Genomic DNA, 144,179 nt, shown 5'->3' with positions numbered 1-144,179 from the left:
AGCATAATTAGCATGAATCACCTACCTCATGGGTATCTTCTTCCTCTAATATACTAGGAACCCGATAAGTGTCATCCACCTGTGCAATGCGTGGGTTCAAAATGTTTGAGCCGGTCGCCTCACTGTCAAAACCAAAATTAAATAAATGTATGTTGTTTTACAGCACATATGGACTTTACCGCACTAGTACGATAATGCACACACACATTACGTAACTATGTCAAATATTTAAAGGGCTAGTAGTAGTAGTAAACTCTTTATTGTACAAAAAGACATATTAAAAATAACATACAATTAGCAAGAAGTACAAAGGCGAACTTATCCCTTTGAGGGATCTCTTCCAGTTAACCTATAGGGCTATATGTACTGTAAAACGTTGTACGATACATGTGAGAATAGGTAATACGCAACTCATGTCAACTATTTTTCGCACTATTTTTTATCATCAAGTGATGATGAACAATAACAGCCACATTTTGCCTCTCATTAAGCATCCGGACAAATCTGTCGGTCGAAGAATTGTAGCAGCCAGTCATTTCTTTACAACATCACTCAATTTATAAATTAGTCCATTACTATTTCATAAATTGATCATGGACCCGCGAAACGCAGCATTCCAGAAATGCAGTTATTTCGAAAAGTGAGACAGACTAATTTCAAAATTTTTATGTAGGTACCTATATTATAACAAGTGATGACAATGGAGAAAACTACTTGAAAGTAAATAAACCATTGTGCTGGTTACAGGTACAGTCGGCGTCAAATACTTTGTAGCAACAAAGTAGCCAAATAGTAACATCTAGCAAGTAACATAATAAAATTGCGGTTTATGACGTAAGTGTTAAAAAAACTGCTTACTAGATCTCGTTCAAACCAATTTTCGGTGGAAGTTTGCATGGTAATGTACATCATATATATATATATTTTTTTATCATTCTCTTATTTTAGAAGTTAAAGGACACACATTTTACCACTTTGGAGGTGGTCTCTCCCGCAAACTATTGAGTTTAGAAAAAAATGATATCAAAAACCTCAATATATTTTTTGAAGACCTATCCATAAATACCCCACACGTATGGGATCGATGCAAAAAAAAATTTTGAGTTTCAGTTCTAAGTATGGGGAACCCCCAAAATGTATTGTTTTTTTCTATTTTTGTTGAAAAATCCAAGTTTCAACAGTACCTATAGTTCTTATAGTTTCAGAAAAAAGTGGCTGTATATACGGACGGACAGACAGACAGACATGACGAATCCTTAAGGGTTCCGTTTTTTGCCATTTGGCTACAGAACCCTAAAAATGCTCTATCACAGGTAAATGAGAAATTGAAAATGGAAATAATTGCCCAAGATTATTAGTTTTATTAAAATAAAAAATCGGTCAACACGCTCAAGAAAAGGAAATCATTTACTATTGTGTAGGGTAGGTATAATATAAAATAACTACCAGTTCATTAAAAAATACGTAAAAGAATAACGAAAGTACGGACAATCGGTAAATCCCGGGATTTTAATTTCCGGGACTTACTCAGGCAACCCTATTACATTCTATCAGTGTACATTTTTAGGGTTCCGTACCCAAAGGGTAAAAACGGGACCCTATTACTAAGACTTCGCTGTCCGTCCGTCCGTCTGTCCGTCTGTCATCAGGCTGTATCTCATGAACCGTGGTAGCTAGACAGTTTAAAATTTCACAGATGATTGAATTTCTATCGCCGCTATAACAACAAATACTAAAAACAGAATAAAATGCAACAAACGTGATTTTTGCCGTTTTTTGCATAATGGTACGGAACCCTGCGTGTGCAAAACCAACTTGCACTTGGCCGGTTTTTTTAAATTAAGTACCTCTTGGAGAATATCAAATAACTGATGAGGGCAATGTATCTCGTACGATATTATTGATTGGCGACATTTTATTTAGTTTTCGGCGAACATTTGCTAAGTAGGTAGTACTAATACTACTAATAGCCATCTAGGAAAATAAGTACAAAATATGTCCAAATAATTGAGAATATCAATTCAATTCATAAAAAGATATAAGCATCTGCACTGATAGGAAAACAGTAGGTATCTAAATCTAACTAAGGTCTATTCGTACGCCGCCGCTGTGAGTACTTGAGTAGGTAGGTATTTGTGACGTTATCTATGAAAAGGGACCTTATTGTCGATGGCGCTTCCGCCATTATTAACGATGCTCTGATATAAATACCACGCCGTGCGACGCAGTGCGTCGTAAGCGCCATAGACAATAAGGTCCCTTTTCATAGATAATGCCACAATTAGAATTAGAACTTACTCGTTACTTTGAATGTCAGTGGTTGATGAAATCGGAGATTCCATTTCCATATTTTGCAGTCTGTAAATAAAGATAAATTGTATTAGTGTATTGTGTTACGTAGGTAGGGCTAAAAAGCACAAGTCAAATAATTATACTCACTCGATGTAGTCTAAATATATAGTATCATGTTCGGCTGTGAAATTATCCAATTTTCTTCTTTTCCTAGAAAGACAAAAAAGTAAAAAGTTTAGACGCATGACAAATCACGAGCTGAGGTTCGAACCCTCGATAGGTGGATGGATTGCTAAAAGAACGCTTTATGCGTCTAATTGTGTGCGTTACATGTATCACTGTGTGCTCGTATTTATAGGAAGGCCCACTACACCGCAACCGCGTAACTACGACTCACGACGCACACATAGACGGCAATGTTTTCTGTCTTTGCCGTGCAAGGCGCTAGTGCCGCGTGGTGTAAACGTCGCGAATCGCAATATCCTTTTAAGCTATTTAGATGATGAATTGATGACAATGTTTACCGGTAGATGGAGCGATTATTAAATTCTAGAATGTTTTAAGTTATATGGATTACTAATTAGTACGATCAAGTATATATTAAATTAAGTAATAATTACGTATTTCACTGTGTAATAAATATACATTTTTACTTACGTTAGTTCCATTGTTTGTTGGAATCTTCCGAGTTGTCTTTTTCGAGATGTCTTCTTTTTATTCAATTGCTTGTTACCCATTATAACTTAAAGGTTTTGGTGCACACGGTATATCACTAGGACACACAACACAGCATAGTTTTTATAAGTAAATCTTATATTTGTTTTGGGGACACCTAGTACAGGTCCGTCTGGCACGAGCGCTCAGCCATCACTGTCTCATTTCGAAAGACGGACGGAGATAGAGCATGCAGGCCGGAGTCGATATTTTGTTACGATAGAATTAGTTGATGTTTATTTATTTTAAAAATATTGCCTCTAATTATCGTTTTTCTAAAGCTGTCAAATTACTGTTATACTTATGATTGATTTTTCTCCTTTTTTTGTTTCATAGTGTCACATAGTAAAGAAACGAGTAAAGTTGGAGTAAAAATTCGAATTGGAGGTTACTTTGGGAATAAATTGTATCGAGCGAAGTGTTATGAATCGTGTATCGAAAGCTGTGTTATTAAAGATAATATAATCAAGAATTATATTTATTTTTCCCACGTCTACAAATATCACCGTTTCTTAGAAAAATAGGATAATTATTGGGGTATTTTTACATTTCTGGCTCAGGGAACGGCCTTAAGTATTATTTTATTTGTTCATATCGGAACTAATTTTATCTAGTTTCTATTTCAATTCTTCGTGACTCGAGTGACGATTTCATCCTGTATAGTTACTAAGTCCACTTCACCGATTACTATACCGGTCTGTGTGTAGCAAGCATTAAGAAATGCGAAAGGCATTAAACCTTAATAGGGATCAGGGTCTCGGAGCGACTAATACTATTACCACGAACAACGCCGAGCCACTGATCCATCTGCAGTTTCTATTTGTAGTTTCACCGATTATTGTGGCGTAGAACTTTTCCCCCTGTATAATTAAATGACTTCCGTGTATCTTTAATTGCTCAGATCCTATTAATTAAGGCCAATTAATGTAAATGTAATGGCCGTTAAACACATCTTGACCGCTTATCGATGTTTCGTTTTCATAAACATGAGGATGGGATGATTTGAAGATAAAAAGTTTGTCGTTTAGTTAAATTAAATTTATATACCTTACCTATACATTTACATGAGTTTGTTTACTATTTATCACGTATAAATCTCGCTTTGTGTTGCATCAAATTTTTGAAATCAAAGATAAACATTTAAGTCCAAGCATCATAATCGTGACAATGCAATCGATGATCGGCTTTATTTTAAAGGACAGATCAGATAGACTACGTTTATTAGCCTACTTCTGGCTTGTTTACCTAACACAGATTAGAAGCATAGGTCATTAAATTAAAATAGCAACTTTGCCTTCAGGAGCAGCGGTCAACTACGCAACACCCTCAGCCGGGCCCGCGAACTATGCGAGCGCTGGCGCAGCGGCGGCACCACGCCCGCGCCCCCCGCGCCGCCGCCCGAGGACGAGGGCGGGGGGCGCCTGGCACGCTGGTTCAGCGTCAGGAGAGGCTCGACACACCAGTATGACATGCACTCACATGAGAGCGACAAAATGCCGAAGCTGCCGGAGGTAACTAAATAAACACAACCTATATTGTATACCTTCAGTTGTTGGGGGCGTATAACGCGCTGTTGTAACATTGTCAGGGCTCGTTTATACTGGGCCTGCGGTATTTTCCGTCGTACATAGACGACGACATATTACTCGTAAGTACTCGCAAACTAAAGAAATTACAATTTATGATTGCCGGCTACGATACTATTGTGGAAACATTAAGTAAGTAAGAAATTTAGCACTCAATTGCTCAAAAAGATCTGGTCTTTAACTGTAAAATAAGCTAACACAAGAAGTTGAAAAAATATAGAGTGTATTAGACTGATATTTAAGATTGCCACACTGCAAACTTATCAACGCGTTTCTCATATTGTGACATCCATTAGATTGGTTGGAGGCCATGATTGCCAAAATATTAACTTTTTGCGCGTTTTGTTAGCGAGTCAAGAAATCTCTAGTAATAGAACTGGTGTTTTTGTTTTCCTAAATCTGCGAATTCAGTCAAAAATAGACTCTTAAAAGCAAATTAATCTCCCGAGGTATAATAGCAGTGAAAATAAACAGATATATTTCCAGTTTGCCTTAGCGAAGTTCAAAGGAATGGGCAATACGATTTGGTGCGGTGATTCAGTATTCAACGGAATTGTAGAAACGGTGCGGTCAGGTGTTCGAACTTTTGAGAGAAACTCATTTATGTATTAGTCATGGCTTGGGCTAACAAATATGGGCCTTAAATTATTTTTTATTCCGTTGTTTATCAGACTTAATAATTTTGTCTATCGATCGACTTACCTTAGACAATATGTATTAATAAATATCAGTTTTTACGAGCAGGTGATCCAAAAACAATTGTTGGCTTCTGTTCCGCGCAGTGCCCATAAATTTAACAAACTCAACCAAATAATCCAGTAACTTTGTCGAATTTTGTAACCTGGCTCTTTTGCGTCAAATCCGGTAGTTCTGATTTTTTGCAGACTTGTTTATGATGTTGGCCCAATGAATAATCCAAGTTTGTGACTTCGAGCGCCGAACGCAACTTTGTCAAAAATCGAATAAACCGCAATTTTTTTTAGATTTGGGCGATTATAACCCTAAAGTACTAGTTTTTGGTAGTAATCCTATGGCGTTTTTAAAGTAGACTAAATTTGCTACAATAAGACACTAGAATTGTCTCTGTCGTCTGTACATCTAATATATTCCGAGATTTAGCCTTTAAAAATTTTATAATTTTACATCAGTTCTTAGGTATAATATAAGGGTTAGGCAGGTAATTTATATGGAATTCATCACCGCCACGTTCTACAAAATATTTATTTTCCTTAAAAAAAAAATTTTTTTCAAAATAGGCACTAATACATTTTTTTATGGAAAATAAATATTTTGTAGAACATGCTGGTGATGAATTCCGTACAAATAACCAACCTAACCCTTATATTATAGCTAAGAACTGACGTAAAATTATAAAATTTTGAAAGGCTTCATCTTGGAAAATATTAGATGTACAGAGACAATTTTAGTGTCTTATTGTAGCAAATTTAGTCTACTATAAAAACGCCCTAGGAAGTTACTATCAAAAACTAGTACTTCAGGGTTATAATCGCCCAAATCTAAAAAAAAATGCGGTTTATTAGATTTTTGACAAAGTTGCGTTCGGCGCTCGAGGTCACAAACTTGGATTATTCATTGGGCCAACATCATAAACAAGCCTGCAAAAAATCAGAACTACCGGATTTGACGCAAACGCAAAATGTATAATTTTACAGTATTACAAAACACTTATCGCACTAAACTTTCAATCGCAAAGTCTCAAATGCTTCATTATTTGCTTTCACCGCGACCTTAATACAGATTACCGAGTCACCAGCGTGCAATGTTGTTATTGTTATCATTGTTATCAAGATTGTTTGTTTACGTCCAGGCACGGACTGACACATGACACGTAACATGACGGAAGGAATTACGAGAATCTTCATCAATTTACCTACATATTTTGTTCCACAACCTTTCTAATGACTCGTAGGACTTTTGTTGTAATCGCAATATGAATAACCATTGACGCACTTGCTGTTCATTTCATTAATAAAAAAGTGTTTAATTTTAATTATTATTTATTTTATTATAATTCATGCAATTAAAGTTTAAACATGATGACATCCATTTAAAGTAAAACACCACTACCGCATGTTAGTCACCAAAAACCACAATACTTACATATTTTTATTTTTCTTAACGGAACTTCCGACCTGTTATTCCGTTGGTTTGAAGTGATGCCCAATATGCCCATTGCGGTATGATGTTGGTCATTTTAGGTAGCAAATCGCGGATTTTTTTTACGTTGTTAAAGTTGCTGTTTGTTGTAAAGTGACCAGCTGTTGTTTCTTAATATAGGTCACACGCAATGAGAAGTTTTCATTTCTTTATCACGCAATCATATTTTTTCCAATATGGATAACATTTTAATCTTATTGTTATTTAGTGTCAGCGTTGTATGTTTTATAGGATGGGTCAATTCAATACTTCGTTTTAGAAACAAGTATTTTCGCAGGTGACTCTACGACAGTACGAATTAAATAGGCACCTAATAGTGGAGGGAAAACCCCTATGCAATATTTTATTAAGTTAACTACAAGTAAGTAGGTATATCATAGTTTAAAGGTAACTAACTCATAAGTCATCAATATAATAATACTTACCTAAACTAAATAAATAGTAGGCTACTCCATCACTCGCAGGACTTACGTCATACAACACTGTCATGATGAATAAAATAAACCCATTCACAAACGAACCCTGTTAGCCTAACGTCCTCATTCATAATTCTAGGCTAGGGTTACTAATGAACTAGGTCTCCCTCCAATTATACACATTAAAGCAAACAACACAACGAACCAACACACCGCAAACAGGCCATTGACTCGCACCGACAATTTCTGGAATTAAAGGACTCCGCTCATTGGTCACAGACCATAACATTACTACATGTATATCAAATTAATATGAGGAAGGATATATGTACATGATTCACATTTATATTATAGAATGATTCACGCGGTCATTGGGCATTCTTTCAACGAGCGCAGTAACGAACCAGTCGTACGGCCGGTCATGTCGATCCTAGTTTGCTATGAACAAATAATAAGAAAAACACGGTGATACAATCATGTGCGGGTGTACAGTGCCTCAACGGAGATCCATGTATACGATTGTAATATCTCAGTTTGCTCTAAGTGTCATTACGTGAATAACGTGCTATTCGTAAATGTCAAAAGTAAATTTTAAATCGTGCGCCCTGCTCGGTTTTTCGCCGATCTAACCATGTTCTGTGTGAAGCTTCGTAGTGATAAGGCCGAGTATTGCATGGCCGAGTATGACGTGAGTGTGGTGGAGGATATTACTTTTGACGTTTACGTGCAAATGTGTTTTCCTGTCGGTTCTCTGTCTGCGGGCTTAGCAAGGTTGTACGACAAGGTAGTTATCACGCAATATGGTGATGATAGAACGGCCGTTATCGTCGATTTATCATCCATACTATGGTTGCAGACGATATATGGAGTTATCCACATTTGACAGCGGTAGATGATAGAAGACAATTTGCATAACATGGTAGTTGGATAAGATGTGGATAATTTGACAGATTGTCCCATTTTGACAGTTCAACTTAGTTAATTTTAACTACGTGCTTCTTAGATGACGATAAGCCTTGTCGTGAAAGCAAAAGTAGTGAATAATCATATTTTAAGGTATAAATTACAGGTAAATATCAGTTTTTCTATGTTTATATTGAGAGTTATTAGTTACAATGTTCCGCTGTATATAATATTGTCAATATTTTCTTCGCAGGGAAGTCAAATTTTATTATTCCTACTCGCGCCTGCTGTTGAAGAAAAATCTCGTAAACAGCTTTAAGAAACGCTTGCAGCCTATTTGATATGCCGGACGAAGAGTTTCGGCATATTTACAAAGTGCGTAGCGTTGCGTGCGGAGTGTGCAGTGCATTTACTTATGTGCCGAACTTAACGCCGAGCCTCAAAACGGTGATGGGTTACCTACCAAAACACCTCAAAGGTAAAGCAATAAAATTACAGTGTTTCTTATAAAGTTAATATGTATTCTATGCATAGACCCTATTATATTTGAAATCATTGATTCTATGTAAAACAGACGTCTTAATGACAATGCTACTAAACTCTTCAATACTAGGTACCGGCCTCATTATTATATGTAAAAGTTAGTATGTTAAGATATCTGTTGTACAATCTCTTACTTATGCTACTAACCTACTAACAGAGGTTACTTAAACTACTATTTACTTCAACATTCATATCCTAACCTCCGAACCTAAAGGGGAAAATCTACTTGACAAAATTAGATTTACAGTACCGGTCAATAACCGGTTTGTGTGTTTTTGTATGAACTTGTAGTAGGTTAGTTTGTAGATTTCATATTTTACTAGTCATTTTATATGAATAATATCTGAGAGACCGAGCTTTGCTCGGAAAACATATATAAACTCAAAAATGCGTGTTTTTCCAGAGATGAGACCTAGCTAGATTGATTTTTCGCCCCCGAAAACCCCCATATAGCAAATTTCATGGAAATCGTTAGAGCAGTTTCCGATATCCCCGAAATACCTATATATACATGTAATAAATAAATATACAAGAATTGCTCGTTTAAAGGTATAAGATATTATGAATACTGAAATACTGTGAACTACAATAAGAGACTCAGCATACTACTAAAAAAGCTCTTTAAAAATAATGTAGTTGACCATACATTAAAACAAAAAACCTCTATGAAAAAAAAACATTACATGAGATCAATTTTTCTCATCGCTGGACAAGGAATAGTACTAAACTACCTAAAGCTGTAGAAGTCACTCAGAAATATAAAAAAAAAGTTATACCGTAAAAGCATGGAGGTGATATATTATTGACCGGTACTGTAATTAAGTACTTATTTGTTTTAGGTTCTAACAGTATACACAACACCAGCAGCACACCTACACCACCAGCAGCAGCAGCAGCTGCTGCTGCTGGTGTGTAACAGTTACACCTGCTAGCTGATGGCAACTACCAACGCGGGACTAGTCAAGATCATGGCTTGTCCATTGGAGCACTACTGACTGGATTGGCCACACTACTGTAAGCCTGAACCTATCTCGAGCAGTTTGTAGATGCTGTAAACAGAAGGTAAGTTCTTTTGAGCACTGAATTAAGTATTAGACATAAAAAACTGTGACTTTCCACAAGGACTGTCTTAGTAACTTTTACTTTTTTGAATAAGTATGATTGCGGCTGTATTGTGCATTGAGTTATGTACCTACCTATTGTTTGATAGTTGTGTATGATAAGTAGTTATCTCTGGGATATATAATCTGGGAATGCAATACTTATTAGGTTTAACTAAGGCACCTAGTTCTAATGTGCTGCCTTGTTTAATGGATATTATTCCTGGCGATTGTTTAGTATATATCTTGGGTGCACTAGACTGCACTCATGTGAAAATATTTACTCCATCGCTGCCACATGAACCTACTTTTACTTATTTCCTTCTTTTTCTTCCAGAAAACTTCTCGTGGATCAAGGGAAAAATTAGAGAAGGCGCTCCTAAAAGACTTCCTAAGCATGCAAGCATGCACAAAATTTAACCGGCTCTGAATAAATACATATTTCGCATATTACTATGTTTTACTATCACACAAATACCTACCTAATTTACCTATATTTCAAGTAGAGACAAGTAGAGACTAGTAAACATTGAAGACGGATAAGCTTCACACAGAACAGCATTCCCGGGCATGCTTCAATGTAGGTGTCACTTATTCTTATTTTTCATTTTAGCCTTATGCGTACAAAATTTGTGACTCTTATAGCTTCTAAATGTAAAATCCGACTCATATGCAGTATAGTACAATGAAAGCATAGGTAATAAAAACATTTTAGGCACGTTCTTATTTAAGAGGAAAGGGAGATGGCCGCTTCCGCTGCTCCATACAAACGTAGTCCTCATTTTCCTCTCTGGATATTGACATTATGGAAAGTATTTTTACATAATTTAATGTATATTAACCATATAGCTATGCCTCTACGTTCGAATTTTTGAATATTGTAAAAATTAGGAGCGGAAGACAGATTTCATACAAATTTTTAAATGCTCCTAACTCTTATAATAATTAATAAATTGAAAAAAAAAGAACAAACGTAGGGGCATGGGTGTAGTTGATGTTGATATACAACAAATTGTATCAAAATATTTAATGTTATTATCCAGAGAGAAAAATGTGGACTACGTTTGTATGAAAAGGCGCGTCTAGTGAGTCTGGCGGTCAAAAGGTCAAATAAGAATATTCCTAAATGCTCTATTATGCTAATAAGTCTACTCTAGTGACTATAACTGCGGTCAGACTCAATACGCCAATAACTAATGTTGAATATTAAAAACTATGTTAAATTCTATTTGGTAGATACAACATTTGACAATTCTCGTCACTCGTGGTGTTGTCAAGTCTTTTTTGTTTACTAAACTCTATAGATAAGTTAACAATGTCGGCTGCTAGCTAGAATATTATAAATGGGTAAATAAAACAACTATTGCCAAAAAATTAAACAAAGTTTATTTACACATTAAATGTAGGTGTACAAACAAATCATTCGCTACCGTACCCGCTGTGAAAGTGCCCATCATGCCAGCAGCTTTATTGCTGGATTACTATGAACAGCTTTTGTACCAGGAACGTCTCGGAGCGGGGGCCCTTACCATTCTGTCTGATTCGACGGCCTAACTTACGTGTAAAGCGCTTAATGATAATACTAATGAACTGAAAAGGTTGTTTGTTGTTTTATTTGTGGATAGGTATGACACCTATATATATGGAATGGTCTTCTCACTAGCTTTTAATTGATATCCATATTATTATATTATTGCAATTTCATAACTGCTCATCTATAAGTTTCGTTTCAAATATAAATAGAATGCTTAACGGCGCAGAAAAGATCAACATTCCTCTCAGACCTCCAACAAAAAGGGGCCAAACTGAAAACCAGCACTGGACGCCAGTCTAGCACATGTTGAGCTTGGTACCCACGGCCAACATGTCTTGCTAAATGTAATTACCTATGTATAGAGTAGACAATAAGTTAGTACTTAACCAAGAATAAGTTAGTACATACTTAACATAGAATTTATATGTATATGGTTTGTATTCCTAATATTTTTTCTACCATCAACCTATCATGTTTTGGCAATGGAGCATTCCATGAAATTGTCTACCGTTTGTCCCGTAGAAATGCGGATTTTCTGGAGATTTGCAGGTATAAGAGTTTCCTTTTCTATGACAAATGGTCAAACATATGCACGGAAAATTAATCGCTTGCTTTAAATGACGAAAAAAATCGCAACACAGGAAATAAAATGCGTTTGTATGGGACAGCTCGTGGAATGCTCCAATAAAGTGATTTCATTTCATTTCATATCATAAACTGATGAGGGCATTCAGCGGCCATGTCCGGTTCTCAGGCGGCACCAGATTTTCCGAGGAAGGTCAAACCCTTTTGGCTTTGGGTCAGATATACAGCTACTCCGAGCTGCCGAAGCAGACCATTCCGCTATCCACCTATCCGAAATATTAAAGCTGCTCAGGCTCCCAGCTGTAGCACAGGGTCGGCGGGCAGTCGAGCGGCAGAATTCCTCGTGGACAGGCATTGTGGGGTTATTCGTGATATTCTCAGCCTCCCTCTTCAACGCCTTGAGTCGTCGGATGTGAGAAGGGGCAATGTGATTCAATGCCGGCAGCTAGTGGCGGTTGTAGATCGGATAGTGCCTGAGATGCATCGCATGGTCTCTCAAGCCTCCAATATGTTATGACTGAAACAGAAACAAATTAGATTAGATGAGGTCAGGCGCAGGCTAGTACTTACAGCGGTTCATTGGCAAATTATGTGAAATTAATGTCACTTTTAGAAAGCTCTCGTTTTTAAGCCAGGGGGATTTTTTTGTTACAGTTGTCCAAATTATCGATTGAAAATAAATTGAATTTTGTTCTAGTAATTATTTATACGTTATTAAAGTAGTATTATGTATTAAGTGTAGTTCTGTACCACCTGCGTCTTAAAAACAAACCAACGAACACCTTATTTATCAAAATTTGTCTCAGATATTCTATGGTAGGGTAATATACGACACAAACATACCCACACACATACATAGGCTGCTAAAATCATTCCCATAGTCAGGTATAGGTACAATAAACCACTTTACCAAACACAAAAAAATAATCGATATTAAACTTTCGTGAGACATGTTTTTAAATTGTTTATACGACAACGGTTTCACTCACTTGAATTGAACAAAAAAAATATTCCAGCTCCCAGCAGTAAAGAAACCAGCTTCTACTCCCAAGCCCTAACAATATAAGTTTTTGGCAAAAATATCATTTTTGGTACAAGCTTTTATCGCTGACTGTACTTTTCTTTCAACACGCAACTAATACTCCATGAGTCCATTCTAACAACACCAAGCACAATTAGTTTGCGTTGTTTTATCACAGTGTTCCCATGGCCACCTCATGTCTCCATCATCAGATCAGCTCCATGTCATCATAATATTGCAATAGTCATCCGATTTACATATTGTTATGTATGCAAAATTTCAGCTCAATCGGAAATCGGGAAGTGGGTCAAACTTAGCTGTCAAATGTATATGGCCAGCTTTAGTGCTAACATAACTGTTCCTAGTATTCCTATATTACATGTTATAAGTAAGAATATTGTACGAGTCGGTATTATATTATTTTATAATCTTAGTAGAATAGGTACTAATACAATTTATTCGTATTGAATAACTCTTGCAGAGAATTTGTAAGTTACTTGTGGGTATGGCTACTTTATTTATTTTATAAACTTTATTGCACAAACATATAGAATTACGTAAAAATGGCAAACTAAATGCCAAAAGGCATTATCTACCAGTCAACCATAGAAACAAATACGGTAAAACGGGGTGAAAAGACACGATTTTCAACACGATAATCCAAATGATAAAGTAATAATTTTGATATCATTTTTTGAGTCTTGGTTAGTTCTTCAATTTTGCATTTGTCAAATAAATTTTTATCTACCCAATTCAGAGAAAATCAAAGAAAACTACCTGTTTTCTCCATATCCTTAAAACGGGGTCGATAGACACAAGAAAGGGGTGAATAGAAATATTAAGTTTTAGTTGTCATAGGCATCGAATTTGGTCATTATTATGTGGATACTCTGTTGGCAAATGGTATAATGGTAATGGTACCTGTTAAACAGCTATTTGACACAAAATTATTTTTTGTGTCTTAACCCTCAAGGCGTATCTTTACACCCCTTTGTTGTATCTAATCACCCCCTATGACGTAACTGTTCACCCCATATGCGTGTCCATTGACCCCTTTATCACGTAAATTTGCTTGTTATTGTTTTTTTGCAAAAAATGCTTTATTATAGAGAAAATTAGTGATATTATATATTATTTAGGTACTACAGATACTATATTTTTTTTTTTTTTAATAAAATACATTTATTTCACATTACCAGGTTAGCTAACTTTTACTTAGTTAATGTCAAAACATTTACCGCTAGAACAAAGTTCAGACAGGTTTCATTTCTTACCTCGGCGAGACCTTACTTTAGAGTCAAAAAAATCTAACTATTAGGCAGTTTGATTAAGTTCTTTTGGTACCAATGTAGAGAATAAATAGTCTACTATATACGCATTCCAAAAATCTTATTTTAGAGATGTACGTTTTTAAATATAACAACTTGAAAGAAAAAGTTCAAAATTTCTCTATTCACCCCGCGATTTCTGTTGACCCCGTTTTACGGTATGTGACGTTCCACGGCAAAAGGTACCTTATGGCGGCTGGCGCTTACGTCGCATAGCGCCGCAATAATATTGGAGCGGCGTTAATAATAGCGTAAGCGCCAACCGCCATAAGGTGCCTTTACCCGTGGGACGTCACATATAAACACTAAAGGTTGGTGCAAAAAGCAAATGCAGTAGGTATATCTTAGATATACATACTAACATAAACATATATATATGTTATAAAAATAAATGTACTAATATGTATATGGGATGATAGACACTAGATGAGTTCTTCATTTAGCAGATGACTACCGAGCATGACTACTCAAAAAACAAATTTTCTTGGGGCTTGTCTTATAGGTAGAGGGAGTGCATTCCATAGATAGGTTGCCTGAACGGCAAAACAATCAGACATAAAACGGTTATGAAGAGGAAGGACTTAAAATTTAAGTGAGCGGGAGTTCACATCCGGAACGGGCATAAAAACTAAATACTTATTAATAATATTTTATCTTTATGTCTTATATTTATGGCATAAAGTGTGTCTTTTTCTTTTTCAATAAACTTTTATTCTTGCTACAAAACCAGCTTCTAGAATATACAAACAGAGTAAAAAAATATATAAGTTTTTAAAGTGAGGTCTACGGGTTTCAAAGATTTTAATATTTGTTAGAACCCTTAAGTATGCACTTTTTATGCAGTGTGAATAAATGTATGCATAGGTAGTGTTGTAGTGTAACTTTTACACATAATTGTTGCCAAATCAACTTCCTGCAATTATAGTAGTGATAGAACAGGTTTTTAACAAACTTTTGTCACTTAGTAGAACATAATAGATAGAATGAGAAGAAATAGATATTAAGTGTCAATAATATTAAAAGGCACCAGAAACTTTTCATGATTTTAGTTTAAGAAAGGTGTACTTACATCTTCAATCCTTTCTTCTAGATCTTAGAACTTGTGTGCACTGTGCAGCATTGCATTTTGTATCTCTGGGTTCCGAGAGGCTCATGGATCTCCCTCTAGGTGTAGGCGAACAGGGGATGCTGAGTTATATATTTGGCTAGCATTTTCTTGTGCGCCGAAGCATCGACTGAAATTAAACATATTCATGACAAAACCAGTTAATGATCAAACGAACTATAACTTTTTCTATAAATAAATTAGAGAAACTTACATTTTGGGTGGCATTTCTTTTAGTTTACACAGCAAATCAGTATTTTTCTTCGACTTGGTTTGTATTTTCACTAAATTCACTGAATCATGCGCGTACGCGACGCTTGTCAATGTCAAGTGAATTGTCAGTTGAGAAAACACGATTATCCGTTCATGTTATAATGTAAGTCAATTTGTATAAAGCTGTCACTCATTTAAACATTTTTCAATTTGGAAGTGTAGTAATAAAACTAACTATTCGTTTTCAAACTTCGTCCGACACACGTCCGACATATTAATAAAGCCAGGCATTAAATGGATTTTTCATAAACTCTAGGCATAGACAATCGTGGTCACTTACGAATGATAGTGGATAACTTTATACGATATCGACGTGGTATTCTTATCGTAGCCCGTAACCATGTTCAGCAAAACGATAAAAATACGACTATCGTTAAAAGACGACAGTAGATTCCACGCGCAATATGATATAACCTTGCTAAGCCCGCTGGTATAGTTCATGTGGCGGATATGATATTGTCTGGTGTGATTTCTACGCAACTGGCTAATCCTTATTTCCACGAGAGATATGTTGGGCTACGTAACTGTCCACCAAATGATGTAATTTTTACATATATCTTGGCGTAGCATTACTCGAAACTGATACAACTAAACTATGTTTATTTAAATTGAGAAGTACGATATAATTCTAAGTCTCTACACAATATAGAGGCGAGCACAAGGAGCAAGTTAATATTAACCATGTTGAATAAAAAATGCATGTAAAACCTTGTTCGACATTTTTGTCCGTTTCCTGCATGTTTGTACCATCTTTACGGCACTTTTGACTAATTATAACCTTTTGTAATACAAACAAATGGTCTGTTCATTGGGCCAGTCAGGATTCGAAGGTCTGCATATGATTAAGTCTTTTATTGCTCAAGTTTTTTATTGATAGATTTGATGTAAACTTGCCCACCGAGGCCACCGAGCATGTCACTTGGGGTTGCCAGATGGTCGGGATTTGGCGGGATTCTCCCGATTTTTAGCATGTGTTCCCGATTCCCGACAAAGTGAAAATTGTCCCGAAAAAGAGCTTCACGTTATAAAACAATAATTTTAAGTTCCGAACTGTCGTCGAGCGTAGTGCCAATAATGTAAAATATCGTTGTTTTTAGGGTTCCGTACCCAAAGGGTAAAACGGGACCCTATTACTAAGACTTCACTGTCCGTCCGTCCGTCCGTCCGTCCGTCCGTCTGTCACCAGGCTGTATCTCACGAACCGTGATAGCTAGACAGTTGAAATTTTCACAGATGATGTATTTCTGTTGCCGCTATAACAACAAATACTAAAAACAGAATAAAATAAAGATTTAAATGGGGCTCCCATACAACAAACGTGATTTTTGACCAAAGTTAAGCAACGTCGGGAGTGGTCAGTACTTGGATGGGTGACCGTTTTTTGTTTGCTTTTTTTTTCTTTTTTTTTTTGCATTATGGTACGGAACCCTTCGTGCGCGAGTCCGACTCGCACTTGCCCGGTTTTTTTAATACAATTAGGTACCTACTTTAATTTAAATGTTTTTTTCCCGACTTAAGTCCCAAAATCCCGAAAAAAATATATTTTTTCCCGATAATAGCGCCTTTCGATCTTGCAACCCTAATGTCACTACACAGGGAGCTCACTCGCAGTACTATGCCACTTAGCTTTATTGAAACGGTTTCATAGCTTATCCTTTATCTCGTATCCTTATCGTATAGCTACCTCCGCACATCTCTGGTGGAAAAACATCCTACCACGTTTGTTTAGCAAACACGGTGCACATGCATCGCGGATGGTATCTCAGTTGCATGTTGCATAGCGCAGTAATTGATGCAATTATGCAGCTATTGTGTGTGCAGCGGTGACCTAAGCCTTAGTCGCATGACTTAAGCGCTGATACCGTAATATTCACTTAACCGACACTTCATTAAGTTGCATGAGTTGTCTCTTTATGGTCATGGAAGTTCGCTGTTTATGTTTATTAGCTTGCGTGCTTGCTTATTTAATAATCATTTGAAATACTTATACCGTAAACCCACGCTTATAATTATATTCTTGATAATAGTGAGTTAAAATGGCTATTAAAAAGGAACCAAAACGCATTTACTAAGAATAGCCCAGGGCGCGACACGCCGCTGTCGGTATCCCACGTCAGGCTCTACATCTCAGATGGTGATGAGTAACGAAGAGAAATGGTTTATTAATTCTCATTAGTGGTCATGAATTCTCTATCTTCCAGTAAGAAAACATACTTATGCTTTGATATAGATAATGAAACCCTTATATGTGCTAACTTAACGCGTGATTCCCATGTCCACTTAATATGTATTATGTAAGTAAGTATACAGGATGGCTAAAAAATAACTGCATTCCCGTTGCCAGGGAGGTTTTGGGATTATACTGAGCAACTTTTAGTATGGGACCAACCCCGAAATAGCGAAAAACCCCTTCAGGTGGCTTTAGTGTTGTTGATACATGATTTTAGTGTTGTTGGAATAGGAGTTTGCCGCGCGAAAGAATAGCTTGACTGCAACCACAAGCTGTATCCTCTACATAATTGTAACAACATCGTTTTCATTCCAGCTTGAAGAGGATCTCTTCTCATGCGGCGGCGAGGTGCGCGGCGGGCGTGTGGCGCCCCCCTCGCTCGCGCCGCCGCCGGACGCCCTGACGGCCGTGCAGCTGCGGCGGCGGCACGTCGTCGCCGCCATCATACATAGCGAGAACTCGTACGTCGCGACGCTGCAGCGGCTCGTCAACGTAAGTCAAGCAGAAAGCAAGCGAGATAATGTGATTGTTAAATCTAAACGGCTATGTTGCAAACTCTTGATGTTCGAAAGTACTGTGAAAATGTCCACTGTCTAGCTATCACGTTTCATGAGATACAGCCTGGTGACAGACAGACGGACAGTGGGGTCTTAGTAATAAGGTCCCGTTTTTACCCTTTGTTATATCTAAACGGCAATATCGTGGCAAACTCTTGATGTTCGAAAGAACGATTCGGATTTTTTAGTAACGTAGAAATGTCCATTTAGAGCTTGCTTAGCCACGTTCTATGCTAACTCGCGATTGTTGATAAATAAATGTAGTGAATTGTATGCCTAACCGCAGTTGTCACTTATTTATAGCTTGGTAGAGTAATAGGCAGACATGTCTCGAGTTTTTGTCTCTCAAACTTCGAATTTGTTACTCAGTGAACCTATCAGTAAAGATTAACCAGTGCAATTTGTTTTTATCTTTTCTACACGCATATTTTTTGATAACAAATGGTTTTAGACTTATTGGCTCATTTTCAAAATAAGCTAGCACTTTTCATAGAAGTAGACCATTTAATGACCAGTGACAATTAATTAAAGCCTGTAGGAAAATCATATTATTTATTGACAAGGTATTAAATTTTTCTTACTTGCTTAGGTAATACGTTAAAAAAGCCTTAGTCGATTAAAATAATAACAAACCATAAAAAGTTCACTCGTTCAGCAATAATCTTGAAGTACTACATATATGAAGTTGTCACTGTTGTCAGGGAATATGGACAACGGGAACGCATTTCATCCCCTAAACTCTAAAAGTATTTGTCCTGAGGAATGACCGCTTAATATGCGCTGTGTTGTTAGCAAATCTGATTACACATACCAACCCTTGGCTTGAAGCCAAAAGCGATGTTTAAACTTTAAAGACTTTTACCGCTCTGTGGTTTCATGGGTGGCTTGCAGCAAATTACATTCGGCAGGCCGAGTTTTTAGGTGTAGTACTAGTACCTACCTATTTTGAAGTTGATTTAAACAGTCGTTTTAAAAACATGTCTAACTTGTTAACTTGTTGTTGTTGAAAAAAGGCAAAAAAGGTAAAACAATGAAATATTATCGTGTTAGACCCGTTAGTAACATGTAATAAATACTATGTTTGTTCGTTTGTGATCAACTGTAAGTACCTACTAACTATGTGTAAGTATACCTATGACATTTAAAATTGTGCAATTCGTACTCGTGCAAATTTCAATTAGGTATTTCTTAATAGACAAAGACTTCATTACAGCTAACGCTCCATGGCAAAGTCAATTTCTTAGAACATATTGCGAATATTTATACCTACATGTAACGAATACGGAGGTTAAACAATTAAGTTCGCAATATTTATCTCGCAAATGATCTGTAATTAGCCTTACACGACCGTTTCAAATATTTGTTTTACGCAACACCATCGGACCGTCAACCGGCTAACACAAGCCACTGTTCGCAAACTGGTTTCTAGATACACATCTTCGATGCCAACGTCTGAATAACACACGCTGACATTTCTCATGACTCCGGAGAAATTCGTGATCGGGAAGGAAGTATGCTTAGAATGATAGCAGAATTGTTTGTTCGCATAACTCTTGTAGGTTATTATGCAATCGGACACCTCGCGACTTTTATTTTCGCTCAGTACGGACACAGGTACGGAGGTGTGACATGACATGGCGGTTAATTAAATCGTAAGCTGACAGTTGCAAAACTATGACTTGCAGCTGCTTTAGGTAACGAGATTAGTCGCTCGGGAAGTCGCTTGCTGTCTTTCTTCATCCTATAAAAGTTGATTGAAAACAGCTACTGAATTTCTCTTTGAATTACGCAATATGCCAGTTGTTTAAAAGTTGCGATACTTATGGGGTGAAAGAGAAATATTTTAACTCATTACATTCTCTTTAAGCATTTCTTCTTTTTATTTCATTATGAAACTAATGATTACTTGTTTTCTCTCCTTTTAAACTAAAGATCCTATTGACCGGTCCTAAAATCCTACTTAGGTATTGTGTTTGAGCTAGGTTTTCATGTCAACATAATACATTTTTCAACACTAGTTAAAATAAGTTTCTTAAAGTGTCCTTTCTCCGTTCTAGCAAGATGCATCTTATGAATTTTCATGATCCTTAAGACCAACAGCCGTAGCTTATTGGTTGTCAAAAATCTCAACATATGCAAATTCGGAAACCTGTCTGGCCCACTTTTGTTATTGTTTCGCCCACAATTCACATGTTATAGAGATTTGCATATTAGGAAGTGGGGCAGGTTTGAATAGGCAGTATTTGCAAACGCGAGGTCACTGTTTTAAACGACGCCGCCATTTTAATGTGACATTAACTATTGCAATTGTGAACAAACTTTATTGTTTGCTTCCATAAATACAAACAGCCCACGGCGCCTGCGAGCGTTCAGAAAAAGATTAGCCGCCTTTGTAACACTGTATTCATGCTTCGTCGCTGCATGACTGATTATAAACCGCTTTCTTCAATATATTATCTAATAAATTTATAATGCTTATCTGCTTGTGCTTACGTAACAGTATTAAGTTCATTGGTATTTGCAACTCATGCATTTTAATGTCGCGAAAATTGGATCGTTCTTGTGGAAAATTGTTCGCGAGCTTTTCAGAACCCAAAAATCTAGTTTTAATAAAGACATTCATCACTTAATATGAACGAAAACTAAACAATACCTGGAAGAAAGCAAATCAGGCATTTTGCTTAGCAGTAGGACAGAGGGACACCTTAGAATCTTACATGAAAAAAAAATCGGAAAATGAGCTATATTGGATGAGACCACGAGTCAATAAAAATTCCGTCTAATAGCTTAACAAATTTATATTTGTAGAACTATTACATTGTTGCAATTACTTTTGGCGCGTTGTTCTATCATGCTATCACTGCTGGCTGTACCACACAAATGTCAGAGAAAAGAATACTGCTTTCAAAACAGCGATTTCAATAGGTAGACGGCATACTAAAAGCGAGGTCGCAATCCCATATTTTAAAGATTTACGACTCTTTTATAGTTGTATAAAGCACGTGTATCCTTGGTCGTATGGCATTATAGCTTTACTACATGCATTATGACTCGTTATATTTAATATCGTCACCTGACACTTTTGCATATGGCTAAAAAGGCATTATTACAAGGCCAGGTGTTAATCGTTTGTATGTTATATTATAATCAATTTAGTATTAGCATAAATAAGAAGTTATTAGCATACAGGCGGCGGTATATTCTATTAACTTACGCAAGTTGAACGATTATCTCGGCGGTTGTTAGTATATAATATCGTTCAGAACATATTTAGGTATGTAATCGATTTTAAGTGCAAACTGTAGAACACACTATGTATGCACGCATAGTAATTAATGTCTTTCGTGGTCGATGATATAGCCAATATTTTATGGTTATCTATCTGACAAATATTGTTTTAATGTATGTAATTCCAATCTGTGCCCAATGTAAAAATAAATGTAACCACTTGGTTAATTCCAATCGCGTAAGCTCTTGCAATAATTTCAAATGTAATGTTAGATTGTTAATAAAGTTAGTAGGTAGGTACCTATACATCAACGGATTTAACATTGAAGCAAGCAACCAGCTGACTTTTACATTTAAACACTTTGGCAGCAGAGTGAAATTAGAGTATTGATCCAAGTTCTGAGTTAACGCCAGGCCTTCGAAACTGCAATAAAACTTTTAAATTGCGAGCTAGATACCAGACCACGAAATTTATTGGCAGTTTGATAGTGGCATCGTTCTGAAGCTCTGTGATGTATTGTATACCTAACCACGTATATTTAAAATTCAAGTTTATATCAGCATTTGAAGATGTATTTTTGATTTGCACAAACTCAAGGCGGCGATCAAGTATTTGCACTCGACAGGCGGCAGCCTCACTCATAATGAGGTGTATTTCGAGAAATGACGTTCTGTGATCCGAGACGTTTTTTTATGTGACAATCACGTCACGCGACAAAGTACAAGGTAACACTAACAACTTACGTTTGCATACTATCAGTCTGGTTTTATGTTGTCTTACTAGTTAGACAAGATTTACTAAGCTCTAACTCTAATGATTTTTTGCGACAGCATGACGTAAAACTTTTTAATGATCATGCAAGTCGAAGAGGTGAAAAAAGACAAACGATTATCAATGGCATATTAGGCTTAGAAGATGTTTATAAATACCGCCATTAGTTATTATACCTAACCTAGATTCCAGTGGAGCCTATACTACATATATAAATTATATGACAGGTTCCGCTGAAATCAATGGTGGATCTTACCAAACTCCCTGAATTCTGTTCAATCCACTGGTGGAGCATATTAAGAGATGCAAGTATCACAGGATCCACCGAGCCAAATGGTGGATCACAGTGAACTTCAGCGTGCTATTCAATCCACTGGTGGATCGAGATAGTGGATCCTACTGGATAGAGGGAATTATTAAGATGCTAGAACAACTAAACGAAAGAGCTGAATAAAGACTAACATCTAAACCTCGCGTGGGTTGACTGGCCTGACAAGTACATTTTAATTATACGACCTCAGCCTGACTCTTTTATTTCCGGGTTTTAAAAAATGGCTCCTGTCACTATCCTATCCATGTCCGGCTCTCAAACCATTTCCGATGATTCGCTGTTACGTAGATAAATTACAGTCGTTAAAACACTACAGCATCTGTATGAGGTACTTATATGACACGAAAATGTACACAAACAAGAAAGGCTTACAGTATTTATTTCACTCCTTTTGGAGATATTAACATGTTAATGTTATTTAGATTTCCTATTTTGTTCCCAGGATTACAAGAAGCCATTAGAAGAAAGTAGCCCAGCAATCCTAAACGCGTCGAAGATCCAGACGCTATTCCACCGACTGCCTGACATACTGCAGTGCCACCTGCACTTCCGTTCAGCACTCGCGGACTGCGCGCGGACGTGGGACCGCGATGAAAAAATAGGTATGTCTTACATACTATCTTTAGGAAAGCGTAACACCACTGACCAAAGGGTCACATGATCTGTACGTCCAAAATTTTACCAGTAAGGTACGTCGTCCTCATAGACTTAACCTCTCGTGTGCCGTGATTATTTTTTTCTAATATTTTCCTCGTACGCGGATCCGCGCTCCGGCATACAACGGCTTAAGACTCACAGTGGTTACTTACTAATCCAATATCCATATACCAAACTAAACTATTGGCACTACTACACCTGTAAATATTCTTCTCATTGCGAGAAATGTGAAAACGGTAGCTAATGTATATGCGAGAGAGAAACACTATAGTCTGTATCTTTAGGTATTTAAAAAAGAGTAAACAAAATCTACCCTCAAATGGCTTATTAAGCCAATTGAGGGTAGATGAAAACATTACATGATCAAATAAAGTAGGTTAAAGTCAGTTCAGTGACAGATCCAAGTGATTTTGTATTTAGTTGGTTAACCAATAAACGTTATAACTACCCGAAAATGTACAAATTATTTGTTTACTTTTATTTAAGTACCTAAAGATACAGATTATATGCTTAGTTGCAACCGACGTCGTATTAATAATAATACTATCGCCGCTCAAAGTGCAACTCGATTCAGCAGTAAGTGTAATACACCTTCCGGTCGGACCACCTGTAGTTTTTTTGCTGAGACGGGTTAGTTCGAAATATCTTATGTAATTTACAGTAAGCAGTTACGTTTCTTAAGCTAAAAGGACATGGTTTATTTTGGAGCCGATTACTTTTTTAGTTCGGCTGTCGTCAACGAAAACGTCGTACTTACGAAGCATTTGAATCCTAAGTATTTTATATGTACATACGTATTACTTAATACGATAGGCGTTTCGCTACTTAAGGAACTGCTTTTGCTAGTTTTTAGGGTTCCGTATCCATACCGTTTAAAGGGTAAAAACGGCACCCTATTACTAAAACTCCTCTGTCCGAAACTCTGGCTGTAACTAGAAAACCGTGATAGCTAGTTGTTCACTTGAAATTTTCACACATGATCTATTTCTGTTGCCGTTCAAAATAAAATAAATATTTAAGAGGGGCTCCCATACAACAAACATGATTTTTTTGTCGTTTTATGCGTAATGGTACGGAACGGGGTCCCTTTGTTTCCCATAAAGTTTTAGGTCATGTCATAATGTATTGTTTGTCATATTATCGTTAGTCATAATACTGAAACCGTTAACTTTTCAGGATTTTCGTAAGGTTATCCTATAGATAGGTTAGGTTAGGTTCGTTTTATAGCAATCCTGAAAAGTGACGCGTTTCTGAACCAAATAAATTATGACTAACGAAAATGCGGGCAAACATTACATGACTTAAAACTTATTGGGCAACAATAGAGACCCGTACGGAACCCTTCGTGCGCGAGTCCTACTCGCACTTGGCCGGTTTTCTTTAATATTTTGTTTACTATAAATCATTTACTTCCTTGTTAATGTTATTACTAATTTTAATTTTGTTTATATGTCCCTTAGATGATATAACACTCGTCTTTGAAAATGTCAAGTGTATTTTATCCTACCAACGAAGCTTACAAAAATAATATTTATATTTCGCTTAACACAATATTGCGAGAGTTTATGTAAAGATTAGTGGCTGATTGTACAAGGTCGAGCTCAAGACCTTGGATTACCGTCACTCGGCTCAAGTGTCAAAAACCTTGCTGACATTAAACGTAAGATTAAAACTGGTGACCACCCATTTAGCAATCAGTTTAGCACCTGTGTACCGAATAATTGCGGATTAATATCTACCGTAAGGAGCTTACTGACATGATTAAAAAATACTTAAGCCTTGTATAGACAACATACGCACCGACAATACTCGAATGGTCGGAATGATTGTTAAACTACATTATTATGCAGGTGTGGGTGCTTTGTTTATTGTCTCAATCAATAAAAGCAATAACAAAACAGGTCACGTCACTTTGTATATTTTTAGTCTCTAACAAGCTTGCCCACAATACTTAAATTTTTCGTTAAAAAAGGTGGGTCCTGAATTTTGTTGAAGCACGCAAATGAGGCGGTACATCATAAAACAAATCGAGTCGAAAAGCTAAACACAAAATGTTCCCTTATCTTAACACCTATTTGAGGATAGAAGCCGAACGGATTTGTTTCAATTAAATATTAATATAATTCTACATGGATCGGATAGGACCAAATGGCGGGAAAGAGGGGAGGCCTTTGCCCAGCAGTGGGACACTCCTATAGGCTAATAAAAAAAAATAAAAAAAAATCTACCTACTGCTAAGTTTTTCATGTAACGTGTGACGTTGTTTGAGCAATGTTAAACTGCACATGATTTTAAATTAATTAATTTAATTTTATATTAAATTATTGTTCCAGGCGAGGTCTTCCTAAACGCGTTTTCCAAGGCCGTGGTGCTGGACGTGTACTCCGACTTCATAAACAACTTCTCCGTGGCCATGGAGCTGGCCAAGATGGAGTCGAAGCGCAAGAGCGCGCTGGCGGACTTCTTCAAGGTCAAGCAGATCAGCGCGCACGACCGGCTCTCGTTCTTCGGGCTCATGGTTAAGCCGGTGCAGCGGTTCCCGCAGTTCATCATGTTCCTACAGGTAGCTACCTAGAGGCCACCCTACACTAGCGCCGGCGTCTAGTCAGCGCTATGGAAAATGGCGTCGCTGCGCAGTTGCGCCGACGTTGCGTCGAGCAGCAGCCATTGAGTTGACTAGACGCCGACGCTAGAGAGACGATGGTGTGGGGTGTCTCTTACGCGATTCCTAGGCTCATGCGGATCCGCACGTCGAGCGATTAACTACGAGTACTTAAACCTATGTCCCGCACGCACACAAGAACTGCGTGCGGATCCGTATCCAACGTGAAGACCGCCTAATCTTTAAACATTTACACCATTATTTTATAAAGCAACACAGGTCAAAAGGCTTCTCACCATTGATTAAGCGCAATCATATCGATTATCAAACGAGATCAGAGATTTTATCCAAGAGCTATATTTAAGAATTGTTTTAGCCACATTCCGCCGCTCTGTAATACCATTCCGTTCGGGCGTGCGTAATTCGCAATATCCATCCATACTCGAAGTTTTTATAAAAAAGACCGCGCTTTAACCATAAAATCCTTTCGCACTATTGAGTTTGGTCACGTCCATGCCAAGCTCGAAGATGGAACACGTTTGCCTAACGGCATAGAATAGACTCAACAATCTAAAGTTTCTAAAGTATAAAACTTTATGGCTTGTGATCAAATACAAAAGAACAAATGAGATATCCTATAGCACGTGCTATTTGTGAAGGTTTAAGTGCTTACTATTTACTATTGACACGCGCGAAAAGGTTTAGCACTCCTTTTGTCCTTTAATATTAGAAAAGATAAGCCGTAAACCATAAACCATTTGGCATTTTAGACAAGTTCGTTATGAAAAACGGAAAAAAAATTAAACAATGGGAATTTTAACTGCATTCTGTATCTCAAAAACTGTGATAGCTAGGCAGTTGAAATTTTCACACATGATGTATTTCTGTTGCCGCTATAACAACAAATACTAAAAACAGAATATAATAAATATTTAAGCGGGGCTCCCATACAACAAATCTATAAAAGTCATAATGTAATACAACACTGCTTTATTAAATTGTTATCCGTAATGGCTTGTCAGTAAAAGCACAAAAAAAGAATCTGTGTCATTCCACACCGACGGCATGAAAGGTATGCCCTATAATCACCTCTTTACATTCGTGTCTGTGCGGTAATTACAAATTAAGACGTCAACTCCTTTTAAAGCGCTGATTATTTAAGCAAATTTGCAATTGTAATCGGTTTTATTGGAAGCGATAACATTAACAACCTTGTTATTCCCCAATTAATTATTACAAATCACACTTGCAACCCACATTAAATCTGTAAAGTATTTCACTTATTTGCCAATACAGGACTTATCTGAGAAATCTGTCTGCTTTGCGCAAAGTAATCCTCTGCGGCAGGATGTATTGTATGAGTATTTGTTAATTAAATGATTTTGCAAATTGAGCAACTTATTTTTTGCAATAGTTACACAATTTACAATATGTACTTGTACGATTGGAAAATACAGCTATCGTATGACTTTATTACTTACATGCCTTTAAATACAAAAGTATAGAATATTTATTTATTTATTACTATTCGGAGATCCAACAGCTGTTAACATGTTAATAGGTTTTATAAATGTGATACAAGAAGCCAATTACAGGTTCTGTTTACAGGTTATGTTTAAGCATTGTTAAATGATATCGTATGGCAAGTACTGTTGGCCGTAACACAGTTATATAGGAAACTAGTGTTTCATTACGGAGTTTAGTTGATCAATTTCTGGTTTTCATTATCAATTAGTACCTACACTTAATTCGAGAACTAAAATTAAGTTATTACCAAAGGCTTAGTAGCTTTAACAATGAAAACTAATGTCCAAAAGAGAAAATTGTGTCTTTGAACTCTTTGAGGAGTTCCTTATTTTTCTCATCATCATCTTCCTCGCGTTATCCCGACTTTTTGCCACGGCTCATAGGAGCCTGGGATCCGCTAGGCACTAGTTTTTGGAAAGCGACTAACCTAACTATTCTATTTCAGGATTTATTAAAACACACGCCTCCAGGACACGCCGACCGCGTTGCCCTGCAGAGGGCCTTGACGAGACTAGAAGCACTAGCTGACGCTCTTAATGAAAGGAAAAGGGAAGCGGAAAGGACCCAGGTAATTTGACATAAAAAAAAATATGGTTGTCTGTAATAAAGTCGGTTTACGGACGATAATTTTGCGTGATAACGTCATAAGAAAACATTACGTAACGTTACCATGGAGATCTGTCCACAACGTTACCATGGAGATCTATCCACAACGTGACACTTTTTCGTGCATGCTATCGGTGTTCATCAATTTATAAGACGTTATCACGTAAAAAAAATTGCTGTGTTTTTAATCCGACGAAAATTTCAAATCAGAGAAAATACGATGGAAATTGTAGAGAAAAAATACTTTCTAGCGGCAAATATTTAGTATCTGGTAGAGAACCAAAATAAGGGCCAGACTACGACATACACGGTGAGCGGTGGCCAAAGGCCATAGGTGGAAGCTCTAGGACGCCGTCTCCCGCTTTTATCCTTATCTTGCTACTTGCTTGCTCGCCATGCAATGCCGCTAGCCTAATGTAGTTGGGCCAAGGTTGGCTAGGAGCGGTTTTAGAAGAAGTGCCTAGGAGCCAATGACTTGCTTTAGTGCTGAACTAGCGACCCGCCCCGGCTTCGCAGGGGTTAACCAATTATACACCAAAACTTTTCTCAAGAATCACTCTATTGATAGGTGAAAACCGCTTGAAAATCCGTTCAATCGTTTTTGAGTTTTTCGCTAATAAACATAGAAACACACAAACAGACAGCCGCGGTGGGGGACTTTATTTTATAATGTGTAGTGATATTTACATATGTGTAATGAATAAACTTTGTTCAGGCGTTCCGCGCAGCGTTACGGCGGTTAACGCGCGGCGGCGTGACGGGTGCCGGCGGGGCGGGCGGCGCGGCGCGCTTCGGAGCCGCGCGGCTGCTCGCCTCCCGCGCTGACAAGCGACATCTGCTGCGGCAGGACGATTTGACGCAGTTGGTAAGTCGTGATAATCTGAGATATATGACATATACATAAACTAAATAAAATGGACCAAGTCTTCCTGTGTCTGAGATCGTGTTCGAGCGCCATCTCTAGTTGCAGCTAACGCTGTAACCTCTTGCATGCATCTTTGAAAGACTGGGCGCTTTTGATGACACTATAAGAGCAAACAGTACGTGCTTACAACTTTTTCTCCTACTCTGGCTTGTTGCGTAAATCGTACTAAACTAATAAATTAAAGAAGTGTTTAGGCAAGATATAGAATAATATAGATAGATAATAAGGCACTGTGTTATGAATTCTGAAACTAAACCTAAACAAATTTCTATCAGTGACAACAGTAACAGTTTTGAATGATTCACGGTTAGTTTCGTAGACTTATATCGACCGGGATACGAACCGTGATTACCTTTTGTATTGTTTTCGAGCTCCCGATATTTCGACGCAGTTACATGCATCTTGTTCACAGGTAACTGATGATAGCGGGTGGGTGTCAAAGTTGTGTAGACCGCGCTCGGTCTACCCTCATTCGTGCACGTCGGCTGCGTTCGCTTTCAACGTTACCACCGGACGCGTTCACACTCGTTGGTCTGGTCGCGTTCACACTCGTATAAGTCCAGTGACAACAAGTTACATATATCATTTCTTTTACAGGAATTCAACCAATCAGGCGCCCTATCAAAATGCAAGCCGCGCCGCCTCCTCCTGCTCAACGACCTGGTCGTGTGCGTGTCCGTGTGCAACAGCGGCGACGACGCGGAGCGGCTCGGGCTCAAGTGGGCGCACCCCGTGCAGGACGTGGACGTGCTCGACACCGGCACCTCGCCCACGCTCAGCCGGGTGCTGGCTCAAGGTACCAGCTGGCTCATTGTGTACCTGGTGGTAACCTTCTATACAGAGAGTTCACCCTATATTTAAATGGCAGTGCTGCAATTTCTTTATGGAATTTAAGTTCTGTATAATAGAATATTGCTACCTATCAGATAATTATGTATAGTAGCGACCCGCCCCGGCTTCGCACGGGTTAACAAATTATACACCTAAACCTTCCTCAAGAACCACTCTATTGATAAGTGAAAACCGCATGAAAATCCGTTCAGCAGTTTTTGAGTTTATCCCGAACAAACATACAAAGACACAAACAGACGCGGCGGGGGACTTTGTTTTATAAGGTGTAGTGATGATTTAGTATAAAACTGATGCTGATGTCTTACTAGATTCAGAGAAATTGTAACCTTCAAAGCAATAGTTACATTGCCTCGACTGCTCGCAACCATTATTACTCTAACTACCTACTGTATAGAACCAGTTAGATACCAGGCGGCGTAGCACGGTCGCGTTTTTATCCCTTGTCACCATGCCTGTCACGTTCTAACAAGTATGTAAGTGCGAAAGGGACGCGCATAGTGATATTCGATAAAAATGGAACCGTGCTGAGCCCGCTGGTCATACTAGACTAGAGTCAAATTCCTTTGACTCTAGTATGACCTGGTCAGATTCCAGCCAGCCCTTTGATGTGAATCGTATCGTATATTATGGATGCGGTTGAAGCGATACAAACTAAAAGCATCCAGTTCTTCCGTTCAGGTCAGGTGTTTCAGTGACCTGTCTAATTTTACAGTTTTGCAGATAGATGACGTATTTTTTATGGTAAATTATGACTATTGTATCCTACCTTAATAAATTATGTAGATTTTAGTTTTACATATTGGTATGGGTAGTGGGTGGTGGGTAGACATGAGGGCCTGCGACGTTTCAGTAGACGACACGTCCGATCGCGCGAAGTGGAGAGAAAAGACCAGAAAAGCAGACCCCACAATCAGATGGGAATAATAATGCTGAGGAGAGAGATAGAGATATTGGTATGGGTGAAAGTATGTATATACGCGGATATAAATAAAAACGCCTGTGATCTAATCCTTAAGTATTATAGGCACGCTTAAATAACCCCGTAAAACATTGACTTTACTTTGCCTTGTAAATTGCGCTCGTACTTATATTAACCTTCTCAATTAATTTCCTACCATACTTAACCCTCTTTCATTCCAGGGATGAATCGAAGCGGCAGTCTCCGCAGTAACTCAAGCAGTACGTCGCCGGCTACGGGCGACTCTCTCTGCAACGAGATGTCGACGTTGATGCACGACTACGAGACGGTGTCGCGTATGGCCGACCTCGCTGCATTACTAAAGACGCCGTACCACGAGCTCGCGCCGGAAATGTTCAGAGCGCTGTTACAAAATATACAGCAGAGTATACAGGTGAGATTCAACATTTACAGTCAAATATACCACAACACTTGCCATAAGTGATCTTTAATCTACCGGCGACTCTGTGCAACGAGATGTCGACGTTGATGCACGACTACGAGACGGTGTCACGTATGGCCGACCTCGCTGCATCACTAAAGACGCCGTACCACGAGCTCGCGCCGGAAATGTTCAGAGCGCTGTTACAAAATATACAGCAGAGTATACAGGTGAGATTCAACATTTACAGTCAAATATACCACAACACTTGCCATACACTGATCTGCCGTCTACCGGCGACTCTCTCTGCAACGAGATGTCGACGTTGATGCACGACTACGAGACGGTGTCGCGTATGGCCGACCTCGCTGCATCACTAAAGACGCCGTACCACGAGCTCGCGCCGGAAATGTTCAGAGCGCTGTTACAAAATATACAGCAGAGTATACAGGTGAGATTCAACATTTACAGTCAAATATACCACAACACTTGCCATAAGTGATCTTTAATCTACCGGCGACTCTGTGCAACGAGATGTCGACGTTGATGCACGACTACGAGACGGTGTCACGTATGGCCGACCTCGCTGCATCACTAAAGACGCCGTACCACGAGCTCGCGCCGGAAATGTTCAGAGCGCTGTTACAAAATATACAGCAGAGTATACAGGTGAGATTCAACATTTACAGTCAAATATACCACAACACTTGCCATAAGTGATCTTTAATCTACCGGCGACTCTGTGCAACGAGATGTCGACGTTGATGGACGACTACGAGACGGTGTCGCGTATGGCCGACCTCGCCACATCACTCAAGACGCCGTACCACGAGTTCGCGCCGGAAATGTTCAGAGCGTTGCTACAAAACATACAGCAGAGTATACAGGTGAGATTCAACATACACACTCAAATATTCCAAGATTGGCATTCCAACGCAAGATTATGCTTGCTGGTAGCACTCCTCAAAACAGTACTGTCGTCTATGACTTCGGTAGCCCTGAGCCTTGATGCATGTGTTGAAATTGTCAGTTAGATGTAATAAGATAACCCTATATATTTTACTTTGACGGGTCTGAAAGGCATAGGGGTATATTTTGGCAAAAATTTAAAAATAGTGCCTACACTTCGTGGCATTAGCGGCATAAGATAAAAACTGGCACGGAATTTTGCCGTAGAAAAATAAACAAGCGGTTTTTCTATTTATAGATATTATGTATAAGTAAAGGCTTGTACTTAAATAAATAAGGTATCGAAAGTTTATCCTATGGCCTGACGACTAGGGTACAATATCTATCAATCTTGAATCGTTTCTTCCAGAAAAAAGACGACGAAATGGCGTGGGTGGACTCATGCTGCTTACAACTGACGATCCGGGGCCGCGAGGAGCCGGTCACGTTCCGCGCGCAGGAGCCGGGCGCGCGCCTCGCCTGGGCCACGGAGCTGCGCCTCGCACAACTCGCGCAAGCTTCCGCGAACTCTCCCGCGTGGAGGTTACCTGCGCCGCAGCACCCACCTGCTCACAAGATGCCGCTTTTCGTGGCCGCCACACCGGTGCACTCTTCCAAGTATCTCACAGAGGTGAGTGCATCGTTTAATTTAACGACTTGGAAAGCACGCGTGGCGTTCGGTTGTGGAATGACATCCTACACAACCACCGGACAAGCCACACGGGTGCAAGTAATTGATCCCGAATTAAAATACGGTAAAATATACGTGTAGTATTCCTGTACAGTCAGCGGCAGAAGTTGCTAAGCGGGCCAAGTGTTCAAAATGATCTTGACGCGACTTTATTGTAAGAGCCAAAGAGAATTAAATCACTACGTGTAAGAGCATAAGAGCGAGTCAAGGTAATTTTGAACACCTCGCCCGCTTAGCAACTTCTGCTGCTGGCTGTATATCTCTCGAAATCCAAGTGCAATTCATTTACTTAAGTACTCTAGTATAAATACCCCTTCTATCCTCCACCTATTACTATTAATTGCTTCGAATTAAATGGGTTATTTATGCTCTTGTTCTACAATCTACTAATCATCATCATTATCTCAGCCATAAGACGTCCACTGCTGAACATAGGCCTCCCCCTTGGACCTCCATACGTGCCGGAAGGAAGCGACCCGCATCCAGCGTCTTCCGGCAACCTTAACAAGGTCGTCTGTCCATCTTGTGCGTGGACGTCCTACGCTGCGCTTGCTAGTCCGTGGTCTCCACTCGAGCACTTTTCGACCCTCTTACAGTCTACTATTTCAATGCTAATGTGTGATCGTCGTTTGTTTGGTCAGGTCCGCTGTGGCTGCTTCTACACGTCGTCGTCGTCCACCCGCGGCGCATCCATGCGGCGGGCTCGCTCGCTGCTGTGGGTCTGCGCGGCCGGCTCCGCGCCCGACAGCCACGTGGCCGTGCTCACGCACCGCGCCGCCAAGCTCAAGACGCTCGTCACGCTCCAGCTGCTCGACACCAAGGTACCTACGCCATTCTGTACAATCGCCTGCGCTCGCGATGTTCCACCCTTAGGGCGATACTCGTTTGAACGGGTAAGTAATATAAGACATAAGAACTTATACTATAATATTCATATTATATACGCTCATATTGTATAAGTTTGTTTTGTATACCGTTCAAGGTGTATAACGAACGTTATATATAACATCAAAATATCTATTTTTGTTAAGTATAACGTTATTTAAGTATAATATCATTGTATCTAACGATCATTATGTATAACGTTCATAATATCTCTGATTTATAATGTATATTACTCAATACATCTAACACCAAAATGCATAATGCTCGTATTGTATAACCTAACCTACTTTTCTGGCAGCAGTTTGTTTTTTGTAGGGGTCGCAGTTCTAACCTAACCTAACCTACTTTTCTGGCAGCAGTTTGTTTTCTGTAGGGGTCGCAGTTCTAACCTAACCTAACCTACTTTTCTGGCAGCAGTTTATTTTCTGTGGGTGCGTCCCACGAGATATAACTACATAATATATAATTTCATATTAATAACATTCACAAGATATAGTGAACGTTTGCTATAACATCAAAAACAATATTTTTATTAGGAATAACGGTCAATTAACATAATATTCATTTTGTATAATGATTTTTTATATAACACTCAAATACTCTAAATTCTGTTTATATAACATACATAACGTATATCGATCATAGTATATACTATCTTTTAGTATAATGATTATAAAATATAATAGCGTATGATATACTGAATAGGTTATAACTCCTACCCTATACAAAACAAGCTGTTGCCAGAAAAGTAGGTTAGGTTAGGTTAGAACTGCGACCCCTACAGAAAACAAACTGCTGCCAGAAAAGTAGGTTAGGTTAGGTTAGAACTGCGACCCCTACAGAAAACAAACTGCTGCCAGAAAAGTAGGTTAGGTTAGGTTAGAACTGCGACCTCTACAGAAAACAAACTGCTGCCAGAAAAGTAGGTTAGGTTAGGTTAGAACTGCAACCTGTACAGAAAACAAACTGCTGCCAGAAAAGTAGGTTAGGTTAGGTTAGAATTGCGACCCCTACAGAAAACAAACTGCTGCCAGAAAAATAGGTTAGGTTAGGTTAGAACTGCGACCCCCACAGAAAACAAACTGCTGCCAGAAAAGTAGGTTAGGTTAGGTTAGAACTGCGACCCCTACAGAAAATAAACTGCTGCCAGAAAAGTAGGTTAGGTTAGGTTAGAACTGCGACCCCTACAGAAAACAAACTGCTGCCAGAAAAGTAGGTTAGGTTAGGTTAGAACTGCGACCCCTACAAAAAACAAACTGCTGCCAGAAAAGTAGGTTAGGTTATACAATACGAGCATTATGCATTTTGGTGTTAGATGTATTGAGTAATATACATTATAAATCAGAGATATTATGAACGTTATACATAATGATCGTTAGATACAATGATATTATACTTAAATAACGTTATACTTAACAAAAATAGATATTTTGATGTTATATACAGGGTGGAAAGGCACGACGATCCTTTCCGGAAATGGGAGATAGTTTAGCCTAAGCTCTATATTTTCTCCATAGAAACTATGTTAATATGGGCAACCGTTTCTAAATTATGACCTTTTAAACATCCACGCAAAAAACTACTTTGTTCTAACCCTAACAGGTGACAGGGTCAATGAACTTACTTGTAAACAATCAGTATTCGACAGGAAATTATGCTAATTTGTTGCCATCTAACCATTTTTAGGTCTGCTTACAGCACGGTAAGAATCATTGCAGGATTTTCGCTTTCTTAGTGGTTCCACTTGTTCAATACTTGAATGAAATAGTTATGTTATTCCTTAATATTAATAATACTAACCACAACATTGTTTACAACGACAGTTCAAATGGTGACATTGACAACCACTCAAAAGTACGCAATCGTCTTATAAATATCTCTGGTTTCCTTGACTGATAAAAAGGTTTTAGTTTCTTAACACGTTTCACAAAATTATTTTCGAATAATTGGAAACTATTTAAAATAATAAAAAATTACATGTAGGTTGTGTTAGTTGCACCAAATGAACTTGCAAAAATGAAATACTAAGAATAAATCAAGAATAAATACTTCTTCAATACCAAACTAACAAACCTTCTTGCGTGGTAGGAAATAGACAAGACGTCTGATGTTTGAAATTAAATTTTCATTGAACTATACTTATTGAATGTCATATTCTTCAAATAAAAATGTTAGATGCTCGTGGCTATTTAAATTTGTGGGGCTGTGTAAAAGATATGGTGTACCAAACCAAACGGAATGTGAAACTGCGGACGAAATGAGACAAAGGCTAATTGGTGCTTTCTGCGGAGGATAAATGACGAAGAGCATACACTATATCGCATGTGCATCGACATACTCGGGTACGGGCTGCGGCGGCGTTGTAATACACGGAGGTACATTTGAACACCGTATGTGAAAAGAAGATAGTATTAAATATTGGAAAAAAGTAATTATCTAAGAAAGTAATAAAATTGTTTGTAATATTTTTGCATGCATTTGATTTAAGTATTTGACATTTATGCGTCATTCATACATCATTGCGATACTGTCAACGATCGGAAAAAAGTGTAAAGTCCCGAGCTTTCCCGACGGAGATCCTTAATCTAGACGTCATGTGCACATGCTATAGGGTTATCACCACAGTTAAAAAGTAGTATTTTTGCAATTTTTATTTTTTACTCAATTAACGATTCTTACCATTACCAATAGTCTCTGTATCACTTAAACGACCTAATACTTCCGGGAAGGATCGTCGTGCCTTTCCACCCTGTATAACGTTCGTTATACACCTTGAACGGTATACAAAACAAACTTATACAATATGAGCGTATATAATATGAATATTATAGTATAAGTTCTTATGTCTTATATTACTTACCCATTTTCTGTAGGGGTCGCAGTTCTAACCTAACCTAACCTACTTTTCTGGCAGCAGTTTGTTTTCTGTGGGGGTCGCAGTTCTAACCTAACCTAACCTATTTTTCTGGCAGCAGTTTGTTTTCTGTAGGGGTCGCAATTCTAACCTAACCTAACCTACTTTTCTGGCAGCAGTTTGTTTTCTGTACAGGTTGCAGTTCTAACCTAACCTAACCTACTTTTCTGGCAGCAGTTTGTTTTCTGTAGAGGTCGCAGTTCTAACCTAAGGGGTCGCAGTTCTAACCTAACCTAACCTACTTTTCTGGCAGCAGTTTGTTTTCTGTACAGGTTGCAGTTCTAACCTAACCTAACCTACTTTTCTGGCAGCAGTTTGTTTTCTGTAGAGGTCGCAGTTCTAACCTAAGGGGTCGCAGTTCTAACCTAACCTAACCTACTTTTCTGGCAGTAGTTTGTTTTCTGTGGGGGTCGCAGTTCTAACCTAACCTAACCTATTTTTCTGGCAGCAGTTTGTTTTCTGTAGGGGTCGCAATTCTAACCTAACCTAACCTACTTTTCTGGCAGCAGTTTGTTTTCTGTACAGGTTGCAGTTCTAACCTAACCTAACCTACTTTTCTGGCAGCAGTTTGTTTTCTGTAGAGGTCGCAGTTCTAACCTAACCTAACCTACTTTTCTGGCAGCAGTTTGTTTTCTGTAGGGGTCGCAGTTCTAACCTAACCTAACCTACTTTTCGGGCAGCAGTTTGTTTTCTGTAGGGGTCGCAGTTCTAACCTAACCTAACCTACTTTTCTGGCAACAGCTTGTTTTGTATAGGGTAGGAGTTATAACCTATTCAGTATATCATACGCTATTATATTTTATAATCATTATACTAAAAGATAGTATATACTATGATCGATATACGTTATGTATGTTATATAAACTGAATTTAGAGTATTTGAGTGTTATATAAAAAATCATTATACTAAATGAATATTATGTTAATTGACCGTTATTCCTAATAAAAATATTGTTTTTGATGTTATAGCAAACGTTCACTATATCTTGTGAATGTTATTAATATGAAATTATATATTATGTAGTTATATCTCGTGGGACGCACCCCGTTTGAACGCCTTACAGGTAGCCAGGTAGCCGCTCGGTTGCAAGGATTAAGGCATTTTTTTCTTAACTGGAACACCGCGAGCGCATGCGATTGTACGTTACATGTTAAAACAACAAAGTGTCCCATTTTATCGCTGCTTCGCTAGTAATGTACAGTGGAGCTGCGAAATTGCATGAAGAAATTATGTTATCAATGAATTCATTGATAAAGTCGACATGCACTTTTACGGCTGATGGTACCTAACCGATTATTTTCTCTTGTTCAGGTGACCTCAATGGAATATGCCAAAGGGATCCGTCAAGTGACCACGCTGTGCGGCGACACAGTGTGGCTCGGCACTGACGACAAGAAAATCATCGTCTTCTCCGGAGTCGAGCCCGAGAAACAGGAGAAGCTGGCCGAAGTCAACACCATCGCGCCGGTCACGCAGATCAAGTACCACTGCGACGCGATGTTCGTGGGACTCGCGAACGGGCGAGTGTCAGTCTACCGAAGGAACCATGACGACTCGTGGGCCCTTCAGGAACCGCTAGCTATAGAGCTAGGCGACCAGCCTGTGCACTGCGTACTGCCGGTAGATGGAATAATTTACGCTTCTTGTGGAAGAAGAGTCTTCGCTATAAACGCGCTGACAGCTGAAATATTACGCATATTAGAACTTAAAGGTGACAGCGACCGATCTGTAAGGTACTTAGCGCATTCTGGCGTCGGACTTTGGGCCGCATGCACGGATTCCACGTACGTGAGTCTTTACCACGCTGAAACGTTCGAGCATCTGCAGAATATTGATATTGCTGCTGATGTGGCGAAGACGATCGGAGCCAGGGAGGGAAGCAAACCCGCCTACGTCTCCGCTTTGCTCGCAGTGCAAGGGCTTCTTTGGGTCGGTACGACCGCCGGCGTTAGCGTCACTGTGCCCCTGCCCAAGCTCGAAGGGTTGCCACTTATCGGCGGACACATCGGGGTCTCATACCACGCACACGCCGGTCCCGTCAGTTTCCTGCTTCCGTTGCTACCGGAGACGAAGGAAGTCGACGTCAACGTCGTCCGACGGAATCTATCCAACGCCCGCGCCTACCAAGCCACCCTTTCAGAAAACAGCGTCCTTCACGAATACAAAGAGGAGATGTCTAAAGAGGACGGCGAAAAACCCAAGCTGGAGAGGCGGATATCGGAGGAGCTGAGTCCGTACCGCCCTCAACGCGTGCAATCGGCCGTCGTGCGCCGCAAGAAGCCCGGGGACGTCCGCCTCAGCAAAACTCTTCCCAAATGTGCCAACCTGAACGCCTGCGACGTGTACGGGCTGTACGGTGATCTCATGTTCGTGAAAGACTGCGCCGGGGAGAGCGACGTCAGCGGGTCCGGGGGCGAGGCGCTCCGGCGGAGCGACCCCGAGCTGGCGGCCATCCCGTTCCGCGTCAGCACCCTCGACCGGCGGCTCCGCATGCGAGCCGGCCGGCCGAGGAGCCTCGACCTGTCGAGCTGGTCGGTCGACTCCCGGGCGTCCAGCCTCTGCACCTCGTCGGGCAGCGAGGAGTCCATGGCGCTGCGCGGCGTGTCGCGGACGAGCTCGGGCGCGTCGGGGGCGGCCGGGCTGGCGCCCGTGGCGGTGTCCACGCCCGACTCGAGCGCCTCCTCGGGGTCCCCGGGCCCGGCGCTGCCCTCGTGCGCCGCCAGCAAGCCGGCGGCGCGCAGCCTGCGCGGCGCCGACTACGTGGTGGGCGAGGGCGCGGCGCGGCGCTCGGTGGTGACGGTGGTGGGCGGGCGCGGCTACGTGGACTGGCGGCAGACGGCCGACGCCGCCGAGCGCCCCTCGCCCGCCGCCGAACCCAACCCCAAAGACGCCCACCTCATCCTGTGGGAGATGCGCTTGTGACGAGACCGCCCGTCCGTCCGTCTCGTTCTATTGACCCGCGTCGATTTCGAACCGATATGCCCGCACCGAATAAAAATTAGAGTAGCGGTCGCTGGATGACGCTTCTCTGGACGAGTTCGCATCTCGGTTTGACATCGCGTATCAAATATTTTGTGTCATATTTGAGATAATCGTGCTATTGTAAATACGTGAATGCTTATAGATTTACGGCTACTCCTGTAGCGTATACGATAAAATAAATTTTAATGACTTTGTATACAAATACAAAACCTATGTAAAGTTCGATCCCGCTAAGTATGCAAGAATACGTTCGAATCTACGTTTAGCTCGACCGAGAAGCTGTACTTCATATGATAGTTATATTAGTTAATGTTTGACTGCATGCTTTGAGTGTTATTAGCGCTAAACTAAGATTTAACGTAAAGTAGAATATAGTAAAGGGGAGGGATACGATATACTGAGTGAATGATTGTGATAAGCTTTAAATTATTTTTCTATACTCGGACAGCTAGAAGCCGGTTGGCCCGAAGTTTACATTGGTTTATCGTATCATATTTATGCGCTGGTGCATTATTTTTGTGATGTTTTATATTCAAATGTTATATGAAATTGTGGATGATAATATATTGAAGTAATGCGTTACACAGAGAATAATACGCACACGAGAACATTTAAAATCCTCTAACAACCCATTGAATACTTGTAATTTACACAAATATGTATTCTCATTTAACTTACTAAAACTGATTTTTAATTTTTCAAATTGATACAATTACTGGTATACAAATCTATGGAATGTCCACATTTATTGATTTTGAAAAATCTATTCAGCCATTTTAATGAAACTAACCTCGAATCCGAATCGATTATATACTGGATAAAACGACATTGTGATTTAATTTCACGTAATTATAACGATCCGCCATATTAACATAGGTTACATTTCGTTGTAAAATTGTAATTATAATTTCCGGGTTACGAATATGTAAGTTAAAAAAAATCTGATGAATTGTTTGTAATTGTAAACTATTGAACCTAGTGGCCTTATGAATTTCCAGTGTGGTGATTGTAGCATTCGTTCTAACTTTATTGTTGGACATATGTTTAATGTCGCTTTAAGAATTAGACTGATTTAGCTTAAGCGTTAAAGTATACTTTAGTTAAATTTTAGTGATTAAGGCGAATGTACGACAATCGAACGAATCTTTCACTGTTATGTGACCATTTTAGTGCCGTTATATTGTTTATTTCACGTCCTCTCAAAATTTGTTTGTTACAAATCTAAAAGTTAGCAAAATGTTACAAATCTGGAAACAATAAAGTTACACCTTTATTTGTTAAACATAATGTTTGGAGCAAATTCCGAGCCAGTACATTTTACTAGGTCACTTCTCTTAAATGTGCCTGACTTTAGTAATAACTTTTGACCCGTTTTGGGCTTGTCCAATTAAGCTTAAAGCGGAGCTTAATAACGTTTTGTACGTAAGTTGATTTAACATGTTGGTTATTGTTAGTCGCTAGGTAGTTGTTAGCGGTCAGTACCTACACCTAACCTGAGCTCTGCTGTTACTCCCTGCTACTGTGAGTACCTCAAGCAAACCAGTACTAGTTCGATTTCCGTATCGTGATCTGTTATATTGGTTCGTTTTGAGTACTCAGTAGTGAGTAAAGGGTCTGCGCAAACGGCTCTCGCGAGCTAAGGGCACAGAGGACGGGAAAAAGGGTCGGTTGTAACCATGCTGACAGCTGCAGCGTTAGCTTGTCAAGGCCCATCAGGGGCCTATAAAGTACAGTCGCTATTACTTAAATATAATATCGGACAAGGTGCTCAACATATATTAACATGCCATCTAGATGACTTGACAGTAGAGGCGTGTTCAGATAGATATATGTGAGCGATCTGGCTGTTCATATATATATGATAGCGATGTTACTCTAGTTAGTGGGCACCGTTGATCAGTTCAGTCCTCTGTGCTAAGGGTACAGTCAAATCCAAAGAATTAATCAGGCATTATATTAGACGCCGATCGACTTCCTCCACACCCATACCCCTCTCCGAAGTATTCAATGTGCCAAATTGTAAAATATCTGATTTACTTATTACAAAACTTGTACAGAAATAAATTTAATTACAATAATGTAAATAAAATAGTTTCTCAGCTCACGTAATCCTTGTTTTATATATTTTTGATAGAAAACTTGCAGACTTTTACGTGAGGTTTGAATCGAATAATTAAGTTTATATTTATATAAACAGGATCCCGAAACCGATATATCTCGAAAAGTTTATTGTTATCCCATAAAGAAACCTATTAAGTTTATTTTGAATTGAAGCGAAAATATTATTATTTATGCAACAAAATGTCACAACATATATGTACTTCGTGTAAATAAATATTAAGTTTTATATACACACTGTAACATTTTGTTTTATTCCTATCCACGCGTCTCTAGCTTGAACCACATGTTGTATCTGGTCTTTAAAATGAAAGATTTAAGATTTGGTGAGTGGCTTTATTTGGGATAAGTCATTAAAACTGACGTGGTGTAAGATAGGTGATGGTTAACTGCAGTAGTAGGTATGTCACTTGGATTCAGAGACCTGCAAAAAAAAGTAGTACATATACATATATTCATCACCGCCACCGAGAAGTTTTCCACTATTGCTAATTATTTCCCTATAGCTATTTGTAAACAAATAATTGTTTTTTAAAAGAAGAAGTTATCGATTATAAAGTGAAAATATCGTGCCCCCAGGAATAAATTAGATACAAGATTCGTGCTAACCATTTCGCTTCTTGCACTGCTTAAGCGCTTCTTGGAAAGCAGCGCATTCAGTCAGGTCCTCACGTTCCGCCGCGCAGTTGAGAAACGTGGCTATCTCGTAGGCGCAGGGGCCGGACGGCGGCTGATCCATGGAATAGTTGCGGGGAAGCACCTCAACCACCTCCTGGCGCCGGCGACCGGTGAACAGGCTGCTGATAGCCTCACCCGCTAGGTGACCCTGCAATACAATAGGTACCAGTTTCACGAAAAGAATAGGTAATTTACATTTCTATTCTATTACACGAAGCGGGGCGTTTCATTTGTATTCACCAAGCATTTAGCATAAGGTTATTTGTATTTTGCCTTATGACCTTTATTACAGGAAATCCTAGACAAGACCAAACAATGGTACCTTCGTACATACACGAAATGGTAAGGTAAACACTTACTTGTAAGTACTTATACCTAGTCTAAAGTAGGGCTCCCGATATACGTGCTACACGCCACCCCGTACATCCGTGTTCTTAGCCCCGGCGGTGCTAAGCCTCCGAATTACACGAACCCGTCAAAATCCGTGCCCGTGTAGTGCGTTCGGATCCGGATTTGCGTTCGGCTCCGGATCTGTTTTTTTTTTGTTTTGCTTGTTATTGGTAATGTATTATTGTTCGTTATAAACTTTTCATTCTTCGCTCTTATAAAGAACGCGTCCGATCGCCACTATACGTCGAGAACGGGCCGGACCCTTGTATCCGTGGATCCGGATACACGGGTGACACGGGTACACGGATCTTAATTACACGGATCCTAATTACCCGTTTCGAACGGGCCACAAATCCGGTTTCGTGTAGCACGAGAACGGGGCCCCGGCAACGGGTACCCGAAACCCGGACCCGACCGCGAGCCCTAGTCTAAAGTAGGGTTATTACGATATTTCTCACTTGCAAACTCCTAAAATGCGATTCACTACGAATGGTAACGTGGTTCCGATAGCGATGTCACACGCAACGGCATCAGCATTGAGTGGGCCACGAATTGGATGGTGGTGATGGCAATTACCTCTTTATCTAGGAGTCAATACTGTGCCCAGTGCCCATGGGGTGAATGGTCCGCATTGCATGGATTGGTCCCGACAATAACGCCGTCACGTCACGGCGACGTACCTCGTTGAATGGCGATTGAAGGCGCTTACTAGTTCTGTTCTGGTCCAGGAGTGCCTTTCGCTATTTGACATGTATTACATACCATTGTGGTCCCGACAGTAACGCCGCCCGCCACAGCAGCAGCATCGCGGAACACCGAGCGTTGCGGCTGGACGATCATTGGCGGAGGCCGTGACGGCGCTTGCCTTTCGGCCCTGGAGTACGGTGTCCTCCTCGGGCTAATGTATTGAAACGGGAAGTTTAAGTAGGTATTTGTTTCGTTGTTTGCGAACTTGTAAAACTATTACCCCCTTATTCATAAACGTTTATTAAAGTTGACAAGCCGTTATTGGCACTACCGCTGCGACCAAAGTAAGGGGCATGGCACACTGCGTCCGATTTTATGCGCGTATTATTGCGACATCTCGCTCGCATGTCGGAGCGACGTGCGAATCGAAGGCAGTGTGCCAATGCCAAGCCCCTAAGGTTGTTGGATTGATGGCATGAAAAAGGTTCATGGGAAGCTGAAATTAAAACATTGCTTTCGGTTGTTCCAAAATGTTAAAATCGCCTAGTATTTTAATCATAGCAATGTCTGGTATAGTGATAATCAACTAGCTTATTGCCTGCGCATCACTTAGTTACCAAAGGTCAATTTTATATCACTTCTATAATCTAATCGCGTGCCGGCCTTCAATAATACAGACAAGTTGCAATTGCGTCAGATGTCAATAACTTTGCTGCGCAAAAATAATTGAAGTTTCAGACAATAGTCATTACTGAATCTTCAATCATGTGACCATTTGAGAAACTACCTAGAACTGGTTGATCCAGTTGATCCACCACATCGGGAGCACATCTTGTGTTCTTAGATCCACTCCATTCAGTTGATTGACCCTCTGATCTGATCACATTTTCCAAATGTAGGATCACCTTGAAAACAGATGTTACTTGGGTGATGAGGCAAACAGTACAATATTCCAGAAATAAAACAAGTTTTCGGTTTTTTTATTTATTGTATGTTATAGAATTTGTCTAAATTACGTAAATCAGATTTACAATTAAATTGTAAATAATAAAATCTACATCACAGGTCTTAAAATATAACAACAGAACAATAATTTGCTAACTAGAATGTTTGATTACATTTAACTGCTAAACAGAAATCAATTGATATTGAAAGTACTTGGCAGGTGCTTTATTTTACTATTAAAATTAAAAGTTCTTAGATAGAGGTAGCCTTTTAAATAGAAAACTGAATGTGTACATTTTCTATATAGTTCTGTAAGGGATCTTCTAAAAAGGCAATATAGCATGATTTTGAACAAAAAATCCTAAAAAAGAAATGGCACCTGTCAGTTTAAGTGTTTACAAATGGTTGTTAACTTTGCACTGGCGGAGAGCCTCGTTGAAGCCCTCGCACAGTGTGAGATCGTGCTGCTGTTGGGCACACTCGATGAACTGTTTGATCTCCCAGGCGCACGGTCCGGTTGGCTGTTGTCCCTGGTTGTAGGCAGGGGCTGCTGCCGCCGGAGCAGCTTGTTGCGGTGCAGGCTCGCTGCTGCCACCTCCACTGAACATGCCAGTTAAAGCACTACCAGCCACGTGACCCTGGAACAAAATTGTTATGGTTGACAATACCTATTTTTATTACAGAAAGGGCTTATAGAACAATGGGTTCTATTTAGAAACCTACAGATTTATCCATTACCGGCCTATTCGACACTATTGCACATATTGATTATATTTTAATATTGTTGCATACAATTAATCTTTATTTACATTTGTTTGTAAGCAACCAATAGAACTAGTCTGTGCGGTAAGAGAAGTGTCATGGAATATAAGGGAAACCAATACATTCTACCACTCTTCTCATTCTGCACAGACTATCAAATCGTCGTTGCGCTTTTCAAACCTGATATGTGTTCGATTTTTGATTGACAAATAGTTACCTAGCAACAAAATACATAAGGTGTTAATTCATTTGATTAAGATCTCGCACATATAAGATTTGGTAAGCGCAACGACGAAATATAACAACTAAACTAAGCACAATAATTAAAATGAAGACTTCAACATCCATTTACATTATTTATTATAGGAATAATCAAAAATACTTAATTTCAGTAAAGTAGATTTCAATTCTAATATTACGGTGAAAACAAAAACATTGTGCAAAACATGTTTACTTTTATCTAGAGACAATGAGTGGTGTCATCACGTCACAACATGTGATCACTGATCAGCTTCAATTATTTGGCTTCCTGCCATACCAGAATTTCTAGAGCAACTTCCTTTTGTAATCATTCATATCATTATGAAATTCATAAATTCAATAAGTGCATCTTAAATTGGATTTAATTTCAAGGTTGACATTGTTTACGTAACATACGTACCACAGCCGAGCCAACGGCGACTCCTCCAGCCGTGGCAGCCATTTGTCCGAACAGGGACGGCTGTTGGGGCGCAGCGGCCATCGGTGCAGGTGTCGAAACAGGCGCGGCAGCCGGAACTCGGCTCGGCGCAGGTGCTGGTGCTGGCGCAGCCCTAAAATAAACCACATTTAGAGGTTATACTGCCATCGTTACAATGACCAGTCATATAAGAAGCACATATTAAACATTTCTTACCTTCGCTGAGGGGCTGGTGGTGGGCTTGCAGATCGTCCGCGTCTAGGCATTGTTTTATATTTTTTTCAAATTAAATTTAACACAATCTCTTTCGATTTCAGAAAATCACTTGCGATTGCTTCGACGTATTCTGAATGAATGGTTCAATTGTTCAATTTGGCAATTGGCATGTAAAATGTCATCTCTGACAGACGTCAACCGTTCGATAGATTCTAGAAAATTTGAGAATGGAACGGGTAGCATCGTCTCTTTTTAACTTAAGAAAAAAGAGAGAAATAAAAAACCAAACAAAGTTGCCAACAATGCCAACATAATAATCTTAACTGACGGGCGGGCGTACCGGACCACGACCGTGGTGCGATCAAAGCATCTCTTTTTCGCTCTCACTTATAACTGCGTCCTTGACGGACTAGTGGTAACACACTATCGTACCGCACCGCGACCTTGGTGCGTCGCACCCATAAGTGAGAGCGAGGAAGAGATATCTGTTTCTCGCTCTCACTTATGGGTGCGACGCACCAAGGTCGCGGTACGATGCGATAGTGTGTTACCAACTTACCACTATAAGCCCCCATTCGCACGGGAGCTTTTTCAACGCGCGTTAATAAAGCGTTTGAATCTGTCTGCACTCTAAATTTGATTTAACGACCAAGGCTTAAAGTCGAATATCTAACAAAGTTTGATAAAAAGCGCCACCGCTGTCGTGTGAATACATACATGGTTATCCATTTGTGTCATTCAAACGCTTTTTTAAGGCTTCGTCACACAGGCGCGTTTTCCGGGCGGGGCGTGAGCGGGGCGCGCCGCTTTTACATACAAAACGCTCACGCCGCGCTCACGCCCCGCCCGGTAAACGCGCCTATGGGACGGAACCTTTAACGCGCTTTGAAAAAGCTGCCGTGCGAACGGGGCTGAAGGCCGAGCACCTTCTTAAGCCCCCTACAGACTATGCGCGTGAGGCACGGGCGAAGCCGCGAACACGAGTGTGGAGTTGATTTCGCTGTCTGCGAAAATCGACTCCACACTCGCGTTCGCGGCTTCGCGCCGCGATTCGCGCATGAGCGTGGAGCGGGCTTTACATACGATCGATTAATATTGTTGCGCTTAATAGCCATAACACACTACCGCACCACACCGTGACCTTGGTGCGGTGTAGTAGTGTTATGGTTTTAATTTCGTGGTATAAAATATACCCCTGTTACTCGACTTACTCGGTTATAGATCGGTTATAATTATAAACATTAATCTAACACTAAGATAATTGATTTCATCAATTTTATCGTACACAAGTATTTTCGCGAGTTGATCTACGTTACTAATAATTAAAGGAAATCTAAATACATTAAAAATTAAAGGAAATCTTCACCTGCCGCCACTGCGACTGCGACCAAATGGCATATTTTCCAGGGGTGGATTAGTGAAATGTTATTGAAGGCCCATTTTATAAATTATTAACAGTATTTAACACATTATTATTTATTTTCTGCAGTTTGACGTCAATTTTTTTTCCTTATAGCTTTATTGATTTTTTACTTTATTTCCGGCCAGTTTTTTTATGATAGTTATAACCAAAGCCCCAACGTTGTCTGTTCTCTTTGACGGCGCAGCAACTAGTATTATTTCTCACTCCTCGCTCTTTTAAAAATGCCGTTTGTCAAAAAAGGACAACCATACTGTTGACAAGATGGACTTCAAATCAAGGTGTTACCGTTTTAGGTGGTGCCAAGTTGTGTGGGCGTGCGTAAAAACCATAGATATAAGAATATACAGATACCTTCCAAGCGAGCTGTCAGTGGGACCACTTTTTGTTTAGTGTACGATTAACAAAGCGGCCCACTTTGCTGTAGCCATGTCGATAAAGTCATATCGATAAACTATCGACATTTCTTGCAATTTTAATTTTACTTCAAAGGTTTAACGATACCTAAAATGAACAAAAACGCTTTTATTCTTTATTGTGGTTATCAGATTACAATTTTATAGTCACGCCCCAGGAGAGAACCAAGGGAAAGTTCAGATATTTAATAAAAATACATAAATACCTACTAAAATAGGTGTTCCGCAATAATTGAATTATTTTATTACATTATAATATATTCATTATCCATTAGCATTTCAATTATGTTTATGTTTAACGAAGATATTGAAGCTTCAATTAATCGCTATTTCGTTCCGCTGTGTAGCGTTTATCGATATATAACATGATTAAAATCGACTTTTCACATCCCTAAAAGAGCACACATATACGTTTTTACGCACACATGCACAACCTGGGTCACCTAAAAAGGGGACACTTGGATTTGAAGTCCATCTTGTCAACAGTATGGTTGTCCTTTTTTGACAAACGGCATTTTTAAAAGAGCGAGAAGAGAGAAATGATACTAGTTGCTGCGCCGTGAAAGAGAACAGAAAACATTGGGCCCTTGGTAAAAACGTATATGTTTGCTCTTTTATGGATGTGAAAAGTCGATTTTAATCATGTTATATGTCGATAAACGCTACACAGCGGAACGAAATAGCGATTAATGGAAGCTTCAATATCTTCGTTAAACATAAACATAATTGAAATGCTAATGGATAATGAATATATTATTATATAATAAAATAATTCAATTATTGCGGAACACATATTTTAATAGGTATTTATGTATTTTAATTAAATATCTGAACTTTCCCTTCGTTCCCTGCTGGGGTGTGACGATAAAATTGGCTACAGCAAGGTGGAGTCACATTGTTAATCATTCATTCATTCTTTTAAAATTATGGCTTCAGCCCATTGGACCTATTTCGCCAGTGTCAAGGTCGTAGTAGCAGGGTAAAACGATTGAAATTGTACGGTTAGTACAAGACAGTGTACGGTGATTTAGCTCTTGTAAAGCGATAGCGGGCTTTTCAAGAAACACGTGGACAACCGGCCGTTGACTCCAAAATGATGGTTAAACGTGCTTCAAGATGAATTCTCCATTCACTGCACACTAACACATTAGTTTACTGTATAATAGGCTATCGATATTACACTTTAAACAATATTAATGAGCAAAAAACAAAGCAATTGATTCCGACGCGTGCCATCAAGATGGCGCTCGAACCGGAAGTCCCACATTGTTAATCGTACACTAAACAAAAGTGGTAACAGTGACAGCTCGCTTAGCCTTCGTCTTTAAGTATATTATATCTATGCTTATAACAAGCTTCATAATCGGATTAAACGTCAATGTCACGAGTCGTTGACATATTGACATAAGAACCATGCTACTACGCCCGCATGCCGGCCGGTGTTCTATCTATCTCTGTCTTCACCGTAGTAAAAAGAATCGTTCGCGCGCTTTTAGCTCCGGTGCTCGTTCGCCTCACTTCAGTTCATTCAAGTACATAGAACAGTAAAGTAATTTATTTTGTTGCCGCGTGACTGTGGCGGTCGTGTTTTCAAGACGTTTTGTGTAGTTAATTATCTGTTGGAGATTTTTGAGTGAAAATGGTCGATATTCAAGCCGGTCAGAACTCTAATGTATTCCTCCTTGCGGGGATTACAGTCCTAGTTTGTGCGATAGCACACTTTATTTACAAGCTTCTTGGAAGGAAGAACGAGGAGGCAGTTGAACATGAATCGGAGAAAGATACAGGTTAGTTTTTCAATTGGAGGTAGATATTTTAGTAGGGAAATGTTTGGTAGGAATGAAACCTCGTGACTAGAGTTAAATTTGGCGTGGAATGGTCGTTGCATCGCACACGTGATGGAGCGCCGCGTGCTTGCAGCTCTTCGCGGGTTTGTATCGTTGACCCGGCGAGCGGGCTCGGCGAGTCCGTGCCTAACTGTTAAATCTGCTTCAGAGACGGGTGCATTCTACAACCACGTTGCGTTGGTTGGGCGCCCTCATTCACATTTTCGCGATTATGTTTTACCGCACAATTAGGGTCACATTGATCTTACAGTTAACTTTGTCTGGTGAGTGGTGACTCACGGTTTTCTTTTTTCAAATGATTCGATCGCTGGTGGCCTGAGATATATTTAGATATTTTTTTATTAATCTATATTTATCTCATTTGAATAACATTAATTTGCGAAGACTGATTTCAAAAGAAAGATTAAAGTCCGATTTTTTGTTGCAACTAAAAGTTTGTACACCTAATTTTCACTTGATATAAAAAAGTATATGCAAATATACCACAAATATTAAATTATCCTTGTAATAGACCATAAATGGGTTGTGGGGTATTCACCATAGTAATATAGGAAACAGGAAAATTATATTTAAACTGAACTTGTGTTACCTGCTGTTATCCTTATATATCTTAGATATTATAGATGAAACATACCTACACAATTAATTTAAATTAAATTAAGTATATTTTAACCTTTTTAAAAACTCCCGCAGTCGAAATAGGCCCCCTGAACCTTACATCATTTTGCACCCTCTTTATGTATTTTTTTAATAACATTATTTTTCTCCATCAGGCGCAAGCGAGGTTTGAACTTACTTTTATTTGCGAAGAAAACCATAAAAACAAAAACATAACTGATCTGATTTTGTGACACAAGCACTCAATTTACATAAATTCAAATTAATGTTGTTATTGTTTGTTTTATTAATATAATTCCATTTATCTTAATAAATATTTTTTAAATAGACTGGTATTATCTCAGACAATCAATTAGAATTAATTGGAGACTAACCCCCTTATTCATAAAACTTTACGGGCCTAATTTAGTTAAATTATGTTTTATCCCTTTCAAACAAATTCATAAGCCAAAATGACAGATAAGGACAAACGATTATTAACTAATTGAGGTTTGTAGCGCGTTTATGAATAAGGGGGTAAGATCTTAGATTGAAATAGGTACACAGTTAATTAGTTTGAACTTAAACATCAGTGGCCCTCAAGTCCATACAAAGAAAAAAAAAAGAAAATAAAAAAACATCAGTGTAGCTGGTTCAGTAAATCATGTTCAGTTACTTAAAGATGTATGGTTGTTTATTTATTTATTTATTATTTTCTGATAATATTTCACACTGAGTACCTAATATATTTCACAAATTATGTATCAATTTAACTTATGCATGCTACTATACAAAATTAGTTTTCACTAAGGCATTTTGAGAAAATTTGTATCCAATTTGAGAAAGTTGAGTTCATATGACATTTGGAATTTCATATGTTAAATCCACCTATTAGTACCTATCTATTGGTTCTTGACTTAGAGTCCCATAAGTAATCCCCCCCGCCCCTTTTTGTGCCCTTTTTACAGTTTTGAACTCACTGTTTCATACTCTATACATCCACACTTCCACACATACTCATACACTTTTCTTTTGCTTTGTTCTCTTTCTTAATATTATAACTAGATACCTACTCATAATAACCAGTAAATAATAAAGTGGCACATGATTGGAAATTATTACAATCTCTGCTTTAGGAGGCCAACATTCTCTTTAGGTCACACTACTAGTTAGTGATGTATTATGCCAATTGGTAATAATTTAATAAAATATTAAAAAAATAAAAAACAATATTTTAATACATGGCAAAATGAAATGCAATTACAAATATAAAACTATTCTAAAGTACAACAATAATATGACATTCATGCTCGAATTGTATGTCATTAAATTAATTCATCACAGAAACCTGTTCACCTGTGTAAGTTTGATATGTTTAGAGCCAAACAGCTTAAACGACATTGGGAAGTATGGTGGTTACGCCATTTGACTCCGAGGTAGTTATATGGTATGTGGGCATTGTGTCTTGAAACCTGGTTAAAGAGGTAAACATGTTACAAACACACACCGTGAAACTTATGATTCATCTATATGGCAGCACGCGTTATTTTATAGGTAGGTAACCTAAAGAATTTTTAATCTGCGTATGTACCTAAACCTAAAACGAGTACCTAAACATTGCTGACAACAATTACGATATTGGCATAGGTCATGTCGATAGCAGTTATCCACAGAAAGATTATTTTCATTCATAAATGTAGCCATTGTAGCCTGTGAAAATAGTTTTTGCTCCTTTAGTACATTGTGTATTAAGGGCGGGAAATAAGAAATTACGAACGAGTGTCAATTTTAAGCCCGACGCGAAGCGAGGGCTTAAAATGTTCACGAGTTCGGAATTTCTTTACCGCCCGTGGCACACACAATGTTTTTCATCACACTTGTAAGGAAAAAAAGGAGAATTAATAAAAACAAACTTCTGTATAAAACACTTTTCCGCCCTAGGGCGAAAATTTCAATTTCCCGCCCGCAAGCCCTACGTGTAAATAAGTGTTTTTCATCACACTTGCTCGGAAAAGATTTTTTCCGCCCTAGGGCGAAAAATTCAATTTCCCGCCCGCAAGCCCTACGTGTAAATACATCTTTTCCGAGCAAGTGTGATGAAAAATATTTTTCATGGAATATAAACTCATGAATTGTTTTTTATTAGTACATTGTGTATTAAGGGCGGGAAATAAGAAATTACGAACGAGTGTCAATTTTAAGCCCGACGCGAAGCGAGGGCTTAAAATGTTCACGAGTTCGGAATTTCTTTACCGCCCGTGGCACACACAATGTTTTTCATCACACTTGTAAGGAAAAAAAGGAGAATTAATAAAAACAAACTTCTGTATAAAACACTTTTCCGCCCTAGGGCGAAAATTTCAATTTCCCGCCCGTAAGCCCTACGTGTAAATAAGTGTTTTTCATCACACTTGCTCGGAAAAGATTTTTTCCGCCCTAGGGCGAAAAGTTCAATTTCCCGCCCGCAAGCCCTACGTGTAAATACATCTTTTCCGAGCAAGTGTGATGAAAAATAATATGCTGCTCTCTGGCTTCGTCAATCGGTCCTATGCCACCTATGGGGATTTTAAAAACCAAATATAACAAAAAAATTGGCGTAGCTTATGCGTAGTGACCTGGTGACCCGTTTTGTGCGTTGGGATGATTTTCTGCGTAAACGTTGCGTTAGCGTCAGTATGGGGTATCGATATAATAGAATCTTAACGATTGAAAAGTCTTAGGCCCTTCATAAAACTTTACGGGCCTGATTTAGTTAAATTATGTTTTATCCCTTTCTTACAAATACATAAGTCAAAATGACAGATCCTGGACAAACGATTATTAGCTAATTAGGGTTTGTAGCGCGTTTATGAATAAGGGGGTTACACTCGTAAGCCCAGAACAACCGGCTGCGTATGCCTGTGCTCTAAAATGTATGAGCCGCACACGCACAGTCGCACACGTCACGCAAGTGGTGTGCCGTCTCTCATATGGATCTGTATATGTGACGTTCCACGGGAAAAGGTACCTTATGAGGGTTTCTAGTTTCGGAGATATTAAATGTTTTGTAAAGAGGTGAAAAAATGCTCAATTTTTTTTTATTGTGTGATCTGAAACCTTAATGCCTAACGTTTGTTTACCTGTTTTTATTTTTGTTATAAGTTAGTTATAAGCCTAGTAATGTCGTCTCAGAGTTTAGTAGAAAAGGTACCTTATGGAAAAAAGATTGAAAATTCCCAAAAAAACTAGTCAATACGGGAAAAGAAGTTTGGTAGAGAACTGTATTAGCATTCTGCAAAACTAATTTGATAATTTCAGTTCTGGTTGGGGCGCCTCGCAAATATTATAACCGTACATAGACCGACATCACAAATCCAAGTAGACTGCTATTATACCAAAGTTACTCTCGTCAAGTCTTTCTTAACTAGAATAATCTTCATTTGGTTTGGTCGCATGCAGTAAATCAGCCATTGGTTTGCTGAAAAATGCCAATACCCGACGCATTACCTTAAGGAATATCTGAGGTCATTGAACCTCAATGCCGCTTATCTTCAATAGCAACCGAAATATATTATTGATAAGAAATAGACGATTTATACCATCTTAACCCCAAAATATTATTAGTTTATCCTAACTGTTCCATCATCATCATGCCTCATCATGTAACTTGACCACAAGGTACCTTTTCATTACATACAAATTATTGGTCTTTTTTAAGATTATTATGACGAAGAACTAATTAAATTGGGGGCAGTTTAATGTAAATTAATATTTTCTATTCATAAAAGATAAACTATAATATGATTGATATTTTGTAGTGATGTATTATTAGATTTATTTCCATAAGGTACCTTTTCGTAAATGTATGGAGCAAATACTGTTATTGTTATGTAAGTTTAAAGTGGCATAAGGGGTTAAATATAGTATTTAGTTGGGGTTTTAGGATTTATTTCATTTGAATGACAGAATTTCTTTCATATGTGCTCAGAAAAATTGATTGTGTGTCACATTAAAAGTAAAAATATTCAATTTTGTGATTTTATATGAAAAAGTCAGAAAATACATTTTCACCTCTAAATCGGTATTGTTTTTTGCTTAAACTGTCTGTCAGTGTCGTTTTCTAATAGATAAAATTTAAATCTTGAGAGCTCATTGCAATCAATCGTGAAAATGAAATAAAACTTTATTTTCAAGAGATTGGTTAGTATACACATAAATCAGTCGATATCAAAAGTTTCTATTTGCATTACAGAACAAGTCGCAATATTTTTTTAATCTCAGATATATAAGGCATTATTATTTGTAGTCAACTATGTAACTTACTTCAGGAACATAGTTTTTTAGGCGGCTAAACTTAAAACTTCTTTATCGTAAAGTTGCTCATTTCACAACATTATTTTCAAAAAATCATATCTCTGTAACTACGCAACCTAGAAGGTTGATCTTTTGTGTTATCGATAGCTTATTTATTGTAGATTACTGGGGTATGCATAACTCCATACCCGCCATAAGGTACCTTTGACCGTGGGACGTCACATATTACAACGTGCACGTCTACACACACGCACCCGGTGTGCTCAGGCCTGTAATGTGATATCATTGACCAAAATAACCTACAGACGGGATACACGATTATTACACTGTTAAGATTTACACGTCGCTCTGGAATTTGAGCAGGACCGCGCTATTCGCGTATATAGTGATGTCCCGCTCGCAGACCGGGGCAGCGTGCGAATCCGCATCCAATGTGAAGACCGCCTTATGAACGCTCATCTCAGGTGCCGCCAACTCACGTCATCTTAAGATTATAAATACAAGAGTGCAAAACTCTACTTGTTTACTTAATAGTTCCAAGGCTCCTATAGAATTCCAATAATGTATTTGTCTTACTCATGCTTCGTGATTTTTTACCGTTATGGTATACCTACAAGTATAAGTAGGTATGTGGAAAGATGCGACGTGAGTAAGGGTGATGATTCATTAATTCATTTGATCATTATTTTTTGTACCTACTCTAGATCTATATTCTTACTAGATGCCACTTGATTTAGGTGTGTAGTGTCATATCATAGCATTCGGGATGATCGGGGTATTCTACTGTATACCTACATACATCGTTGCTAGAGCGGTGGTACAAGAAATAACAAGTTATGCTGGTTGCAACTCTTCTTTTACTGAAAAACAAAAGAGGGCAAGCGAGTTATTGGCGTAGGAATGAGTTTATCAGCCAATAAATCCAGATAGAAGGGTCAACAATCTGCCAGAGATCGAAGGAGACCATTGTATCAGTTGTTTGAGAGCTAATGAGTTACGAGTTACGTTATGAGTTAGTGAGTCTCACGACCAGTCGTTGGGGAGAACCTTGATGAGGCCTATGTCCAATACGGACGTATTTTGGGTGATATAATGAAACTTCTGTACGTCAACTGCACGATACGAGTATAGGTATATACATACAGTACATACATATATTGATGTATACTAAATATTACTAAAGATGACCGGCATATGACTAGCCTTAGTCACCCACGGCCCGAGTGAAAGGTCTGATCACGCGGTTCGCGCTCACCCAAAAACGATCGTTGCTTTTCCAGCTGTTTCTAGATTCAGATCTATTTATACACACGTACTACCTACCTAATTAGCATCCATGTCAAAATTTGCATTATGATCGTCTAATATGTAGGTATTATACGTATTATTATTATAGGTATTATTTTGTTGTCAACACAGAGAATACATAATGTACGTATTCTGCTTTGTACAACCTATTAGTAGGATGAGAGGCTTTTATAAAAAAAATCGACATTTTGATGCAACAATTCGTTGCACCCTTTTCCAAAACAAACTATAACAATGCACTTCTAGTAAGTAACCAGGCGGTAATATCCATATTCAATCAAACTTTTAGGTTTAAGTAAAATAGAGAATTTTCTAGAATAATACTTTACAATTTCATCCATCCTTCACTCCTTGGCTTGCTGGCGCCGCTTTTATGGCTACAAATTATAAGTTTAGAGCATATTTAAATGCAAAATATTTTGCGTAGTTGTCGTGTTTACAAAAGCGAAGTCATTTCTGTTTGATATTTCTAACAGTCCTGTGTAAACTGCCCTAGCCTGTTTTGCGGTAAAGGATTTAGAAATTCAAACAACTCAAAGTCATTATTGTTAGAATCCCATTCTTGCGGCAGTTTTATCATCAGTCAGATGAAAATAAAAAACCAAACTTACGTTCATTATTGCAATTCGAATCGGCGACGATGAATCTTTTTCATCGCACGATAAAATTGGTGCTGCTGCAGCTGCTGGTTTACGTAAAACAACACACTTAGGTCTGGTGTAAAGAAGACGTCATAAATATTAAACAAGACAAATGCCAGGAGGTTTTTCGTTTCAATATTTGCCTTTGTAATGATACCTTCCTTTATACACATACAGTTTAGATGTGGGCGAAACAATTACTGTACACAAATGAGCAGAAAATTATTCACCCATCCAGGAACTAGACAAGGAAAAGATAAAACACGTAACGAAAACAAAGGAAAACGGGCTTATCTTCGTTTTTTTATTGATGGCGTATTGCTTATGACTACCTGTGTTGATAGTGATACGCGTTGCATAATAAATTAATAATATGTAGAGGCTTTTGACGCGTCTTCATTGCACGCAGCTCCTCACAGGAAATTATGGGGGCGAGATACTATCGTATTTCGTGTAACTGCTGCTGAGAAACTTGCTTGTATAAAGAAAGTTTGAGTGGCGATCACGCAACATTCTAAGGCTAACAAAGTATCCCGATATCGGGTTTAGTAGTCCGTTGGCAGAAATTAGTAGATGTCGTTATGGAGATCTTCGGAGAATGCCTTTTGCCTAAGTAGGAGTAGGTGTGTTTCGATTGACATGCTAATGACAATATTTGCAACAACTGCCTATTAGCTGAGTAACTAGGATGCGTAAGTATCTCTTCTTCTTCTTCTTCTTTATATTTAAGAGCTGTGCTCTTGTCGTTGGAGCAATCTCCAACTCGTCCGGTTCTCTGCCAACTCCTTAACCTTCTGGTATGACACGACCTGACCCTTTTCTTTTATTTGGTTGAAATAATTTATTCTCGGTCTTCCTCTTCCTCTCTTTCCCTCTATTTTTCCTTCTATGATGTTCTTTAGGAACATGTCGTGTCGTAGCAGATGTCCAATTAGTACTCCTCTTCTATTTTCTATTGTCTAATTATATATCTTTTCTCGTTAATCCTATCTAGAACCCTATCATTTGATATTTTTTCCGTCCAACTAATCCCTTCCATTCTCCGCCAACACCACATTTCGAACATGCATTTCATGCGTAAGTATGGTATCCATCAATTTATCAGGTTTGTCATCCCTTACAGTTTTGCCATACGCTTTTGAAGGAAGCTTTATTGAAATTATAGACAGCTACTAGCCTAAAGACACTCACAGACAGGACTATCTCACCTGAAACTGTTGGAAACTGTTTACTTCGGTCTGTGCCGGTTCTTACGTATAAACTGGTGAGGTTTGGTTAGAAGTATGATTAGATGTATCGTGATTCGTACAATTTTACCTGACTGAAACCTATGGTAAGCAACGCACGTATGCTATAGCCACGTGGGTGGACCCTCGAAAGTCGCATCAAACGTGCTTAGCGTTTACATGTGCCGCTGTGGGTGGCTCGATTTGATCTTCATTTATTATTATAGGTAAAAAAAACTTGCATAGCATGGCTGCTGCTTTGTCTTCTTAGTAATACCCACAGACCAACCCCTATAGACCGAGCTTATAGGACGACTCGCGGTCACCGCCCGTATGGTGTATAGGTCAAATATAAGATTGTTCGCGCGCCGCTCCGATCAGTTGCGCCCAAGGTTACGACCTGTTAGCAGTGTGCACGAGTCTAAGAAAATAAATCGAAAACTATTGAATTCATTGGGAAATCATGGGATATTGTAGCGTAAAATGGTGTGGCAAGTCATCTAAGACTTCTACTTACAAAACAGATGGAATAACATCCCACAGGAAAGCGAAATTCATTCTTTCATTGAATAATGTTTCTTGTCCGCGGGGTTCATTTTATACTGGTCAGTAAGCAGAGGCGAAGTATGTCCGTCCCTTTTCGTCAACTTGAAAATGCAATGCGCTATCCCTTTCCCTTTCGACTAGTGATGTGACGATGATGGTTTTTCAGTTGCGGAAACTTCGTGCTTCGTCATACCGTATTGTACCATTTTAGACATAATATATAGGTAACATTTTGTGTAAGTTTTTTTAGAATCCTCTAGGCCAGCGGAGCAGTTAGGCCGCATGTCACGAGATGGACCTGATGATGAACTTCAAAGAAGTTCGAGGGAACTCGGTGTTGGTTTGTGATAGACATATGTTGTATCGGTTTTTTAGAATCCTCTAGGTGAGCAGTTAGGTCTCATGTCACGAGATGGACCTGATGATGAACTTCAAAGAAGGTCGAGGGAACTGGGTGTTGGTTTGTGATAGACATATGTTGTATGGGTTTTTTAGAATCCTCTAAGTGAGCAGTTAGGTCTCATGTCACGAGATGGACCTGATGATGAACTTCAAAGAAGTGCGAGGGAACTCGGTGTTGGTTTGTGATAGACATATGGTGTATGGGTTATTTAGAATCCTCTAGGTGAGCAGTTAGGTCTCATGTCACGAGATGGACCTGATGATGAACTTCAAAGAAGTTCGAGGGAACTCGGTGTTGGTTTGTGATAGACATATGTTGTATGGGTTTTTTAGAATCCTCTAGGTGAGCAGTTAGGTCTCATGTCACGAGATGGACCTGATGATGAACTTCAAAGAAGTTCGAGGGAACTCGGTGTTGGTTTGTGATAGACATATGTTGTATGTGTTTTTTAGAATCCTCTAGGTGAGCAGTTAGGTCTCATGTCACGAGTCACGAGATGGACCTGATGATGAACTTCAAAGAAGTGCGAGAGAACTCGGAGTTGATTTGTAATAGGCATATGTTATTGGTCCATTTGAATATGTTTTCAATACAACCTTCTATGACCTTAATAAAACGGACAAAAGAAAATAATTGTATGAGATTTTGGCGACACTTTTTTCTCGTATCGAAAGAGATTGCGATTCTGAGTGGAAATAATATAAAAATTCTAAACTTTAAAATTCAAGTTCTGGGTACTTTAAACAGAAATGCCCTAATATGTTAAGTAAAAATTTCAGGTACATTGTTAAATTACTTAATGAAATATTCAATTAATCAATAAGTATAATTATTAAGTAAGTTTACTCTAAGTATACTAAATTGGTAACAATTTTACCACAATAAATTTCGATGTCACTGGTAGCAGTAGCAGTACCCACTACCTGTAATGAACATGTCCCATCCCTACATTTACACGTGTCAGCGCGCCATGTTTAAAACGACCAATCGCAACGCCGTGAGCACCCCTCCCGCACCTCACAGTTTGGTGATTTGCGTCGGGAACAAAATGGCCAATATTAGGTTTCTAGAGGCGGTGTTCTGTGGTAATACCTAATAAGCTCGGTGTAAGTTATTTTTGAGTTGTGTTCGAGTAAGTTCAAAACATTTAATTTGCACACCTTTTCTCCCTGTTTACATATATGATCAATTTGACCACTTGACAGTTATTTACATAATACCTATATAAATTACTATACATATGTACCTATATTGTGTTAATGTAATCTTATTTCCGACGTACGCGTAGATCTATTTTTGCACCTAATGTTTCTGTAGATCATCATCTGTTAACGCAGGTCAGGAAGGCGTAGGTAAATAAGCTATTTTTTTTTAAATATATGATACTTTTTAATTTTTTTGTAACCTATGCGAGGCAGAATTGAGAACGAAACTGAGTAAATTTTCAGTTAATTTAAGCCTACAGGATAGTTTTAATTTAGGACTCGCGGTTGGTGTTAATGTAATGCAAAATCATAGGAATCTTACGTAAGTACCTCTTTTCATCTTTACAAATTATAAGAATTACGCTACACCGGTACTTAATCGGGTCCGAGTTTTTATTTACGAAGTAGTTTTTTAATGTTAGATATTAAGAATAAAGACTCAAGTGATGAATAGAGCCTTAAAACTATGGATCAAACCTGCTGACTTGACATGACACCTACAACAGTTCGGTTTAACATCTTGCTAATCTAATTGTTAAACAATGTCCCACGCCGACATTATTTCATTATGCTTGGCCACGAGCGTGACTTCCTGGATTCTCAGCCGCTTCTGTTGCCTTAGTGACACAAGAGACAAATAAATTGTCTAGACCATCTATCGCCACACAAAAACGCGTTCCACGTTATAGTTGTAGATGGAGTCATCACTCGCCGAGGAAAGTTTCGAACCGATTTTGTAAGATGCTCTGTCGACTGCTTCAGACCATAACTCTATCTAGCTAGTAATCTATATGAGATACAGATGGTTAAAATAAATACCGATAGATGCTAAGAAAAAATCAAGCCCTTATTTTATTACCTATTAGCGCTCTAATAGTGTTAGTGTTGCCATCTACAGTCAGCATCAAATAGTTAGGTACTGTGACGGAAATATATCGTATACACGTTTGTTACCATCGAAACTAAAGTAGTGTACCGATACTACCGATATATTCGGCTATTTGACCTATCTAATTGATGCGGACTGTACAACTATGGTAAACGCAAGTTTGCATTGAATCTAAACATAAGGGTGGCCAAGTGCTAGTCTTTATTATTTTCCTTTTCTCTAGTGTCACATGCATAAGCACATTGTGTACTTAAACCGCTGGATTATTCATTTAATCCAACGCGTGACAGTGTTAAATGTGTTTAGTGTATGACGGACTTTAATCTTGAAGGCATCAGCTTAATCGCAAACATGTCCAAGGGTAAGCCGCAGCAAATGTGGCTTACAAATTTTTACTTGGCTGTGCGCAAACCATGTTACTCGTACTAGTCGTACTTATGTTTTTTATGCGTATCTGTATGTGATATTTTATTTCCTTCTGTTTATAAACTGAGTGTTTATTAATGTCTAGGGCCTGTCAGAAACAGGCTAAAATTAGTTTATATGAAATTCTATATGACGACTGTAAAAACGAAAATGGTGGAGTAGAAATTTGTAATGTTCGAAAATATACCGTTTCGACGCAAGCTCCTCATGACAAATAGTCGTACATATCTGGGTCGACATGTAAAGAGTACATTGGTAAGGTACGGTCATTGATTCTTTGACGACGACCTAAAAACGTAAAACTATCAGTTTTGTCTCTACAAAACTGATATCTATACAAAAATGATTTGCCTAGTTCGTCAAATGAAACTGCGAACTTTTTTAACCAACTTTTCAAGGTAATATATTTTTTAAATTACTGACTAAAATTCTAACAATTAATTTCAGGAGCTCCCGAGAAACAAGAAACCAAATCCACAACAGCGGAACGCCCCTCAAACAGGAAGAGCAAGAAACTGGCGTCATGGAGCGGCAAGCACGAGTTCAGCCACCCGTGGTTGCTGAAGAACCTCAAGGGCCACCCGGGCACCGTCCTCCACGTCGACTTCTCAGCCAATGGCAAGTTCATGGCCGCCACCTGCGATGGTAAGTGTCTTGAAACTTCTGAATACCTTGCAGTGGTGGCGCGTCTAGATTGTTCGTAGGCAAGCCGTGGCTGACTTGCCCTTCCTTTACTTCATAAGTTAAAAAAAAATTGCCCAAGAGCCTGAATATCAGACAAGCCGATGGGAATCTATGCGAGTTCTATGGACGCTCCGCCACTGATACCTTGGTCTTCGATACGCGCCATACCCTGCGTAGCTACACAGTATGTTATGCAGTACCTAAGCAGCGTATGACGTCCGGAGACGAAGGGCTTAGTGACTAATGTTAGCGTAAACTGTTGTACAGACAAGTATCTAAGTGGTCCCGAAAGTAATGCGTGTCTTTGAATGATTTTATAATTTCTAATTGCCTCTATTATCTTATTTCTTATTCACTGTAATTGGCTCTGTATTGCTAAAGTTCAATCTATCGATTGAAGTTGCTGGATTTCGTCGTATTCATAAATAAATAATTGTAGTATAAAAATTAATATTGTAGTTATTCCATAGATCGAGATGCAACTGAGATGTAGTGGATATAATGTCACAGTAATCTCATACCTGGGAAACTCGCTTGGTTGTCGCACAAATGACGGGTATTTAGATATTTGTCTGTGTACAGTGCTTTCATACTAATAAAACAAGCTGTAAATAACCCGAGTTTGTTATAATCACCACAGTTTAACTACCGCTTCCCTTTCTATCTCATGAAAGTGCAACACGATCAGGCTATTGGTATTATTTACAGGAAGCACTTTAGATTAGGTATTAGGTACAGTCACTTGCAATAATATCTTGCACTTACATTAATATAAATAATATGAACCGTTTAATTACTTTAGTTATATTTAACTTAAATTTTGAAATACAACTAATGAATGGCGCTGCAATCGTTTGAAAACAAGTCACGTCAAAAATCGGAGGTTTTTGTTAATTTTGATTCCGGGTTGGAACTAGTATATTCTGGGTTTTTGACCTCATTAAATCTTTGTACAAGCAAAATATACTACAACGGTATTGTATGACATAATCTGCCGCCCCGCAAAGGCCTCTGTGGAACGGCCTATTGAATGAATACATAATGCCAAATCATAATGCTGTAAAAAATTGCCGTTCAAATTCTTACTTTAGACAATTGCAGTAAAAGGCAGAAAAATAAATTAACCTGAAGTTCTATTTTTAGATAAACGTTTCAGACAACTTTGTATACCCATAACAAATTAGGTATTGCGATGGCCGTGCGATCATCGGAAGATAATAGTAGTTGATTCAGTCAACGGTGACGTGTATTGATTGCATTTGCTTCCTCATACTGTGGTTATTATAATAATAGCATGTAAGGAACAATCGTAAAAAAAATATTAATATCTAATTACTCATTTAGTAAAGCGTGCTTTGCGGTAACTTATTCAGAACGAAAAAGAAAATGAAGTTTTCTTTCGTAGCGGTATACTATTATTTCTTTATATTTGAATCAATGTTCCATGAATTGACTGCACAATGATTGATTATATTAAGAGCTGTTTTTTTCTGGTATTATCGCAATTTCCTTAAGCACCTTGATGTAACCGAAATTTAATAAACAAGTTATACTATTTTGTATAAATAACGATTTTACGCTGTCCTTACATGCTCATATACTATCTGAACTAACATAGTAAATAATTATCTCGCCACTCTGATCTTGAAGCAATTAATTTATATATAAAATATTATTAGTGAGGTTACCATAAAGATTAAAGTTTCAATTACGTCAATAGACGATTAATATCTTTCAATATCAAAGTTAATTTTATCAGTACGAAGTTGAAAGATCAGCGTGGCTTTATAGTTATTGAAAGTGGTGGAAAGTCATTTGAACAATTACACTTTAAACATATTAATTTATGCATCTTTGTAGTGTATGTGATGCGTCATAAAATGTTTAAATACCTACTACATACTTTAAGAACAGCTGTTGTGTATTTTGACGAGGTCAAATAAAAATTTACGAAAATAACTTATTTCTGCATATAGTCAAAACAAGAGTCGAATAAACTATGTATGTGGACTAACCAACATGTCATCTGGTACTGTCATTTGTTTTCTTCGTTTACCTCTTCAAGTCTTCATATTTCGGGCCAGAAATATAAAGCAAATTGACATTGTAAAATTACAATTACATGCATGTTTCTGGGTCGACTAGTAACAAGGGTCGCTAGGCAACAACATTACCAGTCGACCCAGAATTGGACCGCGAATTATAATTGCCAGATAACAATTGTAAAGTGTAATTGAGGATAATACATCTTGTATATTTGTTCTACAAAGAAATGTTGATTTAATATTTTCCACCACTTTTCAACAACCGCAGAGCTCTGCCTTGTATGACCGTGTTCGGCCGTCATTGTCGTCAAGATTTCGCGAATCCACAATTAAAATGAATCACAATTCGGTTACACAAGGAAGAGCTCCGCCCAAGACCTTGCGAGTTTTTGTCCCACTCAGCCACGCTGTTATGTGTAATTTGGAGGTCCTCGGGTCGTTGCGTCAAGGCTACATCTGTAAACCTAGCCAAAGAAAAACTACTCAATGAACACCCTGAATAACTAGGAAGTGAATTGTTGCTAGGCAAAACTGGTTGTAGATTTATTATCAATAAGACGATACTATGGCTTGTCTATTTAGATTCCCTAAGGCTATTTACGATGTAAAACTTAGATAAGCTTCAAAACTTAAGCATATTCGTTGGATAGCAAAAACTTACATATACTCTGTCAAGCTATTTCCGTCAATAGGAAAGAGCGGCAAATTTAAAAATGTAGGCGCGAATCGTCCCATAGAAAATTTGTATTTTGCGCCTTTTTCTACTGACAAACTTGTTTGACCGGCTATAAAACATTTAATTCAGCGCATTGCAATTGTATAATTAATCATACTTAAACCATATGATTATCATAGACACAAATAGTTCTAGGGTTTCAAAATAAGCCACAAAACGGTACCTATCTTATATCTAGCCGGTATTTGAAATTCCATCCCGATTTAGGACAGAATTAACGAGACGTGAGCCGATGACTTGAATTCGTGACCTACTTCACAAGCCGATACGCGCTTGACCTTTGCGTTGACATTTTAACAATGGGCGAAACAGTCGCGGAAATTTAATAAATTACAGCAATCAGTTAATCACTAGTGTGATCTAACGTTTAGTTACCGTTGTCGTTACATGAGTAAATCGGTGTGAAAAATCAGTTTGACGCTCTAGTTGTGGCGGCAACGGTCGCGTCGCGGTCACGTGGGGCTTAGGGTTCGCACTTGTTAACTATATCATTGTTAATTAATTAATCAAAGAAACTAGAAGAATTTGTAATATTCATTCTATCAGAATTAAGTAATCATTTTGGGCTTATAATTTATTCCATTAGGACATTTAGGACCTTAAAAAGAATGTAAACAAATATACCATGTCGTGCGGTTAATAGCTCAGCCAATAATATAAATCTGCATATAAGGTGCAGCGGGCCAATTTATAGGGATAATTTCAACTAATCGAAATATCTTCTTCCATTATTAACTAGAGTGCCATATATGTCCAGATAGCGAAAAACATGTGTTGTGTGTGACTCAAGTTAATAATGTAAGACATGGAAGATATTTCAATTAGTTGAAATGATCCCGCAGTCGAAATTGTCCTGCTGCACCTTATAAAAAATGTTTTATCTCATTGACGGAATAACTGAGTTACGTGGTTTGGTTTGATTACATTATTTTAATGGGCTAATGTAATAGACTAAATATAGGCAATATTGAGTTAAATTTTAATGAGAATACAATTTTTTTAACTATCTACATACTTGCATGTCGGTTCCTGTTAGGTTGAGGTCGTGACCAGATAGGCTATTAATTAGTAGCATCATGTTAACGTACATTTTTTGTGGTAAACTTGTAGTATGTCTTTAATTTAAGAAACAGTAAAATTAATTCTTTTCCGCTGACCATCACATGCACGAATATCACTGGATCTCCAATCTCCAGCACTGATCAAAATAGAGCAAAAACTTTCCAAGTGACAGCCCTGCACTGCGCGGGCGCTGATAATTCCTAACCGGAATGATCGACATGATACCGGGGTCACTCACCTCGCGAAACGTCTGCGACCCTGTTCCGAGCATTGTTTATACACAACTAACACTAGGCTATGTGGAATGAGCATATTTGTTTAATTATGTATGTTAAACTCGACCCGCCACGCCTCTTGTCAAACATGCTGTTCTAGTTCATATTCCGCGGTTCGATTCACATGCTAAGCGAAGCTAAAAGTAGTATCGATATAATTTAATTGTCGGAAACAGCAGGCGTGTTATGAAAAATGAATGAAAAATGAAATGAAAATGAAATGAAATGACGTAAATGTGTACGACCATCATATCCCTACTCTGGTCCGCTGTCTTCTGCTATGATAGCACCCGTGCTGCGAATCGCAAGTTCGAGTCTTGCCGGAGGTGTTAAGTTTTCCATTTTTCCTTTAATATATAAAATAGTTATCACTCGCAGACGTTTCTGCTTGATAAAAAATTAGTTCAGTTTTTAACGTTTAGATAATCTCGGTTTACGCCTTGATTTTATAACGATAACTGATAACAAGAAAACCCCTCAATATACGAGTAACGTCGTAATAAGATAAAATAGAAGTTGAAGATAACTGTTTCTGAAACCTTAACAGTCATTCTAGAAGTTATCCGATAATGTATAAAATTAAAAAAACACACAAACTTCAGACGCTAGCATTTTTCGCAGGCAACGCGGCGTTCGTTACATACGAAATCTTATTTTGTACTATGATATGATAATTGTAAGTTTTGTTAATAATTTACACTGATGTGTCATATTGTGTAAATCAAATATTCAAAATAGCCCAACGGGCCTTAAAAGCCTCACGAGAAGCTTCTTAAGTAAATGATTATTGAATCATTCTGCCAATTAATTTTTGTTTTGTAACATTTATAGTCACATTAGTTACATACTACAAATCATTGACAACTTCTATGTTGCAAAACAAGTTATTTATATAAATAAAACATTTTCGTCTTATTTATCGGCAGTTATAATTGCATTATACGGCGGAACTGTCAATTACAATGGCGAAGAGTATAAAACAAGTCGAGATTACTGCTTCAGCGAATTCAATTGTAAAATAGCCTTTGCCACAGACATATTGGTAGACTCCGTGTGTCAAAAATAATATATTCATATCATTGTATTGATTTTACGATATTAATAAAAAAATGTTTTATATGTAATAGCTCTTTTGGAATAAATAATAAATAAATATTATAGGACAATCTTACACAAATCGACCTAGTCCTACAGTAAGCTCAATAAGACTTGTGTTATGGGTACTAGACGACTCTTTCTGTGAGTATTTTAATTTACCTAAATTATTTCTAAAGGAGTGGCCAGACACAGCCTTGGAATGAGATCTGTGGAGAAATTGGGGGAGGCCTTTGCCCAGCAGTGGGACACGTAAGGCTCCAAATAATAATAAAATTTGTACTCAGTGTCAGAACTCAAAGAAAAAACTGAATCGATAAAAAAATGCTATAGAAAGCTATACAAAATGCGAAAACGCGCGCAAGCATAATAGTAATAATCGACTACCGCCACGCCACAGTAGGTACAAGAAGAGGAAGCGGTAGATGCGGCATCTATTGAGATATATGTCTGCGGATGTACAACCGACGGAGGCGGAAGAGAATCAAAGGCTCATTGAGATGTGACGTGTATATTAGCGAACTGACGGACTAAATTATTTATAACTTTACTGGTTGTCCGCATGGAATCGCATTACATTTTTAACCTTCATTCTGACCACGTGTCTGTTATCTCTGACGAGTTAGCACATCGTAAATATGTGTTGAAAAAAAATAGAATATATACACGATGATTTTTAATCGGTGATCAGGAGTAGAAAAATATTAATATCTAGCCCAAATTAAACTTATTAGGCTAGGTCTCACGCAATTATCTCATTGGTTAATGAATTAAAAGTTAAAGCATAATTAAAACTAATAACCACTAAATACATGGTTATCCTACATGAAGTAACTACGATGCGTCAAGTGCCATCGATATGGCGGGAAATTTGACGGATCTATGACTTTGTTTATTCATATGACAATGACAAGTTATTACTCATAAATTATCAATTGCCATTAAGTTTGTAAAGGGACTATAACTCATAGATACCGATTAGTAGAGTGACAAGGATATTAGGATAAAATTAATCTCAAAATAAAAATTATGATAAAAAAAACAAGTTTGTTTCCATGTAATTACGACTTCAACGTGATCTACATCAATTACTGAGTTAGAAAAAAATTCTCCTGATCACCGATTAAAAATCATCGTGTATATTAGAAACGGAATTTAAAACTGTAAAGTGAAACAAACTCATTGACTAAGCTTGACAACATTTAAATTCTAAATATCTGGGAGACACATCACATCACATAACATCTGGGGAAAACATATAAAAACTCAAAAATGCGCGTTTTCCCAGAGATAAGACTTAGCTAATAGATCGATAAAATTTATCGCCCCCGAAAACCCCATATAGCAAATTTCATCGAAATCGTTAGAGCCGTTTCCGAGATCCCCGAAATAAATATACATATAAATAATAAACAAAAATTGCTCGTTTAAAGGTAGGTATTAGATAGATAAATCTGATAAATTGGATCCTCCATTCTCAATTCGATTGACATGCTTGTAAAAGATTCCATAGGTACACCAACTTATAATAGAGACGTGTAGGTCAAGTATTGGGTATGTTAGGTTAGTAATTACATTTGCTGTGACAAAAAAAAAATGGATGAAGATGTGGAGAAAATTTATAGGTAAACCAGACGAATATATTTGATTCTAACATTTTTTTATTATAGCGTGAATTCGGGTTCAATTACATTTCGTGCTGACTGAATAACCAAAATACACAAACACACAAATCCAAGTGTAAACGTAACTAATCGTATCAGCAATCGTCATAGTATCACGGCGAGTAGATAAACACAATAGTATCGTTTACAGGCGTGTCATGCCAACCACATCACGAGCAATGCGGCTCAAGAGAACCAGTATAAGTCTGTTCCATAATTTACAAGGAGATACATAGTCTGTGCATTACGTTATGCTGGTCTGCCGGAGTAAGTAATGGGAATAGGCGCGTTCAGTAGTTAGTAGCTACCACAAGGTGCGATGACGCGGAAACTGTAACCTTGCCGCGACCCGCGCCGTCCTCGTCGCCCGACCATAACCATCTCTACGTTATATCGCTACAAATCATCAGCCTATATACGTCCCACTGCTGGGCACAGGCCTCCTGTTCTACAAGAGGGTTTGGGCTCATATGCTAGCCCAATGTGGTTTGAGGACTTTACGAACCTTTGTTTTTTTTTGCTAGGTATGCAACATTCCTCATGATGTTTTCCATCACTGAAAAGCAACCTGGGGAAATTTATTTGTACGAACCGATCTCCGGTTTATAATAGAAACCACACGTCTTAGAGCTGTTTCCGACTGACGTCCAGTTTTTTGCGGGTACGGTTCCCGTTTTAGTAGCATACGTGCTAATATAGTAACGTTTACACGAGCATTCTGTTTGCGGGATACTGCACGCATACTACAGAAAACGGGATCCTGCAGAAAACCCTACAAGCAAAAAACTGTACGTCAGTGGGAAACAGCTTTTTGCTTGTAGTACTGCTCGGACAGCAACCGCTGCGTTCAGTTACGATACGACAGGCATTTATTAAAGACAAATTCAGTTCAGAATGTGTGTTAATATGTCATGTCATTGACACTAAAATTTCATATAAAAAATTGGTACAGTATATATGATGTAACGATCACAGATTTTTACACCATGCAAAATTTAGTACACGCGGAGAAAATAAACATATTATCCATACTAATATTATAATTGGTATGGCGATTATAAAGGCTCTTTAATTGTTAATAATAATGGAATTATCTAATGTAGCATGGTCAATACTTATTTACTTCAAAATTGTACCGCATAAAGTGGCCGATTTTTAACCACATGCTTACTAAACTTCTGCGAAGTTCTTTCTAATGAAAGAAATAATAAGACAAAAGTGGATGGAAAGTGTGAGTAACGTAAGGATAGGAAGAGTAGGAAGAAAGTAAGTCATTTTTGAGACTGATAGTGAGAATAAATACGAGTGTCAGAGAAATAAGTATGGAAGAGAAAGAAGAAGGAAATAAATGGGAAAGGACTAGACAAAGACATAGTATCTCAATAATCTCATAAAGCGGAATCAATCAAAATGTATTAATCGGATTCAGGTTAGAAGAATGGCGATTCGTTCTATATGTGATTCACTTTATAAAACGAGCTAAATTGATTTGTTGTGCATCAGCCAATATACATATAACTTTGCGGTCTTCAACATCCTGTCGAAACGGTGAAAGAAATCTTGGTGAATTATGACTTATGACGTCGATAAATTAACCGGTGGGGGAATCTTGGTTAGATTTCGTTAAAAACACATAAACCGGTTAATAGTAAGTTTATGGTGGTATTTTAGTATCGTTTTCCTTAGATGACGTGGCTTTAACATGAAGGGCCTATGTACATAATATGTGTCCGCACCGTACCTATGAAGAATATTAAAATTACAAGAATGGTTAAAAGCGTTGTATCTGTATATGCAATTATGCAATGGTCGGAATACTTAGCAAAATTTTGCGAAAATATGTATACATGGAGATAACAAAGACGACAGTAAAATAATCTTGCCTAGGATTTATTACCATGTTATTTAGCCAAAATATTTATTTTAGCAGTAAACAGGTTTCGGATATAATGATGCATTTGGACACGAGTTCTCCACGAACTACGAATAAGGAACAATAAACTTGATTAATGTTCCTTACTTATATATCTTATAATAGTCTAAAATAGCATAAGTTTATTTTATACATTCTTATGCATATGATAACACTTTTTCGTTCAATAAAATTAGGATCCCGAGTAAAATAAGAAGTGTCCACCCTAAATTCAGAATTGAATAGTTCAACAAAACCAATTATTTAAGACGAGATAATTAGGTACTAGATATCTGAACGTTCGCCGTGCGTGACAAATGAGGTGCCTACTTGTTGCAAGAATAGTAAAAAAATATACATAATAACACTACAATTTGGTGCTCTATTATAATTGGGTAAAATATAACATCAATTACAGCTTTGTATTATCGCGATTGCATAATAAAGAAGTGTGTGATTCAAGTTTTGGTTTTATAAATTGTTCCTCTTCGACCGCGTTATGTTATGCAGTTTGGTTATACTCGAGTTTCACAATGCGCACTCATATGGTGTTACAGCTGTGCACGCAACGCCGGTAACGCTAACCAAATGTCATAATGTTACCTCTATTTCTACTTGGGGTTATATGTAAGTTATTTGCGTGCAATTTTCAGTAGGTGCGACTTACTATCTGTTAAAGTACGGCGACAGTACATCATACAATGGATCATAAAATTTTATGGTTATGTGTCGTTGGCCAAGCCGTGTAGCGACCTCTGCATGCATATAATTTGTTAACGCTAGGGTACTGCCGACAGTTTTATTCGTATTTAATTAAATAGAGGAAAAACATACGAATGCGTAAATCGAGGTTGAATCGCAGCATCTTAAGCCTTATTAAGCAAATCGAAATCTGGACTTGGTATGCAATAAATCGACGATAAATGCCTCTTTCCATGACGTCCGTCTAAAATAGGCTTTAGCGTGATGCAATGTCACAATACATTATTAAACTTCACTATAAATTATTAAACTTCGAGTGCCTAATGAATGCATAAAACCATTATTTTAATCGCAAATCAACCCATCTTTAACGGCACACCAGAACTGGGCGATTGCCTTGACATCCTTCCGAAGTATCATCTCTAGTTGTCGAAGTACCTACCGAGATGAAACAAGGCTGTATCTGTCAGACTTTTAAGCATGGAATGTTTTCATTTATTTAGCACTCTTGCAATAAAAAACGTGCGAAGTGACACAACACCAAACTCATGTCTAAAAGCGGGTGAGAACATATCAAATATCAGTGTTTACATTAGGTAGCAAACAAATTAAATGTAGCTGCAATTTTATTCAATTAATAGAAATACTTTTTATTGAGGAGTGTCTTCAAAGAGGCGCCTAAGCTAATGTTTATCGTGGAGATATAACACGTATTAATTATACTTCCTAGCTAACAGATAAGATACGGCAGATTACGTATTTACTTTAACGAATAGTTAATTGAAACTTGTTGAATAAGTTATAATTGTGTTCTACAATACAGTTAAAGCGGTAGTTGCAGAGAAAACCATCTATGCTCCCGTTCTTAGCTGGCTCTATGATTCATACGAAATGCCTATTTTAAGATCATTACGAACCACACGCATTCAAGGATAATTTTGCGTCCAGCAGCTAATAGGTACGTGGAATTCTCTGCCGACGTGTATTTTTGATCTTATATCTATAAACCAACGTATTAAAATTGTTCTATCTTATACCTCATCAATGTAGTAATAGTGGTAGACTCAAAGGCATGGCCTAGGTCCACAGCAAGTATTGAGTTTATTATGACCAAGAAAACAGATATATACTTACCTGTATTTCTATAATTAATGTACGTATACTTAATAACTATATGAACACCCAATTAATCTGTCTAGCCCTGTGGTTTTGTTTCGAACTTAGTTGTTAGTATGTAGGTAAAAAAAAGAACTGATTTTAAGAAATATTAGCAGGTGAGTACCTACTAGGGCTTCCAATACCGGGATCCCTTCTGTTTAAACGCATTTTTCAATACCGGGTTTTTTTATGCAATACCGGGATCCCGGTATTTTCAAAAACAAAGAAAATGTGCCTATTATAACGGTTAAAATCCATTAAAATGGTCAAATTCGGCTGTATCAAGAAGATTACTTGCCCATTTAATTAAAGAAGATCATTTAAGTACAGTAGAATCCGCTTATAATGACATCGAAGGGATAATGTCATATAAAACATAGTTGTACAACTTCTTATTTTTGTTATGTTTTCCAATTTAATCTATATACATTCCTTTGTGAGAAATGAGTTTTATTAAACTTGTAACAAATATCAACTTGTCACTGAGAATCAAAACTAAAATAACTTACATGACACGCCACGAACGCACCAAACGTCCTCGCAGGGAAAGACGTGGTGACGGCCACGAAAACCAGCGAATGTGTCAGTATAACCGGACATCATTTCATGGGCATAGGATTTTTAGGTCATAGTAAGCGATTTGTCACTATAAGCGAAGTCATCTTATCCGAATTTGTCGCAAAGAATTTTATATGAAAACCAAACTTCGCACAGTAATTACGTCATAGTAAGCGGTTGGTCAGTATAAGCGGAGTCATAATAAACGGATTCTACTGTAATTGAAACAAGATCTGTGCATATGCGTTAGATAAATATTTGGTGATGAATTCTGATGTTCAGGATATGATATTAAGGGGCTACCCCACTACCCCACGTGAATGACCTTCGATCTGAATCCCTTAGTTTTCTAATGTGTTTTGTAGCTTATTATATTAACAGCAACGGCTTTAAGCAATACGAGTATAGTATCCCATATTTACTTCAAAGTTCATTGTCTTCGAGATATTTGGCATCAAAGTTGAACCATTTTAGGCTAAAAACTGGTTTTCTGGCTATAACTTTTGTGTTAATTAGTTTATATTAAAACCCTGGACACGTTTTTCGAGACGTCAAAGACGAACCCAAATATTTAGATTTCGTACATGTAAGATCCTTAACTGTAAACTAGATACGAAAAAAGTGTTTTTTTTTAGAAAAAAAGGAGATACGATTTAAAACTTGTCAAAAATCGATGATAACCTCGGGTAGCCCCTTAATATAATGAGTTCTTAAAATTGTATCAAAAAGTAGAAACAAATGAATTGTAGTATGGCAAACGAATTTTTGGTGCCAAATTTTTTATATTTATTGGCTGGTTTATTAGGTTGAACTAAAAATGTGACTGGTGAAGTCAACAAGGCGGATAAAATGATTGCCAACCTGGAGGGTGAAATGATCCTAATTATATTTTCCTAATGCCATTGGAGGAATATGAGGTTCTAAATCTTATCACCTCGTTAAATAAAACTAATGCTGAGGGATATGATGGAATTGCAACAAAGGTAATAAAAAAATGTAAACTTCAAATTGTCTCAGTACTAACGTATTTAATAAATTTTTCATTGCTTTCTGGTACATTTCCTGATAATTTAAAGAAGTCAATCGTAAAGCCATTGTATAAAAAAGGTAATAGAAACGACATTAAAAATTACCGACCTATCACACTTGTACCTATCTTTTCAAAGATTTTAGAGAAAGCTATGTACAAAAGACTGATAAACTTTCTTAACAAATTTAATGTTATAACAAACGATCAATATGGCTTCCAAAAACATAAGTCTACCACACTTGCAGCTTTTAATCTGGTTCGTGAGATTGTAACTAATTGTAATGATAAGGTACCAACCACAGCTTTATTCTTTGATATGTCAAAGGCGTTTGACTTTGTATCACATAACTTACTTCTAAAAAAACTGGAACATTACGGCATTAGAGGGCTGGCTTTAAATTGGATAAGATCTTACTTAGAAGATAGAACGCAATGTGTAGAAATAAAAAGAGTAAACAATAGGAACGTAACAGAAGTATTTACTTCTGAATATTCTACTAATAAATATGGAGTGCCCCAGGGAAGCATCCTTGGGCCTCTGCTATTTCTATTATATGTTAACGACCTTCCTGACATCACACATCATAAATGTATTTTATTCGCCGATGACATTTCAATTATAGTATCAAGTAATCAATCAGAAACTCAAGCAAATCACGAATTTGACATAAATAGTGCAATAGAATGTGTAGTAAAGTGGCTTGAAGGAAACAATCTCCAAGTTAATTTGGAAAAAACAACGTATTTACGTTTTAATCAATCTAGTCAATCTATAATTATAAGCTACAATGGACATTTATTACAAGAACGTGACATAGTAAATTTTTTAGGAATACATTTAGATAATAAGCTAAACTGGAATGGACATATTGAGACTGTATGCGCAAGACTGAATAGATTTGTTTTTGTCCTTAATAGATTGCGTAGAACATCTGATCACAGAACTGCCATGGCTGCCTATTACGGATATGTCGAATCAATTCTCAGATATGGACTCACGGTCTGGGGTAATGGGATAGATATTATAAGAGTACTGCGATCCCAAAAAAAATGTATTCGTGCAATCTGTGGTATTAGCCCTCTCGAGTCATGTAGGCCGATGTTTCTCAAGCTTAAAGTCCTGCCATTTCCTTGCCTGTATGTTTTTGAAGTAGCCAAATTTGTTAAACAACACCCTGAATTATTTATTACAGCTAGTGACATATACCCTAGAAATACTAGAAATGGTGAACGACTTGTAGTTGGAATGCAAAAAAAAACTGCTATTTTTAACAAAAACTGCCCTGCTATGTGTGTAGAAATATTTAATAAGTTGCCACCTGACATTAAATGCTTGCCAATGAATAAATTTAAGAAAACCCTACATGAGTGGCTGTTAAATAAAATGTTTTATTCACTTCACGATTATTTCAATGATATATTGTAGTACATAATGTATATAATGTAATAAATACTTAGCTTAAGAAATACAACAAATATTTGCATGCTGTTTGTGGACGGTTGAATTAGGAGGAACTTTATGTATATATAACAACTGTAATCTGACCCTATTCACGCAAATAAATAATTTATGATTTATGATAATTATTGCAGATGGCGATTATTATTTAATATCCTAAGCTAAGGACATAGGTACATACCTGGTGTAACAGTGAGCCTTAAAAAAACTCAAATTTTTAAGCGTTTCATAGTCAATACCGAGATCCCGGTATTGATGAAGACAGTTTCGGTATTAATACCGGTATTGAAAGAAGTCCGGTATTTGGAAGCCCTAGTACCTACCTATTTTAACTCGCGAACCAAACCACAGCTGTTTATATGGTAAATTAGTCACAGTACAGAATAATAGTATCAATCGTCTCACCTCGGGGGCCCATTTTTTTGATAACTATTGTTATAATATTTGAACATAAAACTATATTATATATCCTTGTTTGAAGTCCTGCGGGTAGCTAAATTGAAAAAAAAATCTGATCAAAATGCGTCTCTACTGATGCGTCTTTATGCGACCTGAATGCATATATCTAGCCAGAAGTATACAGGGTGATTCAGGAGACGTGAGCAGGACTAATACTGCGCATTTCGTAGATTATAGGCAACACTTTCGTATCAGTATTAATGAGGTTAACGTTAATTTTCTAGTCTAGTTGAAAAAAAAAGTTATTAATTTATTTACGACATGCGTGGTCAGTGGTCACCCTAAAATTAGAATACTAAACTACCGATATTCTGTGTCAAATTGAATGTCACCACTGTCATCGCGGTCTGGTTACTTTTGAAAACTCGTATCTCACTCAAGTTTGACAGTTTATTTTCTTCGTAATCAAAAATTAAAGAGGTTTTACGCTTATTAATTAGGTCTTGTAGGGTGACCATGATTGTAGAGGATTAAATTTGCCCTCACCAAAAAGTTAAAAAATAGGAAAAAGTGTGGTTGTTTCCCCTAAATACGACGGTGATCGATCAATTATCAGTTACTGAGTGTGCAGGATTAGTCCTGCTCTCGTCTCATGAATCACCCTGTATACAATTTGTATTTGATTGGAAGGGCTTGAACTATAAAAAACGAGCTCAAATCCGGATCCACATAAGATCAACATTGTAACCTTTGTGGCTCAGCTTGTGCTTAATTTAATTATCAATTTTATTGGCTTCGGTAATTACTAAAGAGTATTGATTTTAAAAATGTTCGCGCTTGTTACTTAAGTGACTTAAATATTTATTCGTTCATACGTAGGTAAGTAGGTAGGTACTATTTAATTGAAATTTAATATTTAACTCATTTAAGTACTTAATACTTTTGGCACAGTTAGGAAATAAGTATACGCGTCATACTAATACAATTTTTTTTAATCTACGGTAAACTATGATGATCACTGATCAAAATTGACTAGGTATGGATGGTATCACGTTATGATGTAAGACTTCTAGTTAGAATCGGGTGCGATGACTGTATTTCCTGCTTATATTATGATAATTACATTACTCATTCATCGTCTCGTACACAATTCTAAACATGAAATTAAAACTAAAAAATGGAGTAATTTACTATGAAAATGATAAATGATGCGACGGGTGTTTATAACGCTTAATTTAAATAGTAGTAAATCAACTTCTTAATATACGAGTATCAATATGTTAATGCAGCGGTCGGCAACCTTTTAGCAGCCAAGGGCCACATAGTAGTTAACGAAGTTGTTGCGGACCGCACTTTGGTAATATTTAATGACTTTATCAGACATTATCGTTTGTCAATATTATATACAAAATAGCCAGGGAGGCTCGTGGGCCGCAAGTGAGACGTTCGCGGGCCGCCTTTTGCCTACCGCTGTTTAACATATGTATACACGTACTTTGTAAAATAGTTAAATATTTAGGCGTTAATGTAAATTGAATGTCAAGGCGGCCTGATTTTTAGCACGATATGTAATAGTCTAATAGTACATTATGATACAAGTGCGAAAAGTAGGAAATTCTCAACGAGTGGCGATAAATAATTAAATCGACACGAGTTGCGAATTATCTTTTCGCACGTGTATTGTACAACGTTTTACAGTACATATGGCCCTTTACATTTTTGACATAGGCACGTATTGTAATTAATCCCGCCCTAGGGCGGTAAAGTAGCCGCATATGTACTGTAAATTTAATTACAGGATTGTGTTCGTACGCTTAGTCATTATATATGAAAGGAGGACGAAGATAATCTTTATCGTTTATATGGAAAGCTTGATAAGATCCGCAATAGGAACTTTACACAATTACGAGTAGGTACATGGAAAAGTTACGATTATGATACGGAAAATACGATTATACTTTTCCTTGCCTTAACGTTCTAGAATTTTTGTAGGCGTTTCTAATACAGCCTTATTTTCAAATTCTTGTTTAGAACTCGGAAAGTGGTCCCTTTTAATGTTAGTGCTTTATCTACCTAGACACAGGACTGATATCAAAACTTTATTACTAAATTAACTTTAACATGTTTTCAGTTTCTCAAATACTTTCTATAAATACAAACTTCAAGTTCAAAGTTCTGAATCGTATAAAATTATGGGACTCTAAGTGCCCTTACCTATAGTTATTTTACTTTTCTTGTTCTTCAGAAATTAGCTAGGCGTTTTAAATAGGCGTTCTGTAAATATGTACACCCATACAAAGTCAAAATGAGATCAGCGATGACGGCGCCCCGTAAGGTCAGTTGCAGTAAGGTTCTGTACCTACTTGCGTACGCGTCATCGTGATAAAATTCATGAGCATGAATGACTTGTTATCGAAGATAACTTTTTTAACAAGATTTTCAATTTACCTACATTTTGCACATCCTGTTGCGATGTTAATATATTTTATCTTGACTAGACTCTTAGATTACGGTTGCTAATGTAATGCGGTCGATATCTGTTGAATGACGTTATTCATAAACTACTGAATTAGCTATGAATCGTTTGTCTTTATCTGTCATTTTGACTTATGTATTTGTAAGAAAGGGATAAAACATAATTTAACTAAATCAGGCCCGTAAAGTTTTTTGAATAAGGGGGTAATTCTTTGACAGGTTTTACCACACAACGTACCGATCGGCGGGAAACAGTGAAGAAAAAAAATTTTTTTAAAGACACTGATCGCATTTTATCTCATTCACAACTGTGACGAATGTAACGACATCTCACACGTCTGTCAATCTGTTTGAGCTTTAAGCCGTGCCACAGAAATAGCCATGCATACAAACGTACGTAATATGTACTAATATTATTTTCGAAAGACATTACGTTTCAAGCTCTAACAAGAAAAAGTACGAAGTTTATAATAACAATATCTATAACATCTTTGTAACGATCTGCAGCGGTATCATGATCGCGTTTTTATCACCTGTCATGTCATGCATCAGTTTCGCACTTTCATACTTGTAAGAACGTGACAGGCACGGTGACAAAAGATAAAGAGCCGGCCATCTTAGTCCTTCTGCGGTAGCACGGTCGCATTTTTATCGCTTGTCACATGCCTGTATCGTTCTAACAAGTATCTATTAAGTGCGAAACTGACGGACATAGTGACAGGCGATAAAAATGGAATCATGCTGCGCCCGCTGCTCTAAATCCGTAACCGGGCGGTGTATATATAGATGTGCGATTGTCGTATTTAGGCAAAACACTGGCGTGATAAACTCGTTACAACTGCGTCACTCGTCATGTGTGTGACACAAGTGTCGACGGTTGTCTTCCGGACTCGATAAACTCGGAGATTCAAGGAGATGAGCACGCGGCCTAATTTTGCGAGACGGTGATGCGATAGTTGTTTTGATAAAAAATTGTTACTTAGCACTAAAATGATACTGTGTGTTGTGTGTTATTAACACCGGGCAAACATAATATATGTACCTAGTTATAGCTCTTGAAATATGTACATATTTATTTATTTTTACATCAAGTGTCGTGAACTAGGTACCTTTTATGAATACGATAAATGATAAAATCTGGTACGTGTACACTGGAACTTAACATGGAAACCGGAAAATTTAGATTCAAAAACCAACAACAATCTGAATATGGACATTACTTAGTCATTGCAATAAAAATCATTTAGACTCGCCAACATATCAAATGCATTCTTATTATATCGTTCCAGTATTGTAACATATGTTCAATGTATTAAATAAGAAATCCAAATAAAACTTTGCAGGTATGCCCGACACACGGATATAATCAAAAGCTACAATTCCACCAATTTAGGAACAAAATGCTAAAAATGTAAAGTTAAAGAGCGATTTTTGTTCTAACCAATAAATTTTCGGCAATGCCCATCCCGATTAGTTTTCTTCATTAGTATGCGCGTCCATAGCTCGACCTTCCATTGTTTGTTTTTGCAAATAGGCGGCATTTAACACACGGCCGCTAATTCTTCCCGAGCGCCCGTTTCCGCGGATGCTGCCAGTGCCAGCTGAAAGCGAAAGGAGTTACTTAAATAAAAGATTTTCTTGGCGGAGCGGAGGTGGACTTTTAAACAGTTCCGCTTGGCAACAAACGTTACGTTACGAAAGCGTAGCAATTGCAACTTGTTATTTTTAAACAGACACTATGTCGGAAGAGCGATGATGATGTTAGACAGTTTAGACACCTGCCGGCGTATTATGGATGGTTTTATCCACGTGATAAAATAACTATCACCTTTTAACACCGCGGGATAGAAAGTGACGGACACCGTTTTATCACGCCGTCACGTAGACATAGAACGACCATTATATCCGTACTGATTTATATCTGTTTTTACATTGACCACAAAACAAGCATACGGCCCGCCTGATGGTAAGCAGTTACCGAAGCCTATGGACGCCTAGAACTACTGTAGACTGTTTCATACTTGAAAGTATCTCCTTTTAAAAATAACTCAACATAAAATGTAACACCGCATAACATTTTGCAACAAAGCGGGAATAAAACTGACCATAAATGGCCTGACCGTTTCATAAGAGTAAAACGCGGAATCTTTTTCACAGAGTCGGTTGTGATATAATCCAAAGACATTGGATAAAGTGATATAATGTATGCGCCGCGCACGGCCCGGACTACTTTCTCTCGAATTCGGTCGCGAAAGTTGTCTCACGCGCACTTTCTTAGTTCACTGCATTCACAATCTGTAGTGCAAATAAAAATCGCAACTTAGCGGTGAACCACTAAAAGCTAAATTGAATAATCACATACGGATCTTTTGGCGAGGAGAGTTCACATACAAATCTTAAAAAAAGAAATTTAATTATTTATAATAAAATCCAAAATTTGTTATGTAAGTTACATGGCGTGAATAAAAACATTGATAAGGCTTATTTCAGTTATCATTGGAGTGAGATAACTATTTGTAACGATACTTCTTCTGATTTGTCTAAATTTATAATAGGTAATATAATTATCATTCTGACGACAATATTGCTCAATATTATGCAAATAGTTAAGCGTTTTTTTTTCCAACTGATAACTGATTGATTTCCGTTTTCATTTAACGTTACTCAACCTTGTAGTATAATTAATCAGAGCAGTGATTTAGTTATCAAATTGTGACATAATGAAGCTTATCGGTTATCATTATCGAATTATATCGGTGACATAACGCCATACGTGACGTATCTTTTGTTAAGAATTGCATGTTGTTCAAAATGGGCGTGTTTTTTTTAAAATCGATTTTATAGGTACGTACCATCTTCTTAACTTTTCCGCGCTTGGCTCTTTTCAGGTATTTTAATCTAATATTTGGCGTAAACACTATTTTTTACATGTGACCTTACAACCAACACAGGAAAAATTCAGCGTTAGGTACTCATTATCAAATTACCCTAAAAGTTCTAAGAAAACTTGGTATGAGACAGAAATGCCAGAATTAAAACCCACGATATGTGTCAAACGTGGTTTTAATGTCTGTAGAGCGGTAAAAGCGTATTGCATAATTGCCTGTAGAAAATCCCAAGAATACCTTGCGCGTTTTCTAGTTTTAAGCTAGCTCCAGCCGTTTGACGCTTGTTTGTGTAGGAATTTAGCGAGCGACTGTAACCGCGAGCGCGTTGGAAAGCTCGCCGCGGGTGAAATGTGCGCAACGCACTGAACGGGCCAGTCTACTTTCACCGTTAGTGCATCGGAAGCCTGCGGTATAGTCTGTTCCCTAACATAAGTATCCACTTTTCAATACATATATACAATTAGTATGGCGACGTGGGTACTTAAGTTGGGGCACCGACCGTAGACGAGTGTTGTGCCTGTTATATCCTAACAATATACATTTTGCCTGCGAGTAATAACTACGTGTTAAGAGAGGGCCTATGAAGTTTTCGTAATAGTTACAAACTAGTAACTATGTACATCTGTCGCTGGATGGAGAGTTGCTTGGTTTTGAGAACTAGTCACGGAGAGGATTTTGCCCTTATATAGTTATGAAATATGGATTTACAAGCGGTAGCACAGAATTTCCGTGACATGAGTTTAAGTAGTTTAAGTTCCAAGACAGTTTAAATTAATTGATTTGTATAAAGAATCCACGCGGAAGTTAAGCCTATCACTATACACAAAATTTGAAAAATAGGTACCTACCACTATAAAATCTATTTATTGTACCTCCTACACTTGTTTATAAAAATATGTTTTGATTATACAAGCAATTATCACTATTATTTCCTACATACTTAATAAAGGATCTTAAATTTTATTGGCAATCAATAATAATAACATTCAGCCAACCTCGGTGTTTGACTTTGAGACGCAGAGTTCAATAGCATTTAATTTTAAAGACAACGACCTCCGAATTCTGTTTTGTGGGTGTCGCCAAAGAATCTCTAACTTATTAGTTCCTTGACACCTAGTCACAGGTTTTGATCCGAATTATAGCCTTTTTATGTTAATCGGGTAACTGTTTGGACGCCACTGCAGAACGTCTGGTAGATTAATACATCATAATCATTTCCGTGTAGTTTCGTATAAATTACTATTTAAATTACACTAGTTTTTGTCCATGACATTGATGACTCATCCGCTTAAAAACCGTTAAATACAGTCCCGGACAAGTTAATATAATGTATGGGCATGTGATGCAACTGATGCGGAGGGATGAAAGTCATGTGACGAGAAAGGTATTATGAATGAATGTGGAGGGAAGTAACGGGAGAGGAAAACCGAGGAAAAGGTGGATGGACTGTGTGAGAGATGATATGAAACGAACGCAAGTGAATGATGAGATGACGCGGGCGAGAGAGAGGTATTGAAGAAAAAGACATGCTGCGCCGAAAAGGTGAATGGGACAAGGGCAAGAAAATGATGACAAGTTAACATAACACCCTAAAATTCATCCTCTTAGGACATGTTTTCCGGGGTTCAAAAAACCTATTAACCTTTCATATAGGTACTGTGTGATGGTCAACAATCGTGGGTTCAAACCTCGGCTGTGCTGTGTAGAGCAGAAAATATCGTTCTCGACGAAAATGCAAAAAGGTTACTCATAAGGGTCCATGTCATAAGTACACAAACAAGGGGTTAATATGTGTACCAAAGTTTTTATTACTTGGATGGGGCCATTTAAATCTTATTAGCCATTTTAGCATGATTAGACTCCTTTTTAAAAGAATGGCCGAAACTGGGAGGGCTGGAAAAAGCGGGGGGAGGCCATTGCCCAGCAGTGGGACCCAACAGGCTCTCAATAATAATAACAAGGAATAAATATGCAATGTATATCTAAAAAATATAAACATACAATTCCTTCTCATTCACATTCGTAATGTTAGAGTACTTACTATATTACATTACATATTTTACCTATACCTACGTATTATACCTAGGTATGAGTAGTTTTTCTGGTTTGAAAAGTAAGTCGATCATGCTATAGCTTGATGAGGCAAGTCGTTGACCCACAAAAAGACAATTAACCTTTTATTTTTAACCAACCAATATGTGAAATTTCTTACAACTATTACATCATTTAATTCAATATTGTTTTGTTTACCTTGTTTCTTCTCATTTAGGCAGTTTCCACATCGTCAAACCAGTGTATTATCACTTAATGTTGACGTCCAATCATGTTAGGTTAGACCGTTATTACGTTTTATTCTTACGTAGTTACGTTAAGTAAACACGTTTTAAATCAGTTCCGTACGGTACGTTAAGTAGGCATCGTACCAATTGGATATAAATATGGGCTACATAAAGATCATTATAAAAATAAAAATAGGGCCGTGTCCTAAAGTGTCATTTTAGCTATTCTTACTACTAAAACGTCAAAACTGCTACTATAAACTATGAAGTTAGTGAGAGACTCGCGCTTTTGCTACTATAAAGTCAGTGACAGCGCTGTGCTATGAAGCTATGATATACACTATTACTTATTCTGTGGCTGTGGCGTCTCGTCAAATGATGAATCCACGTCCTTTATTGAGATTTTGGTCATTTAAAACCTTTGAAAGTACCAAAAATGACCTGATTTTTTCAAATATTTTCTATATTCTACACATTTTTCTATGTAGAAGGGCGAGGCTCCGTCCTATTGAGGATGGCGCCAGAGGGTGGCTGTTATTATGGCTGTTCAGCCCGTTTAAAAAATCCGCTTCCAGATTCTTGCTAATCATTTTAAGGTGAGACGTTACTCTGGTTAGCGTGAGGTAGCGAATTCCTACTGTCCCTAGGCAAGCGTTTTGAATAGCCCAGTAGGTGCTCTATTTTGATTGCCACCTGTATACTTACTTCCGATTAGCTATGCAAACTTACTCATAAAATAGTCGTAGCAAAATTTGAATTGTTATGTAGGTGTAGTTTCCGATGAAAGTAAGATTGGTATTTGGTACGCAATAACGAAATGAACACTGCTGCTGTGTTACTGCACGCTCCATTTCATTCAATTTGTGTTATTGTTATTCTATTCTAAATCGATATATATGAGCAATAGACGTCAATCGTCATATCGACTCTGCGATAATTTATAGCACCAACGCGCATCGCTGTTAATAAAACCAGTATAATATTGATATCCGGTGACTAAAGTGTTTATAGTTCTCGATCTTAAGTTACAGTGGTCACGCAGCACAGTCGAGTCACATGTATTGTGAGTAATTCATAATTATTGCGCATTCTTTCGCTCCACGTGGTATCCATACATTTGTTTATTTACGCGTCTTGTCTGATTCAAGCGCACTTAGGCGCCAAATGAAACACACGTGGTTGACGTGGTTTTAAACTTTTACGTTGTTAGTTCATATTGAAATAATATTTACTATAGGTATCTTTAATATAATCATAATAAAATTGTAGCGAAAAGTAAATGCCTTTCAGAGTGACGATCCCAGATAAAACACACCAATGTTTACTTTAATAAAAAAAACAGTAAATTTATCAAACGAAAAAAGTGTTAGATATACAGAGAATAGGGTTATTATACTGTATTTAAAATAAATTATTTTACACCATGTATGAAATAAAGCACTAGATAATTATTATAAAAACACAGATAGGAGTTATTTTTAAGCACAAGTTCTATTTAATAAATCGGATAGAAATATAAAAAGTAGGTGAGTTGACCGTGACGACACGATGTAATGTTTCATATAAATTCCATATTAGCAAATGGGTTTTGCTAGTTCTAAAAAAGTAACTGATTTGACTAGTAGGAAAATTCCCTATTCTGCTTACTAAAGATTTTTTTTTGAAAAACAAATTGCAGCACTGTGTGTCTATGTACGAGTATTTGTCACTGGTGTTTTCTAGTGTTTAAGAAATTCAACGCATTACAATATTTCACAGTTTATACATTACTAGAAGTTTGTTTAAACAAATTGAACACACTCCGCGCGCCATCTATGATTCCTCTTGGTTATCTGAACTCGGTACTCGCCGTCACAGACCGAAGTGCATGCTGTTTACAACGTTTTCTTAGAGATGGCGTTGCTTCACTAGATACATTATTGTAAAACACTATTTATTTATTTTATATTAATCTTACCTATTTAATACATAAGTATGCCGTAATATATAAGGTGCAGGGGGCAATTTCGCCTGCGGGAAATTTCAACTAATCGAAATATCTTCCATGTTTTACATTATTAACTAGAGTGCCATATATGTCTAGGCTCCAGATAGCGAAAAACTTTTTTTTTTCGGATAGTTGAAATTTATCCCCGACACCTTACCAATATTTAAAAAAAAGAGAAGGTCCCATTTTGACTGTATTTCTTTGCACACAATACAATTGCAAAAATACAGTTTTGTTACAATGATATAGGATGAGTTAGATTTCTGGAATGGAAATCAATTAAAAAAATCCTAGTAGTACCTACAGTTCAGTTTTACTCGTTTATACAAGACCAAATCTTTGTTTGTCAAACAAGAATCTGAAAAATAAAAACCTATCGAAGGTAATACGTTTTTAGCCGGTACTGTACTTTCAGAGCTGAGTGCTAAGTTATCGCACCAAGGGCATTAGAATTGGAACCAGGAAGAGATAAACGTCATGGTCTCTGTCTCCCTCGTCACCCTCGAAGGTCTGGTGGCGCGGAAGGCACCGAGAGACCTTCGGCTCCGTTTTACATAAAACACGACATTATACAGCTATTGTACTTTTAGAGTTCCTTATACAATATATTATAATACCATATTTTTACCGAAAGAAGTCAGATTTCCAATTAGTGACGTGTGTCTCTTAAAGGTGTGAGATATTGGGGTGCGGAATGCGTATAATGAGTTCAATTGGGTTGTTTTTTTTTGGTTTTTCACGAAAATTATAGTATTATGGGGGCCACGAAAATATAGTCCATTGATTCAAATAAAAACCGGACAAGTGCGAGTCGGACTCGCCCACCGAAGATTCCGTACTTTTTAGTAAGATTTGTTGTTATAGCGGCAACAGAAATACATCATCTGTGAAAATTTCAACTGTCTAGCTATCACGGTTCATGAGATACAGCCTGGTGACAGACAGAGGGACAGTGGAGTCTTAGTAATGTAATAGGGTCCCGTTTTTACCCTTTGGGTACGGAACCCTAAAAAGGTTGAATAACCCTAGTTTGTGACTTTGGCCTCATCAATTCGTATTGTTTTTTTTCCTGTTTGTAAGAAAAGAAAACATTACAAACACAGTTTAATGCAATAATTCACGACTGATGATTTGCATGACTACTTGTTTTTGAGGCTAAATAGGTCTCAACTTTTTTTTCTACGTACTTAACACGCTGAAAACTTATAAGTACTTAACTGTTTTTTAAATATTTTGATGTTTTCTATCATCAATTATTTTTGAATACCACTGCTTTAATTATTAAATTAATTCCATTATTTTATTCATACATGGAAGTGGTTAGGACACTGCCTATGTTTATTGTTTTTTAAATCGCTAATTTTATTGAATTCATATTGGTATAGGTATGCGTAAAATATTAAGAGCGCTATTACATTTCGGCGTTGAGCGAGTTTAGGTATTTTACGCGCTGCGGCAGGCCGTGCGAGCTCAGTATGCCGATCCCTTCTACCACACTCGCACTGCAATGATGGATTAAACATTCTTGATCCTTCGCCAAGCATATTGAAATCAACCATAACAACACTAACTGTACTTAACGTTTAAAGTTCTAAAACTGTTATTTGGTAAGTACGAAAATACTAAATGCAGTGCAAATGTACATAGGGGCTGTTCATAAATTACGTCATCTATTTTTGACGATTTTTGACCCCCCCCCCTCAAATCATCCAAAAATCAAGCTTCGGATGAATCTGTTTCCTCCTACGTCATGTTACCATCATCCGATATCCAGACCCCCCCCCCCCCCACTCCTCCCATTTGAAACGACGTAATTTATGAATAGCCCCATACTCGTACTTATGAAGGTATATTACTCGAAAGAAATTATAGGTACCTACTCGCTTATTTACATGTTTCGTCATTGCATTTGGTACCTATAGGTTGTAAAGTTTGTATCAACGAGGGTTTAAAAACGAACTGGTACTGAGGATCTGATGATGATTAAGGTGGTCACGGATACCAATCAACCATGTAGTAACATGATTAGGCTCGTTTGATTCGTCTCAACAAGATCTTTGGAAGGTGGCCACGGGTACCAGTCTATCATGTAACTAAACAACTTCGTGTTTGGGCTCGTTTGATTCGTCTCAACAAGATCTTTGACACAAGACAGTACTCAGGGTCTGATGATGGAGCTGGAAGGTACCATTACCAATCAACCATGCAACTAAACCACATCGTGTTTAGGATCGTTTGATTCGTCTCAACAAGATCTTTGACACTAGGTGATACTCAGAGTCTGATGATGGAGCTGGAAGGTGGTCACCGGTACCAATCAACCATGCAACTAAACCACTTCGTGTTTAGGCTCGTTTTATTCGTTTCAACAAGATCTTTGACACAAGATAGTACTCAGGGTCTGATGTTGGAGCCGGAAGGTGGTCACCGGTACCAATCAACCATTCAACTAAACCACATCGTGTTTAGGCACGTTTTATTCATCTCAACAAGATCTTTGACACAAGGTAGTACTCAGGGTCTGACAATGGAGCGCGAAGGTGGCGACGGGTACCTGTCTATCATCATCAGCTCCATCATCAGACCCTGAGTAGTATCTTATGTTAAACATCTTATTGCGACGAATCAAACGAGCCCAAACACGAAGTGGTTCAGTTACATGGTAGACTGGTACCCGTGGCCACAGTCCAGCTCCATCATCAGACCCTGAGTACTAACTTGTGTCAAAGATCTTGTTGCGACGAATCGAACGAAGCCAAACACGAAGTGGTTTAGTTGCATGGTTGATTGGTACCGGTCACCACCTTCCGGATCCATCATCAGACCCTCAGTACTACCTTGTGTCAAAGATCTTGTTGCGACAAATCAAACGAGCCCAAACACGAAGTGGTTCAGTTACATGGTAGACTGGTACCCGTGGCCACCTTCCAGCTCCATCATCAGATCCTGAGTACTATCTTGTGTCCAAGGTCTTGTTGAGACGAATCAAACGAGCCTAAACACGAAGTGGTTTAGTTGCATGGTTGATTGGTACCGGTGACCACCTTCCGGCTCCAACATCAGACCCTGAGTACTATCTTGTGTCAAAGATCTTATAGAAACGAATAAAACGAGCCTAAACACGAAGTGGTTTAGTGGCATGGTTGATTGGTACCGGTGACCACCTGCCGGTTCCATCATCAGACCCTGAGTACTATCTTGTGTCAAAGATCTTGTTGAGACGAATCAAACGAGCCTAAACACGAAGTGGTTTAGTTGCATGGTTGATTGGTACCGGTGACCACCTTCCGGCTCCATCATCAGACCCTGAGTATTATCTTGTGCCAAAAATCTTGTTGAGACGAATCAAACGAGCCCAAACACGAAGTGGTTTAGTTGCATGGTTGATTGGTACCGGTGACCACCTTCCGGCTCCATCATCAGACCCTGAGTACTATCTTAAGTCAAAGATCTTGTTGAGACGAATAAAACGAGCCTAAACACGAAGTGGTTTAGTTGCATTGTTGATTGGTACTGGTGACCACCTTCCGGCTCCATCATCAGACCCTGAGTACTATCTTAAGTCAAAGATCTTGTTGAGCCGAATCAAACGAGCCCAAACACGAAGTGGTTTAGTTGCATGGTTGATTGGTACCGGTGACCACCTTCCGGCTCCATCATCAGACCCTGAGTACTATCTTGTGTCAAAGATCTTGTTGAGATGAATCAAACGAGCCTAAACACGAAGTGGTTTAGTTGCATGGTTGATTGGTACCGGTGACCACCTTCCGGCTCCATCATCAGACTCTGAGTATTATCTTGTGCCAAAGATCTTGTTGAGACGAATCAAACGAGCCCAAACACGAAGTGGTTTAGTTGCATGGTTGATTAGTACCGGTGACCACCTTCCGGCTCCATCATCAGACCCTGAGTACTATCTTAAGTCAAAGATCTTGTTGAGACGAATAAAACGAGCCTAAACACGAAGTGGTTTAGTTGCATTGTTGATTGGTACTGGTGACCACCTTCCGGCTCCATCATCAGACCCTGAGTACAATCTTAAGTCAAAGATCTTGTTGAGCCGAATCAAACGAGCCCAAACACGAAGTGGTTTAGTTGCATGGTTGATTGGTACCGGTGACCACCTTCCGGCTCCATCATCAGACCCTGAGTACTATCTTGTGTCAAAGATCTTGTTGAGATGAATAAAACGAGCCTAAACACGAAGTGGTTTAGTTGCATGGTTGATTGGTACCGGTGACCACCTTCCGGCTCCATCATCAGACCCTGAGTACTATCTTGAGTCAAATAAATACATATAGAATGTCAGGTCGTTTCAAATATTTTTAATCCTGTCCGGTAGTTTATTAAACTGTACCATTATAAATTATAATACTATAAAAACAGTGCTAGGATCAAAGTCTCTCGTTGCGGTTTACACGCACACAGTATAGCGTTTTACACGGCGCCCGCCGCACACAATGATAAAAAACCTCGTCGTCGCCGTTGAAAATGTGCGGAGCCGACCGACACACGTCCTGCCTCTACAAGCTCTGCCGCGGCACTGAGCTGGCGCAGCGCGCGTCATCGGTAATATAGAGTAGTTTTCAAAAAATTGCCAAAAAATTATAGTAGAATTTCATAAACACTAATGTATACCAACAGTATAAGCAAACGTTGCAGATTGCTTGAGTATGAAAATGACTTCGATATTAAGTAGATTTTCGTAGGAATTGACACTTGTTTCGGAGAGAAAATCGAGTTCGTTTTACTTTGATTTTCTCTTTCTCAAAGGTATGTAGGAAAAATATAGTTTGATATGCCTAAAGTACAGGGTATTAGTAATACAAAATAGCCAGGTTTAGCAGAGTAAAATTCTCAACATTTTCAAATAAGAGCTCGCCATTCAGTGCTTCACGGGGTTTTTCGGAAACGACCATCAGAAAAAAAATCATTACTAATTTAATAAGTCCTTTTTCTAATATTTACAACGATATTTATAAAGATAAGAAGACGCTTTTACTGGAACAAGCACTCATTGTTTCTAATAATGAGCGCAAAGTCCTGAATTTCGTCGACTAGTATCATCAATTTTGCATTATTTCGACTTTTCTTGTAAGAGCGCTCTTAATAGTTTTATTACTTACCTATGTCGGGGTGTGTTTATATTTTGATTATTAAGTAATTTTTCTACTAATTCTTTATCTGTTGGACCATCGAAAATGCACATGACAGATAATATAACTAACTAATTATTGTCATATTCGTTTAATGTATGAATTGTATGATTAACCCATGCCATGTCTCGCTTAATAACAATGGTGGCGGTATTATTAAGGTTTAATTAAGTTATTTTATTGATATCTGTGATTGTCCCAAAATGAAGCTTGTGTATGCATAGAATTATGAGTGAGTGAGTAGAGTCGAGAATTGTGAAAATATTATATTAAATCGTTTATTTATTTATTCATGAATTGTACTAGGTATAGTAATGGCGCTGTAGTTTTTCGTTTTTCAATGATACGTTTCGTTATTTAGTTATGTTAATTTTGAATAATTTGACCTTCAATTCTTTGTTTATCAACAATTCTCTAAGTATAAAAAAAAAATCGTGAATGATTACAATTATTGCGGGCACTAACTGACAAATTCTAAATACTAAAGGACATCGACTAGAATATAAACGTGAGTGCTATAGTAAAAAAAGAAACTAGATATTTAGAATGTTAGTTCAAATCTGGCTTAAGCTCAAGTTGAAAAAATCGACCGTAATTTCTTCCGCGGACCGTTGGTTACTTTATCAAAAAATACTGGCGTTTAAAAAGTAAATAATTAGTTAGCAACACGGTAGTTCAGTACAATCGAAGGTTCAAATCCGACACAGTGGCGAAATCCTTGAGCGCTCAAGTTCACGTCGTTACAGCTCACAGCTTTCTAACGCGGAAACGTTCAAATTACTTTATCTTTACCCAAATTGAGCGTTCACTTGTGAACAATAGGACGTGTAGGCATTCTCATTGCTTAGCGAGCGCAGGTGAATTGTGGTCACCAGTATAAAACCTAAAATTCTATAACAAATATAGATCGTGTAGTGTCCCTGAAACCAACCATAGCACGGCGAGCGTTAATAAAGCTGTGCTGTGTGGCTAGGCTAATTTGTCTAAAAATCCCACGATATCCTCTAAGCCTGACAGCCTAATAAGTGGATATCCCAGGTCAATTTAGTGGACACCATGACATTCTGTACGTGGTATAACTCGCTTGCGCTCTGTTAGCGTCCGGAATATCCTAGAACGGAGTCTCTGCAGTATTTCGAAACACTATGCCTCCTAAGAACAATGGCGTAGTAGAGAGATGTTGCAGGCCCTATTTTCCCGTGACTTACAGAGCTCTTGCCTCAAACCATACAATATAAATGTGACCTCATGATTCTTCATGACTATACGTTATCGGAGATCATATATACTTGTTAAACTAAGATATGTTCTCTGTTAACTATAGAAACGTAGGCTCAGGATGGCGACAGTTTGCGTTGTTCTGTGAGAAACGACACAAGTATTGCAAATAAGCAAAGATAAGTAGTGCAATGCGCAATCTCCGAATGAACTACCTATGTGTACTGTACTTGCGAAGAATAAAACTGACACATTGTATATAAAGCTAGTCCAACACGATGTGTCCTAAAGTCCTGTCCTGTTTTCAATTTTCAATTTTCAATTCAATTCTTCAATTTTCCAGGGTAAATTAAAACTAAGTAAACATATGCAGGTTTACTTTCGCATTTGAGTGATATATTTGGAGACGTAGTGAATAATTTACTATAATCACAGTTATTTTTTAAAACTGTGAAGCCATTGTAACGTGTTCATGAATTTTTGAAAACAAAAGCCGCGTTAATTCCGTTATTTCCGCCTAACTGCCGCGAAATGTTTTTAAATTCGGTTGTCACTTCCGAATCTGCGGCCTACTTTAAAAATTAATTCGGCCGTTTTGAGATTAAAGTCAGTTAACAATTACTATGGCTATACCGGTATAATACAATGTAAACGGTTATGTAAAATAACGACTCTAAAGAAGTGAAGAAAAATGTGTGAACACAAGTCAGTCATTAGGAACGGAAATACCATCAAGTAAAACGGTAATTATAATTGTTCACTGCTGGAAAAGGCCTTTCCCAGGGATTTTCTTGGTGACCGGTCTTGCGATGAAGGTATCCTACAATCTTAAACACACACAGCTTTCTGCAGTATTATCATAAACCTGATAGCGATGTCCACGCAGACAGAGAGGGGAAAAAAGGACCCTCGCGGTTTCTCCTTGCATCTCTACCTTTTTAATAAAATCGTGTAAAATACCAATTGAACGATGTCAAACCTAAATCATGCGTGAATCATTGTGTTGAATAGCGGCGCCACTGTCGAGTGAAGTTGAAGGATCCCATACACAATTGAATAAAATGTACGTGGCAATTTGAAACGGACATCAGTGTGAAGCAGCTTATAATTGTAATAATTGGCTGATAATTTTGACACCACTTGGTCGTTGCGAAACGTTCCTTTGTGTACCGTCAAATCAACGTTAGACCTTGCTTTTGTTGTTTGTACATTGCACAAAATAAAGAAGCATATGTAAGGTTTACATTTGTTTCTAGGGCAGCATTTCCCAAACTATGAGTCGCGACCCATTGGTGGGTCGTGAGCGAATATTGAGTGGGGCATCTGAGCGTTACCAATAATATATTATGCACCCTTTTTAAGACGGCCAAGAGGTGGGTCCCGAATTTGGCAGTTATTGTTAGGTGGGTCGGATCTAGGGTTGCCAGATCGAAAGGCGCTATTATCGGGAAAATATATTAATTTTTCGGACTACAGTCGGGAAAAAAAACATTCAAATTAAAGTAATTGTATTAAAAACAACGATATTTTACATTATTGGTACTACGTCTGCTGCTCTGCCCATAGACGTATTTATATAAAAAATAGTATGTATAAATTATTTGAGATCTTGAACAAACAAAAAAACCTAATTATCAACGCGGGTCGCTCGCTCGGACGACGACAGTTCGGAACATGAAATTATTGTTTTATTACGTGAAGCTGTTTTTCGGGACAATTTTCACTTCGTCGGGAATCGGGAACACATGCAAAAAATCGGGAAAATCCCGCCAAATCCCGACCACCTGGCAACCCTAGTCGGAGCCCAGTCAACTTTGGGAACCACTGTTCTAGAGTTTTTGGTCTGTTTTGAAGTAATCGTGCCCATGTTGCCACAGTCAGGATGCTAACTTGTTTCAAAGAAACCAATGGCTATGAGGCTTGGCTTGGTATCCCCCCTCGGGTTGGAAGATTTTATTTTTTCTCGTTATAACATAAGGACATAAGGTATCTAATAATCATGTTCTGATTTATACAGTACGGCTACCACCAGTTTTGACATTGACATAACGCTCACGTTTACGTAACTTACTTTCTATGCATCTCGCTCGTACTCGCATATGCGAGCAATAGTGCAAGCGAGATGTACAGAAAGTAAATTACGTAGACGTGAGCGTTATGTCAATGTTAAAACTGATGGTAGAGGCTCAGGTACCTACATTAGGACAATATATCAATAATTATTCAATTTTATACGTTTTTAAATTCGGATATCCTTGCAAATATGTTACAAAAAATTGCGGATTTTCGCATTAATTATAAAATGTTAATGTTTTTCATGCATGTAGCCCATTCCGATACCGATATTAATGATACCGATTACCGTTCGATCGTGCTTTAGGATATACATACTTACATAATAAAAAAATGAAAAATATTTTTTTAAAGTTTACACGATGAACTGTTAAATCATAACGGTTTTTAAACATCGATTATAAGTATTATAATCTCTCGATGTGACATGCGGTTACCGATCTTGCTGATTTTTTCAAGGTTGTAATCATAAGACCTTCAGCCTTTTACATGAATGGCGGATTGGCCAACATTCGTATACAAAACACACTACATTCAAGTGTTTCCTTTTAGAAACTAGCGGTTTAAACAGTGAGGCAATAACAACGCTGGTCTGGGCATGGTATAATAATATACTCCGCCTGGTACTCCATTCCCGTCTTTTCTAGGTCACCTAACTGACACGGGCTTACGTCATCATGCGACAGCGCTATATGATAATATGCGATAGCGCTATATATAGCGGCCATGTTGTTGTGACGTAGCCCCGTGTCACTCTGGGAATGGAAGACCATGTTTTATTAGACTATGGGTCTGGGCACAAAATAATAATTTTCATTATCAACTTATGTTGCACTCACACAATTTGTTCTGGATCTTTGGTCATCCAAGTCATACATACGTAACTGGACAGCGTAACATACTATATCAATGTATCAATTTAGTGCATGCTTTCATGTTCTGATGTGTAATTTATCAGTTATATTACGGGTAACTAGAACACCGCCAGTCCGCCAGTATGACTATAAATACTGATGTTTTATTCAAAAGTATATTTTCGGTAACTATTAACAAATATTTTAAGTATTTTTAACATGTAGATTATTTTGTTAATAAAATAATTGTATAACTCCAGTGATCTATTTGGAACTTAATCGCAATTTGAATGACTAAACCGCTATCTGTCTGCAACAAGTAAATATTTTCAAAATATAAATAGATGACTTTGGAAACGTTCGTACCTAAACAAAGGAATATCAAACAATATGACCGCTACGTAGAACTGTTTGCTTAGGTGGCTAGAAATATTTTCTAAGAACGGAGTTTAAAAGGAAAGTGAATGATAAACGAATATATTTAGAACAACGAGTGTTAAGGTGGAGGACGATCGCGCCATTTGAGTGGGCTAAAGATCGTACGCGGAATCCCCGGTCGGCGGAACGCCAACCCACGTCACTTGTATTTGTGTCGCTTAACTTCAAACTCGGGTAAATCCATCTGTCAGATTATGCTATTTTGGTATTAAGAAAAGGTAATAGGGTAGATATTTGCTAAGAGGGTCGAATGGATTTACCCGAGTTTGAAGTTAAGCGACACATTTATTCCTATTACACTATCATCATCTTCCAATTCGGACTTTGTCATAGCATCGGTTCGCTCTTCTGATGTTTGCAGGCAAACCAATCTGACCTATCATCTGACATCTCGGGGTTAAAGTATCTTAGGACCCCTCAAATAAATACAGCACGTTTTGTGAATCCTAGCAGTGCTGACCTACCCTGGCCTGGGTTTGGCGATCACTTGGCGTCTTTCTTGTGAGGTACTAACTGCTCCTCGATGATACGTTCCGATTACTTATTTTCTGAGTGACTACCGACTTACTATTTGTCGTGTTGGTCATCGTCCTCGAACAAATAGGTGTTCCTGTTCTATGTTAATCATTGTAATGCAAACACGAGTAATTACTTGTTAATAGATCTCAAAGGCAAATTAATTGAGGAGCAGCACACAAGCATAAATGCTACGTGTATAGAGATGTACAGAATTATCAATAGAGTTTATTGACCTCCGAAGATCGCTGCTACGCGTTTCCTGCTATACGTCTAAGTGCAATCTTGTAGTATTTCAGAGGTCAACTACTTAAATGAACTAGTTTCACCAGTTTCAGTAAAGATAACACTATATTAATAACTCTGATGATATTATAACCTTTTATCATTTTACCTACCTGCAGTAATATTAAGCTTATTTAAAGGAATTAAACTTACTTGATTATTTTACAATATTACATTGATTTGGATTGTATTCATATGCCAGCACAAGTTGTAGGTTCATTAAAACAATTGATTCAAGCAGAGTACTATTGCTGCGCAATATCGTGATGATAAGCGGTCAATATAGGAAACAATATATTTAATAGTGTATAATCAGTGAATTACAAATAGGTTGACGTCTGTTGCAACTTACTCGTATGATTAAAACCGATTGTTTTTAATTTATTTTGTTTTCTAAACTAAACCCAGTCGTGAAAAGTGGATTAGAAAATCATAGAAAGTGTCCACTTTCTGAGCACAGTCGTTTAAGCTCCGAAGATTTAGCCCTGTTACATTCGGGATTAACGCTATGATGAACGAGAAAGAGCTGATTATTTTCAACCTAGTATAATATAGCTCTACGTAGATATTGTGCGCAGTTGGCCTATTCTGGCAAATATGTTAACGAAAAATGTTTTCCCTCGAACATCTTCCAGTTAATTCATAAGTTCATAACCGTCACATTCCTTTTAACAGTCTTCAGGGTTACAGAGATTTTAGTAGAGGTTATGCATTATAATAAATCGTACTTAAATATGTCAATTGTACAACACAGCAGGCATCGATTCCATCAACTAGGACGAGATGTTAAATAAGATCGCATGAAATACCACGCTATATTCGTATGCAGAACAAAGAGCGCATAACACAATCGACGGTGGCCTTATTTCCAAAAATATGATTTTGCTTTTGTATTTGGAACATGTTGAGAAGAATCGAAACGGTTTTGGTAATGTTATGAAACAAAGGAAAACTGCAGACTTCATAAATATAACTATCGAATCTGATTTCATTGCTGCGTTATTTGTATTCCTACTTGAGTACACATTTTAATTTCTTGTCTTGTTTTGGCGGGCGCAGCAGACTCCAATCGACGCATCAATTTATTGCGTTTCCTTTATAGACTTGACAAATATTATTGTTAAAGTTATAAAACATTATATTCGTGTCTCGTATCAGGTAGTACTCGTGCGTGTAGATCACGACGTTGTATCACTTGAATCGCAGGCTGAGGACGTGCCCCGAAAACTTTATTTTTCCGGTTTAAGTGTGGACTCGTTCTGTTTGGTTTAGTCGACCGTTACTTCAACAGTTGTCGGGCTGATAGTGACTATTTTCGGACAGTTTGACGAGAGAGTTTCGTAATGCGTGTCAGTTGCGGACCACATTTTAGTATCATTCGTCGCGTTTAGCGCTTAAACGGATTAACTTTTCGGATTATGGTTACTCGTATTTTATCAACTTAAATCATACCTGATCTTATTTCGAATATTCGGTTGTGATCTCACGGCTACGGCTGACGCAATACTGCTTGAGCTGTATTTTCCAAAGTTGACGTTTACGGAATTTACTCAATTTACTTGCCGCTTACCCTTAATCTATTAGTGATTCATGCAAAAAGGTTTAGCTTGGCAACGCGAGCTCCTTGACCCACATAGAGCTTCGCGTCGTGACGGTGGTCACCGCTGCCGTGAGCCGATGATGAACAACTTTCACCAAAACACTACGTCACGAGATATTACGACTCCACGCGGTTTCCCTTTTGTTTTCACAAATCCTTCAATACATTAATTTATAACTGTTGTATTCTGTACATTTCGCGGTTGGGTTGCATTACATGCGCGTAATTCAATCTTATGGAAGCCCTGTCAAACACGATTAGTTTTGATCTTAGTTTTTTTTACAACGAAACTATCTATTAGTATTGAATCGATACTGTACCGATATCTTGTTAGTAATAATTGGGTTCCAAGGCCTTCTGAACTTGAAATTGGTACCTGGTTGAAATTAAAGTTCCGGTGTTCTCCGCTCGCCCTGGCCCAGTGACCGCGATTCTTAGTGGGACACCAGAAGTGGGCGGTTATTTTTATAGACATAATTCTTCTCTTGATGAGTAAATTAAGCATAATGTTGCTCTCACCAAAATCATGGCTTATTTTCGATTAGACTGATAAAACTCTTTAAGATTCATTCAAGGATTTATTCAATTTATTCGTTTCATTACTCTTCGAACTGTAACCGAATCGCATGTTATGGGAGTAGTTTGACATAGTTACAAGTATTAATCATGCATACATTACCCACAGTAATTGGTTTATGGCTGATTCATACCTATATGAGTAAACATGACCAATGAACCAATTTTAATGCCTAATCAGAACTATTGTTTACTACGAATTGTTTATTTGAATCGTTGGAACTGACCTACAATATCAGCGCGTTTTATTGAAATCATACCTATTACCTGATAGCACGTTCATGATCACATCAGAACAATTTTATCACGCGATTTCTTGCTGGTAATATTGTAATGACAGAGAAACCGGTTTCCCGTGTCTTCTTTTCAACGGCCGGTTGTGTATCTGTTTGGTCGGAAGGCAAAAATGTTGAATTTCGAGTTATAGTTAACGTTTTGCATTAACCAGCCGTACGGACTGGGTTGACCGACTTTTGTTATCCTTTTTAGGCCGCCGTAAGTGATTAATGCTCCCAGACATCGGATATTGGGTTAAACGATAACTGTGTACGAATGCGGGCTGAACGTGGCTCTGTAAATAAACTAAATTACATACACTCATGTGGACGAGCGCGTGGAAATTATGAACTAGTCGGTTGCTATATGTTCAAATATGACTAAGAAGTAGGTACCCACCGATCTACTTTACACGGTGCGTTATGCTGGGCACAGACCGTTAGTCATTAGCAAGTTCTTCACAGAATCTACGGTGCTAACTCGTCCAGCGAGCATCGTCTGATTCCCAGTACCGTGTTTTATCGTGTTATCCACGCTTACCGAGCTTACGCAAGCAAACCAGTCTAAGAATACTCTTCGATTCCTCACAGTTTTTACGATATTAGACTCAGGTTGAACTAGGGACGCGCTCACAGAAGTGAAATGCTTCGTGAATTAGAGAAGCGATTCCGTTCGTCGACTCTATCCCGTTTGTCTGACATAGATTCGAAGGTTATCGCCGGTGTCAGCGACCAAGCGCCGCGCCCACACGCTGTGTATACAAACAATCGGCTCACACATGCCCAGCGCACATGACTGCTTGGCCAACATTCTTGGAGGCTCGTTCAATCATGTCTTAACATGTCTAAACCAATTGAGGTTTTTCACGTGGGTAGGTATTAAATGAAAAACGTAAAACGTCTCGGTTTGCGCGCTTATTAAGATAGTTAGTGCGGAACTAAAGTGTGGGAGCCGCACTGTCAGGTTAGGTCGGATATAATTTTGAATGCAACGCTTATTTCATATTTGTATGCAGGGTTGTTAAGTTAATAGTTTTGCTGATGGCACATTATTTAATTAATTTAGGAGTAGACTTTGAAATTTTTGTTTTAGGTATTTTCTATCGAACAAACTTTATGTAATCGTGTAAGCATAATCAATGACTTTAGGTTCCGAATCGGTGGCGTTTTTAGCATGATTAGATTAATTTCGCGTCGCTCGATAGAAAATGAAATTGAACATTTTCCAAATTGACCTCGGCCCACCTAAAATAACCTTAAGCTTTACATAGAGATTTATTAGGCCAACTCAAATCAATACGATATGGCGATATACATATAAATATAGCATTAAATTGTAATAAATCTTAAAAATCAATATTAGTGATAAGATAAAAAATGACGATTGCACAATTGAAATGATATTTACAGACTTAATTGAATGTCACTGTATATCTAAGTAATTGTTTTTCATCGTACGAGGTGTTTATACCGCCTGAAAGTGAATGACATGATATGAAGACAATGTCTTTAGGTATCTGAATTTACCTTGACGTTATTAATACGAGATACGCCGGCCGGGCAGGGCAATGGCCCGCCGTCCTTCCTTCCGCCCGCCCTTCCACCAGACGGCTTAATGTCTTATTTTTATTCCAATTCGTATTTCTCAGTACTACGTTAATTCTCATAAACAAAATAGCTAGCAAAATATCGTTATCTAATGATTCCACGGATAATAAATACATTATGCTAATGCTAATACGAAATTTATAATTACTTAGCTAATTATTATTACTAAATTTTGTACCTATGTAGTAAAATGTTTATGACTTTTATGAGCCCTTGCTAGTTTTTTAATAACTATATTTTCAACGGAATATATCTAATACTTATAACTCTTATAAGTAATATTTAACGGATTTCTCCGCTTGATTGGAAAGCTTTAAAAATGCTGTTTTATTAATTTGGGATGATGAAATATTTTCTTAGTTATTAATTGATCAATATTCGAACAATATTCAGTTCGGCAGTAAAGTTAAAGTTGTAGCGTTCAAAAGTATTACCCGGGTACACATACAACGTGTAAATTTCATCTCAATGCGCGCTATTAGAAAGCATAACCAACGGCGTCTAACAACACTAACAGCTGATAAGCGCGGTACAGATCAACGTAAACAAACAACAGCTGCGACTGAATCTTTCCTAGATGTGCCTATACAATTACAATTTTCTTTTTCTAGTGCAGTAACACAAATCACCCCATTTACACTTTTATTGACACAAAGAAATAATACTTTATTATTGTTTAGAAAAATGAGAATAGGCCGGTCGATTGGCATGTCCCGTTAACAAACGCGCTACCTGCTTGTCGTATATAGCGCGGTCTGCCCCTCCATCGCGCCATTAGTACAGCGCCCGCGCGCGCACTCGCACGTATCGCGTCGACTCCGCGCTCGCTCTCAATAAATAAACACTCGACTCTATGTGTATACAAGCGTACGAAGAAACATGCACTTTTGTATTAATTTGCAAAATTGGTTTTACCAAGAGACCATCGCGACGGTGGATGCTGCCAGCGCTGCAGCACGGCGGCGCAAGCCCCGCGATCGACGGCGCCCCCCGACCTCGCCGCCGTCGCCGTCGACGCCCCAGAGAATCTCTACCGAAGAACTAGTGGAGGCGCTCCGCCCGCACCTCCTCTCGCCGGAGCGCATGTGGGCGCTGGGCTACCCGCTGGAGATCGAGCCCAACTCGTCGAAGGCTGTTGTGTACATCAATCCTCCGCCGCGGTCAAGAACGACCACTTTGCGCTATACGGCGTGGGATGTGAACGCGCCGGAGTTCGTTCCTGGCGGCTCTCAAGGTGACAGTGGACGGGGATCGCTGGGCTCCAGCCCGCGGTCCGACAGTGATGAGGAAGCCGATGCAGTGGAACATTTGTGTGTGCGTTGTGACAAAATGTTTCGAATGACTCGTGAGGGTGAATATTTGTCTGAGGAGTCTTGTTTGTATCATTGGGGCCGCTGCAGTGGTGACTACCGACACACTTGCTGCAACGCCCCGCTGGGTGCTCGAGGATGCAGCTCCGCCCGCTTCCACGTATGGAGTGGCACTCGCCCCGGCATGAATGGCCCTCTCGAAGGATATGTGCGTGCACGCTCACCTCGTGGCGGTGTTTACGCCATCGATGCTGAGATGTGCTACACGACGGCGGGATTCGAGCTGGCCAGCATCGCAGTCATCGCTGCTGATGGTCGCCTGGTATACAGATCATTGGTGAAACCTAGTTCGCCCGTTGTCGACCATAACACACGCTTCTCGGGCATCAGGCCGCGCGACTTGGCGCGCGCGACTAAGACGCTACGGGATGTGCAGAATGATATTCTTGGATTTGTCGGAACAGATACTATTTTGATTGGGCACGCGCTGGACAACGACCTGCGCGCATTGAAGTTGCTTCACGGAGCCGTGGTGGATACGTGCGCACTGTATCCGCACGCGCGAGGCTTCCCGTTGCGGCGGTCGCTGCGTGTCCTGTGTGAGGAGCTGCTCGGGCGCAGCGTACAGCGAGGCAGCGCCGGCCATTCTCCTCTCGAGGATGCGCGGGCGGCTATGGATCTGGTACTGCTCAAAGTACATGAGGAACGTGCAAAACGAACACGCATTACAACACAGTTGTCTATGTTGCAACCGTATGATCCCTTAATCAGTGCCGCCTAAATTCCGAGTGATAAGTGGAGTGATAGACGACTACGCTATGAACATGAATTCTGGTTAGGCTCAATATGAATGAACGGTTTCGTAAAGTGACATAGATACGTTACGTTGACGGAGCGCGCGTACGTTTTAAGCGTATGTGCCTTCGAATTGCATTACCGCAATAAACGTAATATTTTTTTATGTTTCTTGTTTGCTTTCCCACTACCCAAATTTTAGTGTAAGGATAAGGAAAATATTAGTCATGGGAATTGTTTTTCCCTTAAGATTCATAGGAATTGGATGAGCCATTGGCGATGCCGATGACGCAAGCCCGCTAAATTATTTGCAACGTCTGGCATTCATACATGCATGTCGCCAGCACATAGTTTGAACTGACTCGAGGAATTCCCGCGTTATGAAACGATGTCAATTCCGGTTTTATATCTGAGTCATTCATCTTCGGACTCACGAACAGGAAATTGATATGAGACTGCATCGGAACATAAACAGTAAACAATGATGCCTAATATTGCTATCTCCTGATGTCATATCATGCTTTTATCATTAGGTAATCATTTTCTCGGCACGGCTTCATCGGTGAACTATACATATGATAAAGATGACTAAAGCCGTTTTGTTTGTGATTTTTTAACGTCATTGACTCATCCAATCTTCTAAGAACCGCGCACGGATTCAGGGCTAAAACGATGACGTCTAGTTATAAATTGTTATTGAAATGTTATCATCAATTTCTGAAGTTCTTTATGTTATATGATAACGGAGAGAATGCGTAGGGGTTCTTTGAACTGAAGTAGAGATTCCTTTGCCATGATTTACCTGTCAGAAATGAAAGAATGCACTCAGTCAAAAGGGTCTGTAGGCCCTCGCTACCTGCTCTGCTGGGATAAAATACCAGTTTGGAATAGTTTTATTTCTCTTTGTACAAGACAAAGCTGTATGAAGCTGGACTAAATGCTTGTAGTATCTGCGGTGCGGCCGTGCACGTTGAGCTGATTTACGTAAGCTGCTTACATAAAGTGATGACGAAACGCCTAGTAGATGAGCAAACTTAATGACTTCCACCTTGGCTAGGCGGTTCTGTAGATCTGCGAAATAGAGCAAACTTTATTGTAGAAACGTAAATTGTTTTAGTGATTTGCTATAGAATAAACACATAATTAGAAAGCTATATCACTAATACTCTGGAGCGCCTAGTGTTCCGTATTCGGTTAGTGTTTTGTAGAACAATAGGAAATTTTGCATAGCATGATAAATTATGATTGTAAATAGACCACGACACGCCGCCTCGAGTATCAGCAAGGAGCAACGCCCTCGCGCCCGGTCATCTCAACGCGCGTTTTGTTTACCATTCGTGTCTCCAAAATAAGGTTTACATTCAATTTACATATGTACTTGAAATTGCGCTAAGACGCCAACAAAGTTATTATAGAAACGTAGTAGCAATAATATAATGAATTGACCAACGGCTTTTTAAGTCAAAAAAATATTGTCATAAAGGCCAATGAAATTAATTTCAAATTCCTATTTTTATATATTTTTTTAAATATAAGTTCAATCTTTGTCTAAAAATAGATTGCTTTTACGAGGTTAAGAAAGTGCAAATATTCCTACGATTACACGTAAAGTTCGTGGTCGTTGATGAGTAAGAAATATTGGTTGACACAGTTAAAATAGTAGGTACTTTTTAAATAATATTATCTTAATTATCGCTCTAATTTTTATTTCCTTAGATATCGTTGATAACGTAAAACTAATGGTAGGTACATAACATATTATGAGAGCTGTTTCTAAGCAATACCTACTACAGTATCGGTGTTATCTTCATTGCCTGTTATAAAATGGGTTAGGCTAATCATTACGGATTGCTTCACTTATCTATAAGTAGTATGAGTATTTTGAGGCATTGGATGAACACGCTGTCTATAAGTATTTTCGAATTTAGAAAAAGATTATTCGCAAAATTTTCTTGGAATTCGGACTCTACACCGTACCTAAGCGGCAGAATTATAAGTAGTCTTGAAATAAACTCCATTCTCGGACTTGCACTAAAGCTATACTATGTAGATGAATGCAAATTTATATGAGTAGGAAGTTATGGTTTAGTTTATTGAATCGGAGAGCGCACCGCAGCGGCTGCCCAGTACGTCGAATGAAAGCTGAAAATAGAACTTATGAAACGTAAGTATATTTGTCCTACAATCAATATGCACTGGGCGGCTGGAAAGCGAGATAGCTGCTATATATCAGTGTTATCCAGTCAACCGACGTTATTGATCAAGTTATTCACGTCGGCACACCCATCCGACTGGCCCCGATGCAGCCTGGGTTTATTATCAATGCTTACCTAGCTATAGCATTGGGAATTAAACGTCCAGCCAAACGATCCGTAAAACCGTATTACCGAATTTAATTATACTAGTTAACTAAACTGTTCGACTCGCTTGCGCTCGGTAGGCGATTCCAATAACTCCCGCACGGGATGAAAAGGGCAATGAACAGTTGACATAGGTCAAGAAGAAGGCCTCTGAATTTCATACATACATCAACTTAACAAAACTGCTTTAAACGGGGACAGAGCGTGTATAAATAACGAGGTTTACATATGAATCGCCGGTTGAAATCCTTTGTTTCCGATGTGGACAGGACAGTTAACAGGTTTGGTTAAAGCAAACACATCAAAGCGAATCGGCCTCTGGCGATGGCGCCGAGCTCGCCTCCGCCTCAATAAGTCTTTCACAATCCGACTTGCACAAATTTTAGGCGTCATTTCGTCATCGAAGTAGGGAACTTCGACACGCCTATACGCCAGGCCCCCACTTGTTTGATATCTCGTACGCATATAAAAGAGAAACGTACTAAGAACGTATGAGTTCCGAGTACATAACTTCCTTTATGTAGACAATTTAATATATTACGTGTATTTATGTACCTACGTGTGCTTGCTTATATGCCTACGTCAACATCTGCAAAGCATCACGTGCGGCTCTGAAATCTGAGGCTAATAAATAATAGACAGCGGTGCCAGAATTTGATGAAATCATTACGCAAGGAAGGAAGCAATCACCGTATCTTTTAACACCCTTTGGTTTTGGTCATTTTGTAAACTATGCTAACTATGACTAACTGATTTTAATGAGGTCTTCGGAGATCGATTACTACAACTGAAGATAGTTATTAATTCGTGTTAGGTACTATTATGATTCTTGGCGAATTATGTCTACCAATACCTAGATCTCAAAATTCTGCTTTGCTGCACAGCTTCAACCATGTAAAATGCCCTTAGAAAATGTCGCAGTAGGTCACGATCTCAGGATAAAAAGATCACGAAACTTAGGCCTATTGTTGTTCCTAGGCAGTTTTCTTCCGCACCGCGTGACAAGATTTCGTTCTACGTTTTCATTGGTACGGTTCCACTCACTGTGATTGTGCTATGCAATTGCCTGAAACCAGAGACCTTGATACAGTGACTTAGTTTCGATATCTGTGGTCCGTTGACCTTTACCCACCGCGTGTTGCACGTTAATTATTTAAATTTTAAATAATAAAGGAGATTACCAGTTCGCCGGACGATATCAGCCTGTCAGTTAAAAGCAAAAGGTGACAGTTGCGAACAATTGACACACTGACAGGCTGATATCGTCCGGCGAACTGGTAATCACTTGGGTCCCTTATGGAGCGTCATACCGAACAGACAAAAGCAGGCCCTTGAAGTTTGAAGTATCATCATTAAATATATATACATATATACCAAAGTAAGATCAATAGGGTAATACATTAAAATTAAGTATAAACTAAAATAAAACTAAACTAACACTTACAACTTAATGACTTCCATTCATATGGTTATGCACTTTTAGAGCTTATAGTGGGTACCTATATTGTCGAAAAAAAAAAACAACTTTTTCGAGTTACGACTTTGGAAGTTGGAAGCCCAATAATAAGATCTCGGCATTTATTTGAAGTTTAGAAATCTCAGGTCCCACAATAAACATTTCGTAAGAAAAACAAGACTATGTATTTAATTGTTTGTTAAAGAATTTCATAGCATTCAAAGTACTTACATAAGTAGGATTGGTTGCTTTGGTATAATATACTCTCTCTCTATTGAAATGAGGATGGAATTTTAAAGCTGGATATAAGTTGCAGATTTTAAGTAAGACAAAGAGAAACCTTTATTACTCACAGTCATATTTTACAATATACTTCAATGTTTATATTATTATGGGTCCGTATTTCTACATAGGTGACTGCTACCTATAGTAATTGGCCACTCCTTACAAATCAGAAAGAAACAAACCAATTGAAACCTTATTATTAAGAGTGGCTAATTACTATATACTGGCCAATAACTATAGCAGTCACCCTATTATATTATCCTTTGGGTTTAGGCCAGTCTAAACTGGGTTTAAAAAATCGGGCTCCCAAGAGTAGTTACTATAGTAAGTAATTAACTAATTACATACAACCAGAATTAGCGCTATGGTAAAAAAGGGTATTTTATAATTATGACGGCCAGTCAGGTGTTCATTGCAGAATAATTTCTTGGAAAACAAAAGGAATTCCTTTTGGGACTAAATTGGTTTACTATCCCACGGTAAAACTCGCCGCATCACATGTAGCTAAACGTGGATTATTTTTCCAAGAAATGGGCTCTACCTAGTAGGCGGTTACCGTTCTACAGTTCTACACGAAAGGTCAGGACGGGTAGAAAACGCGTGTTTAGTTACGCCGTTGTGACTGGTACGGCCTTACAGATGGATGCTATTGTACGACTTGTTAGTACGTGAGGTGACGTCGATCACGGGCCGGTAGATATTGCGCCAGACAGACATGTTATGACAATGTGACGAACGTAATTAGTAAGTAAGTATACAACTGGGGTCATATAGACGAAAACAACACAATATTTGTGTGATATGAACATCTGACTGGCTGGCATCTAACTCGTCGTTAAAGTATTAGTTGATGCGAATTCCGAGAGAAGTTTTGTTTGCGCATTTAATTTCCAATGCTTTAGTGAGCTCCTGGTCAAAGTATGGCATATATAATCAGTACTGACGTTGAGAATAATTTGACGCAGATGGGTCAGTGATCCTCTGGGATATCCGGGATCTGAGCCACAACCAGCACAAGACGCTGCGTGTCAACATCGAGTTCGACCACGCGCAGTTCGTGGCCTGGAGCCCCGACTCCAAGGCCTTCATCGTACACACCGTCAGGGAAAACAACATCGTCGTCTACAAGATAGAGAAGAAGAAAGATGGCGCTATTGGAGCTGCCACTCAAGTTCTCGCGTTTGAAAAGGTGAGAAACATACAGTTAATATTCGTATTTAGGTATAAAGTTATAAACTAGACCTTGTAAGTAACTGGCGCTACTGGATACCGTGTTGGGAGCAAGGACCGGAAAACCCCTCTTTACGCTTAATCCTATCAATTCGGTAACCCAATCGATTCGGTTACCTTATCATTCGGTAACCCTATCATACTGTTACCTGATTGTAATGGTAACCTTATTGAAACGGTAACCCTAACCTTTAACCGAGTTAATCTCAAAACCCCATCGCGATAGGGTTTTTGTTAAGGGTTTTTAACAGGTTTTCATTCAGTTATGGTAACCTTTATTATCGGTTGCTTACTGGTTTGCTACATTAAAGTAGTTTTAGTGATGTGCCGTCAGAACTAAAAAAAATACTAAAAAAATTGTTTATTTTATTTACTTTATTTATATTTTGTTGATTTTATTGACTTTATTTATTAAATTTATTTAATTTAGTTTATTTATTTAATTTATTGAATTTATTTATTTTTTTGAATTTATTTAATTTAATATATTTAATTAGTTTAATTTGTTATATTTATTTAATTTATTTAATTTATTTAATTTATTTAATTTATTTAATTTATTTAATTTATTTAATTTATTTAATTTATTTAATTTATTTAATTTATTTAATTTATTTAATTTATTTAATTTATTTAATTTATTTAATTTATTTAATTTATTTAATTTATTTAATTTATTTAATTTATTTAATTTATTAAACTTATTTAATTTATTTATTTTAATTATTTTAGTTGTAATATAATAATATTTATAATAAGAACACACCACACAGGTAGGTATAAAGATAAACAAAGGAAAGGCAAAAAAACTTGTTTGTGCTGGAGGCTTCATAGACCGCCCATGCCAACCTCGGTTATTCAATAATAAGTTGAATTTAAGTGTGCGTAAAGATTACAATCGTTTGAACTGGTCAAAAACCTCATAATGAGGTAACTGAATAGACTGGGTTTTTATTTCGGTTACCGGTAACAGAGGTTAACTCGATCTGATACGGTTACCGAATCAAAGTGTTACCTTATTAAGCGGTTACCGTTATGGTAGGGGTTTTTATAAACACCTCTAAAATAACCCTATGAAAAACCCCGGTTAAGGTAACCGGTTCCTGTCCCTGGTTGGGAGTCGCGCGGGACTTTTATTCATCGCGATTCTAGCGTCTACTGCTACTGTTTGAAGTTGACGCTATTGTGGCTTTGAAAGTGAATCTTCCTAAATATTTTCACACTCTCCGACGCCGATGCATGCGCTGCGCACGCAAGCACGAGGTATGTATAACAAAATAAACAAATAGTTATCTAATTTCTTATCTATGTTGTTTGGTTATCGTTAGGTTTATCATGCGAGCAGCTGTAAATAGACGTTTGAACGTATTTGCCCTCCAGTAATTTATATAGTCTTTGAATCAATTCACAGAGCTTCCTTAAACCGTCTCTGAATGATCTCAAAAGTAGGTCGCATAATGATATCTTCCATTAAAATATTTATGCAAAATAGTCGTGCACTCTGCATGTTATACGAGTACATACATATAAAATATAAATAAAAGAGTGTCTGAAAGCTTCAGCTCTGCTTGGTAACTTATACGAATTCGCAGACGGATTCACCTTTCTTTGAAAGTGACTATATAGGCAAGTTGTAAATCATTTGTCTCTTGTTTTATGGCAAGTTAAGGTCTCTTAAAAAGCTATCTTAACAATTTTAACAATATTCTTAAACTAAGCGCCAGCTGATTTTAGTCACGTTTAGTTTTTGTAAGGGCAAGTTGTAAAAAATGGAGTTGGGTCCATCCTGGATATTAGCCAGATGAATATTCTTTTCAGTTCACTGGAACTTGGCTTGCCCTCATTACCATGAGACAGACCATTTGCAAAAAAAAACACCGCACAAAATATTATCTATATACCTAGTATTTATCTGTTTGAAACTTCGTGCTTGTACAAGTGCATTGTTACATTGACGTGGGGCCTATACTTGGTTCGAACTCTGTTGTTTATGTTATGAGGCTATACAGCCTTTTGTTTGTGTGAACAGCCTGATGTTTAACTACCTCGTAATAGCTTAGAAACCTGACGAAAGTCATGCATTACTTTAGCTTAGTACTCAGAACATTTATAATAGATTTTTTTTAAGCTGACCGTTTAGGACTATGAGAGCTCATAGGTCAGCTTAAAAAAATTCAACTGTACTAATGAGGCAGATGACCTGACGTAAAGATAATCGAGATAAATTAGTCGCTAACAAGCACTATGTCACGTCATGTTATTTACGCTAAACTCCGTTTATGACGAGTACAAAAGACTGACCTCTAAGCCCAAGCCGGCTTGTTTTTGTATCTGGCTATCATCAACAATATTTTGATCGCGGTGACGTTTATCCACTAGCGCGTGTTTGGCGGAGTATTGGCCGACCCGACCTTCAAGTCCGTTGAGATTGGTTTGACCAGAAATAGAAAAATAAAGCAAGCCACGCCTCATTTTCGTCATTTCTTGCCAATTGTAGTTCGCTTTCGTGAATGCACAATTCTGTGGGTAATACGGTATGACACATCATCTTTATTTCTTGGATCAGACGACCAACTTTTGCGCCGAGAGGAGCCCCTTGGTGAATAAAATAGTATCTAGGTATGTATTATATTTTGTGTAAAAATGCTTACGGGTTTTTTCGTTAGTTTCACTTTCCGCATCCTACTTGCAGTCTCGCTAATCGTTACTACGACTTACTAGCTAGTGCTAGGAAAACCATTAGGTGATATGATAATGTTTCAGGAAGTACTTATTAAAAATTTGTTCATAATTCTGAATCAAAATTTAAATAAATAATATCAATGAATAAGTTTATATGTTGAGATGTTTGGATATTAGGATGTTTGTTGCTCAACCATCAGACCATCACTCAAAAATGACTTAACGCATTTGTATCAAAGCCACACAGATAGTTGATTATTATTACCTGCAATAGCTGCAATAAGACATAGAAAGTATCCATTTTAGAAGCTGCTTATTCACAACACGATTATTTCATTCAATCATCCATTACAGAAAAACATTCGCTTCAACTCCTCTCGATTTGACGCAATGTAGTGAAATACGCATTAAATATAGCAAAGCCGAAAATAGGTGGGCGTCATAACGTAAACGCATGTTCAGGCAGAGCATTGGCCTCAGATGAAAAGTTGGATTTCATTCGTTAATAGATCAATTAGTACCAGTTAACGCGTGCTGGGGGACGGTGTATTAACAGAATTGTGCCCGTTGTTTTAGTCCCGTTTAACCTTGTAACAATTTCATAATTAGCACAGTTAAAAAAGTTTTTACATACTAAATAATATAATAACATAATTACGACCGAGTTTCAGTTAATATTTATTTAACTACATACTTAACTGCAGGATTTGTACCTACTTAATAATTGAATATTCAACAAAATTACGTGATAGTGCATGCTGATTTATAATTCATTTATAATATCAAATTCAATGTTATGTATGAAACTAAGCGAGTGCATAAGTATGTATACTCGTATTTCCATGTACATTTACAGGGTGCCTCAAAAATACGTTGTATTTATTGCTATTTTTGTTTTAGTTGTTGTAAAAGACGTGTAACTTTTACAAAATGTCATATAAAATAAAACTACAATCATATAACTGAAATAAAACATTATTTTTCAAAATACATATTCTCCTTCGGCTTTGATACTCAAACGCGAAGCTTTGTAAAAATTATCAACAATATACACATAAAAAAAATATCTACGGATTTGTGGACCACCTCGTATTTGTAATTCAGTTCCAATAATAGGGTACAGTACAATCAAACGAAAATTGCCCAAAAACGTGACCTATTTTACGCATTTATTTCTAAATTGTTTAATCAACTGTCTGTATGTAGTATGTAATGCGGATTGCGGTCAAATACTACGCATAACCTTTTATACTATTCTAGTAAATATGCCCTATTTCCTAATTGTTATTTAATAATGGCCAATTAAGATAAATCATTAGTATTGGGTTCATACTAGATTTGTGAATAAATAGAATTATTAATTGAAACAGGAATGCTACTATGCTAATTATAATTTGGAATCGTTTACTGATTACTGCTGATGAATTAATGATGTTCGAGAATAAGAAAGTTTGTATTTATTATTTTTCACCACATTAGCTCGGAAAGGCTTACTTTGCACTTCAAAAACTGATAGCAAAGTTGCATTTTATTCACATGTGAGACAAAGTAATCAAATGCAAATTTTGAGTTGTTTTCTTATGTTTGCTGGTAGAATTGACTTTTAAATGATGATTTTGGATGATAAATATTTAATAAGATTCATTTGGATTTGATTTTGTTTGATATATTACATTTAATATTGGCTTCGGGTTGGTTTGGTGAAAAATTTTGTGTTTCACTCGGGGGCAAATTTTGTTTAACGCTCGTGCTTTGAAACCCTCGCAACGCTCAACATTCCATTTTTCGAACCACTCGCTACGCTCGTGGTTCAATTTTGGAATCTTTCGCTTGCTCGGGTATCAATATTAGCACGAGCGGTTAAACAACAACTTTGCCCCCTTGTAAAAGAAATAACTATTTCCTTGCCTCCTTTACCTACTGAAAACAAATTAGTTAGGTATCTACTTACCAGTTACTTACATCATTTGAATATTTTATACATTATTTATTTTATGTAGATTACTTTATTCGTTGTAATACTACTCAAAAAGAATGCAATCATTTTTGTTTCAATTTATAAACTACAAAACAAAAATGGCGAAATGCCAATGTCAACGGATGTTGTTCTATTATATCCTGTATTAATCACAATCAATGAGATTTAAATTACGTAAATAAAACGTGTATCCATTCACGAAAAGGTATAAACATATGTGGGTGTCTCAATTTCTTTGGCACGCTCTGACTCTTTGGCGCTGAAACGGCTTGAAAAATAATTATCACTTAAGAGGTTGTAGTCATACGCTCATACGGCCCGATTCTAACTTTAATATACGTCAAATATTAGGTCTAGATACGATTTGGATCGGATATGTCAGTGCCAAAAGTGACGTTGAGTTTGAAGAAACGTCACTCTTGACACTGACATATCCGATCCATATCGTATCTAGACCTAAAACATATTTGACGTATATTGAAGTTAGAATCAGGCCGTAGTCATGTGTCAGCTGAAAAAGGTTGCTGGGCAAATCCCTCCCTCTAGGATCTCTACAGCGACTGGCCCTGCTCTACACTCATCCAACTGTATGTTGTTATCTCTTGGTCAGACCGTTGATTTTGCTCTTCAGGTCCTACAACTACCACCATTACGACCACACCACACCACGACTTCCAGAACACAGTTAAAGCGTCATTAAATTGGTCTCATTCGTGATAGTTTACATACATAGGCAAGTCTTTAGGTACTTGGTGACTCATATTAGTGCAGATGTGGTAGGAAAAGTGCGAGCAAGAAACACACGTGGTATGAAAACGATGCCGTGTAACGTGATCCCATTATTACTCATTCATTTCTTTGTCACAGTCTTTTGTCCACTTTATGTTATGTGGCCGTGACTAACATAATTTATAATTATTATTCTAAGTATTAATAATGGAGCGGATCGAAACTCTCGCATTAATTGTATGATTTGTATGCCACGCTACTTAATTCTTGTATGTAAGTACATACTTACTTACTCCATTTACGTTCCTGGCGCTGCAAAAACTATCGCGGGTGTGAGTGGGGGACATGACTGTTTACATTAAGATTGTCTGTCACCACAGATCATTTACTCATACCTAAATTTTCGTTTTCCTTGTGAAACAGGAAAGATATATGGAAGACATATATGAGACGACTTGCGGTCACCAGTCACCGTATTTAGAGCTTTCATTCTAGTTTACTTGGATAATTTGAGATTCTTCCACGGTTATGGCTCGTAGCGTAAAATTTTTCAAATTAAATTCAAATCTATTTATTTTGTACTTGCATACATATTGTATAAGAGCGAGCCTATATGTGGTTAATGTGGTGACTGCGAGTCTTTAGGTGACGTTCGTATGGGAAATGCACTAAATGCAGCTGCATTACTGTTGCTACATTACTGCAGCGGTCTTTACGTGGGCGCTGATTGAAATGAAATGATTTCAAGAAAATTTACAGATACAACGGTGATACCAATGCCACTGCAGTAATGTCGCAACAGTAAGTAGTGGAGCTGCATTTGGCATCCGAATATCATCTGTAGTGTGGTGACACGACTATAATAGGTGCCTCTGAAGAAGAGAAGAAGAATACTGCTGCGAAGTATAGAGCTCGTCAGCAATGAGTATGGTCTTAAAATCAACAGACGGAAGACGAAGTTGATGTTTATTGATCGTCCTGGTAAAACGCAGAGAACAAACGGAGTTGCACTGGTGAAGAGTGCCCACAATCGTCAGCCATGAGGGTACGACGAGGAAGAAGAAGGGTGGTGACCCTTGCATACTTGTAGTCTATAGGTATGTATCTCGCACACACGCTGCTCTTCCCGCTGGCTTTCGTCAGACAATTGCTAATCTGGATAGATAATATAATAATATTGCCTCGATTACCTAATGAGAAGTATCCTAGTGTTATGTCTTACTATGCGAGGTCATTTCCAGTAGTTCCGTAGAATTCATACGTACATGTAATCTCAACGTGTCAATTCTTAACTATAAGATTAATTATAATCTCTATTTCTTAACCATATGATTAATATAATCTATATTTCTTAACCGTTTTCTATAGAACTTTTTTTAATAGGAAGTAGATACTTGCACTGCCTACTTCCCATCTTAGGTACTTGGTTGTTCACTGCGGATGAGCGTAAATATGAAGTAATAGCGAATATTACGTAACGAATGGCGATCATTTAATCTGTACTAGTTATTAATTAGGTACCTACAGCCCTACGTCGTAGACGCAGAGTAGGTAATAAAATGATTGCGCGGCACATTACAAAATGAGCGTAACGTTTCTTAATGTTGGTTTTTTCGACTAATTATATCATTATGTTCATATTTTTTCGTCAGATGCTGTCATAGGTACATTGACCTATATTACGCACATGGATTTAAATATTTTTTCTGAAGTTGTATCACTTCCTCATACATCAGTTTCAACAATGGCGATTTTAGATCATTGTGTTTTTTCTAAACGAGTGTTTTTTTATTGTCGATTAATTAAATAAATCTAAATTAATAGAACTCATATGAGAACGATAATATAATTTCATCCAATTAAATGTAGGTAAAAAGAGGCGAAAATTATATACATACCTACTTGCAGTGTTTATAATGTTTTAGATCATGTCATGTGTCTGTACTCTGTACTATTATTTAATTTTAATGTTTGTTTATTTGGTTTATAGAAATGTAGGTTGTGCGTGATAAGATCAGTCGATTAAGAGCGATAAAAAAGTACACACTCGAGTTTCACCGACGGCCGTCTAGAATAGGTCACCCTCGAAACATAATGTACTAAATCATACCTGATTAATACAATCGGATGGCCACGAACTAACAATCAATAAACACGACTTGTTTACAAACAGTCACATTGTTACTCATACGTGGAAGGTTAAGAATTAATAAGCTTGTTAATGTTGACCTATGTTTTGTTTCGTAAATTATATAATACGGACAATCTCTCAGCTATATTTATAAACTTTAGCACAGTTTTTTAGGTATATACATTTGAACAGACATTGAACGGTAGCGTTGATCCTGAGTTGTTGAAGGCGAGTTGGTGAGTCACGCGGTGATAAGACTCATTGTGTTAGCCTAATCATTTGTATAGCGATACGTTTCGCTAGTCTATTTGCAAGATCGTGAAGTCAGACCAGTAATCCACTAGGCCTTGGTCTGCCTCCATATGAATAGACAAATCAGGCCACGTACATAATCGGCCTCTTAAACGAGCGCTTCAACATTTCTCGGATCGATTACTGTGATTTACTTGTTACTTTTTCCAGCTCTGACAGTATTGCATTGCATGTTACCTGACTTCTCACGGGCTGTCGGTCGTGAGCATTGCGAAAGGCACGAATGTCTAATTTTTGTTTCACAAATTCCGATAACTTTATAAACAATTGCTTATTGGTGGTATTGTTTTTAAAAAACATCACGTTTCGGGAGCCCGTATCTGATAAAATTGTGTATTATAATAAGAAACAGAGATTAGGATGTTCTTTGTTTTGGTATCATTGATGATGCGCTTGTTTGTGTTGTGATGTCAGTTCTTGCCTATGCTGTATTTTACAGGGATAATACGATTATGTATGTGCATACTTCCATGAATTATTTAAATCGAAATAGTTCTTTGTTGGCAACAGGATCTGACGTCGGTAGGTACATATTTAATACTGGATGCACCATATTGTAGGAATAAAACTTAAGCTTCATAATGTATGATGGCAATAGAAAAGGGTAGGTACTTCAGTTAGCACTAAATATTTTACAAAGTCTATTCAGGGTAATTTCTTCTAGTTGCGAGTGCTTTATAATTTTTTGCCTACTCAGAACATTCAGTTCAGCAACAATAAGTAGTTGGCATAACGTTTACGCTATCCAGGCAACTAGCGTTACTTGCTACTTAAAAATGTTACTTTTCTATCATTGTGTCAGTATATCAATGCAGATTTATGTCATTGTTGGCACGATCACAAGATTTCTCTGCTTTACAGCGGTAATCGAGCTCTCGAGCCTCAATGCTGCGTAGTTCCCATCATTATCACTAAGAAAACTGCTCGGTGTACTCAATTTCTGAATGCGATATGAAAAGAATAAGCAAGGTTATATGTTGTCTCGGTTTTTAGGGTTCCGTACCCAAAGGGTAAAACGGGACCCTATTACTAAGACTTCGCTGTCCGTCCGTCCGTCCGTCCGTCCGTCCGTCCGTCCGTCTGTCACCAGGCTGTATCTCACGAACCGTGATAGCTAGACAGTTGAAATTTTCACAGATGATGTATTTCTGTTGCCGCTATAACAACAAATACTAAAAACAGAATAAAATAAAGATTTAAATGGGGCTCCCATACAACAAACGTGATTTTTGACCAAAGTTAAGCAACGTCGGGAGTGGTCAGTATTTGGATGGGTGACCGTTTTTTTTTTTTTGCTTTTTTTTGTTTCCGACTCGCACTTGCCCGGTTTTTTTTTTCATATATTTTTTTACATGAAAATAGTTTGCATCATCGATAGCGATCATAATATTCATATTACCTCGCTTTGTCTGCTGTGACCTCAGTGCCTTCATGTTGCGACTATCATTAAAATTTTATTTTAACGAATGCTTAAACATAAACACTCCTACTTATTTTTTCAATAAAAACGTGGAAAATTAGCTAGTTGGATCGTTATTGAATAGTAATAAATATTTGTTAGCCAATGTCGCATCGCCCCTCACAGTTTCGACCCTTGTACGACCTCAAACTGTTCACTCCTCACCTCAAACTTCATTGTCGTAAGGTTAATATTACCATAAGACATCGTCTGAAAAACAGTTGCATTAAAAATAAAATTTGAGTACATACCTACCTATTTTTTTAGGTATATTTAGAACGAGTAACAGTATCCAAAAACCGCCTACAGTTCTGACGTGAACCAACCTAATTTAAGGGCTCTTAACGTTCGTGAAAAGAATACGCAAATTAGACCTGTGTATGAACCATATCTGACATTTGTTTACTTATACTTGGCATGACCGCCGGGGTCAAGTTGTGCTAGGGACGAGTACGGTCGAGACAGAATGTTTTATGAATGAGCCGGTTTAATGCAACCATTGAACGCGAGGAAAACGGGCGGCAAACCTTCCTGTATCTAAATATATTTTCGAGGCTGCGCGTACGACGATCCTCTGAACTCGGCACATGCACAGCAGCAAGCCATTGTTCGCTGGAGGCTAGAGCACAGATCACTTACCCGTTAGATCGAGCATGTAAGGGCGCTTCGCTAGGTACAGTTACAGTCACCTGCAATAATATGTTATTCTTCAAAGGCCGCAAAAATATGTGACCCGCTCTTATGGCTCTACAAATAAGATCGTGTCAGATATTTTTGCGGCCTTCGTTGTGTAACATATTATTGCAGGTGACTGTACAACCAACGAACTGACCAATAGTGTCGTCAGCTGTCAACTCATAACTATCAAACTTTTCGTACAAATTATAACGAACTACGGTGAGGCTATTAATGCGGTTTGGAGCGAATTGCTCTAAAACTTCGTGATTACGACGCATTGCGCATTGATGAATGCCTCTAGAGAGGCAAATTTAAGTTATGTGTGCGCATATAAAATATTAGCAAATTGGGTTCCAGAGATAAACATGAGCTGTTGTAAGTAGTGTGAAACATTGCCAAATGCAACTGAATGGTGCAGCCCGTAGCGTCACATAAATACAAGATCATCTAGCGCTGCGTCTTACGTAAGCGAACAACTCGCGAACCCAAGGCGTTCGCGTTCGCAACGAGATCGCCCACGTAGGACACTTTTCTATAGGTATCAAGGGGCCCACTAATTAACAGTCCGCCGGACGGTATCGGCCTGTCAGTTAGAACAAAATTTTGACAGTTCCGAACAACTGACAGGCCGATACCGTCCGGCGGACTGTTAATCAGTGGGCCCCTTAAAAGGATTGATTCACCCCGCGCCGCATCGCTTCGCTTCGCGTTCGCGTGTTGTTCGCCTACGTAGTACGCTGCGTAAGAGTGGTGCATGCTTCGTAATACGAGTCTATTGGAGGCAGTCCGTGCATGCATGTAGGCTGTGTTGTATGATTTTGCCACTTTTCACAATAAACGTACTTGGGCTTACAGTCGTGACCCCGATGACGCAAGTCAATTAAAACTACGCCTCGGTTTCCGTGTAGATAACTGGATACGTCTGTCGTCTATCTGTAGGTAAGGCGCGTGTCGTCGCAATCTCGCTTCGTGCTGTAATTCATGCTATTGTTCATGCACACTTGGTGACTAATTATCGACGAAACTTTGAACTCTTTTACACTCTTTTTGCGACGCGTGCTCCTCTATAACAGCCGACTGTTAATTCGGTAACTATGTATATGAAAACTATAGGGTATGTCCCGTAATGTTTTTACACTAATCACATTTATATTGTGGGTAATAAATCTATAAAATATGTTTTCATTTTACTTACAACATGAACTAGACTAGACTACTTACATGACGACAATTCAATCGCCTGTTATATAACTTTACTACATACCTAAATACTTGTTATGGCATTTCTGAAGCTATTGTCTTCTATAAAAAGAGATTAATATTCATTCACAATTAATTTACTCTTCCTAGATGCTAACACATAGATTCAAAAACCAAATCGCTGTGAGATCTTTCATAGTAACAGACAAGTCATCATCAGTTCCGCTAACTGTCGAATGACGGTGAAAACGGAGATCTATTGAATAAAAACTGCCTGCTTTCATGGTACACATACAAGCCCTGTTTTCACTGTCAGTTAAACTGTTAGCTCTAACCGTTGTCTGTGACCCGCATAACAAAGAAGATTGCGTTCAAGCAACTCATTGTTATTAAGATTTACATACTGACACTGAACACAAATAACTACTACAACACATAAAGACTAGGTATATACTGTGTATCTTTAGGTATGTACTTAAATAAAGTAAATAAAAAATTTGTACATTTTCGGATAGTTATTACATTTATTGATTAACCAACCAAATACAAAGCCACCTGGATATGTCAGTGAACGACCTGACTTTAACCTACATTATTTGATCACGTAATGTTTTCATCTACCCTCAACTGGCTTAAGAAGCCATTTGAGGGTAGATATTGTTTACTCTTTTTTAAATACCTAAAGATACAGACTATAGGGGTAGGACTATATTTTTATGTTTCACTGTTTTGTATAATTTTCTATTTTGTGTTTGTGCTCACGAATAAATTATTTCTATTCTATTCTAAAGTAGGTGTTAATTATTTATACAAACTTTGGCATTGAGATGTCCTTTAAAATGGAAGTGTCTGAAAAATACGTAAAATGTCTGGCAGGAACCATTAATCTATTACTTAGAGCTGATAAGATATCTCGGGAAGCCCTATTTACGTGTTGCGTTGTAATGTTGTCAAATATAGTAGATATTAGACCTACTTATGTATTGTGTCTGCCGTCTAAGACAATACATGTTTGTTCATTTTGTGATAATTGTTGTTGCTATCACAAGTACACATTGTGTCTCATTATTGTTAGTACAGTTACCACCCGGGATTGTTATGCCGTGCAGGGTTCTTGCTAAATTGGAAATTCTATAGCGTAAGTATTGAACAACCAATTTAGCTAGGACCCTAAATGGCGCAACAATCGCCGAGCGTGATGGTACCTAAGATATTAATTGGCTAGTCGTTGCACTCGTTGCATATGTACTACGTCCCTTAGCTTAAACAAGCTTGTAATCGGCGTGCAGTGTCAATTGACATGTTTGTCACGCCACTCTTTGTATACTTACAATTTATGTCTTAAATTTTGTCCCACAGGTACACGACTCAAACGTCGTTGGCTTTGGCATATCCAGCAACGGAAAATTCATGATGTCATGTTCCTCGAAAACTGACATGGTAATTTGGGATTTGAAAGGCCAAAAACTAGACACTCTCGACACTTATTTGATGAGTACATACTCTGCCAAAATATCTCCATGTGGCCGTTTCGTGGTCGCCACGGGACAAGTGACGGATATCAAAGTCATGGAAGTCTGCTTCACAAAGAACGGAGAGTACAAACAAGTGACAAAGGCTTACGATCTCACCGGCCACTCGTCGGGTATATACGAAGTTGCCTTCGACGTGGATACTTCGCACGTCGCCACCATATCGAAGGATGGCACGTGGAAACTATATCATACAAAGAGTGAGTATATAACTTGAACTGCGTAGTTACTTATCGTATGCAATTTACGTATACATAATATATAAGTACGTGAGGATAACGGATGACGAAATCATGTGTCAACCCGAAGACGTTGTTCCCCGGCGAATGAATATGAATGTTTAGTGGGAAATACATTAATGATATTGGTCGATTATAGACTTATAGTACGTCGCGGGTCAGCCCCACGCGGATATTCAACCGGTCCGCGACGTACAATTTTACTGCGTGGAAACTAAACGCTTAAGGAAATCTTTATGTTATCTATTATACTCGTAATAATCGCTTGTTACGTGTCTCTGACGTGTACGGCCAATACGCTAAAGCGGTCAAGTATTAGTGGGTGTAGTCACGAAGATTTTAACAATATGTACCATGCAATTTTTATACATACTTTGTAACAATTGTAACAACTTTTTATTATGACTTTGTAGCTGCAGCTCCGTATTCTAAAATTGGCAAACATTGTGCATCATCTAGATTAATTTATTGTTACACTTATTAGTTACTACTTATTTGACACAACGACGTCGTACGAAATAATATTTCACGCACACTCCGCACAGCGGGCGTCGTATAAATATTTGGAATAGTTTCCATTCAAAAAACTTCAAAACACATGTTGTTGCTATTCCGTAAAACCTCCCAACTATAATACTTAGTATTACTGCCCCAACTATTTATTTTACAGTAGAAATAAACTTCAACTCATGTCACGCATGATTGGCGTGAATAATAATATCATTATGATTAAAGCTGTTAAGAAAATTAGTTAAAAGGAATATACAAAGGTAATAACGAGGTGTGTTTTTAGAAGTTTGACTTTCTGTTCTGACTGAAGGAGTTTTAAGATTATTTTGATATGTAGTCCTGTGCCCTGTTTAATAAAAGCTTGTAACTTGTAATACAAGTGGAAGTCCCTTTTTTTGTTAGAAAGGGACTTACAAGTTACAAGCTTTTGATAAACGGGCCACTGGTCACTACATTTAGGAGTAGCTTTGACACGAGTAGGTAATTAAAAAACAAGTATAGATAATTCGTCAAATGCGATTAGTTTACGACTACTGTACTTTGTACATACTGTATATCCGTTAGACTTTGACTCACCGCCGATTAACGAAAGTTATCATACCAAATATCTAAATGACGTGATGTTACTTAAATAGATCATTAACATCACTAATTTCTAAATTAAACACAGATAAGCGATCCGTTTATTTATTTGGATACAAAGTTCAGGCTTGTTAATATGATGGTATTACGCTACGCCACAATACAATTCAAGTTAAAATTGGTACTCCTGACATAGGAAGTGACATAAAATTTGCTTTTTTTAATGAGGTAATTGAGACATCTACATATGGAAATGTGAACGTGATAATTTTCTTATGTAGTTGTTGTTTTATTTATTCGACTTCCTATGATAAAACTGGCCAAAGAACTTTAAAATTGTGACTGGGCTCAGGCATTTTAGGCACTCTCATAGTTACCTCACCGGCAATAATATCTTGCACAACGAAACTTGCAAAGATATCTGACACAATTTGTAAAGTCATAAGAGCACGTTATATTTTTAAGCAGTTTACTGTATAATTTTAGGTGACTGTATTTGAATAGTTGGAGTTTAATATTTAGATAGGTAGACTCTTTGCCTTATTAGTTATTGCAATAGTACAACTTATCTTGAACGTCGACCTTTTAAGTACTTTATTTTTTATAGCCGCATTTAATCAATCTGATGCAATAGTCCAATTGCAAAAGTGACTTGAGTCTGACGAATACAGTCAACAATCAAAAGTAATGATGCTAATTTACATTGGAAAAGCGAGTTCAATAACACCTCGACAGCTATTCAAAATAGCCATTAGCACCTACGTGTCCAACTGTTGGGTGCAGACATCCTCTTCTCTTCTCTCAGAAACAATAATTTGACACTAGTGGTAGAATTGACAGGGTAACCTATGATGGCGCCATCTGCCAACTGACCAACAGTACCTGTATCTATCATATTATCACGCTAAGGAATCGCGTTTACCAATGATATGTATGTCATCGTAATTAGCCTTGTGAACGTAATTCTCTACTGTACATAAAGGTTTTCTACATTGAATTTTCCGGTTTAAGCATAGTAGGGTAAACCAAACTATTGAAGACACAATGTTTGTCCAAGCGATTTCAGATAATCCTAGCTCGCCTTGACCAAGCCCTGAGCTCAGTAAACACATTACTTACATACTTTAGTTCCGTTTAGATTAGAATATTCAATGGAAGTGTACATAGGATTCTAATGTACAGATGTGTTAGAGCAATATGCGTGGGATCTTCATACAAAAAAAATAGATACGTACAAATCATGTTACGTTGAACATGGTCATTCATACTGAACGGTTTTTACTATGGTACACTAAAAATAAACAAAAAGTCAGCTGTTTCACACAAAACTATAACAGGTAGTCGTGCTCGGCCGAAATGTGTGGAACAGCTGATTTTTTTGCGACGTCATGGTCGGATTTATAATAATAGGCGAGGCGTTTCAAATGGCCCTGCATGTGTGTTCCTGACTGATCTGTGCCGAATTTGAAGAGAAGAGAAGTCCTGTCTTACTATGTAGTATCTAAATATAAAGGTATGTGTACGAGCGTGATGGTTCAAATTCTTAGAAAAAATCACAATTTATGTATTATAAAATAATTATTAGTTAGTTTCATCTTATGACTGAAGATAGAGTGAAAGTTCAATAGTTTGATATAAATAAAGATGCCTAGAAGTACCATGAAATAATACATAATTAGGAACTTTTATTAGGATAAGCTTCATAAGCTTTGGATTTTTTTTACTTATTATTTTAGCTAAACTTACAATTTGTGGCATTTTGTCTTTAGCTACTTATGTAATTCAAACAATAAAGGATGTACAATCAAGTGTGAACCTACATATTTATGGCACTTTGGCTGTGTGGATGTATAATACCTTGACTACAAAATTAATCTTCGTGTTACAGTAAACTACGCCATCGGCGAGGGTCCCCACGTGCTAGAAACGGGCCGGTACACGCAGACGGCGAACCCGCCGTGCATCGCGCTGTCGCCCAACGCCGAAGTGCTGGCCGTGTCCGTCGACGGCTCGGTCGAGTTCTACGACACGTACACCGGCCAGCTGTACGACACCGTGGAGAACGTGTACACGGCGGGTATGTTCACTACACACTACACGTATACACAAGCCATTAGAAAACAGTAAACTACTCCATCGGGCGAGGGACCCCACGTGCTAGAAACGGGCCGGTACACGCAGACGGTGAACCCGCCGTGCATCGCGCTGTCGCCCAACGCCGAAGTGCTGGCCGTGTCCGTCGACGGCTCGGTCGAGTTCTACGACACGTAGATCGGCCAGCTGTACGACACCGTGGAGAACGTGTACACGGCGGGTATGTTCACTACACACTACACGTATACACAAGCCATTAGAAAACAGTAAACTACTCCATCGGGCGAGGGACCCCACGTGCTAGAAACGGGCCGGTACACGCAGACGGCGAACCGTCGTGCATTTTCATAATCGTATCTGGGAACATCGCGTGACCACATTGCCAAAACAATCTTTGACAAATGAGTGCGTTGTGCATCACCTTCTTCAGCCAGGCGTGGCTCACTCCGCGATTTCGTCGCTTTGCTACAGGTAGCTAAAAGTACATCCGTTCCACACCAATTTTGGGGAAAGCCATAAGCCGCGCGTGGCGCTGTCGCCATCTAGCGGCCATACCTGTGCTGATCGTAACAGACGCGTTTTATTAGAGAGTGAGTCTTCTGTACCTAGTACTATTATTTATTCTGTGCTTCAGCTAACGATTGCTTTTATAACATAACCATTTGCGCGTCCGGCTCGCGGAACGGTACGGTCTTTCCATATCTAAAACTTCTAAAAATTATACACTTGCCATAAGGTACATTTTATAAAAGCGACTTGTATAATTGGATTTCAGAACGTGCTGATCCAATTATTATACGATTCACATGCACGAAGTATAAATCTAGGTGAACTTGATTATGATGATCATTTCGATTGCCATGCGGAAAAACTACTATCTAATCACTAGTATTAAATCCGGCAAATTGAGGGGTATAATGCATATTATCTTCGACACAGTTTATTGTCTACAGCAGTGGTGGGCAAACTTTCTTCATGGGGGCCAGAATGTTTAGGAAATTTAAGTGGAGGGCCAGAATTGCAGCCAAAATTTATTTTGATTTGTGATAATCGTAGGCCAATGCCATATACTAATTATTTCATAGGACCGGCGGCGGGCCGGATAAAATCCATTCGCGGGCCGGAGATGGCCCGCGGGCCGTACTTTGCCCACCACTGGTCTACAGCTATTTTAACACCTGGTTTTTAGGGTTCCGTAGTCAAATACCCTTTCCTAAGCCTTATCGTTTTGCCATGTCCGTCTGTCTGTCTATCCGTCTGCAGCTTTGATCCGTGATCGATGGTGCTTGAAGGCTACAATTTGACATGGATATATAAATTATTCAAATTGTTGCCGACTACACTTTTTTTCGCTTTAACCCTATGGTATGGGGTGTCGTTCGATAGGTCTTTCAAAACGAATAGGGGTTTTCATAAACTATTTTTTGATATAGTGAATATTGTCGGAAACTGTTCAACCATGGGTCCTAAAAATTTAAAAATATCGTGAATGTAAAGCTTAATAAAGACTTTCAATGAAAACTATAGCGAACATAATCGGTTATGCCATATTTGAATTATCACTAAAACAAGTAGTTTCACTAGAGGTTGTTATGTTATTATACAGTAGGCGCTCGGTAATCCGGCGCTCGCCAATCCGGAACGTCCAGTAATCTGGCAGTTTTCGTCTTGGAACTTTTAAGACCGAGCCGTCCGAGGCCCTGATAAATTTACCGTCTTCTAAATATTGATTGATTTTATTTTACTTTGTCTTCACATTATCAGTCTTTATTATATGCAGCTCACTGTGTGCGGTATAATTTTAGCATGATCTTTCCGGTCTTAAGGCAGCCATGAACAAAGCCTCGTATGTTTTGTACAAACACGTAAATGTGATGGCGTAAACGGCCGTGACCACATGGCCCTCGGTTTGTACCAATATTTACCAGCAAACCGACGGATTACCTTATTAAGGTATATCGACAATCGGAAACTTGACTCGAGAAATCAATTTATTGCATCGAGCATCAAGCCGAAGTGTTGCAATTTTAGCCGGATTTTGAGTCTTATTACAATAAAAAGTTTTTATTAAGTACTAGATAATTCATAATTAAGGGAAAATCTTACACAAATCGAGTCGCTGACTTGACTAGATATGTTAAAATTTAAATACTTTAAAACAGAACTACGTGATAATTAAGCAGAATAGTTCGTTTTGAGCTTGGCGTTAGATTATGACGCACCACTACAGCAAATAAAGGAAGCTTTGGCGTACTGAAATCACACTGTGGCATATAAACACTATAAACAGTTTGCGAGCCAAGGATATTTCCTAAATCACGCGCATGCACACGCCGGCTTTAATATTCGCACTCGTATAATCCGACAAGAAATTGTAGAAAATAAATGAGGGCGCCACTTTTTACGTATCCGTCAAATTTTTGACGTAAAATGCTTAAACATGGCAAAAATTTAGTATGGATTTTTTTTGTTCCATTTTATTTAATTTCTACTATTTTATGTCGCACTATATATCAAATGAGACAGTCATTCGTTTGCGATGTGTGCCTTACACTTAGTACTTTTGTACAAAGGAAACCACTTTGCATTCGCTACTCTTCCCTCTTTCCTTTTTTGACATTATTCAGTAAAATTAACTTTTTTGATCAGTAGGTGAAATCCTCTAGGTTTTGGGGCTATGTAATCACACGAGCGTCACATATACGCACTGCTAATAATTTTTAGGTACGAGAATTCCCAGTGTAACAAAAATCGTCAAAACAAAGCTTGTGATCTCAAATCTTCTATTCTCCCTTCTCTATATATATTATTCTACACTGTTAAAAATTATGTAATTTTACATGCAAAAAAATTACATAATCCTGTAAAATTCCCGAAAAATCTGGGAAATTTACGGAAAAATATGATATTTTACGTAATTCTCGTAAAAATTTACTGCAAAAAAATGTTACAGGATTATGTAATTTTTTGCATGTAAAATTACATAATTTTTAACAGTGTATTGTGCTATTCTACCTTCCTACTGAAATGTACAACTCTATGATATCGACAAGTGCAACCTCCTTCATTGAGTCAATTATTTAATTATCACTCTTGGTATAAAATCGATACCTAGATAGACTAGCTATTGCTATTTCAGTTCATCGAATCTATACAATCATATCGGATAAAATGGTTCGCTTCCTGTAGCATCGGCAAAGTATTTATACTTATATACATAGGTAGTTGGAAGTATGTCTATAATTATACTTTTTTTTAAACAACCGGCCATAAAAGCTAAGTTTTTGTTGATGTATCGTGTTTGGTATCTTGATACCAAAACAGCCGTAATTGTTATTATACTTATGAATAATATAAAAAAGTCGATTGAATAATTCACGATTTATTTTAAGACTGGTATTGAAAAAACTAGGTGACCTAGATTGTACAGTCAACGTCAAACACAAGCCATATATTTTGGTGTATAGTGTGATGAGAAAATTTCTCAAAATATGACATCGGTTATATTTCCATTGTAATAAAGCAATATGTTTTGAAGTAATTTAGCGGATTTAGTACAGGGGGCCGATTTTTTAATTTCGATCGCTCGATTTCGTCACTCGAAAATCGGTGGAAAACGGCGAAATGCTAATTTTTGAAATACGAGCGATGGAAATTTGGAATCTATTTATTGGTATTGACCACTCGATTTCAATCCTATTAGTAGAATTTAAATGCCTAGTAGTGGAGATATTATTTAACGAAATACACGAAATCGAGTGGTCGAAATATAAAAATCAGCCCCCTGCTACCAACCTGCGCCCTAAGGGAGCGATTTGGTAACAACTCTTTACAAAGACTTATAAAAATGAATTAGGTACCTATATCCATACTACCCATACTATACTATATAATATTATATATATGCGAAAGTGTCTGTCTGTTACCTCTTCACGCTTAAACCGCTGTACTGATTTGGACAACATTTGTTATGGATTTAGTTTGAGCCACGAGAAGGGACGTAGGCAGGGCCGGATTAACCCTAAGTCAAAGTAGGCAACTGCCTAGGGGCCCCGCCTCGGCTAGGGGGCCCCGACGGCTCAGCGCGCACCAAAAAAAAAAATTGTTTCATAGGGTCAATTCACGAGTAAATTTTTTATTTTTAATAATAATGAGTACCTATGCTTTGTTATTGTTTTTTTTTGTTCCATTCTTTAATTGAATGAAACTGTAATCAAATTGAAGCAATACTTTCAGTTTACGGGGCGTATATGCGTACCTGGGGCCTGTTTCTCAAAAGCTTGTAACTTGTAATACAAGTGGAAGTCTCTTTCTAACAAAAGCTGTCAAAAAGTGACATCCGCTTGTATTACAAGTTACAAGCTTTTTGACGGAGAGCTACGGAAATAGGTTTGCAATTAATAGAGCAACGAAATCCCTCTAGTTAGTGTGCCATACTATCATTATTAATTAATCCGGGCACCTGTCAGCTGTTCAGCTCTTCGACCATTTTGAGAAACGGGCCCCTGTTGTAAAGATTTTCTGAAAAAATGTTAATATTTACTTTTTTCGAACAACCAACAACATCTGGGTTATTTCGACTTAAAATCACGAGGACTATTGATGAAAACAAAGAAAAAGTGTCCTTAGTTTTTCTTACGAATTTTCGGTGTCAGTTTAGTGGCGGTCCATACAAAATGTATGTATGTAAAAATGCGTCACAAAAGTGACCTTTTTTCGACGATTGGTTCATGTCAGAGCGCTGCTTCCTTACAGCTCGGCCTTCGGCGTCGCTTTTTAAGAAATATTAACATTGATTTCAGTAGCTTGGCCTTTTGCCTCGCATGAAAGCTCACTTCGCTAAAAGACGCTTCGGGCTTGTCGAGCAATGCGGAGATTGCTGAGCTCGACCTTCACTTCAGCCTCACTTTTTACCTCAATTTACCATTGGTTTGTGTTCGTTATCTGCTCTACTTCAGCTTAGCCTTTGGCCTCGCTGCGCCAAGCTCGGCCTGCGGTCTCGCTTTTTAATACAATGGAATATGGTTCGTGTCTGTGCTGAACTATGTACCTATCCTGAAGCACGGATTTGACTTCGCAGCATGAAAGCTCGCCTCACTGGGGTACTTCGGACTTTTAGGCCCAGGTGAAGATCGGTACCCGGCCTGGCCTTTTAACAGGCTTTTCACAATTTGCGATATTGTTAACAAAAAATTTCGCGCTCGCTGCGCTCGCGTTTTTGGTAGGTTTTTTGGTTGACCCTTTATCTATATGTTAACTTAACTGGTGAATTAATACAGTTAGACCAAGAAAAGTCTACAATGATTTTGATAGGATACGCGGTGCAAGTGTTATTTATACGTCATAATTTCATAGAAGTATGACGTTTAAAATAACACTTGCACTGCGTGTGCTATCAAAATCGTTGCAGACTTATCTTAGTCTAACTCTAATAATTTTAACATATGGAAATTCTTTATTACTATGTTGATTCTAATCATGTGGCTCGGCGTTTTGTCTTATGGTCGGACAATCGCTGAATTAATTAGCCTCGCAAAATATTAAATATTGAAAAAATCAACTTTGCGGCATTGAGCGTAGCCTCGCTTAAAATTTGCCATTAGAGGTAGATAGGAAAGTGACGCTCAAGCTCACAGCTTTGGTATTCCACTGGGAATTGGCCTTAAGCCTAAGGGCGATTGTGCACTACAATGAATTTTACTGTCCGGCAGTCCGAGTTTTCATGGTCCGATATGGCATGAAAAAAACGGATGATTGACTTGTGCACTTGTCCGTATTTTTACTCGCAGATGCGGCGCAGTGGCATGAAAAAAACGGATGATTGGCTTGTGCACTTGTCCGTCTTTTAACTCGCAGGTGCGGCGCAGTGGCATGAAACACACACCCCCCCCTAGCCCGCCCCCGCCCGGCCAAGTCATGAATAATACTAATTCCAGACACAGTGCACAAGCATAAACACGTTTTTCATAGCTTTCATCTCGGACCGGAAAAAAACTGTCCGGAATGGGGAAAAATAAAATGTCGGACGGGTAAAATTACGTCTAGTGCACAAGCTACTATATACATTTAATGGCGTGCCATATCGGACCGTAAAAACTCGGACTGCCGGACAGTAAAATTCATTGTAGTGCACAATCGCCCTAAATGGCTCTCCACACACTTGATGCATCGCGGAATCGGCAATAACCGATAGAAAAAAGCTGTATGTCCAAACAATCAGAGCAACTAGACTCGGATCGTCTCGGCTGAAGATTGAAATTAAAAACGCAAACTTATTTCCCTGTACTGAACATGCTGTACCTATGCAGAATTTACTGTAGGGGGCCCCGAGCCTTGCACTGCCTAGGGGCCCCGACATGCTTAATCCGGCCCTGGACGTAGGGGAGTTTTTATCAATCATCGTCATCATCATACCACGCAGACGAAGTCGCGAGCACAAGCTAGTTATAAATAAGCAGGATGGAGATCTTAAAAGGTCGAAACCTGTAATTTAAGCCTATGTCACATAAAACCTATGTAAATGTTTACTAATGGAGAGTCAATTTAATTTAATTAGGCTTTTGTACTCAATCGACACGAAATGGATAAAGTATACAATTAATTTTTACTTCCTTATATTTTATCCTTAAGTAGTGCCCTCCATTTTAACCTCTGATATGATTGCGATAGTTTGCAATGAAATACAGCAAAAGTGCTGTATGTAAAGGAATTGATGCTAAATTATTTTATAAACAAAGCTCCGAATTAGCATACGCAACGTATAAGCACGATTAATTGCGCTGTGTCTATATAAACTAAAATTACATTACAAAGCGTATTTATTTTTTTATTTTTATATTCCTCAAATCTAATGGAGCAAAGCTTGTCATGGTCATGGATCATCTCAAAGAGGCTTGTCTGAGGTCACTACTCGTATCTTTTATCTTGTGACGTAAGTAATACGCAATAAAAAACGCTTGGTCAACACATGAACGTTAATATATTATATTTTATGATATTATCTTGAATTTGGCTTCAAATTTGACGCATAATTAACTATTTATTTGGCTGATTTTGTTTACATTCCGACGGCGAGACGAGTTAGAAAATTAACAATTTTGAAAGGCGTATTATGTTGCCAAAACCTGTTATAGTTTCACATAATAAACGAGTGAAAACGACGTTGTGCAACGTTCGACTTTGTCACTAGTTAACGCTTTAGTCAAAAGTAGGTTAGGTGATTCAGGTCTACAAATTAAAAATTCGTTGTGGTCTGTATTAAAATAATCCGTAATTTAATATGCAAGGCGGCACCTCTAAAGTAAAGTACCTACTACCTGGTGCCGGTTTTTCATTGATATTAAATCCAAATTGTTAACGACCGAAAAGGAGCAGTTTGAAAAAGCCATAGGATGTATATTAGTACATTGTGTATTAAGGGCGGGAAATAAGAAATTACGAACGAGTGTCAATTTTAAGCCCGACGCGAAGCGAGGGCTTAAAATGTTCACGAGTTCGGAATTTCTTTACCGCCCGTGGCACACACAATGTTTTTCATCACACTTGTAAGGAAAAAAAGGAGAATTAATAAAAACAAACTTCTGTATAAAACACTTTTCCGCCCTAGGGCGAAAATTTCAATTTCCCGCCCGCAAGCCCTACGTGTAAATAAGTGTTTTTCATCACACTTGCTCGGAAAAGATTTTTTCCGCCCTAGGGCGAAAAATTCAATTTCCCGCCCGCAAGCCCTACGTGTAAATACATCTTTTCCGAGCAAGTGTGATGAAATAGTACATTGTGTATTAAGGGCGGGAAATAAGAAATTACGAACGAGTGTCAATTTTAAGCCCGACGCGAAGCGAGGGCTTAAAATGTTCACGAGTTCGGAATTTCTTTACCGCCCGTGGCACACACAATGTTTTTCATCACACTTGTAAGGAAAAAAAGGAGAATTAATAAAAACAAACTTCTGTATAAAACACTTTTCCGCCCTAGGGCGAAAATTTCAATTTCCCGCCCGCAAGCCCTACGTGTAAATAAGTGTTTTTCATCACACTTGCTCGGAAAAGATTTTTTCCGCCCTAGGGCGAAAAATTCAATTTCCCGCCCGCAAGCCCTACGTGTAAATACATCTTTTCCGAGCAAGTGTGATGAAAAATATATTTTGAACTAGGCTTGACACGCTGCCGCGTGTCTAGATTTCAAATTCGAAGGGTAGGATGACCTGTCATTTCCATATAATTTGTAACCTAAAAACGCCAAATCTCGCAAATTTGTATTGAAATAACAGGTATCATCTTACCCTTCGAGTTTAAAAACATTATAGTTCCTTAGAAAATTTTGAAAAAAAAAAAGTAAATAAATCATTTATTCAGATGAAATAAACCCTATTATACAGATTTTTATTCTTCTGCCAAACTGCAGGGCAAAAAATATGCTAAACCATATCGAGGGTAAACGCATCCATTGATGGCATATCGCGTTCAAGGTGGTCTGACACATCAAGAAAGTTTCTTCTTTCAAGTAGATGCAGCTCACATAGCCCTTGACCGTGTCATATGTAGCGACATTGCGATTGGTCACGATTTTAAGTCACGGCGCAACGACGTAAAAAGGAGAAATATTGATTCATTTCATTTCAAAACTATAAAAGATCAAGTTGAAGTCTACTTTTTTTTAAATCGAAAGAAAAGGACAAGACATGCCTTTAAAGGCGCTGTTACACTGCACATCCCTTCGGGCCTAGTTTCCAGCCAGAAAGGCCTCTACTTCTATCAGGGTTGACGTCGAATATACATAAAATTTATATGTATTTTTCCAGAGCAATTTATACCCAGATTTTCTTAACATTAATTTAGTTTGTCTCATATTTTTCCACAAATTAATTTGCAGAATATTCACGCAAGGACTATGTTTATGTTTTTTCCTTCTAGGACTCTGACTAGTGATCACAACATTAACAAGGAAAAATTGTAAACCTGTATGGGGGGCCCGTTTTTATGTAAAGTTCGTGTGATCTTGAATCTGCGTCATGTTCTTGTAGCCAATCTGAATAATATATTTGAACGCGTCACCGGTTTAAGTTTTGTTTAGCGTAAGAGTGTATTTTTCTTGCATAAGGTCGTCTCGTTCAGTCACGAAAGAAGTTACCAATTTTGGTTGAAGTGCCTAAGTCTATCGAGTGAGACCCAATTTCGTTCCACAGTTCACTGTGGAAGGGACCCCCATTCGACTAAACATAAATGTCGGAGTAGCTCTTAATAGGGCCTAGTTCCCCTTGGCGTTGGAAGTTCAGATGACAAACTTTTTTTTAAATACCTGCGCCGATAGGTTGCCGAATAGATTTAATTTACCTCCTTTAAGAAGCAATCAGGAAAGCAAGATAAGGCGTAAAATAATTTCTTGATTGTGAAATTTTATTAAAGATATTTATGCCCACTTTTGTCCTTTCGTGTCTAAAGACTACATGTGCAAAGTAATTTACGACTCGACTTACCTACAAGAATAGTTACAAAATCCCCCGTGGACAACGATGTCATTACTTAGCAATTTTATTAAGTGAAGTATTTTCCATCACAATCATTATTATAGGTGGTTTTATCATGATACACGTGTACAGTATACATGTTCTAAGTGGATACATACAATACGTAAGTTTTGTGTAAACATGATAAATAATTCTAGATATCGGATCGACTTCCAAGTTTGCGCGAGATGAACGCAGAATAATGTATATACCTATAAAGTAACCTATTTACGGGCTGACTCAAAAGAGCTGGCGCTGAGTCCGTAGACTTTATGAAGATATCGACAGATTAGGACATACCTCGTACAGTCGCCTGTATACCTAATACTTTGCTCAATGAAACACGCAAAATGTCTGATACAGTTTTATTATTAGAGCTATATGACTGTATCATTTCACTTCACTTTCACTTCTTTGTGCATGTTATTACAGGTGACTGTACTTACAGTCAGCAGCAAAAGTAAGTTACTAAGGAAATGGAGTATTCAAAATCATCTGTACACGCTTTTGCTGTCTTATTAATAAGGTCGTGCGCAAAACTTTCTGATCACTTTGCTCGCTTAGCTAATTCTGCTAATTGTACCAGTCCTTACGAATTTACATACATTGTAACTCCTTCACAATAGGAACGATGTATGTCAAAAAACTTAAATTTATATCTTAAAAGTATCAGAGGTTTTTTTTTTATACCTACTCGTAAGCATCGTAACTACTTATTACGAATAATGTTAACGATGTTTATATTCTACGAAATAGGCAAATGTGAAGTACGAAGCACGTAATAATTTATCTCAATATGTAAACAAAACACTCTCGTAAATCTGCGTATGATATCGAGATCGTTACGTAGTATAGTAAGGATAGAGTAAATGCCGAAGTTCGAGCACCGAGCACTCACGACCTCGCACGGCAAAAATAGACCACTTTAATTATAAGTTTTTCAAAATATTAACGTTACTCGCGTGGCGGTGAATATTATAGGCGCAGTTTTTGCATATATATTAAAGTAACGGTTATAAAAAAATAGTACAATATACTACAGCTGAAAGCCTATTCGACTCTCATCAGAATGTCAAGTCATGAACATGTATGTGGTGGAGGACAGAATTTAGTCAATTGGAAATGTTCAGGTCACGTAAAGTAATAAAACTTTGACGAATCAAATAAGCCCGTTTTTCAGGAAATATCAACAAAATGTAACGTACGGCACGAGAATAATATCGTCACTTGTAATATGAATTAACGTAACCGCCAAATGACGATTTTTCGGCAGAAGCCAAAAACTAATATGCAAATTAGAAAAAGTGGTGTAACTTTTTATGTACAAATGTTATTGAAATCGTGTTTATAGCAATTATTTTGATATTGTAAGATCTTTAAACTAAATGAGGTATTAAAAAGGCTGCTACTACAGTTTAGAAAATAGCATGGCGTTTACGTTATTTTTTTTTTTAATAATAGGAGTTACATTAGGGTTTAGTAAAAAAAATTAAGAACTGTTTATGGTATGTCACGGAAAGATACGAATAATTAACGTACGTGACACAGTTTTCAAAATTTAGAGTTACGTTACAAGAAACTAATTATAGCATTTTCAAACTTATTCTCTAGTAATAAGGTCTAAAGTATAATAGTTTCTTCGGTTTGGTAAGTCATGAAATGAATAAAACTGGTTTTTAAGTACGAAACAGTTTTAATAATTGAAACCTCTGTCTTAAAACAAATTAAACATATTAAATATCTTTAATGTTCTGTAATTTTAAAAGAAAATAGAATTAATCCTTACAAAACAATAAAATTTATGAGATCAGCAAAAACACTTAATTTTACTTTCCTACTTTCTACTTCTCTTTACTCCTTTTCCTTGCTTTGCTTTTCCTTTCCTCTTTTTTACAGCATCTGATGCTTTTGCTGCACCTTCAGCTTCCCCTTTCTTCGCTTTCTTATCCCTTCCCTTTTTTATGTTTCCCTTTGTATTATTTTTTCGTCACATTCATCAATTTCCCCCCTTTGGTCTGTTTTTTCAACATCATTAGTTGGATCTTTATCTTGTATTATGTCGTCCAAATAATCAATTTTGTCGACATAAAGGCAGCTGTAAATAATCTTGAACACATTGTTTCGGTATGACCTCGTCGTCACAGAGTTTTTTTAGGTCCTTGTATTTTCTTGTGGAAATTGGCAATCCCTGTTCATAAAGGTTTTGCAGAGCACCACTCAATGCATTATTCGTTACGACCCGTGCATTGGATTGACCTTTTCCCTTCCTCCTCTTTCCTTTTCCTATTTTTGCTGTCCCTAGATCCAATGTTATTTTGAAAGTATCACCGTCGTCCTTCATTGTGTACTTAATTAGCAAAATTCATTAAAGTTTTTTTTTTTTTTTATTGTTGCGATTCTGATGTCTATGAGTCTAAAATTTGGATTTGAAGTCGTTTTTGAAGTAAATACTTGATCGGCTATAATCTCCCTGTTTATGAAGTCTGCGTGGTCCAAGGTATTTACAACATAAGGCCGTGGTGTCTTGCGTGCTGTAAGCATGAAAGTAGGCCATTGTACTGGGCTCCACACACTGAGTTTTCGAACCTCACGTTCTATAACACTATGCATCGAATCCACCGGCATATATGTGTGCCCCGGTAGGAGATAGTTTAATTGCACTGATTGTACATTTTTTGCGTTCTCTAGAAAGTATTTCAATACGGTCAGCATTACTTTGTTTTTATTTTGACCCCAGCAAGAATCTCAATAAATAATTACATATTTTGTTCCTTTTTTGACAACGTCAAGGAGATATTTATATAAACAGGTCCCAATTTCGCAACAGAATCCATTCTGTGTATTGGATTCATACACAGTTAAATTGTAAACAGCATACTTTCTGCTGTAGTATAGCAGCATACTCTGGCCATGTGGGGTATTCAGAACTTTCTGAAGATCGAAACTAGCCATCACTGTCGAGTTATCGTTATACATATAACATATTACGATGTATTTCAGCTGGTTTGTAGCATGCTTTTTTTTCTTTGAGGTGATTTATGTACTCATTAGTCTCTTAAATTAATAATTAAAGTTAAGATAAACTATAATTTTAGTTTCATTTTTGTTTCAATCATGAAAAAAACTTGCTAGAAGCTACATTGAAATATAAATGTTCTCCGCCGAAGCCTTTTCTCAATAGTCAGGTACACTTGTACACTTGTAGCTTGGGTTTTTTTTACAATAGAAGTATGTAATCTCGTTTTAAAGTTTGAAACTTGTCTGATCTAGGTAAATCAATTTAGCGTAAGAGTCAAAATGAGTAACGTAAGAGTCATATCTATAAACAGATGACTCTTACATTAATTAAATTTTTCAACTTTGGACAGTACCTCATACTAGTCAATGCGAAACTAAAAAAACTTGTCGTTACGTTACCCTATAGTAAGTTGTTTATAAAAAATGTGTCATACATTAATTCAAAGTCGCTAAAATTAAAAAAAAATGGTCTGATTTTGGTTAACGTAATCGACTTTTTTTTCAAGGTATCGAAATTTTAATAGCAGTAATCGACAGATAATCAAATTTGCAGTCGAACTGTATACTTAACTCAATTTCGTAATTTTGGCGGTTACATTAATTCATATTACAAGTGACGATATGCATGTAGTTGTAAGTACTTAGATTTACTATAAATATCGCATAGGTACTTAGATTTTGGATATAAATTAATGTAACAAGTAAAAAAAGGTACTTAGATTTTGGATATAAATTAATGTAATAAATAAAAAATGCAAGACTGTTGCATAGGCAATGCAACAATGCCCACATGTCATTATTACTGATTAGTTAGTACCTACTTTATTAATTACCTACAACCCTGAAAACGTAGGAAGTCATAAACCATATGGTAATTTATTAGAAAAGCATTAGGTCGCATCCTTTACTATAAATATCGCATAGGTATAAATAAACCTGTTGTAGGTCATCTATGTTATGGCTCGCACTCGGACTATCGCGTGCTATTGATCAATTCCATTAACGATAAATTATTAAATTCTGATACATATATAGTTTCTAATTTCTATACAAGGTTGCGTTTCTAAATAATATTGTTGTCATGTGCAACATATTATAAACTGAAATAGATGTTGTAACGGTTTGCTATAAAGAAATGAAAGTAAGAAAATAAAGAGTGTCATCACTACGCCAGTGGTGAGGGTTCATGGCGTTAGCCCGGATAGCTATCTCTTAGTTAAAGACGCCGGTTCGTTCCGGCCTTCACCACTGGATAGCTTAGTCACTTTTTCTTTATATGACATCTGTATCAGTTTATATTTTATATATAGTAGTGTGACTAAGGTAAACGTACTGGTGCTCGACGCGGTCCCAGTACATGTCATCTTGTCTTGAAACTTAAGTCATTGTCACTAGACGTGACAGCAAGGTGTCATCTATTGGGCATTAGCATGTCGAGCACGTTTACCTTACCTAATTAAAAAATATTTGATAAAAATAATTTGATTTTTTCCAAAGTCGTGTCCAATACATTAGATTTAGCTCTATTACTTTAACACGTAAACAGTAAGTAATTAACATTACCTACGCTATTAATCCTTCGTGTATTATGGGTTTGCGACTTTGCTAAGTGGTGAATGGTGGTGCCACCTTATAAAACTGATTCGTTATAAATAATTACGTTCATTAGAAAAAAAAAATAGAATAATTCCAACAGATCAGGTATTTAATATAAGTCACTCATAAAACATTAATAACCGTCATTCCATGTGCATCATAAGGATGTCACCCACAAAATTATGACCAAGACTTGTATCGGATTTTTCCCATTAAATTTTCCTAAGTAAATTATTAACCAATTAACTCAGTTCCAGTCGAAGCCCCGGCCAAAATCAATAACGTTTGTATGTATTTTTAACTCTCGAGGCTATAGGAAGACTGCATTTATTGAGCGGGCAGTCAAGGCTCCTTTATCTATACCTACGTCGACGTCGATATCTCATCCTACGTTATCAGGGGTAATATTACAATCGCTTATGAACAATGGCGAGCCGCAGGCTTCGGCAAACCAGTATAAGTAGTACTCTTATGCATTAGAAACAAACTCCACATCATCAAGTTATCACTTACATCTCCACAACTTACTATGAACTCTGTTGAAGTTCTGGACACATTGGGTAATTTCCAAGGCATACTTAACATGGAGAAGCTGATTATTTTAGGCCAAATGACACATGTATGTACTTAAGGTGGGTAACTTCAAAAGCGGGCAACTAAACTAGAAGCACTTTATCTGTAGCAACAGTATGCAAGATGAAGGAGAGTAAGTATGAAGAAGAATACGTAGAAGTATTGCTAAAGTATGAAGTGCTTCTAGTATTATAGATATTTACCATTTTCAAAATTATCCAGATGCAGCTTACCTACTCGGTTTGACACTGAAGTACTTAGTCCTGTTTGTCGGCACTTTCCGGTCTACATGTGGTCGTGAACCTCAATACCTATGACGGAATAAAAAAGAAGAATTCACTTGTATCTCGGAGGTCATGTTACAATGGTTCTCACACTTGATTTCCAAGCATTCGGGTAGCGATTGAAAAAACGGCCAGGACGTGTCGGTATACAATACAATAAACTAAGTACAAAATAAATAAAGACGTCCTTGCCTTGCCGGACGGAAGGGCATAAGCCGTCCTCAGTGTTTGCAATTAGTACACATACGAGCCCACATTATAGTTTTTATGATAATTGTTTTGCGTTCTATTAGCTTGTGTTTTTGTATTGTGTTAATATAGGGGACAAAATGAGTAGTAAATAACATTGTCTAGTAACGTAGTCTATTTATAATTTGATACAAATGTCTGTATAGTTATCATTTTGATGGCCTTTTAAATGCCTGGTTTAGGACTGATTTAGACGGCGTGCGAACTCGCATGCGAGTTTCATTACATTGCGGGTTTTGATCGGTCGGTTGAATTGGACGTAACCCATTGTCCGCAATGTGACTAAAATCGCATGCGAGTTCGCGCGCCGTCTAAATCAGCCCTTAATGTCTTTGATATTTTGGTCGTTGTCTTGGAGTAAGTAGGTAGGTACCTGCTTGTAGTCTATTATTACATTTAACCGTTGCATGGGTTCTTTGTGACAACAACCTGTGATTCTTTGTATTGTATTGACAAACGCCAACCGTGTGAAAACAGATCACGTACTAACTACTATTAAAGAATGGAAAATACATACTCGTATAGAGTTAGGCCAAGAAAAGTCTGCAACGATTTTAATAGCACACGCAGTGCAAGTTAAACGACAAACGTCTATGAAATTATGACGTATAAATAACACTTGCACTGCGTATGCTATCAAAATCGTTGCAGACTTTTCTTGGTGTAACTCTACCATTAGTTTAAATTCTAGCTAAAAAATGTTTGGATAATAAATTCCTTTTTAACGATATAGTTATACAAAGACCGCCTATTGTCTAGGTACCTACCTCTTTTTAGGGTTCCGTATCCAAAGGGTAGAAACGGGACCCTATTACTAAGACTCCGCTGTCCGTCCGTCCGTCCGTCTGTCACCAGGCTGTATCTCATTAACCGTGATAGCTAGAGAGTTCAAATTTTCACAGATGATGTATTTCTGTTGCCGCTATAACAACAAATACTAAAACTACGGAACCCTCGGTGGGCGAGTCCGACTCGCACTTGTCCGGTTTTTATTTTGTATTTTAATATCATATATTAATTTCATGAATGTACACGCCCACAGTATACCTACGTCTGGTTAGGTACCTTACTTCACAATCTAATCTAATTTTGGTTATAATCTTATTCGATTCGTTCTACATTCTCAGAAATCGTCTTCCACCGAAATTCGTTCAAAAACGGTCATCTCTTCGATAAGATTTTGGCCAGAACGCCATTGGTCGATTCGATAGAAACCGTTGGACGACACAGTTGACCTAATGTCTCTTAGCTGCCAAGCGAAAGTTGCTTATTTGAATATTGCTAACGGATTATCTTCGCCTTGTTATGTTTATGACATGTCATGTCCTATGGTCCCATGAAACAAAAGTTACACACACAGTGTTTTCATCGCACTTGCTAGTAAACTATGTCATTACATACATTTATGCCATGATGGACTCCGTTGATTTAGCGGTAGCAGACGTAATGTTTTTTTTTACCTTATGTGTCTGTTTTGGATCTAGAATTTCGTTAGATTTTAATGGGTTATTATTTTTATACTCAACACAAAGTTAAGTTAATTAGGAAGAAAGGTTTAAAATTTAAACTTTAAAATGTTGGTCTCATATCTTTTTCTCTCGAATAAATAACTGGACTAGCTGGAGGTTAACTGGAAGACATCCCTTTTGGGGATAAGTTCGCCTTTGTCTATTGTATTTATATTGTTCTGATTTTAATTTTGACCTGTCCTTTCAGTCCTTTGTACCTACAATATTATTTACATAGGTACATAAATACATTTCACATACCTACCAACTACTTAGTTGCACCTCATGCGTCTTGTGACATTGTAAAAGGCGTAAAACTAATCAATGAATGGCAATCGCGTCTATAAAGTAGCACTTTCAATTACATTTATTGCCTTTTCATAATCGCTAATTTCTAGCCATGCATTACAGATTTAATTACATTGAAAAACCATGGGCTAATCACGCCAGATATGCTTTAATACGTGTTAAGTTTAATATTTCTGTTGCAGGACTAATTAATCACATGAAATTCGACGCGAGCGGGAAGTACCTATTCGTCTGCGGTGAAAAAGTGGTGAGGATACTCCACAACGTATGCGGGTATCAGACTACGGTAGACAGCTGCACGCGTCTGCTGGCCACGAGGCAGACGTCGGCCACTACGGAACGGTTAAATAAAACTATACAAGAATGCAAGGAAACGCTTGCAAAGTTTGGGAAGTAGATCGGCTTTGCCAATATCGCCCTTGATGACGTGTGCCATTGCTGACGAGCATCAGGTGATTCGGATGCCCAGGTTCCCAATTTGATTTGAGAAAGTATCTGAAGGCTGGCTACCACGACTAACCATACTTGTTGGCTACAGTGACAAGATGAATAGCAAAATTTGACAGTTTATTTCTACCACGACTGTGTCACTTAGGTACAGATGTAGTGCATAATTTGTTTTCCATCGTATTTTCTCGGAAACTTTTGTATTTGTCATGCTACTTCAGTGAAATACTTTTTGTACCGAGACTGGCTGAAATAGAAAGACACGTTCGTACGTTTTCGTGAAAATACGATGGAAAATAATTATGCACTACATCTGTGTAAGTAGAAAAGGTAGCAATATAGAAACTACGTCACACTTTCACGAGTTAAACTGGGCCTTAGAACAAGTCTAACCGTGACATCGGAGTGTATTAGTGTGCCTGAGCAGTCGACTCGCCTGTGCTTAAAAAGCAATTGGAATAACGACCCAGTTCTCTTAGTCTATTGCATTTATTGTCACAAAAAGTATTTTTTATATAATTTTATTGGTAAAAAGTGTAGTGTATTGTGTATATTATGTAACTGTATTGATGTTAATTTCTAATTCAAAAACAGGTTTGATCTCAATTGCATTTCATAATTATATTTTGTACTTCTTGGGAATAATTTATGTTTATTTTTTAATTTCTCGAAAACTGGAAGATTTCTTCAAACATTTGAAACTGCTTTGTAATGTGCGGCGACTATATAATTGAATCGAATGATCACGAGAGGCATCATATTTTATTTAAAGTTACAATGAAATTTAAGATCTTCGACCGCAATGACTTGTTTACACAGACAGTTACGGTCATGTCTCTTGTGGTCAGCGAGAAGGTCCTTTTATGTACAACCTACACATATTTTCAACTTTAATGTATTGAAATAAAACTTATTTCGTATTTTTTGTATATGTATTTATCTCTGACAGTCCTTGTCGTACGTATAAGTCGTGAAAAAGTTCCAATATAACATTAATCTGTTTTAAGTACTGTACAAGTGTACAATTATTAAGTATTTTGGCAGACTAAAGACTATTTTTAAATAAAGTTGTTGTTCCTATAATATAAGACCAAAATTACCTACTCTAATTTCTCAATTAGCGTGCAAATGTCTAATAAATATCATGTTTGTATTTGCGAATTGACTTAACTATTAGTACGTTGAATGACTATTACACGCAAATTTCACGGTTGTATAGTTTTATCACTGCACGATTACTGTGCATGAAAAAGCAGATATATAATTATTTACTTGTTTATTTATTTGTTGGTTTTTAAATACCATAAAATTTGAATCTTAATAGTTTTTCAGGGGAACGTAACACTACAGTTTGATCGACTTCATTGTGTATCGAAAATTACCTATAAATGTGTGACTATTTTTTTACACAGGAACCAAAATGTAGCTTATTTTAACTATGTACTGAACCCCTAACATGATTTTGATAGCTTGTACGGTATTGAATATTTTTAAAACGACAACTAATTTTAGTAGCGTTCAGGTTAGTAGGTACTCTTCTGATTTTTGCTGTTCGAAGTAGCAATGTTTTGAGATCTACAACATTATAAAATTTATATTATAAGCAACAAACATTTATGTTATTTATTCTTGTGACCCGAGGCCCAATCACGGGGTTCGGTAGATAAGGCATTTATTTATGGTATACTTCCATCTCGACCAAGTCCTGAAACAGTCATTAAGGAGGTATGAGTCTTGATGTTTCTATTTTCTCAATAAAGTTATTCTAACAATGCATTGATTTTTATTTACGTTAAATACATAAAATCCAATATAATCGCAGTTCAGTTGTTTTTTGCCTACGATGATGAATTCATGATACTTAATTATAATTACCTAACTATTAATAAATGTGTATGCACCTACTATAAATGTAGAAAATAAAACACAGTAGTCATTATGTACCTTTACAGGATTTATTAACGTCATCATCTCTCACAAAAGTGACAACAAGTATACTGAGATACTTCGTGATTTACAAATTAAGTACAGTTTCACAGCTTTTGACAAACACAAAGAGCTTTGACATTAAAATAAACAGTGCGTTTACTCAATTCCTTTAATTTGTTTGATTAGAAAATATTCTTGATGCCAAAATAGTTTCTTTTTTTTTAATTAACAAGTACCTACTCTTCACTATACCAATCTAAATACCTAGAAGTTTGGCTATGGCATAAAAATAATTATTTTCATATGCTTCTGTTACATCTTATATTTTGTACCAATCTGCTGTAGCAACTGTATTTATATTATGATTATCGTAACAACAATTTTGATCTATTTCGTCTTAACATTAAGTGTATATTGTGATTCCTATTAACCTTTTGAACGCCGGACAGCGAAGGAATATGCCGTGCCCCCGCCATGGATCGTGATTATTTAAGCGAAATTGAACTTTACGGAGTCCCGCGTAAGTATCTAATGCATTGGCGAAGCTGTCGGCTGTAGCCGTCGTTGGCATCCTTGGCAAGACTCCGATGACGGCCACAGCCGACTGTGGCGGTCAAAAGGTTAAGAGGACCAACGTTTAGAATAATTCTTAAAAATGCACGTGAGTTACAAGGCAGTGGCGGATGCATTTGTGACGGATGCACTAAGTTTAGCCCCTTCACACCACCTCAATGCTATTCGGTGCAACTAACTTCGTCTATTACTTTTAACTTTGATCTGAATTATTAACTAACCAAGTCTAAAACAGTGTGAAGGAGCAATTAGTTAGAAATAAATTCATTTAGGTGTTGGACGTTTGATATATTTATGTTAA

At 37.8% G+C, this 144,179-nt stretch overlaps 4 protein-coding genes across 5 annotated transcripts in view; 2 read left to right on the top strand and 2 right to left on the bottom strand.

The window, feature by feature from the left end:
• LOC134796501 (rho guanine nucleotide exchange factor 10-like protein) overlaps nucleotides 1-40,204 on the top strand; it is a gene marked incomplete at its 5' end in the record, with an annotated part of 51,752 nt that extends 11,548 nt beyond the window's left edge. The window contains 14 exons of the mRNA XM_063768690.1: nucleotides 4,307-4,517; nucleotides 18,124-18,300; nucleotides 23,139-23,298; nucleotides 25,687-25,916; nucleotides 27,928-28,050; nucleotides 28,804-28,953; nucleotides 29,611-29,809; nucleotides 31,006-31,217; nucleotides 31,456-31,656; nucleotides 31,740-31,866; nucleotides 31,923-32,092; nucleotides 32,524-32,784; nucleotides 33,486-33,665; nucleotides 37,956-40,204. Coding sequence (XP_063624760.1) covers nucleotides 4,307-4,517; nucleotides 18,124-18,300; nucleotides 23,139-23,298; nucleotides 25,687-25,916; nucleotides 27,928-28,050; nucleotides 28,804-28,953; nucleotides 29,611-29,809; nucleotides 31,006-31,217; nucleotides 31,456-31,656; nucleotides 31,740-31,866; nucleotides 31,923-32,092; nucleotides 32,524-32,784; nucleotides 33,486-33,665; nucleotides 37,956-39,566 — 4,012 coding nt within the window. The remainder of the gene's footprint in view (nucleotides 1-4,306; nucleotides 4,518-18,123; nucleotides 18,301-23,138; nucleotides 23,299-25,686; nucleotides 25,917-27,927; nucleotides 28,051-28,803; nucleotides 28,954-29,610; nucleotides 29,810-31,005; nucleotides 31,218-31,455; nucleotides 31,657-31,739; nucleotides 31,867-31,922; nucleotides 32,093-32,523; nucleotides 32,785-33,485; nucleotides 33,666-37,955) is intronic.
• A 1,861-nt stretch (nucleotides 40,205-42,065) lies between these two features.
• Nucleotides 42,066-47,622, bottom strand: LOC134796054 (coiled-coil-helix-coiled-coil-helix domain-containing protein 10, mitochondrial-like). Its single transcript, XM_063767986.1, has 4 exons — nucleotides 47,468-47,622; nucleotides 43,575-43,710; nucleotides 42,354-42,570; nucleotides 42,066-42,168 (listed from the first exon to the last, which is right to left on the bottom strand). Exons 1-4 carry the CDS (start codon nucleotides 47,497-47,499, stop codon nucleotides 42,161-42,163), a joined length of 393 nt encoding a protein of 130 aa, XP_063624056.1. The 5' UTR covers nucleotides 47,500-47,622; the 3' UTR covers nucleotides 42,066-42,160.
• LOC134796051 (coiled-coil-helix-coiled-coil-helix domain-containing protein 2) lies at nucleotides 44,468-46,250 on the bottom strand. Its single transcript, XM_063767984.1, has 3 exons — nucleotides 46,102-46,250; nucleotides 45,868-46,018; nucleotides 44,468-45,082 (listed from the first exon to the last, which is right to left on the bottom strand). Exons 1-3 carry the CDS (start codon nucleotides 46,149-46,151, stop codon nucleotides 44,840-44,842), a joined length of 444 nt encoding a protein of 147 aa, XP_063624054.1. The 5' UTR covers nucleotides 46,152-46,250; the 3' UTR covers nucleotides 44,468-44,839.
• A 1,777-nt stretch (nucleotides 47,623-49,399) lies between the features above and the next one.
• LOC134796030 (transducin beta-like protein 2) lies at nucleotides 49,400-142,947 on the top strand. 2 transcript variants are annotated; one of them, XM_063767946.1, is made up of 6 exons: nucleotides 49,400-49,724; nucleotides 61,766-61,963; nucleotides 107,497-107,720; nucleotides 120,290-120,662; nucleotides 123,682-123,870; nucleotides 141,112-142,947. In XM_063767946.1, exons 1-6 carry the CDS (start codon nucleotides 49,577-49,579, stop codon nucleotides 141,324-141,326), a joined length of 1,347 nt encoding a protein of 448 aa, XP_063624016.1. In that variant the 5' UTR covers nucleotides 49,400-49,576; the 3' UTR covers nucleotides 141,327-142,947. The 2 variants fall into 2 exon arrangements, with proteins under 2 accessions (XP_063624016.1, XP_063624015.1); XM_063767945.1 differs by lacking the exons at nucleotides 107,497-107,720; nucleotides 120,290-120,662; nucleotides 123,682-123,870; nucleotides 141,112-142,947 and adding an exon at nucleotides 101,245-102,596 and having other exon boundaries at nucleotides 49,452-49,724.
• The last annotated feature ends 1,232 nt before the right edge of the window (nucleotides 142,948-144,179 follow it).

Source organism: Cydia splendana, chromosome 13, assembly GCF_910591565.1.
Source record: "Cydia splendana chromosome 13, ilCydSple1.2, whole genome shotgun sequence".
NCBI lineage: Eukaryota > Metazoa > Arthropoda > Insecta > Lepidoptera > Tortricidae > Cydia > Cydia splendana.
The sequence above is the reverse complement of the archived record's forward strand: the minus strand, read 5'-3'. Positions and strand labels throughout refer to the sequence as shown.

Coding starts and splice junctions, on each gene's coding strand:
- LOC134796051 (XM_063767984.1), bottom strand. CDS start 46,151: ATGCCTAGACGCGGACGATCTGCAAGCCCACCACCAGCCCCTCAGCGA. Junction 46,019..46,101: donor CCACCAGCCCCTCAGCGAAG/GTAAGAAATGTT, acceptor GGTTTATTTTAG/GGCTGCGCCAGCACCAGCAC. Junction 45,083..45,867: donor TCGCCGTTGGCTCGGCTGTG/GTACGTATGTTA, acceptor ATTTTGTTCCAG/GGTCACGTGGCTGGTAGTGC.
- LOC134796054 (XM_063767986.1), bottom strand. CDS start 47,499: ATGCCATTTGGTCGCAGTCGCAGTGGCGGCAG. Junction 43,711..47,467: donor CGCAGTCGCAGTGGCGGCAG/GTGAAGATTTCC, acceptor TCAATACATTAG/CCCGAGGAGGACACCGTACT. Junction 42,571..43,574: donor TTACTGTCGGGACCACAATG/GTATGTAATACA, acceptor ATTGTATTGCAG/GGTCACCTAGCGGGTGAGGC.
- LOC134796030 (XM_063767945.1), top strand. CDS start 49,577: ATGGTCGATATTCAAGCCGGTCAGAACTCTAATGTATTCCTCCTTGCG. Junction 49,725..61,765: donor TGAATCGGAGAAAGATACAG/GTTAGTTTTTCA, acceptor AATTAATTTCAG/GAGCTCCCGAGAAACAAGAA. Junction 61,964..101,244: donor CATGGCCGCCACCTGCGATG/GTAAGTGTCTTG, acceptor GGTTTTACCAAG/AGACCATCGCGACGGTGGAT.